Source organism: Mangifera indica, chromosome 5 (genome assembly GCF_011075055.1).
Source record: "Mangifera indica cultivar Alphonso chromosome 5, CATAS_Mindica_2.1, whole genome shotgun sequence".
Classification (NCBI taxonomy): Eukaryota; Viridiplantae; Streptophyta; class Magnoliopsida; order Sapindales; family Anacardiaceae; genus Mangifera; species Mangifera indica.
The window spans coordinates 9049180-9161488 of record NC_058141.1 but is presented as its reverse complement, the minus strand read 5'-3'; the positions used below and the strand labels follow the sequence as shown (position 1 = coordinate 9161488).

The following is a 112309-nucleotide window of genomic DNA, read 5'->3' as shown; positions in this document are numbered from 1 at the left end:
AGAAAAATAATGTATTTATAGTAACACTTCTCTCTAGAAGTATTACCCTCTAGAAGAAGAGATCATTAAATTGATAATTTTTCAAAACATTTAAAACTCATAAATGAATTTTCATAAAAGCTTTGAATAAACATTATTTATTAATTTCTATAAAATAACTAAAATATATTTAATCAAAAATATAATCAAAAGTGTACAAAAGATATCATAACTCAAACATAACTAAAAAGTAATAATATGTTGTCAAATACATGATTAAACTCATAATAATAATAAAATTCATGTAAGCTAGAATGACAAAAATACCCTTGTAACTCTATGTCCGTTAACCTCCACTTGTCCCACAGTAGTCACGAGCACCTGTACATGCACATATGAAAATATGAGAGTGGGTGATAAAAACACTCAGTAATAGAAGACTTTATTGGTAACTTTTACTTATTTTCCAAAATGTCTTTGGTCTTAACTCTTACTATTTATGTCATTCGGAGTTGACACTAAACTCTTATGTGGATAATAACGAGTCCTAGACATCATCTATATGTTCATACTGTACTATAGGGAACGTCCAGGCTATATGTCATAATTTTTAGATCAAACTATATCTCGTTGGGTCACTAAGGACCATTCCCTTAGATTCTTATTTGATGTGACCTTTTTTAACTTGATGGAAGCATTTGAATCTGAAAGTTGTACTGACACTGTACACTAAGGCGATCAAAGTTGTACTGACTCTATTATGAGCAGTACTTTACTACGAATTTGGTGTCCTACTATAGGCAATGTAGTAAATATGTACTCACGGTACCCCCTCATAACAATCTTATTATGTCTAACATGCATGCATCTCAAGCTTTAACTCATTTAGCGCGCTCTTACTTCCACCTAAAATATATCTTGTGTCTTATTAGGGTTTAACTTTTAGGCACGTAAGGTACTACTATGTATTCAAAATCTTTTTCACTCAGGATGACTCATATATTCTTAGTCTAATTCCATTTTTTTCTTTAATTTACTCTTCATACACAGGTGTGTGTCTATGGACACACAGGGGTGTGTTCCTATGTTTCCTCACACACAACCAACCTTCTGGTAGTCTCTTCTCGCGTATTATTTTTCCTACGCACACAGGCATGCACTCCTTCATATATTTATTCCACTTCCTTTTTAAATTTATATCAACTATGCCACTTCACAAGGATATTTCAGTCATTTCACCCCTACACACGGTTGTGCTAATATTACACAGAGATAGTTCAAGTGTCATAGTTAACCCCTCGTCAGTTAACAGTGTCAAACGATCATCAAGGTGTTGACAAATGTAAGCTGAATTATGGGTTTTATGCACACAGTCGTATGTCCTATACCACACAAACTTGTGTCGAGTCCAAAATGCAAAAAAGTCAATAATTGAACCCTAATTTAATCCCTACTTCGTTTTTTACGCATTTACCCCACTGTTTAAGCAATCTTGGCACAAAATAATGATCAACATATTATTCTAATCTGGTTTTACTTTATTCCAAAACACAGGTAAACATATGCTCATTCATCCATCACAAAATATACAACTATAATTCAATAGATCTCAAAACTTAATCAACACAATATAATACTCTCCTATGTTCAACCCATCTCAAAGCAAGTATCATTACCGAATAGGTTTAAAAACGAATTAAACCATATAACTCATATGAATAAGCGATTAAACATCTATTCTCATTGCACACTGGCACAAAAGCATACCATATGTTTCAAGATTCATTCAATACCATATACTTCATCATGTACATAATCATCCCTTTATATATACACATACACACACACACACACAAAAATATAAATACTCATAACAAGATCAACATATGAACAAAGATCTGCATCTCAAATTGACAAGGAATCATTCCTTAGAAAGTAAAATTCAGTGTAGAGAAGGTCTCACTCATGTCTTGTCAAAATTGTCACAACAAGGTTAATCATAGGGTCCCTTTTTTTCCTCTTTTCTCCTCACCACGACGCTAGAATTTGCTTGTCAGAATTGTCACCACGAAGTCAAATGATCAAACCCTAATTCTCTCTTTTCTCACGAAGTTTTGTGCATTTAGAAAAAAGAATAAAATCCTCTAAAACAAAACAATATGTTTTTTATAAAATTGGAATCGCGTAACACCACACATAGGCGTGTACTTCTAGTACACTGTTGTGTATCGTGCAATTTAAATTTTATGCAAAATCCATTTTATCTAGCTGATGTCACATCGACACACAAGCATGGTCTCGTCATACATGGTCGTGTGTCACTGAAAACTCACACTTTGACTTTCAATTTATACTAACTCATGTATAAAGACTATTTTGCCCTCAAGACATACTTGTGAGTGTTGCATTTACATATTAGGCCAAAAAAATTAAACATAATAATTTAACCCTTAAAAAATTTGAAAATTCATAAATTAATCCTAAAATCTTTTGGAAATCTTAGTTGCAACGTCACTCTTTCGCAATAACAATATTCACTCTCATATATTTTAAAAATATTATTATGCCCCTAATAATTTGTAATATGATATTTATACTTTTAATTTGTTGTGTTTATTCAATTCTTTGGGGTGTAATTGGCATTTGTTAAACTACTTAGGGGCATATTAGAATTTTAAAATTAAAAAAATACCCCAAACTTGTTTTGCATTTAGGAAACCCCCAAAAAAATTTATTTACACCCCTAATATTAAAAAAATTATAGTACATCCCAAACATATGATTATATATGCAGTGTTTTGAAAAATCAAACCATACTAACCAATTCAACTAGTTAAACCAGGAACCAACTCTAAGTTTGGTTCAATTAATATTAAAAAATGGTTTCCTTATTGACTCAGTCAAACCTGGTCAAAATCGGTAAACCGGATGAATTGATTAAAATCGTAGAGCCAAGTTTGATCAAAATTTAGGGTATTTTTAACAAATTTAATTATTTTTAAGTAATTTGATTATTTTATATTAGACTGGATGAATTTCTAAAGGTTTGTAAGGAAAACATAAGTTTAAAAATAAAATGAAAAAAAGAAAAAAAATGTATCTTATATCCATTGAAATGTCTTCTATAAACAATAATTTGTAGAATTTTTTTTGTATCATGAAATCAAGATATTTTTTCATCTAATTGTTTCATTGAAATCAGATGAACAATTCTCACTCTTTAAAAAAGATATATTCTAATCCTCATAGGTCTAAGTATCCTAATTGATTTTGTTTTTACAAATTTTTAAGTAAAATCTGTTGGTTAATATGATATTATTTTAAAAAATTCATTATAATTTAATAATAAGTTGAATTGACCAATTTATAGTCTAACCATGAACCAGTGAGACAATCAATTTAGTTTTAAAAACATTGATTATATATCATTAACACTCTTATATATATTTCTATTAGTACAATTACCACTATCAATTATCATTATTCCCCACCTAAAGTCGAAAACAAAAGGAAGAAATATGTAAGGAGAAAAAAAATAAGTGGATTCTTTTATAATTTGGATATTTAAAAAGGTTGATTTTTAGTTTATGTTAATTTGGGGTTATATGATAATTTTAAAAAATTAAATAATAGAGATAAAATAGTAATCCTACTTCCTAAGTCATGTTTTTCTCATTAATAAATTTTAATTTTAGGTGAGAAAGTATTATTTATGTCATCTTAAAATGGAAAACCTTTGATAGGAAAATGGAATTTACTCTCTCAAAAATATTTTTGTATTATACTATAACTCAAAATAGACACGTCAATTGGGTCCGATCGAATGGAGGTCCGGCCCGAAGCATGAAAAAAAACTCGGGCACGACAAAACCCGACATGGTATTGTAGAGTACTAGGCCGGGCCCATGGGCCTATTGGACCGGGCCTTGGACTCTAATATTAGACCCATGGGCTGGCCCGGCCCGGCATGACACTGTTCAAAATATAAAAAAAAAAAATTTCCTGGCGCAAGGCAGCAGAAGCAAATTTTTGCTTCTGCCAGCTTCTGCAATGTTGAGTGGAATTAGAAGAAATAAAAAATATATATATATATTGATCAAAAAATTGAATGAAAATAAATTGCATTAAAAAGCGAGATCATGATAGCAGTTATCTTTTGTTAATATAATTTTAGGCCTGTATTTATTTTTTATATATAATTTATATTTTTTATTAAATAATTAAATATTATTTTATTTTTAACTTAAAATTATTCTTTTATCATATATTTAAATTATATTTTTTTATTGATATATTTTATAATAAATTTATATATATATATATTATTGACATAAAATTGATATATTTTTATATAATTAAATAATTTTAAATAAATAATAATAATTAATTATATAATTATATTTCTTTTTTATATGAACGGAAATTATGTTAACCCTCACTTTCTAATTCAATATTATTACAAAGGAATGGGAAATCTTATGAAAATTTGATAACTGAAAAATTGTTTTTCTTTTCTTTTCTTTTCAATGTAAAATATTTTATATAAAAATCACTGATTTTTTACAGGTTATTAAGTTACATAAGTTATCCATTAACCCATAGAATTTTTTTTCCAAGCCATTAAATATATTAAATTTCAAGTATAAGTCAAGAGGAGAATTAGATTAAGGCCCGGCCCGAATAAAGCCCGACCCGGCCCATTTAAAGCCCGTTAGTATATGGGCCAGGTTTTGGGCCTTTATATTTTAATGGGTCGGCCCGGCCCGAGGCCCGTTACTGTTTGGGTCTCGGGCCCCGACCCATTAGCCCAATGGGCTGAGCCGGAGTCGGCCCGGCTCAACCCATTGACATCTTTGGCTCAAAAGAACTTTTATATGTTTTTAACTTTATAATTGTTTAATCAATATAAATTTTAAATGGAATTCGATGTTGAGTTTTTAAAGCTAAAATTACTCACATCAATTTGTTACTAGTGTTATTTCTCCTATAGTTGTGTGATGTGAATTACAATTTAGGAGGTACTTAGTTTGAATAATATTTCATTATTAAAATAAGAAGATTACCTTGAAGATAGATTATTTAGAAGATTATTAGGTTTAAATAATTACTATGTTTGATAAAATTTTATAGGTATAAATAATTATTGTGTTTAGTTAAAGGTAATAAAAGATTACTAGTAAATTATTTTATTTAAATACCCTCGAATATAATTATTTTTAAATATTTTTATATTATTTATCATATTAATTAAAAATAAATTTATTTTTATTTCAAAAAATTAATAAATATAATAAAATTATAATAAAATCAATATTACATTGGTAAACTTTTAATACATAAAGTGAATGTGGTAATCAGATTATCACTTATATTACCTGTCACATCAGTATTGGTAATAAATGATTACCGCAATCTTTTATTACTAATAAACCAAACGAGGTAATATAAGTAATAAAAGATAGTTTACTAAGACAATCTTTAAATCCCTAAAACCAAACATCCCTTTAATGGAAAAAATAAAAATAAACCTTTTATGTTTTTTCTTTCAATTCTAATTCTGTTTAAAATTAGTTTCCATTGCTAAAATTTAAATGTTAATGTTAATAGTTAAAAGGATTTTTTTGCTAATTTGAAGAATTATATATTTGTTATATACTCAAAACTCCTCGATAGTCTAGGAAGCGACTAGCTATTAATGAACAATGAGTTTTTCAAACAACCAAACTAGTCAATTGATTCAAGATGTGGATAGAAATAATATAGTCTAGGAAGCGACTAGCTATTAATGAACAATGAGTTTTTCAAACAACCAAACTAGTCAATTGATTCAAGATGTGGATAGAAATAATAATATTTAATGATGTGACAAATTATAAGATTAGTGACCAGTAACCTAATATGCGCGTAGAACACACTTGACAAGGGCGACAACATTCCATATCACTTTTTATCCTTTATCCATGTCTAAGTGAGAAAAAGTAAACTCAAACCTAATCAAGATCAATCACGTACCTTATCTCTAAGAAAACTAAATATGCATTATATTTGAATTGTTACAGATAACACTGTAATATTCCCTCATCATCTTATAAATATAAAGAATGATACATAATGAAAGGCATGGAAAGACATCTAAGAGATATCTTAAGATAGTTGAGGAATCCATTAGAAAAAAACACAAAAACCTTATTAAAGATCTCTAGTTATATGCATATTTCTGAGGACTATGTCATCATTTTAAAAAATATTACAAATATTTTTTAAAATTTTAAAATTTCTCAATTGCACCCCTACCATGTCATCACTTTTCTAAAAAAAAGTATCGATTTGTATTAGTGATTTGTATTATATCATACAATACGTTTATCATATCGTATAATTTTTATTATATTTTAGGATACATATTATTTTCTACTTGTATCATATCATAAAAAATGTATTGTGTATTCTAGAAGACTAGTAACTATGACTAAACAATATTAAAAATCTCTCATCATTCTCATTTAATGGAAACAATATTGTTTGGTTAATTTTAACTAATATTATTATAGTCTATCTTGTGCAAAGCTCTAAATGATATATTTCTTATTAATGATAAAAAATATCATCAACAATTTGGTGTTATGAGGGTCTATACCAACAATGTTTGTGTATCGTTATCCAATTCTTTTGTTACCTTATGAAAGGCAAAAAAGAATTCAGAAACAATCAATTTTAGGTAAAACATCATTTCTTGGACTTTCCACAAAAAAATGCCAAGGAAGGTCTCAAACAATCATGTTCTTAAAAACATATTGATCCAACATAAACAATTGCATTGTAAAGGTACCTAAAGTAAGTATACATTTAACTCTTGAGATGTAGAGTTTAACTAACCAAGAGTAGACAACTTACGCTACAGTGGCATCAATTATGGCGCATGTGTTTTTTGGAGCCTTGATCAGTTTGCTCACACTCTTAACACACCATTTCTTAAAATGTAGATAATTGTTAATGTGTAGTATTTAAAATCGCAATAGACGGATAACTCATGTTGCAATGGCATTACCAAACAATATGCAAAGCCAAACCCACATCATGTTGATTGGTTCAAAACATGTAGATCATAACTCACACCTTATTAGCATTAGTTACTGATGTGTAAATGGTTACCCAAATGTCAATTGAGAATGTGCAACTAACTTTCACTATATGGCTAATGCTTTAACACAATCAAATAACTCACATCATAACAACAACTACTTTCAACATGTAACCATTCATGCATACTCGAAAAATAAGAAATTATATTACTTTTATAATATTCTTAGGGACACTAATTCTTTGAAATGATTAGTCGTAACAAGAACACTTCTCATGTGATCATCACTTTGGTCCACTAAGATGAGCAACAACAAGGCGACCCTAGGTTAGGGATCTTGAATCCTTTCCTATACAAATAATGCCTTAGACTTGCTACCTCCCACCAAGGGCTCCCCCAATAAGAGACAACAGTAAGATGCTCCCAAGTGTAAGATCGAGATTCTTATCTAATGAGCGACACACTATAGACTTACAATTATTCCTAAAGGAAAAATAGGTGTTGTGTGTTGACACCCAAACCGACGAGCTAGGTAGCCTTGGTTGCCAAACTTATGGACTATAGTTACGACTTACAAATACCATCTTTGGTGTAAAGAGGTTATCTCTTATTGGGAAGATATTGTCTACTCAATGCTTAAAATTGTTGAACGTAAAATTGGCCTTGACAAGTTAGGAAACCTTGATTGTTGGACCTGAAGAATGGACTCATGTCACGTTACTGTGGCTTCTTATTCAACTACAATAAGCAAGATGACTTACGTCGTTAAGCCCAAGTCTCATAATGGTAATTATTGGGTATTTTCTTTCAACATATGGAGTAGACTTCCAATTAAGAAAATGTCATCCACTCAATGCCCTTACGCAATGGTGCTATAATTGACTTCATCAAGTGAGACAACTTGAGTTACTAGACCTAAAAGTTAGATTTATAAACAACTTGAATGATCATCGAGTCTGTTTAGAGAAGGTTATTGAATGTATCCCAACAAAATCTATCTCATCATGCATAAGATAACTTGTGTCAATAAAGGTGTCGTCACTTAAGCTTGCAATACATAACTCATAATTTGGGCAATAATAACTCCTAACATGCAAAATATGACTTACGTTAAATTAATTAATACATCAATCTTTGATGTTTAAGAGGATAATTGACGTCATGTTAATATTATTTTGACGTGTAGAGTTAGTTTATGTCAAGTAGGTTAAAACGTGATATTCGATATACCAACATAACTCACCTCTTGGAAGCATAAACATTTACTTTTTGGTGCCTTGTTAGGCCGCCACCACCATTATCATGCCACCATCCTTTACCCCCAAAAAACTACCCCACACTTCCACCCCTGGGTCACCCTTCCGAAAAAATCTATTCATCCTCAAAATCTCTGTCTTGATTCTCAACTTATGTTCGCCAAAATAATTGAAAGTTATGTCACACCCTTGCTGACAAGAAGCAATAACTTCCCTTATTATGAAAGCAACAACTTTTTCATTGATGAGATGTGACGTAAAAAATGTATAAATGGTAAAGACAATTGAATTGTTATAAATGATAAAGACAATTAATTTGTTGTAAATGGTGAAGATAGTTAAGTTGATTTTGAAGGTAACATCCCAGTAAAAGAGTGACGGCCAAGACTAGGATTTCTAAAATTTTGTAAAGTAGTAAAAAATATGATTCATGCTATCGAGATTTTTTTGAGCCAACCGATAGGATGGGAAAATGGTAATTCACTCTTTAATAAACGGTTCCAATTTTAAAGACTCGACGAAATTAAACAAATGATTACTATTATATCCATCTGGTCAAACTGTTAAGTCGGCTTCGTTTTGGGTCCAATTTAACCATTGTACTTGTGCACTGCTGTTTGTTCGGCCATCGTGGGCCGTTTTATTTTGGTATTACTGTAATTTCTCCTAACTCATATCAGCAACGGCAAACCGATCCGTCTCGGCTATAATATTTTTCGCTCTTCTAATTAATTTCAACTTGTTCCAGGAAAATTTCAAAAAATGGCGGGATTTCTCGGAATGACGGCAGCGAGCGAGCATTTGGAAAGCCATCCCGTTAACATCAGTCGAGACCAGTGGCATCATATCCACTTCTCTCGCTTCTTCACCAATCGCAACCCTTCTCTCTCATCCACTTGCCCCTCTCTGGTTCCACTCCAACGCCGTTATCGGTCAACACATGGCACTTGGATCTCCACTTCGTCTCCCGCCGCTTCTTTGCTCATCAACAACCGCTCCACCTGCAATCCCATCCTCTACGTCTATTTACAGGATAAAATCCTTGTGAGTCCTTGATCCTTCACGGTCTAGATGCTTTCCGCGATCTTTTTACCTTGTAAATGTCTTCTTCATTTTCAAGTGATTTCATGTATTAGCTAAAATTAGCTTCAATAATTGAATTTATTTATCCACGATAAACATTTTAGGAGTTGAGTTCTCATTATGTAAGTGTGTCGTTGTTTACTTGAACTTCTCTTGAACCACTGTAACTACAATTTTAATCATTATATTAAGTTTCTAGTTTTTTTTTTTAAATTTATTTTTTGATATGTTACATATATCAATGAGTCGAAGGCACCAATCCTGAAAAGTTTAGTTGCATTTTCTGTTTTTTTTTTTCCTGGATAACAAACAATTTCCTGTAAGTCCTGCAATGCATACGTTAAAATTTCCAAAATTATCATTGTTAAGTTAGGCAGCTCTGTTGATAAAATATTGCAATTGGGGTTGTATTTCGTAAAATTAAATTTTATTCAATTTTGATTGTTAATAAAACATGAAGGAAAGTTTCTTTAGTTGGAATATTAAGTTATATGATCGAATATTGTGCAGGAAGAGCACTACGTTTCCAAGTTGCGGTTCTCCTGGCCTCAGGTCTCATGCATCTCGGGATTTCCTGCCAGGGGTAGCAGAGCTTTATTTGTGAGCTACCGAGATTCTGAAGGCGAGGCAAGCTGCTAATACTTGCTATGAATTTTTATTCTCGGATGATAAATGATTAGTCATAATTTTCAAATTGAAAATAGTATATGTTTTCAAAATTAGCTAGTAAAGATTTCACTAAAACTATGCGTATTCACTTTGAATATATAAATGAATACATATTTGATATGTGTCATCATGTGATCGGATGATTTTGAATTAAAGAGAAAATAACTAATCACGTGTTGACATATATAAGTGTTTGTATATTTGTACATTTAAAATGGATATGTATGGTACTTTAAGTAGTCTCTCTTAATGTTTTACCTTTGTCATGTTTATCTTAAAAATCACTTGGAAATTTATGAGAATATTAAGCATTCTCTTTTATTTTGGAGTTTAGATGGCTCGCTTCTAGGTGAAAGCTAATTTTCCGCTTTGACAATTCAGATTTTGCTATGTGTGAAACATTTGCTATGATGGCAGAGAAGAAATGTCCTGTGTTTTACTTGTTGCAGTAGTTGTAATACACTGTTCTTCTGGTTTTATGATAAATTTGAGTTGTGCACTGTTTTCTCACAAACATTTTAGTAAATTGGCTGTAGTGAAAATATGAGCGCTTCAACCTAGAAATTTCAGGTTTGTGCTTTTATGCAAGATGAAGTTTATATCCTGTCTATATAATGTTCATGCAAATTTATGATGTAAGTTTCAGTAACTACTAATTACGGGCAGTGAGTCAGTAATACTTTCTGCTCTTTTGTAACTCTTAGAATTCTACAATGAAATTAACTAGGTTTTATCCTTATATCATCAAATTATACAGATAATGAAAATATATAATAGGCTAAAGATAATAAGAGTAAGAGACATGGTTTATGCATGTGAGCATGTGACACCTACCATATTATAGCAGTGATGTTACTGCCCAAGAAACTTTTGTTACTTTTTGACTGTGACTGGAAAATTGGAAGCTTTTCAAGATAAGCTACTTCATAGTATCACTGAGCTGTGTTGTTCATAAGATAATGCATTTATCATAACAGTCAGTATGTGAAGTTCTCTTATGGCATAGCTATCTATAATGAAGTGTTAATATCAACATTCTCCTGCAAAGAAGCAATAACTAGTTGACAAAGCATACACTATTATAGTCAATCAGTAAAGTTATCCTTTGGCCTTGCTATCTACATTTGAGTGGTTGAATATTCGATGAAGTTGGTGTCAGAATGTTGTCATATTTTGGTATTTTTCTTCATTATTGTAACCCCAGTGTATGGTTTTCTGCCCTCTTCAGATCCAGAAGTTTGCCTTGCGATTTCCAACAAATTATGAAGCTGAGACATTCATCAATGCTTTGAAGGTACTTTCACAATTCCATGAGAATAATGAATTTTATTAATAAAAGAGAGAACAGGTTATCATTCTGAAGGAGAACATACTCCTCTTCTCACAACAATGATGTTATGCTGTGTTTCTTTTCCAGGAAATATTCAATAGCGAGGAAGAAACAGAACCTCTAAGCAGTGACTTCCGATCTGAAATTTCATCTCGTTCTGACTTCGTGTCTTCTAATAGACCTCAGTAGGTGGACAGGGAGATCTAGCACTACCTAATTTATGTTGCATTATTTGCTCAGATGATTTACATTGGAAATAAACTTCATGGATTATGGAACGTGTGTAGAATTAAATATCAAATGGATAATGACTTGAGGTTTTGTTTGCAGAGTTTGTGAGGAATTGAGTATTATAGATCCTGTTGACACTTATACTCCTGAAATGCCACCAAACTTGAGTAACGAAGTTGAGCAACCCCATTACACCCAGGAAATCAAGGTTAATCACAACTTCGAAGTCATTTCTCCAGCAATGCCTCCTAGCTTCCAGTCTTTACTGGCTAACTGCTGCCCTGAGGTCAAGAAAGGTAGATTTCCTATCCCTCCTATAGACAGTAATATCTCCTATGATCTCATCTGATAACACATCTCACTTAATTGAAATGATTCAGCTGAAGCTCATCCAACTGTAAATGAGGAAGCTGATCTCAAAGCTCAAATTGCGGTATCCTCTTTTGCTCTTGGCTCAAAATTTTTTATTGTTGGTCTCAGAAGGATAACCTACTGTTCAATTTGTAATTGCATATTTCCTTCTAGCATAGCTTCGATTTGTAGCAACACTGTTTGACTAAAATCAGTTCTTTTTTTACAGAGATATATGGAAGATTCATCCTTCCAAGGTGAAGTTTTTTTTTAATAATGAACTTCATCTGTTTTTTAATAAATTTTTTGACCTTTTTTATTACTCCTTGCATGCCAAATCTAGTTGGATCAAATCATAGAAATGTGTTCCAACTGAAGTTTGTCAGCCACTTGAGTTAATTATCGTTGTCAAACATGCACGCTGTTTTTCCTCGCTAAAGTGAGAGCTCTGCTGTTATGTTAACTTGGTCTAGGATGTTTTTTACAACTGAAAAGTAAAAGAACTTTGAGGAAAACCCATGAAGTGCTTTTCGTTCTTAGCCTTTTTTCTAATCTTAAACAGTTGAGCCAAACACTGCAGAACCATCACCAAAATACTTTCAAAGGTGGCAAAAGCCATTGTCAAACACTATAAACTCACAAGATTGTAATGTCTAGATTCTGGTCAGTCTCCAGCGCTAGAAATGCTAATTCATCAATTTCTTCTTTTTCTTTTTCTTGGTCATTAACAGATATGTTGTTTAAAGTGGATAAAATCATCAGCGAGATGAGAGGTGATTTGACGCTGTAGTTCTGTGGTTTGCATTTTACTTTCAATGCACTTCACTGCTTTGGTTCTCTCTCTTTTGTCTAAAGCTTGTCTTCCGTACATACAGCTCAAGCCATGTTCATGTTAGCATCTTTTAGGAATGAATTGTCAAGTAGTCGGACTCCATTAAATAAATGACCTTGCCTTTACAGCATATCGTTTAGTCTTCATACAATTTATAATCGCTTTTATATCATTCTTCCCGTTTGTCTTAATTTATCTTTATAAGCTTTTACTTACGTTAGATCTCATACGTTGACTTCGATTCAGAAATGTTTAGGTTTCCTAGAGTCAATTTGAATACAACTTGTCTGCATAAGGAAGGATGAAATAATTCATCCACTTAAAGCTTGGAGTCTTTACAGTCTTTACATACATGTACTACGACTATGCAGCTGATTTGTAAAGCATAAACTAAAAATTAAGATAATAATCCCTAAAACAATGCCTAGATTTGTTCCAGTCTGGAGACACAAGTACCCAAGAATAAGGTTCAAGGTGTGCAGCAGACGAGGAAAACAAGGACCATCCAATTCAGTTTCTCCACCTAAGATTGCATTAAAACTTAACCCTTTAGGCCCAATGGACACATGACATTAGAGTTCCGTCTTTATGGCTAAAGGTTAACCCATCTTACGCTATTGATTACAGTTAAATTATGCGTAGAAGTTTATTAAAAAATTAGATAAATAAATAATATTAAATTAAAATAATATAATATTTAATATATAGTAATATATTATTGTTTATGTATAAAATTATGTATATAATATTATTTACGATTATTTTAACTTAACAATAAAATTATATGTATAAATAATAAATATAACTTTGTATATAAATAATGATATGTTATTATGTGATTGAATAATTTTAAATTAAAAATAAAATAATATTTAATTATATAATAATATATTATTATTATTTATATATAAAATTATATATATAATGTTACTCTTAACTTAATACATTTTTTATTGAATGGTTTAGATTGAGGTAGAACAACAGGTGAATTGAGTTTTGTTGCATCTAGATAAATTTTTATTAACGGTAGAGAATTTTTATCCAAATTAGGCCTCCTCGAAACCCGTTTAAACAATTCCGTTTAAACAATTTTACTCATTAAAATTTATCACACAATGATAGAATTTGGAGATGAAGACTAGGATGAATCAGCTTCCGTCAAAAAGTTTATACTTGATTGAAAGCTTCTGGATTATAACTTATTTAAGTTTTTTTTTTTAAATCTCAAATTAAATATCAATATTTTTGTTTAATAATCATTGCATGATCAAGTGATTTAATATACCTGATTGATGGTTACAGATTATGCATGATTAATTATGGAATGCTATCATGCATCTTTTTTGCAGTACAGTCAGTATAATTTATACGGCCAAAAATTATTTTTTAACCAAATTTTAATGCATTCTTAAACACATAATTATAAAATTTGAAAAATTTATTTCATTCATAAATCAACTATCGTTAAAATTTTATATTAGAATTAAGAATAAAATAATTATTTTATCAATAATATTAAAAAAATATAATTTTATCTTTTTTTTATCCGAATTTTAAAAACTTGTATTTCATCTCTTAGCCTTAATTTTGAAAAATATTTTTTTCCCTCTAAACCCTATGATTTGTTGCAAAATCCAAAGATGACAACGGTGGTCATCATCGTCTTCACCCTTAGTCTAGCAAAGGAGGGAGACAACCGACGACATCAACGTTTGACAGAGATGAAGAACTTTGTCTTTCTGTCAAGGCTATCTTCGTCTCTTTGTCAACAGAGACAGAAGAGGATGAATCTTTGTTATCTTCTATCTTCATTGACGAACAGATGGAAATGAACAATTTCTGTCTCTTCCTTGACAAAGAGACTAGTCAAGTTCTTTTTTGTCTCTTTTTCATTAACGAAGACGAAGTTTTTCGTCTTTATCGACATCGACATCGTTGGTTGTCTCCTTCATTTGTCGAAAACGACAATCGTTGTTATTGCTGGAGTTTGTAGCAGATTTTGATAGGAAAATTTATTTTTCAAAGTTGAGGTTGGAGGTGAATTACGAGTTCTCAAATATCAAGAAAAAAATGAGAAAAAATTATATATTTTTTAATATTATTATAAAATGATGATTTTATCTCTAGTTCTAACAGAAAATTTTAATAACAATTGATTCATGGATAAGATTTTAAATTTTTTAAATATTGTGAATATACCTTTAGAAATACATTAAACTTGGTAAAAAATAGTCTTTTGGCCAATTTATAGTTTATATTTTACTTGTAAATTCGACTGCGTTTGGTTAGGATATGACTTTTGGCATATATGATCCGGCGCTGCATCCCATAACAAAAGTTAAATTATAAGAATCGACAAGAGGCCAGTAAAGGTCAAATGTGGCCCTGGTAATTCAAGTGACAAGTATGGCTAGGAAGCCTTGTTAACATCAAGAACTCATGTCGTTGTAACCAAAGCTAAAACAGAGAGGCTACACATTAAAAATGTCAAAAGTAAACTGATCCCTGCTGAGTCTCAAAAATCTAACAAACATGTATTGACAAACAGTTCACAACAATTAATTTTCTAATTCCTCCTTTGCATCTCTTTTCTTTCTTCCCTTCTTATGGAAATTCTCCCTGACATAAACCATGGCTTTTGATCAGCATCTTCACCGTCTTTTCATCCTTCCTTTAGTGGCAACTCTTCTTGCTAGAGTTTCAGGCTCCCATATCACTACAGGAACTTCTGATTCTGATATGCACTCTTTTCCTTGCTCTGATAAAATCCACACATGTAGTGCCTCATTGTATCACATCAATAACAGTATCCCACAAGAAAAAGTTGCCTTGTATTACTCTGCAAATTCATCACAAATGAAACCTATCTCCCATGGCAACGCACAAGATTACCTTATAACAGTGCCTTGTACTTGCAAAACCGTTAATGGCACTACAGGATACTTCTATAATACATCCTACACAGTGGAGCCCAATGACATTTTTGTGGAAGTTTCTGCTGAGGTTTATAGTGGTCAAGCTTGGAGAACTAAAGAGGAAGAGCAGTATTTCATCGCAGGAGATGTGGTTCCCATTTATCTTTTATGTGGGTGTGTGGGCAGTGAGTCTCAAATTGTGGTAACATACACAGTTCAGCCACAAGATACATTAACAAGTATCGCAACTCTTCTTTCTGCCAGAATCAGTGGCATAAAGAGCATGAACACAATGGTGGCTCATAACCCTGATTACATAGAAGTTGGTTGGATTTTGTTTGTGCCCATGGAGCTCAATGGAATTCCACCTCCTAAGAAAGGTGATTGATTATTGCTCAAAACCCAATTTCATCTTTGAATTCATAACACTTAACTTTGTTTGCTTTTCTTATTTTCTGGATCAGGATGGGGACACAAGCGCATAATAGTTGCTGCAATATTATCAACCGTGACATTGCTTGCAGGAATCGCTTGTATATTAATTCTTTTCAGGAGATATAGACGGAGATCCCAACAAAACACAGAGGATGATCCTAAACCTGTATCCAAAACCTCTAGTGGTTTTTCTCATAGAGCATTTTCCTTTCCCAGCCAATATTTAAGAGAAACTTTGGAAGGTCAGTTTCCATAAAACTAACTATCTCAAATTCTATTACATTGTTCTGCCATTAGTTTAGAAATATAAACTCCAATCATAATCCTGATATATGGTAATTGTTATAAGTGGAATTATGAAAAAGGAGAAGGAAATCACTCATTTATAGTGGATTTACTATGCAGATGTGACAGCTTTTGAAACAGAAAGAACAATGATTTTAAGTCTTGAGGAGATTGAAGAGGGAACAAATCACTTTGATGAAACTAAGATAATTGGACAGGGTGGATATGGAAGTGTGTACTATGGGATGTTAGGAGAGAAAGTATGGCCTATCTTTGCTAAATTTCTTTATTTCTAGTAAAACGCATTAATATTATTTCCTAACATCAAGTGCTTTCAACATTCAGGAGGTTGCTATAAAGAAGATGAGATCTAACAAATCCAAAGAGTTCTTTGCAGAGCTCAAGGTCTTAGGCAAAATCCACCATATAAATGTGGTGAGTTATCTTCTCAAAGTCTAAGTTACGGGAGACAAATGATTTAACTTTATAAATAGAAATTTTATTACTGATGACTAATTTACAAATTGAAATGTATGCTCAAGGTGGAGCTTTTAGGGTATGCTAGTGGAGATGATCACCTCTACCTAGTTTATGAGTATGTTCAGAATGGTTCACTCAGTGATCATCTTCATGATCCATTGCTTAAAGGTCATCAACCTCTGTCATGGACAGCAAGAACCCAGATTGCACTTGATGCTGCCAAGGGTATTGAATACATTCATGACCACACAAAAGCTCGGTATGTGCACCATGACATAAAAACCAGCAACATTCTACTTGATGAGAAGCTGAGAGCAAAGGTACAAAAACATAGCAAATATTAAAGATTTTATAATCAAATACTTGTAAACACTTTGTCTCTTTTGATCGAATCCTAACGTAATTAGGATAACACCAGGTTGCGGATTTTGGATTGGTGAAGCTTTTGGAACGAAGCAACAAAGATGATGACCTTATAGCCACAAGATTGGTAGGAACACCAGGCTATCTTCCTCCAGAGTGAGTTTAACATTTCTTGAGTTGTTCTGTTTATACAATCATAACTGCAAGAAGCTACATTAAGCTCATTACTCATATATCTCTGAACTTGTTAATTGTTTTTTTTTCAAAAGATCTGTGAAGGAGCTACAAGTGACCACTAAAACTGATGTCTTTGCATTTGGGGTGGTCCTCGCGGAGCTCATAACAGGTCAACGTGCTCTTATTCGAGATAACCAAGAACCCACCAAGACGAAATCACTAATTACTATTGTAAGTTAACTTTTTACATATTATAAAGGAAAAAAGTACCAAGAAATTTGAAATTTCTGTTTTCTCAGATGAATGAAGTGTTCCAAAGTGGAGAACCGGAGACCTCTTTAGAAAAAGTGGTAGATGGAAATCTTCGAAGCAACTGCCCCATGGATGATGTGTATAAGGCTAGTTCCATTTGTATTTTACCATTCAAAGGTTTATGTTAAGAAACTGTCAGGAGAAGACATGAAATTAATGTTACATTTGCAGATGGCAGAAGTAGCAGAGTGGTGTTTAAGTGAAGATGCAGTTGGTAGACCAGAGATTAGAGACATTATTGTAACACTATCCCAAATTGTCATTTCCTCAACAGGGTGGGAAACATCTTTAGGAGGGAATAGCCAAGTTTTCAGCGGCATATTCAACGGAAGATAATCTTTTCTTGTTTGAATTTTTTTATGACTGATATCAACGAGGTACATTTGCGATATAAATTTTATTTTTAAGCAATATTATATATATGCATTTTGAATATACAAATGATTATATAATTATATATATATCATCATGTAATTAGATGTCAGTTTATTTTTAATTCAAAATCATTCAATTATATGATAACGTATATCAAATATGTATTTATTTATATACTCAAAATGAACACATATAATTTTATTGTTTATGAATTACCCAAGTAATTGTTGATACAATTTTTTATCATCAACTAAAAGAACACAATTATGAACGGGATATTGATTAAAATAAACTTTTTTTTTCTTGTATACATATATAACCTTTTTTTTCTCTATTATACATATATAACTTAACACATAAAATATTTAAAATACCCTTAGATTTTGTACTCCCCCAAGTCAAAACTCACCCAATCAAGTATAAATTCATTTAATCAAAATATCAAATTTACTCATTCACTCAACTACGACTAAAATATGAGATGAAATAAGATAAAAATGTGAACATTATTGATGACTTTGATAGTGGGAAGGTTGGCTGGTGGTTCGCCGATTGGTTAAGTATCTAATCAACCAATTTATTTTTAAAAAATTGATTGGTCGGTCTATCCAACCAATTATTCGATCAACTCTAAATCTTATAATTTTCTTCATTTAAAGGTAAAATCAATTTAAAAAATAATTATATTTATATAATAAAAAAATAATTTTATATATATATAAAAAGATAAAAGAAGGGAGAAGGATTATTTCCCACCCAACTTTTGATGCTTTTTTAAAATGTCACGTATGGTAGATGGAAAACCTTTATTCCCACCCATGAGCCATTAACGTTACAAGAATCCATTTGAGTGAAGGGGCATTTTAGTAATCTCAAGTGTTATGTCGGTTTTATAAAAGCGAGAGAATAAAAAATTGTTTATTAAACAATTTTTCGTAAAAATTAAATGCGGCCGACTTTTCTGTCACACGCTATCCACCAATGCTTGACGCGTGGCGAAGCTTACGGTGGAAGGAAGTTTTATTGGCGAGTTGAAGCGAAATAATCGGCGATATGTTTTTGATGGATGGTATGGCGAAAGGAAATGAGGACAAGTAGAAGGAAAAAGAAAATGGCGCCGATTTTAAAACAATGAGGTGGCACATTTTGGCACACTCATATGCAGCGCCTGTAGAGAAATAAATGCGTAATGATTTTTCAAAATTAACGGCTATGGGGAATTTCAAAATCGATAAGCCAATCAAATATGGACATATGTTGAGGCGTTTTTGTCATTTAACGGGGTTTTGAATAAATATCGACGGAAAAAAGAATTTTTTATTATATTGAAAGCGAATGAAAAAACTTTGCGTGACTTGGTAATTTGAAATGCCATTTTGAACGAGCGAAAGAGAACGAAGGGTTTCATTTCGTTCTCAAACAATTGCATTGTCGTCTGTTAATTCTCTAAAGTTTGAGGGTCCTGTGAGTTCCAAAAACCGATAACGGCCAATAGCGACTGCAAAATGGTGACAACGACAGTAACAACAACGTCTTCAAGAGTGAACGAAGTACTGTTTCAACCAACGACAACGTGAAGGGTTTTCTACTACTGCCTTTGAACTTACGACAACGATAATGGTTTTTTGTGTTGTTTGAAGCAGCAACGACGACTAAGAGTACACCAACCAAGGGCTGTAGAAGTTCTTTGGCCTTGAGGTTTGATTTGTCTATGTCTCGTTGTTTCGTGCACAATGTTTCAACATTATATCGTTTATGATGGTCTGCTATATTGGTAAAAAGATTAAATGTGTTGGTATTTGTTTATGTTAACGGTTGGTTTTATGATTTTTCTACTATGTTGGTTTAGGGTTAATGTTATGGTGATGTATTTTACGTATATAGTAGGTCTAACAAATTTACGTGTGGGTTTTGCATGCTTCCCTAACAAATTTATGTGTGAGTTTTGCATGCTTCATCAAAGACTTGAAAAAATGTATAACCAATAAAGATGAAATAGTAGAGTTGTATGTGGAGGAGAAAATAAAAATTCAAATAAAAAAGCCTAATGGAGTGGGAAGATATATTATAGACTATGATAAAGATATGTGTCATATGTTTGAAGAGTATATTAGGGCTGGGCTAAAAGATATTGACATGTTTGTAGAATTCCTTCCAATTGTGACAGTTGGAAATATGCCCCCTTTGCCACTTGAACAGTAGCCTGCGAAAGCCTCACAGTAGCTACTTTAATCTTTACAGCAGGTACCCCATCCCTTACAACAACCTGTAATACCCTCATAATAGCCTGTAAAATCCTTACAACAGCCACCCAACCCTCACAGCAACCTGCAGAAGCCTCACACAGCCACCCCAACCCTCACAACAACTTTCACAACAGCCTACAAAACCCTCACAGTAGCCACCCTAACCTTCACAGCAGCCTACCCAACTACCAAAACCCTCATACCAACTTGCACATTCCTCACAATACCCTTCCCAACCCTCACAACAGCCTCCCCATCCCTCACTACACCTTGGACAGCCGTCAGAACAGTCTCCCTAACAACCATCTAATTGGAGTAATGAATTTGATGAGTATGAAGGAGAAATCTCTAATATTGAATGTAGTGATGATGACTATCATTGGAGCGATGCCTCTTATGAAGATACACAGTTTAATGATGTTAATGATGATGTGAAAAATATAAATGAAGATACACCTGTAGTAGTTGTAGATAATACTAATGAAGAGACAACTAAAGGTGTGAACAATGAGACAATTGAGGGTCTATCTAATGGTGAAAAAGACAGTGGAGATGAAAATTCTAATTCATCGAGTTCTACATGTAATCACGTTACAAGGTTGTCTAGGTTTATGAAGGGAAAAACATTCACATATGGTGTAAATAGGAAAGTTAATTTTGAGGTGGGACAAATTTTTGAAAGTGTTGATTATTTAGGGAGATATTAAGTGATTACACAGTTTAGAGGGGCTTCGAATTGAGAAAGATATATAATGAAAGGAAGAGAATCAAATTAGTTTGTGCAACAGAGGGTTGTCCATACCATCTTTATGCAGCCATGATGGTCGATTAGCAGTCTTTCCAAATAAGAATATACGAGCACACACACACTTGTTTGAGGGTTCAGAACAACTAAACAACTATTGCTTCTTGGGTAGCAAAAAAAATAGGATGTTTTATTCGGTCACAAAGAAATTCAACCATTAAGCCTTTAGTTGACTAACTGGAAAATGATCATTTTTTGAAGATTAGTAGTAAAAAACTTTATAGGGCTAAGAAAATTGTAACTGGGATGATAGTAAAGGAGCACTCTGACTCATTCAATTAGTTGTTTGGGTATTGTAACATTTTGTTGGTTAGTAATCCCAGCTCAAGGGTTGTTTTGAAAGTCATTAGAGAAGAAATCCCATCAACTCCAAGATTTCATAGGTTTTTTGTGAGCTTTTCAACACAAAAAAAGAGATTTATCTAGGGATGTCGTCATTTTGTAGGAGTAGATAGTTGCCATCTGAAGGGTCATTTTGAGGGAGTTCTTCTGTCTGTAGTTGCACTGGATGCCAATAGTGGGATATTCTCATTGGCTATTTGTGTGCGTGAGGTTGAGAATAGTGACACATGAGTGTATTTCATCAATTTACTACATGATTTTTTGGGGGATGTTGAGCCTATCACTTTCATGAGTGATAGGCAGAAAGGGTTAATAAATGCTTTAGAAACGCAGTGGTCGAGCGCCAAAAGCAAATTCTGTTCAAGGCATGTTTATGCAAACTTTAGGAAATTTTTTCTCGGGATGCACATGAGAAACCTTTTTTGGACTGTTTGTAAAACATCCAATAAGGTTGATTTCTAGGATGCATTAACAAAAGTACGGGAGGTTGATTAGACAACACATAAATGGATCATTAAAAATGAACCTGAGCAGTGGTCTAGGTTTGGATTTGATATAAATGCCAAATCCGATCATATCACTAACAATATGAGTGAATCTTTCAACAGCTGGCTTGGAGAAGATAGGGAGATGCCAATTTTGAGTTTGTTGGAACTTTATCGAAGGAGAATAATGACAAGAATTCAAGGTAGGTTCAAGGCAGCCAAAGAGTGGGTTACCCCACTACCACCGTTGTTGTTAGCCAAGTTGAATAAGAATATTGAATCTACTAAAAATGTGAGGATTCCCCATGTTGGTCTGATGGAGTTCAAAGTCATTGATATGTCTATTTTGCCAAGTAGAACATACACATTGGATCTTCAAAAGAGAAGCTGTGATTGTGGCATATGACAGATTTTTGGTGTCTCATGTCAGCATACAATGTGCTCATTTGAATTATTTGTTGATGAGAAACTCAGAATTTCAGCATATATGATAACATATTGTGAAACAATTCATCCAGTTCCAGATAAAAGGAATTAGCCTGCCACCTCTAAAAGCAAGTTACTCTCACCCCATAGACATCCAACATGTGGCAGGCCAAAAAGAGCAAGAAGGAGAGACCCTGATGAAGGACCAAAGAGAAAACAAATATTCACTATCAAATATAGTCTATGCAAGGAAATTGGTCACAACAAGAGGTCATGTAAAAATAATCCTGCTGGTGCAAATAGAAGAAATCAAAAGTAATTATTATACATTATTTTTCATTATTCTATCATACCCTCTGGTTTATTCTTCCTTAACTAATTCTTCAATTTTTTGTTTTGTTAACAAAGAAAGACAATACCAAGTATGACAACTCACTCAGCACGAGCACAATTTGCACAAACTTCTTCCAACCAACCTTCATAATATGATATTAATGATCCATGTATTTATGCAGTGAAATACATTTTCGTAGTCAATTTATTTTTTTTATTTTTCTTTCTGTTAGCTAGGTTGATAAATGTTGAACCAAGAAGATTTAACTAATGTAAATTTTGTTTCCAGGGGTCTAATTCAAGTAACTGCATCAAACTTATTCTTTGCAGCCTTCATGAAGAGTTCACTGCATTGGTTTTTTTGGCAGAACTCTAAAAAATGCTAAGAGAATTTTTTTTTTTATATGCAACGCTCATTAAGTAGTTTGTAATATGTAGCGCTCATAAGTAGTTTGTAATATGCAGCACTCATAAGTAATTTTGAAGTAAAATGTTTTTTATTTTTTGATATACTACTGTTGATATTTCATCTGATCGTAATTGCAGTAATGATGTTTTTTTGGTAATGTTGTGTTGATTTAGTGCATTGGTGCTTGCTTTTGTGGTTTATGCAGTAATATGTTAAAAAAATTTTTCTAGAATTCAATTGATAATTGGTTTCTGTTGATAATTGGTAATGTTAACATATGGTTTCTGCACTTAAAGGTTCTAATTTGGTTTTCTGCTTGGTTATTTTGGTTTCTGAAAGTTTATTGTTTTCCAGCTTATAGTTTACAATTTAGTTTTCTGCATTTTCTTTTTGTTTCTGAAGAATTATTGTTTTCCAGCTTATGGTTTCCTTGATTTTCTGCATTTTCTGCATTTTCTTTTAGTTTTTGAAAGTTTATTTGGTTTCTTCTGCATTTTCTTGTTGAAAGTTGATTATTTTTCAGGGTTCTGTTTATCATTTGGTTTCTTCTGCATTTTCCTGTTTTTGGAATTTTTCTGCATTTTCTTTAAGTTTCTGAGAGATTAATATTTTTTCCAGGTTTTTGTTTACAATTTGGTTTATTCATTTTCTTGTTTCTGGATTTTGGTTTCTGCATTTTTAGTTTAGAATTTTAGATTTTAGTTTTTGTATTTTCAGTCTGGAATTTGAAATGCAGAAAAACATCAGTCTCTAACGTAATTGAAATGCAAAATGCACAATTTGGTTTGTTCATTTTCTTGTTTTTGGATTTTGGTTTCTGCATTTTCAGTCTAGAATTTTGGATTTTGGTTTTTACATTTTCAGTCTGGAATTTAAAATGCAAAAAAACATCAATATGAAATTCCATTAAAATGAGCTTATGAATTGAATAAAAAGTAATTGAAGTCTTGAAGGCATAAAAACATCAGTCTCTAACATCAATTGGTAATTTCCATTCTACGGGGTAAATTGGTAATTTCAATCAAACCCCAACATCAATTTTTGGGACGAATTTTGTAGATTAAATTGAAGGGTATTCTTGTTATTTCATCTAATAAGGGTAAAATGGATATTTTAACTCTATCCAAACAAATATTATCCATATTAACGACTCATGGATAGGAATAAGGGTTTTTCATCTGTCGTAGGTAGTATTTTAAGAAAGCATCAAAAATTGGGTGGGAAATAGTCCTTCTCCTGATAAAATAAATGGCTATTTCCATCACTATCATACTATGAAGGCTATAATAATGTACATCAAACCATAGGTGGAAATAAGCCCTTGTGGCCATCTTTTAAAAATTGAGAGTTGCCCTTGTAGCTCATAGTTAACCAAGTTAAGTTTTGACCCATATAAAACGGCTGCGTTTAAGGAAGACTTCAGCAGTTCGCGAGGAGCGGTGCCATTGAAACATGGATGGATCCACTTCCAGTATAGTACGCTTTAAGGGGTCACTCAAAATTACAGACATCAACAACAATGATTTAACAAGAAAAATCTGCAATTAATTAGTTAATATTTGATAAATTTTCATTTTTCATTTAGATTTCATGACTCCTCCAGGACATTATACAACACTTGTGTATCTGATTAACGTGTAGGAACCTTTGAAAAAAACGTATATGGCAGGTGCACTCTCGGCACTGTTTCTTCTAGACATTAAGGGACAGGTTCTGGTGTGGCGCGACTACCGTGGAGATGTCTCTGCTATTCAAGCCGAGCGCTTCTTCACCAAGCTCATCGAGAAAGAGGTTATCTCATTTATTATTTATTTTATAAATTTTGTTTGCTCATTGGTGGGACTCGCTTCGCTATATGTTTAAAATTTGGTTCGTTTACTTGGTTTAGCTATTTAAGCTTAGAAGCTGTAAAGTGTATTGATTGTTGTCTGTTTCTGGTGATTTGTTGTGATTTAGGGAGATGCGCAATCGCAAGATCCGGTTGTGTATGATAATGGAGTTTCATACTTGTTTATACAGCATTCCAATGTTTATCTTTTGACTGCGTCGCGGCAGAACTGCAATGCCGCCAGCCTTCTTTTCTTTTTACACCGTGTCGTACATGTAAGCATTGCTGCTATTTGCTTTTAATTATCACATATGTTTTGGTTTTAATGAATTGAAGTGTGTGATTCTGGTATTCTTTCTACACTCAGGTTTTTAAGCACTATTTTGAAGAGTTAGAGGAGGAATCAATTAGAGATAACTTTGTGGTGGTGGTGCGTTAATGTTTTTATTTTATAATGTTAATTTACTCCTGCATTGAACAGATTGATACGGTAAAGTTGTTCTTTCTGCTTTTGGCAGTATGAGTTGCTTGATGAAATGATGGACTATGGTTATCCTCAATATACTGAAGCAGCCATCTTAAGTGAATATATCAAGACCGATGCATATAGAATGGAAGTTACACAGAGGCCTCCTATGGCTGTCACAAATGCAGTATCTTGGCGGAGTGAAGGGATACAGTACAAGAAGAATGAAGTTAGTGGCTTTTGCTTTTCTTCTTCTTATGTGTTGCTTATAGATACCTGCCATGGAATGATGGAGATCTCTTATTGTTTCTTCAGGTTTTCTTAGATGTTGTGGAGAGTGTTAATATACTTGTCAACAACAATGGACAAATAATTAGATCTGATGTTGTTGGGGCATTGAAGATGAGAACTTATTTGAGGTGTGTAATCCACTGAAATTTGGAACTATTTAGTTATGTGGTTTTGGTTTCTAGTTAGTTCTTACTATTTTTTACTCTTTAATGTTTTTTTTTTGGCTGAATTTTTACTCTTTAATGTTACTCATAGCTAAAACAATATTGTTACACATACAAATTGATATATTAGTGTTGCTTGATTGTCACATTATGAATCTATTTAATTTATCAAGTTTTCATTCTTCCAACATATCATTACCACAAAATTCCGTATGACAATAATGTTTTTCTTATGCATTACTGCTCCAATTCCTAGTTTTCTCACCAATTTTTCTCCTGAGGATCTACATGCTAGCCAAGTGAACATAAGAAATGTGTTATTTGTATTGAAGTTTAGAATATTTGAGTTAGTTGAAGTTTGTGTATCCCTTGTGTTGTCCAACTCTGAGTTTTCAATGCTGTGATTCATCAGTAAAAGTGGCTGTTTGACACTGATATAAATTTGACTATGGTGTAAATATTTCTTGAAACACTCTAATTTCTGTTATCATGTAAAGAAATTATGCAAATTGAAAGGGTTTATGTTATGATGAGAATTGTAGCTATTTACACCTACCATATTTTACTCGAACTTGGCCTAGTTGGTAATCCAGTTGAATTTTATTTTTATTGGTTCAAATATAAAGATGAACCCTGGAAGGTAAACGAAAAAGGAATCTCAATTCAACTTCACAGATTCCTATCTTTACTTGTGTGTTGACTGTGATTGCGCTTTGTATCCATGTCCACACTATCCTATAGAATGGTTGGAAAGTTCAACCAATACAGACTTATCTTAGAAAATGTACTTCCATGTCCAAATTTTCTTTGTTTGAGCTTGTTACTCAGTTTTATCTGTTAGCTGCAGCTGGAGACTAAACCCACTGAATTTTCTTTTCCAGTGGTATGCCTGAGTGTAAGCTTGGCCTAAATGACAGAATATTATTGGAGGCACAAGGTCGAAAAACAAAGGGAAAGGCTATTGATTTAGATGACATCAAATTTCATCAGTATGTAACTTGACACTAGCCTCCTTTTAATTTGGTGTTGGTAATACAACCGTTTGTAAAGTTTATTGTGAATCCTGATTTTTAATGATCTAATAAATGTGCCAACTCCTACTTTTTGTCTAGGTGTGTGCGCTTGGCTCGATTTGAAAGTGATAGGATCATCTCCTTCATACCACCTGATGGATCATTTGATCTCATGACATATCGACTGAATACTAAGGTTCAATCTGTGATTTATAATTTTTTTTTTTTTTTTTTGCCCCTTCCGGAATTGCATATTAAATGGAATTTTATAATTTTCTTATTTGATCAGGTGAAGCCTCTGATTTGGGTGGAAGCTCGTGTTGAGAAGCATTCTAGAAGTCACGTTGAGGTCCTGGTAAAAGCTAGGAGTCAGTTCAAGGAGCGAAGGTACTTAGGTTATGCCATTGTTTCTGTTGTCAGCTTTGTTGCTTCAAGTTCTGAAGAGGCTGTTGTTCTAATTTCTTAAATACTGATGAAAAAAATCATTGAATGACACAGTACAGCAACAAATGTTAAGATTGAGTTGCCTGTGTCAGCTGATGCTTCCAATCCAAGTGTTTGGACTTCAATGGATCTGCATCATATGCACCTGAAACTGATGCACTGGTCTGGAAAATTATATCTTTTCCTGGTGGCAAGGTATGAGCTAACTTTGAATTTTTATTGTTTTGCCCTAAAATATGAAGAAACTTTTATGTAGTTCTTTATATAATTGCACCTCAGTCATGGTTTTGATACTGTTCACAACCAAAATTACTTAGGAATACACGTTGAGGGCTGAGTTCACCCTTCCCAGCATAACTGATGAAGAATCAACTCCTAAAAGAAAAGCTCCTATACGTGTGAATTTTGAAATACCATATTTTACTGTTTCAGGAATTCAGGTACGCCTTCATAAAAATTATAGCTTGCTGTTCTTATTCTTTTGGCCAATTTATGCTTATTCCTTTGGGTGAACGCCATAATTTTCATCTACCATCTATTTACTTATCTCACCTCAAGCATATACTAGTCCTTAGATCAATGTGAGAAAACTAAATTGGATTTGATTACTTGCAATATGGATACTATTTAAGTTCTAAAAGAGAGAACAATGTTTTCTGACATAAATGCAAGAAGACATTTGACACATCCATGCCTTCTAACTATAGCACATAGCCCTTCTTTTTTTTTCTTTGTCATATTTTATGCAAAAAAATGCTCTGTCCTTTCTCTCCAAAAGTAATCTGTTAAATGAAATTTCCTTTTCCCAAAATTGGTCCTCAAGTTAAATGACCTCTGCTCCACTGGAGACTGAATGGTCTCATACTAAATTGTGTTATACATGGTATTATCACACCAGTTAGAGCTTTCTAGTAAATCAGATTGTTACTGTAAAATGATATTATATGGTTGGTCAAATCATTCTTGACAGAACCAACAATAACAGAGTTGAGACTGTAGTGATCTTTCTACGTACATGTTGGAATTTTGTAGGTTCGATACCTGAAGATATTTGAGAAAAGTGGTTACCATGCTCTCCCATGGGTAAGATACATAACAATGGCTGGTGAGTATGAACTGAGACTTATCTGAAGGATGCATATGTAAGTTGACACTTCCCCTTCTCCCAAGTTTTTTCATGGGTCTGATTCATTAATTACATGTTAAAAACTGATGAATGCACAAGGAGCATCATGAGAACACTTTTGCCTTCAAGACTGACCAATAATTCAACAAGAAATTTTATTTCCTCGTTTCCATTATAGAATCCAGGAAACCTGTTAGAAATTCTTTCATCATATAGGTTAGTAAGAATTGCTTTGTACATCGAGCTTTTTCGTTATTATTAATCAATAATTGATTTGTGCCTTTGATTTCGCGATGCCTGCCTTTGTTTCAATAAGCCAACCGTCTGCCCCTCCATCCTATTCTGTCCCTGCATTTTCGTTGAAGGGCACTCTCTTTGGATATGATTTTCATTTCTGCAAGGAAAATATCTAATTATGTGAAGAGAAAGAGATTATCCTGGGATTTTTTTATAAAAAACAAATGAGCAATACTATGTGTACCCACTTTAGGTACACAATTGTATATATACTTATATGTGTCATTACATGATTGATTGTTACTTTATTTTTAATTCAAAATTATCCAATCATGTGATAACACATATAAGTATCTATATATTTGTGTACCCAAAGTGGATATACATAGTTTTATTGAAAACAAATACAGTTTTGAGACATGTTGAAAAGTTGTTGATGAGGCACAAGAAACGTGCAATAAGTAAAGGGAAAATTGACGATAGATGCACATAAATTACTCAAAAGTTGCAATTTTAAACCTCTTTCTCCATACCAAGTGTTTCTTTTTTTTTTTTTTTTCTTCTCTCTATTTTCTACATTGATATTTTATATTCATTTCTTTTATGGTTCTCTTGTTTCGTTTTTGACATGTGGTTTGTGAGGTGTTTTTCGACCTTTTCTCCCCCCTTAGGATAGAATTTAAGTTGGATACGTAAGTTCTTTTGAAAAAAATTAGATGATACAAGAATTCCGAACTCCATCTAATCAGATATGATGAGGCTTTGGTCCACTTGACGGTACAACTAAGACACAAATGCCCAGTATTTGGCAATTGGAAGCAATCGGTCATTTATCTTTTAAGTCGGAAAACTGATAATGTATTTTCCTATGAACAAAGAGTTATTGATCAATCGAAGTAAGCATTTAACTCGTGGATTCTTTATATGGAGCATCCAAGTGATGGGGAATCAATCTATTTTGGGGCCTAATTGTCTTTGAACTCAAATGCGTTCTAAATACACTCTAGAGATCCCATGGCACAATTCTAGAATTTCCATTCAAAATCTAGGCCTCCAATGGACCCAAAAATTTAAAATTTCCGTTTGTGTAATACGAATATGATTGGATTCAAAATGAGTTTGTTTAAGTTCGAAACAAACTTAGTTCAAACGAATATGAACATGAATCCAAGTATGAGTTAAAAAGTAAAACTGGAAACAAATTCAAGCCCAAACTTGAACTAGAGTTATGTTCGGTTTACGAGTTAAGCATGACTCGCTTGAACTTTAAAAAAACAATATTGCTTCTAGCCTTACTTAAATATGGAATTGAATTTAAATCGAGTTTATTTAAATTCAAAACGAGTTTAACTTGAATAAATTCGAACATAAGTTTGAGATAATGAATATAAACCTATTTATGAATATATGATTGAATGAGTTTAGTAAACCCAACCTAAATCTGAATTGAACCTAATCTAAAACAAGTTTAAAATAAATCTGATCAGATTTGGACTGAGTTAGGTCATTTCCAGCCCTAGGTACGAATATGAAGAGAATTGCCCACCCTGTTACACACGTAAGAAAGAGACAGAGGTAAAGAGAATATTCTTCAAGGTGACTTTGGTGCCCAATAGGTCCACAAGCGCCAAAAGTGTATGTCCATTACCTGTATTTATCTTACGTGGCGTTACATTGGTGGCCCTCCTCGTGGCAAAACGTGGTTTGCAATGAATCCATTTGATGAGAATCAATTCCTTCCCATTTTATCGGCGCCGTCGCTGTGTAGGATCATGACGTTAGTAGGACCCACATCCACCGAAAGAGTAGGGGGCATTTGAAAGTTGCCTTTGCCATGTATTCGTTTTCTTTTTCTGTTAAAGAGTTTAGGTAATCTTTAATAAAAAAAATTGTTAAAAAATATATTATTTAAAGAAATTATAAAATATTATAATATTAAATAAAAATAGATAAATATAAATAATTATTATATTTGATTAAATATAATATAAATATTATTTTATATAAATATTATAAAAAAAATTATTCTAAAATATTTTTTATATTATTTGTTATAATAATTAAAAATATTAACTAAAAAATTAATAGTTATAAATTATGACTATACTTGATAAAATTTAGTAATAATTGATAGTTATAAATAATTATTTTATTTACTTAGAGTTAATAAAATAATATTATAATATTATTTTATTTAAATTTTTTAATATATAATTATTTTAAGATATTGTTCATATTATTTATTATAATAATTAAAATAATATTACTTTTGTTCTGGAAATTAATAAATAATTATATAATTAAAACAAAAATCAAAATTACATAAGTAATATTTTAAAATCCAAAATGAAAGTAGTACTAGATAAACCAAACAAAATAACAGTAGTAATAAAAGATAAATTATCAAAATAATCTTCTAATATATGAACCAAACACGTGTTTATTTGAGGAAAGTGAAACTCTGGATATATAAGTTAATCTTATAATTATTGTATCAAATAAATCAAATGTTTAATTTTAATATACTAGCAATAAGTTTTTAACTCATACTGTCTTTCTTGTTTGTTTAAGTGTTCTTATTTTTATCACTCAAACTATTGTTTCGACTTTCAAATTTATTATCATTGCATGGTGACTATTTTCAACAACTTAACTTTTACGAAAAAATAATTTTTTATCTACTTATCATCTATTTTTATTAATAAAAAAATTATATAAAAATGACATAAATTATTTTTCTTATTTTTCCTTTCTTATTGTTTTCACAAACCTTGTCTTAAACCGGATCTTTTTTTTTTTTTAAATCTCTTTAAACCTCTGCATAGCATTCTTCAGAAATTATAAATTCAAAGGATTATAAAATAATAAAATAAAATAATTCATTTTATCATTTGGTGGAGAGAGAAGAGGAAGAAAGAGATAAGAAATGAAAGAGATGTCTAATCTAAGTTTTGGTAAATTAACTTTTTAAACTTAAAAAGTGAGACATCGTCATTTTATCAAAATTAAGGTGAAAAATAATTATTTAACGAATTTTTTATTTTTTGTGGCTTAGATTTCTTTTGTGTATGAGAAAAACATATCAATCGTATGATTGGATAATTTTAATCTGACGATGAGATGACAACATAGGCTAACATATAAGAACATTTTAGAAAATCTACCATTTTAAAAATTAACGAAAATAAAAGATTTATTATGTTAATGCATCTTAATTTTAAAATTTGCTTCGATACATAATTAATATTAACTTATTGTTAATGGGAATGCTGAGTCGAGATGGACGAAAAAGCACCAAATGTTTAGGTATATTTAATACACACAACACCACCCATGCCGTTGCTTGAATTGAACCACAAAATGATACATCAGGTATGGTCACCATTCTCCCACTTTGGTGCATCTGATTTCAAATCAGATGGGTGATTGACACGTGTGACCTCACACGGAATTTTGAAAATTCCACAAAACAACAGCCGACTGCCAACCTCATCCTCACTGCTTAGCACAAGTGGGCAGCTGGACCATGCCACCTTCAAACAAAATTCCATAGCCTTCGTGAAAGTATAAATTATTATTTACAGAGAAAGTGAGTCGAGATGAATAATTTATAATTGCTTTTTTAGGGCGGTTTTGAACATAAACAAGTGAGAAAATGTGAGAAAGCGAAGTGCATGATAAGAAGATAAACAAAGGTGAGCACTAGTTTAAAACTTTGGTTTGTAGCATAGAATAGATTTTTTTTTTTAAATATTAACAAGAAATCCTATTTAAATTGAATCCTCTATTTAAAGTTGAATAAATCATATTAAATAAATCAAATTTTAAATTCAGTTATTGACCTTACAATTATAACTAGAGTTAATAATTTTTAATATGATTCGTTAACTTGATATAACATGACAAGAAAAATATCAGATTAGGATTGAGTTTTTTGATACGAAATTTATTTCAAGTCAATCCGATATGACACAAAATTAAATCGGATAATATTAGGACTTGTACGAAAGTAATCTAATGAGATCCAAATCGATTCGAATATTTTGGATAAATATTACTTTAATAGATTTTGTTATAATTAAATTGTAAAAATATTAAAAGACAATATCAATAATAGTTAAAATTTTTATAGATTATATATAGTTTTTTCTTTATATAATTATAATTATTCTTATTATTATTTATTTTTATTTTATTATTAAGTAGTAAAAATTTGATTTAGTTAGTCAGATTGTAAACGTCTTTTAAAGTTCTTACTTTTATAATTATAAGTTGTATCTTTATCGTAAGAATTTCAAATATTTACCAATTGCATATAATTATATCTTTGTATAATTACAATTACTTATATTATTTTTATTTTTATTTAAATATTTTATTTTATTACTAAATATTAAGAATTTAATTTGGTTACCCATAGTATTGATGTGTTTTAAAAGTTTTAGTATATAAATTTTTAACTCACTTGTCAATAACACAAAATGTTATATTATGTGTTTTATTAATAGTATATTAAGGTAATTTAATGAAGAAATTAAAACGATAAAAATACTTTGAAAAGTGAAAATAATATATAATTTCGAGTCAATTTAAGTCCGATCGAGCTAATTCGAATATTAAAAAATTTTAATACAATTATAATTCAAATTAAATTAAAATTAAAATTTTTTAATATAAAATTTAAATTAACATGATTCGAATATAATATTAAAGTGGTCACGAGCTAAGACTTCTTCCCTTGAGGTGGGCCTCGAGCCTAGATCTCTCCCATAAGGATTTCACACCTAGTTAGTTAAACTATTATTTGAGAGCGAACCGAAAAAGATGTTTCAGACCATAATATTTTGTTTGATATTAAATAAAATGTAAAATTATTTCCATTTATGGAGACAGTCAATCCTTGTAATCGAGACTTGAAGAGAAGAGGGGAGGGGAGATGTATTTTTTGAACTTGTTAAAATATGTTAAAATAGAAACCAATACTGAAAAAATTGGAAACACGAGCCCTTTTGAAAACTTGGATATTATTCTTCCTCAATGAAACAACACCCGCAGCACCACGCAATTGCCCCAGCATCTGAATATTCGTGAGGAGTGGATCCCATCCCATCTCTTTTTGGTTACGCTTTTCAACTCATTTTGTCAGATTTCTGGTTTTCCTTACATGCTGCCCAGAGTTTTGATTGGCTATTTTTTACCGACCACAATTGAAAATCGGTTATACCTAGTTTAATTTAGATAATATTTTATTATTAAAATAAAAAATTTATTATAAAAATAAATTATTTTAAAAAATTATTAAATATAAATAATTATTATGTTTAATAAAATTTTATAGGTATAAATAATTATTATGTTAGATTAAAGATAATAAAAGAATATTAATAAATTATTTTACTTAAATATATTTAAATATAATTATTTTTAAATATTTTTAAATTATTTATTATATTAATTACTAATAAATTTATTTTTATTTAAAAAAATTAATAATATAATAATATAATTATAATAAAATTGATAATATTTTAATAATTTTTTAATATTTAAAATAAAAATAATAATTAGATTACTATTTATATTATCTATCATATCAATATTAATAATAAAAAAATATCATAATTTTTTATTATTAATAAATTAAATAAAGTATTATTAATAATAAAAAATAAATTATTAAAATATTCATAAAATTTTTAGAACTATACGACCCTTTCCTTATAATAAATTCCTTGTAAATTAAATTTACGTGGACTTGAAACTCATTTTCTTTTATTTTTTTATTCTGCAGAATTATTTGATAAATTTTTAAAATACTGGACGGAGATATCATCATAATATCTTATTGAAGATCTACTGTCAAACACAGTGAATGACGACGGCCTGTATTCCAACTGTCCCAACTTGTGTAGCTTCTGAAGAGAGAAGACTGGAATTTTGAAAGAAAAAAGGTAATTATACATTGCCTTTGACCCAGCACTTTTTCTCTTTTCAACCTACCAGCCTGTCCGGTCCATCCTTTAGCTGGCCTAACCCTTTTTTTTTTTTTAAAAAAAAGATAATTTTTTATTCAAACTTTAGTTAAATCTTAAAAATATATTATAATAAATAAAAAATTTAAATACTCATTTATAATTTAATAATTTTTAAAAATTTTAATTAGAGACAATGATAAAATTTTTATTTTATCTTTTAAATTTTAAAATTTAATATTATTTTTTCTTTAGTTTAAAAAATTAATAATTTTTTTTACAATTAAACTCTAACAAATTCATTATTTTCTCATTTTAGGTTTTAACACGGGTGATTTAGGGAATTCAATCGATGATTGAGATTATGCTAAAATGTAGATGGAAAATAGTTTCCCTTTTTCTTTCTGATAGAATAAAAATAAATTAAAGGCAATGAATAATTAGGTAAATTACCAAGGGACTGGGGCAGTGTGTAACGTAAGCTTTAAAAAAACTCTCTATAAATAACGCACCAAGAGTTCCAAACGTAGGCTTGAAGAAGCCACTTCCCAACAATCTTCTAAGCTTTTCCTTTTCCAATTCCCTCTCTTTCCTTCTTCAAATACAACACTAAGCTATGGTCGGATCTTCACTCGACACCGTCAAACCTTCCACCACCATCAAGTTCCTCTGCAGTTACGGGGGCAAGATTCTCCCCCGTTATCCCGATGGTAAACTCCGTTATCTAGGTGGCGAAACCCGTGTACTTGCTGTTGACCGCTCTATCTCTTTCGCCGGTTAGTTTTTATTTCTTTTAAGGCTAATTCTTGATATTTTACGTTGATTCTACGTATTGCGTAAGTTTAAGAGAGTGGTGTGCATATATACCTAGTTTGATATAGGGTGAAATTATGGCATGTGATTTACAGAGTTGATGTTGAAGCTTGGAGAGATGTGTCGAACATCAGTGAGTCTTCGCTGTCAATTGCCGACGGAAGATTTAGACGCTCTGGTTTCCATCACCTCTGATGAGGATCTGGCCAATCTTGTAGAGGAGTTCGATCGGGTTGCGTCACCTCCAGATTCTTTAAAGATCAGAGCCTTTCTTTCGCTGCCAAAATCATCCAAAAAAATCTCATCAACTTCACCTCCATCATCATCTTCCTCATCGCCAAAATCATCTTCTATTTACACAGCTTCAACTTCTACCACCACCAGGTTTACCGCTAAACACAATTGCCACCGTCATATACCGGCTCCGGTAGCTTTTCCTCTCTGCATGGAAAAATCTGCCGCAAAGAGCACTACTCCTCGTCATGCTTATAATTGTGCTCACGGAAACCCTAGCCAGATCTACCTCATTCATAACGGGAACTACTGGCAATAATACTTTGGAACTGAACAGGAAATATGAACCGTGAAGGACATTAATATTTTAAAAGGAAAAATATGCAAGGAAGTTGAAAGATATATATATTATATCATATATGTAATGGCATGGGACTGTAAATCGTTAAGGATTGGTTTCTTTTGATGCGTGGCCATTAATGAATTTTCAGTCCAATTTCATTTTGGATCCAGAATTATGTGATGGTGAGTTGTTTTTTTTGTTTTGGATGTATGTTCATTAATTAACTCCATTATTGAGCAGCTTTCATCATCATTCTGTTCACCGTTAGGATTCGTCAATGGCGGTCGTTCTTGTTCAGTGTGGTCCTGTAGTGTCAGATTGTGCTTTAGCTTATGTGCCAAGTTGTGTTCCTTATCTCTCTGGTTCCACAGTGGCGTAACACATATGCTTAATCTTGTCCATCATGGTTTTGATGCATTTGCGTGGTCTGTTCAGCCATTATCATTTTCTGCCTCTGTCACGCTTTGTCCATGTCCCATATCCCTTTTATCATTTCCACTTATTGTTTAATATTGTGATTTGCAGGGTAAGGAAATGAAACTGATTGCAGAGGAGCAAGCTTGCGACTGATGGCCAAAGAATTTTAAGGACAGATGAGTTCTTTCTTCTTTACTCTGTTACCTTTTCTTAAATCTAATTGATTTTGAAAATTTTGATGAGGAATTAATATTGGGGAGATTATATTCGGTGTTTCCTTGTTTCTCTGTTTCTTCGAAGTATGGGGCCATGACTGATGAGTGGTTTTCATTTTGACCAGATTGTAAGTAGGTAATGAAAATGGGCAAAGCAGTGGTAGCTAATTTGGGTTCAAATCAAAGCAAATAATTACAAAAACAGAACAGTGGGAGCCTGGGAGATAATAAGGAACCATGACCATTCCATGCATGTATGTATTTGGGACGTTTCATTGATCTCAATCTGATTCCCATCCACGTGGACTTGAAGCTCAACTTAACCATAGAAAGGGTCTACCCATGGCCCATGACAGCTGGAGTGTAAAGGTCCTGCACCCCATAATAATAAAATCAAACATTATAAATAAATAAATAAAAGTAAGAAGGAAGAAGAACTAAAGTATGAATTTTAAAATTAAAAGTAAAAGGAACTCCACTCGGGTAGCATTCAAGATTTCCTTGGACGTCTGAGATGGTTTAAGGTTGTCCTACTACCCCACCATGTGCCATATTTTTGTCCCCATTAGAGCTTTTTTATTTTGACAGGCCGCTCCAGAAGAGCATCAGAATCTAGTGCAATGTCATATATTTATTATTTTATATAATTAGATATATAAATAATTTATTATTATATAATTATGTATTATTTATTTTTAATTTAAAATTATTTAATTATATAATGATATATTTAATTATAAATTCAAAAATATATAAACATAAATTTATTTAAAATTAAAATAGTGGATGGATTGTACACGGGCTGCGGAAGACACTTTGAAGAGGACTCCTGAAACTGCCACCAACTGGTTTAGAGCGTTCATTAAACCAAGAATCATGACGCAGAGGTCCAAAGGAATTAACGAGAAAATTAAAGTAAATCATCAAATAGTTCAAGAGCTGTGGAGTTGGGGGGGTGAGTGGGTACTTGGAATTTTGCTTTCATAAAAGGGAGATATTGTAAATTTCTTAACCACTCAAATCTGGCGGTGAGTTGATTGATTACATAAGACTAAATAATGTGATGATTTTAGATTATTTTTCTATTATCATTATTATTATTATACTGATAAGATTAGGTTGCGAGAATACGCACAAAATGAATGAGATTTTTCTATTATTATTATTATTTATGTGGGTGTGAGTGGCTCGATATGGATAATCTCCAAAAAAGAAACGTTTCCCTAGATTATAGGATAAAATTTTCCTAGTTTACTAATATATACTATTATATCCATATCTTTTTATTCCATAAATATTGATCTTTTTTATAAATATTATATTATATTTTCAAGTAAAATTATGAAAGCAAATATATTTTTACATCTAATCATATCGTAAAAAATAAAGTAGTGCTTCACCTATTTGACTTGCTTCTGTACCGGGATTTAATTCCTTGCACTCAACAAACCCATGGAAAAGAGAGAGAGAGAGAGAGAGACAGGGGATGGGGGGAGGGAGGGAGGGGTTGATGATGTTAGGCAGAGGGCTTGTCCAGCATCCACCTAACAACATAAATAAGGGCAATGGTTTATTTTTCACCCAAATTTTTACTTAATCTTAAAAATACATATGTGATAGATAAAAATTAAAATATTCATCTATATTTAAATTACTATTAAATTTATCATTAAATATAAGCATAACACTATTATTAAATATATAATTTTATCTTTTTTTTTTTAAGTTTTAAAAATTAATATTCTACCTTATGTTTGAACTTTAAAAAGTGATTTTCCCCTCAAATTCTCAAGTTTTTTTTTCACCTCTCTTGGACCGGTGTATTTATCTTTCACTGGATAACAAATGCTGTCTAGATCTAGACAATGGTCGTTGTTTAAAAGTCATCTTTTGGACAACTCTGTCTTATTTTTTTACCGTTGGTCTATTGTTAGTCAGAGAAAATGATCGATTCAAGTTTGGTATTGTAAAGGGAAAAAAGTGAATTTTTTAAAACTTAATCTTAGAGAAGATATTAGTTTTTCAAACCAAAGAGGCAAAAAAATGAAATATAATTTTAATTATTTTAATATTACTGGTAAAATAATAATTTTAGCTCTTAATCCTAACAAAAAATTTGAAACTGTGTTCTAATAGACTAAAATTTGGATAAGTATTTAAGTTTTTTATCTGTCACAAGTATATATTTGTTATTTTATCAAAACTTGAGTGAGAAATAGTCCTTTGGCCTATAAATAATTGATATTAGGCAGAGGGCATGTCTAGCAACTACCGAGATCAACTACTCTTACTTAAGTTTTGATGACCAGCGTAAAGGCATGTGGTGTGCTTCAATGAAAGACATACTTGAAAAGAAGCCATTCACATCTCCTTTAAACATTAATTCAGAAATGCGGACTAGTCTTCAGAGCTCAAATTCATCTTGTTACTGTATCATTCAAATGGCTGTAAATTAACCACATGAATTACACATTATATGGTTTATATTTATTTATGAAAGATGATTTCCCCCCAGCCTTCTACTGGACGGCAAGATAGAGACTTAGAAAAATGATTAAAAAATATATAATAATTTATTCATATTTTTTAATTTCTATTTTAATTTTTAATCGTATACCCTAGTTATAAATCTTCTAAATCATTGAAACATTTTTTTTTTTAATTTGATGAAATATAGTATTAAAACTTTTGAGAATAAGCATACAGCGGGATGAATCTGAATCTTAAAAAAGAAAATAAATTAAAAATTTGTAAATGTAAAATTGCGGATAATAATGGAAACTTAATTATAAAATTGGGTTTGAAATTGGGGAGAAATAGGTAAAGAGGTAGAAACAAAAATTTTCATTGAATAGGGTTGTTTCTGGTATTAAATGGAGTTGTAACAGACCATTTTTTCAAAATATATTAGAGAGAGCTTTAGCAAATTACGATACTATCCATTTGACGGGACTAAAAAATCAATTCTCGTTTAGTATTTCTAAAAATTATCGAAATTTTATGATAGGCAAAAGACTTATTCTGACCTAAGGTATGGTAAAAACTCAAAATAATTTTTGTTAATTTTTAAAAAACTTAAATAATTATTTATCTATTAATTTTAACCATTACAGTTAAGGGTAAAATCATTATTTAGAGATTTTTATTTAAATAAAAAATTGATTTTTAACTCTTTAATTTAAAAAACTAATTATTTTCTCTCTCATTTATTTAAACAAATAAAAATTAATTTTTTTCCATTTAGTTTTAAAAACTAACTATTTTCCCCTTAACTTAATTTTAAAAAATTAATCTTTCATCCTCACTATATATACTTTTAAGGTTTTAAATTTTAGAATGAACAATCACCCTCCTCAAACTTTAAAACATTGTATTTACACCCAAAAAACTTCATTTTATCTTTTTGGTGACCATTCTTTTGTATGTTCTTCTCTGACAACATCTCTCCTCCTTTCTTGATAGTTTTCCAACATGGACACCACAGAAGATCTGGTGGATTTTTCTGCATAGATCTATGTAAAAATCGTCTCATAGATCTATGTGACGATTTGTGTGTTGGTAACACACAAATATCGTCTCATAGATCTATGTGACGATTTGTGTGTTGGTAACACACAAATCTATCAAATAGTGTCGCACATATGTGGTGTCGTCCATGCGATGCCATCCAATTGATTTGTGCGTCGTCGATGCATAAATCGTCTCATGGATCTGTGTGATTTTTATATAGATCTAAGTAAGAAATCCCAACCATTTTGGTAGTTTTTGCACTAAAAAACTACCATGGAGGGAGGAGAGATATCGTCAGAGAGGAACGTTAGGAAGAACAACTGCCAGAAAAATGAAATGAAGTTTTTAGGAGTGTAAATACAATGTTTCAAAGTTTGAGTTAAGAGAAAATGATTAGTTTTTAAAACTAAAGAGAAAAAAAAGAATAACTTTTCTTTGTTTAAATACAAATTTTTAATAACAATTTTATCCTCAATTGTAACAGCTAAAACTAATGAATAAGTAAATATTTATGTTTTTGAAAGTTAATAAGGTCACTTTGAATTTTTACTATACCTGAGATGGGAATGAGTCATTCGGCCTTTTTTAATATTCAAAGTCACAAATGACGTAGCTAGGAAATGCCTTGAGGAGGGGCCTATCTTGAACCAAATTAAACAAGATTAATTTACTAATAAATTAAAGAAACTTATGAGTCTTCTCCTTAAAATAATTTATAATCATATTTGCCTTGTTCTAATATGGTAAAAGAGTTGTACAATAATTTAATATCTATATATTTTTTAGCATGCGTTTTTATATTGAGCAATGCTATGTGTACCTATTTTTGATACATAATTCATGTACACAATGATGTGTCATCATGTAATTAGGTGATTTTAAAAAATGTGTCATCATATGATAAAGAAACATCTAATTACATAATAATACCTCATATATGTATATAAATTGTGTACCAAAAATGGATACACATAGTTTTATTGTTTTATATTAGTTATGACTTTTAAGTTATTTTATATATATATATATATATAAAACACAAATTTAAGTAAAAAAGATTGTTAAATCCATGCAAGAAGATCTATACTTGATTTCTATTATTCCAGTTGGATGAATGATTGTATTGTTAGGAATATATAAAAGAATTCATAATTATGACGGAGGGAATTCATAAAAGAATTCAAAATTTCTAACATCAACTCCCAATTTTAACCCTAAACATCACTATGAAATTTTTGACCCCTTAACTTTTAATAATAATGAAAAATTTCTAACATCAACTCCCAATTTTAACCCTAAACATCACTATAAATTTTTTGACCCCTTAACTTTTAATTCTTCACATGTACTCCCAATTCTTACCTTATAGCATCTCATAGAAAATATTTATATAATTATCCAACTTTTTTTTTTAAGAAAAACCTCCTTGTTTCAAGTTTGATATTCGCATTAAACTTATTTGAAGTTTAATATCAACCCTAAACTTCGTTTTTCTACTAAATTATTGATTTAATCAACTCTAAACTTGTTTAATTTACTCAAATCACACTTCAAACTCTATTTATCATAAACAAATTATAATTTTAATCAACTAAACAACCCCAAGATTAGTAAATTTTAATTGAAAACCATAAAACACAACTCTCAAACATAAACCCACAATAATCAAGATCAACACAAGCATATACATGATTAAAATGTAATATTATTGCGCAAAATGAAACCTTATCTTTCCCCCCATTTCTTTGCTTATATCTAATTGAAAACTACAGGAAGAAGCTTGATGTTGATGATAAAAGATAATGGTTGCGACAAACTTTAAAATGACAAAAAAGTCTCAAAAATCACGTTTTGAGGCTTGGATAGTGAATACGAGTGAGATTTTGGATGAAAAAATGGTTAGAAATTTAAAAATGGGTGTCAAATGACTAAGAACTCTGTTTATGGAGAGAGGCAGTCTCGTTAGTTTGCAATGTGTTAATCATACCGGTTAGTCCTTCAAGAAATGATCATTTGATATGGCACTCAAAAATTTGATAATTTTAATTAATAACCCATGAAATAGAAAGTAAAAGATGTGAGCTTATAATATGCCAAATATTTGGACTCAAATAAGTTTTTGAAAATCGATAATAATTTTAATTAATACCAAAAATTGATGTAAATGTATCATTTGAATCGATAATAATTTTATCGACAGATCAAAGATATAAATGTTATTTCAGTATTTTGTATGGATAAAGGTAAGTTTTAACGGTGTATTTAGTATTAATACTAAACAAATGAAACGGAGCTTGATGTGTATGGGTATTGAGTAGGGATGGCAATGGGGAGGGGTGGGGAGGGGATATCAGTCTCCGTCCTCGTCCCCGTAGGGGATATCAATCCCCATCCTCACCCCGTCCCCGTTGCGGGGATAAAAAATAATCCCCGTCCCTTCCCTGCGAAGGAAAATTCTCTCCCCGTCCCCGCGGGGAAAAATCCCCTCTCTATCCCCGCCCCGCCCCGCCCCGTCCCCGTGGGGAAAAATCCCCTCCCCATCCCCGCCCCGTCCCCGCGGGGAAAAATCCCCTCCCCATACCCATAAATATAAATTTTAATTCTCTTATATATTTTAATAAATAAAATAAATCATATTTTCCCAAAATATCACTTGCTACAAGAGCTACAAAATATTCTTTGTTATTTTAGTTCAAATATAAAGTTTTCATAAAATCTAACAATATGCAATAATCAATCTCTTCATTAGTAGCTCTTCATGTATGTGATTTAGGGTAATTTTATAATAACATTAAATTTAACACTTTTTATTCACTTCAATTGATTTTATCAAGTTTATAATTTATTATTTTTTGTGTGTAAAACCTGGTGGATTGACTAACTAAGTTTTGAAGTTGAAATAAAATTAATTTGGTACATATACATTTTATGATAATGAGATTCTGGGGTTTTTTTAATATATTAGATTAATAGTTTAGAAATTAGTAAAAACTAATAATTGATAATTCAAAAATTAGTAAAATTAAAGTTATAGTTTTAATAAATCATAATGTAAAAATTTCTAAAACTTAATAGTTTAGAAATTATTATATTAACATATTAGATTTAGGGGGTGGGGTGGGGAGGGGATGGGGAGGGGCGGGGAAGGGCGGGGCGGGGACACATGTATCCCCGTCCCTGACCCGTCTCCAATTACGGGGATTTTTTTCGTCTCCATCCCCACCCCTTTTTCCGTTTTTATCGAGAAATCTCCTCTTCGTTAGGGTCGAGAAGGTCAGGACCCCTAAAGTCGGATCCAAATTACCATCTCTAGTATTGAGTAATAAGCAATATCTATTTAAAATAAATTAAATCATATATATAATTAATAAATATAATTTTATGAATAAATAATAACGTATTCTTATTATAATTTAAAAATTATTCTCATTTACTGTAGAGGTAGCATTACTTTAGCCAAAATTAAGAGTTCCCGAGTCCCGACAAATGAATGGGCCGTTTCATTGTATTAAAACGACGCTGTATCAATCACCTTCAAAAGCCACCGTCCGCTACCCTAGATATATACCAGAACGGCAAACCTCCAACCAACCCTGAAAACCTGACAAAATAAACTAGAAAGTGGCCACTGAGGCGGCAAAATACAGTTAAAACCGGCTTCTAAGTTGTAGAAGTGCCTCTCTTTTCTGATTTGTAACCCTTCGTGTTCTTGTGTATCGTAAATTTTTGTAAATCTTGAACCTAAAACTCTCTATTATTTGTACATCCCACCTAAATAAAGAAAAAGTAAAGATGCAGCATGATGAGGTTATATGGCAGGTTATCAGGCACAATCATTGCAGTTTCATGGCCAAGTGAGTCTTCTGCTTGACCTTCTCTTTCTTCACATTCATTCAAATTTTGTTAATTTAAGTTTTTATTGGGTTTTTATTTGAATTTTGATTGGTTTGTAGAATCGAGACGGGGAAGTTCTGTAGAAACCCGTATAACGTAACCGGTATTTGTAACCGAAGCTCATGCCCGCTCGCTAACAGTCGATACGCCACAATTCGTGACCACGATGGTACCTTCTTTGGGTTGTGAAAATTTTATTTGTGTATTTTCAGTTTAAATCTCCACATTTATCACTTCTCTGTGGTTTCTTTTGGATAACTATGCTAGTATAGTATGTAACTTTATAGTGACCTTGATTTATCTTGCGCTTCCTGCCACTACTCTTTATCTTTTGAGTCAAATAATGTGCTGTCTTGTGCATTGATGAAACTATTCGTATCTTTATTTGGTGTGCTGCAGGTGTTTTCTATTTATATATGAAAACTATAGAAAGGGCTCACCAACCAAATCAATTGTGGGAAAGAGTTAAGTTGCCAAGGAATTATGAGAAGGCACTTGAAATAATTGACAAACATCTGGTATGACATGTTTTTGGTTTGTCTTCAATAATTCTACTTGTAGGATGTTATAAGTGAATAGTCTGAGTTTCAATTTGCTTTCTCAAATTGACAGATGTATTGGCCCAAGTTTTTGGTACACAAAACAAAGCAAAGGTTGACTAAAATGACTCAGATGCGGATTCGCATGAGAAAGCTTGCTTTGAAGACAAGGTTCACAACTTTTGCGTGCTTTCAACTTCTGCCAGTTTTAGTTTTTTACTTATATGGGGAAATAGTATCTACTATATAGCTGTTTAAATCACCTATAATGTTGTAGTCAAGTTTGAGCTGAATAATATATGTTGCAACTTTTATTGGTATTTTATACTCCTTAGTTTACGCTTTTAGGGAGAAGATTATGACAACACCAAGGAAGGAGAAGAAAAGAGAGGCTAGAAGAGAGGAAAAAGCCGAAAAGGCAGCTGTTTTGGATAAGGTTATTTTCTTAGTCATGCTACTGAAATTCATGAACTACATTTTCTCCATAGCTCTTAGCATCACCTTTTTATTGATTTTCTTCTGCAGAGTATTGAAAAAGAATTGCTGGAGCGCCTGAAAAAAGGGGTTTATGGTGACATATATAATTATCCTGCTGACAAATATAATGAGATCCTTGATAAGGAACAGCTAGCTGCTAGGGATTTGGAAGATGATGAGGTAGTTCTACAAGAATGTCATCTGACTTACTGGCGATTTTTCATTTTTTTATTTTTTGGATAAAATGTATCTTTATCAAGGTTAATTTTTTTTTAAAGAAGTACCATTCTTTATCACTGAAGTTCCTTTGTTTGTAACTGAAACTAGGAGGAAGCTGAAATAGAATATGTTGAAGGGTATGATGATCTTGAAGAGGAGGAGGATATGGAAGATTTTGGTGGTGTTGCCATTAATAAATTTCATACAGATGATGATGATGGTAAAATTGGATTTCAACGCTTTCCTTTTATTTCCTTATTTAATATGATGGTATGCATCCATCAACTTTACACAATATATACATACATTAGTTATTCACATGCATCTTGGTTGCTGATTAAAATCTTCATATAATTGGTTAATTTTAGTAATTCTCGTCTGCTAGGAATAGCTTTTATGTTATAAAATAGCAAGTTACACGTTACTATTAAATGTTTTTTGGCTGTCTTAAACATTTGATTGTTCACTCATCTACACTGCAGTGTATTTCCAATTCCCTTTTTGTTACTTATGACATTGTGTCTCTGTTTCCAGAATTTTTCTCTTTTCAGAGCATCTGAAACTCCAAGCTGAAGTGATATTTTATTCATCGATATAATTCAGGGAGGGATCCACTAAGGGGTTAGTGGGGTTTCATGCCCCCACTGACATTGGAAAATGTGTTAATCTCCTTACATTATGTATTTGTAACAAAAGTCTCCTTTCTTCCATAAAAGTAGTCTAAGGTCTTTGTGCCACCACTTTTTCCGTGTTTTGATTTTTTTCTTCAACCTCCAATGTATATTAAGTTTTGATTTCTATTTTCTTTCTTATTATTGAGAATACATTGCATTAATAAAACCACCACGGTTATCTTAGCTTTTGAAATTTTTTTCTATTTTGACTAAATTCTTCTTCTATAATATTAATTGGTACCCTGAGTTTCTATATGGTCATTTTTTTATCTATGTTTATCTATGATGTTTTGATATTTCATAAAATTTTTCCCCCCTCAGAACCAAAATCTTGTCTCCGTTACTGATATGATTGTGAACTTAATATTGGTGTAATGATATACAGTTGGAGTGGATGATGATGATGAGGGAAGGGTAGCAGTTGATCGCAAAAGATCAAGAAGAGAATCTAACTTGGCTTCGAGAAAGCTTGAGAAAGCTGAACCTGGTGCCAAACTGAAGAAGAAAGCAAGGGTACTTGTTGAGGTGAGGGTTTATCTCCACTTAGCTATGTTCTTTCCTCTTGCAGTCTTGCATCTTGAGGTTTAATGATTGATTTAGATACACCATCCTTTTTTCCAAGTGCTATAACCTAGTTCTTTTGAGATGTGATGAAGATCATAAACTGGTTTTAGTAATTATGCTTTCACTGAGGATGATAGTTTCATCTCTTAAAAGCACAGCAATTATCCTTGCATTTCAGAAGTATGATTTGATATATGTTACTGAAATCCGCTCAGCAAAGCATTATCCTAATTCCATAGAATTCTCCTAAAAGTTATCTTTCTTCCCGGGACCATGTTTAGGATCTTATGTTTTGTTAAATCATAGGTGATGTGATTTCATCTCTGTAGAACTTTTGTTCCTAATTCTTCTGCGTGTCAATGAGAAATAGTACTTGCTGCCACTTGGTACACATTGCTTGTTATGTGTCAAGATATATTTTCCACTTGATCGGGAATTATGTGGAAGTATTGCTAAAGAGTGCTGAATAGCACCATAGATTTGAAATTGATTAAAAGTAAATTGTTCCTGGTGAAATTGTGAACTTGTCTTGGTGGCATATATTCATGTTAGTATATGTTTTCAGACATCAATGCAAATGTCTCATAATTGTTATATTCAAACTGAAACAAAATTTTGAAGTGATTGTTATTGGCCATGGCACATTCTGTTTCTGCACGGTGAGTCAATATCAATACAGGTTGAGTGAATCTTGATAACTCATTAAATTTTCTCAGGTTGAGCAAGAAGATGCAGACGAGAGACAAAAAGCAGTCTACTGAGAGTTTCACTGTGTTCCTTTAATTTGATTTCCGAACGACTAGCAGTGGCAATTTTATAGTCATAAGATATAACTGCATAGATTGATAGTGAGAGGAAGCGCAATTGTGTTGAGTTGCGTTAGCCTGCCAAATTTTGACCCAGTTGCCTTATGTGTTTTCTTTTTCCAGTATCTGTATTGGATCTGAGTTGATGAAGTAAAATTTGTGATGGCACACACTGCATCATATGAATGTATTATAATTAGTTATATTTGTGGGTGAGAGGAAACTATCATGGACAATTATTTCCTTCCTGGTAGTTGATTTTAGATTTACCTTTGCCTAGCTGCTTTAGGTTGATGAATGAATGAAATATTTAATAGACCAAAAGTTTTAGTAGGCCAAAAGATTTGTTCCCGCCCAAGGTTTGGTTCATTTTCAAATTCTCACCCACAAAGTTTTAGAAACCCAAAAATTGATCCGTTATTTAATTTCTATTAAAATTCTCGATTAAAATTAAGGGTAAAATTGTTATTTAGTCAATATTATTAAAAAATATAAAAATTTATATTATTTTCCTCTTTTGGTTTTAAAAACTAATTATTAAGTTTTGAAAAATTACTATTTTTCCTTATAAGGTTTAAAATTTCTTTGGTAATTTTTTGACGAATGGTGATCGCTCTCTCTCTCTCCAATGTTTTCTCCCCTTTTGGTGCTCTCTCTCAATAGACAAATCTAGAGGAAACTTTTGTTTGGACGTTTAGACGAAGGTTTCGTCTGAATTTGTCCATCAGGAGAGAGCGTTGGAGGGAGAGAAAACATTAGAGAGGGAGAGACATCGTCGAAAGGGAGAGAGTGGTGGTCATTCGTCAAAAAATTGCCAGAGAAATTTGAAACCTTAGGTGGGAAATGGTAACTTTTTAAAACTTAATATTAGGGAAAAATTGTTAGTTTTTTAAACCAATGAAAAAAAAAATAATATAAACTTTTATATTTTTTAATATTACTGATTAAATGATAAATTTATTCTTAACTCTAATAGAGGATTTCAATAGAAGTTAGATGACTAGTGAATATTTGAGTTTTTAAAACTTTACAGGTATAAGTTTAAAAATTGACTAAAACTTGTGTGGGAATAAGTCTTCCGGCGTATTTAATACCAGAGATAAATGACTTTCATAAAATTTCCAATGTTGGGTGGGTTGTATTTATTTAGTTATTATGAATAGGCTAAAGGACTATTTCCCATCTAAGTTTAGGTGTGATTTCAAAGTCATATCCATGAGGTTTGAAAAACTCGAAATCTCACCTATTGCTCAATTGGAGTTAAAAATTTCAATTAAATACAAGGGTAAAATCGTCATTTTATTAATAATATTAAAAAAATATAAAATTTATTACATTTTTCTCTCCTAAGTTTTAAAAACTAACATTTCACGCTTCCAAAAGTTTTTAAACTTTGAAAAATCACATTCCTCCCCCCCCCCAAAACCTTTGAATTTTTTTCTTCCCCTTCGACCTCTTTCTTCGGTGATCTAGAAAGGACGACGATGAAGCTTATTCATCGATGAAGAGATCTGGATCTCTTCGTCGGCAAATAACTAAAAGATCTAGGCTAAGAGATTCCAGATCTCTTTGTTTCATTGATGAAGAGATCTAGATCTCTTCGTCGTCGAGGAGATCTGGAAGTTTCGTCATCTCTTTATCAACAAAGAGTCCAGATCTCTTCGCTCAAATCTCATCGATCTCTTCGTCTCCAATGAAGAGATCCGTTCCAAATTTGTCTACGTGAGTTGACCAAGGTTTAGGGTGGAGAGTGGAGGTCGTTAGCGCCGGAGATGGTGGCTGGAAAGGTGAAGAAAAAATTTGAGGGAAAAATGTGACTTTTCAAAGTTAGAAAACTTTAGTTAGATGTGAAGTTGTTAGTTTTTAAAACTTAGGGGGGAAACTTTAATAAATTTTATATTTTTTTAATATTATTAATAAAATAACGATTTTACCTTATGTTTTTAACTGAGAATTTTAATGACAATAATGTTATGGGTGGGACTTCGAGTTTTTCAAACCCCATAGGTATGACTTTGAGAATACACTTAAACTTGGTTGGGAAATAGTCCTTTGGCCCTTTGAATATGGTTGAATAGTTGGTTAAAGTTTGGTCCTCGAATTATTAAAGTTTAACTTTTTGAGAATAACTAAGATAAGAGCCATAAGCGTGCTGTCTGTTTTCCTGATTTTAAATAGACCAAAGGACTATTTCCCACCCAAAGTATGCTGTTTTCCTAAATTTTCTTCCTTTAACTTTAAAAATCCCAAATACCCACCCATGAGCAGTTAAAATTAACAGAACCTTAACCCCTTAAAATTTTATCTCTTTTTGTCCTCCTAAACTTTAAAAACTAAAAGTTTTCCCCCAATCTAAATTTTAAAAAAATGACAGTTTTCTCATAGGGTTTAGTTTCTAGATATCCGACATCCACACCTCCTTCGACATCGATTGGTCATCCAAATGGGTGGAGAGAGACCGTCGGAGGGAAAAGATACTTTGGAAGGAAGAGGCCGCCAACAACGATGTTGGAGATGACATCAAATATTTGGAAACTAAACCCTAGGGGGAAACTGTTATTTTTTAAAATAACGATTTTAGTTTGGGGGGGGGGGGGGGGGCGGGAAGAGATTATATTTTAGTTTATTTTTAATATTATAGATAAAATAACGATTTTACTTCTATTACCGTTAATTTTAACCAGTCATAAGTAGATATTTGAGATTTTTAAAGTTAAATGAGAGAAACTTGAGAAAATAACATACTTTGGGTGGGAAATAGTCCTTTGGCCTTTTTAATAGGCCAAAAAGTCTTATTCTCAATTTGCAACAGTTGAGGAAGTATTTAAAAAAATAAAAAACAAACCAGAAGGAAAAGATTAACTCAAGATAATTAAATTATACTTTGCAAATAATGGTCTAATCTTAGTGTCAAATTATAAAATACTAGTTTTTTTTTTTTTTTTAATATGAAGGCAAAATATGAGAAAATATCTAGGATTGAATAAAACTAACCATGTCACACAACCAATAAAGGATCAATAACTTTTGTAGTGATATGTTTTTAATAAAATTGTAAGTTCTCTAAATAACATTCATTTTTTACATGTTTTTGCTTCATTAGTTTAATACAAACATAAATATATATAAAATTTGATTAGTTATATAAATCTAGTTATTTAAAATTTGAAATTATATTGTGACCAATTTCAATGCACATGAAATACGGAGGAGGAAAAACTAAACGAGGATGAATGTGATTGGGTTAGCTTTTGTAAATTCACTCTTTTCAAGGAAGGAAAGATTATATCTAAGTGAAACTAACGAATATTCAATTGATTGTTGATAACAATGTTGAGTTTCATTAGTGTGTTTGACACTGTTTAACATATTTTGATGTTCATATTGAATATCTTAAAATGCAGAATAAAATGATAGAGATGAAAGAATAAAGTCTATTAAATAACAAACTATTAACTATAACTGAAATTTGTGATAAGTACTTGAAAATTATTAGGATTATATTAATTTAAGTGACTTTTACATAGTCTCTTTAAATTTAGACACTTGTAGATATTCACAAAAAATCTAAAGATAAATTTAAACAATAAGAGTAAAAATATAAAAAGAAATTATAGGAGAGAAATCTCAAATATAAACAAAAAGTAGATAAATTAACATTTCACTTGGAACGACAAAAAAGGATGTTTGAGTTGTGGTTTACCATTGAAAATCATTCACTTGCTCTTTTAAGATATAATTCATGAGCAATCTAGGTCTTTCTAACATTTTATTATGACTTTATTGTCTTACAAACTTTAAACAAATATATTTTACCTTTCTTTTTTATACATATAGCTAGCATGAGAGTTCTCCAGTATTGGTTAGATAGGTAAATCTGGGACATAATGACTAGACCCACAACTAGGGACAGATTCAAACCGAATTGAGCTCAGCTCAAGAAATGGTCAAGTGAGCTTGAGATAATAGTGGCTTAAACTCGAGCTCACGAGCTTGGCTTGAATAGGCTTAACGAGCCCGAGCTGAACCAAGATTGGCAAGCTTTAGGTTTACTGTTCAAAGCTCATGTGACTTGTTCCCTTCTTTTCAATAATCTGGAACAAAACTGAGCAATGATAACTCATCTAATAAACTACAAATGCATAAATATCGTTATTTCAATCAAAATTCATTAAACAACTGAAAAAACAACAAAAAAATAATAGAATTAAGATGAGCTATATGGGAAATTTATTGTTTGGTCTTCATTCTTTCTATCTGCAAATTAATTCAAAGCTTTTGGGCCCTGTAAGCCTTTTTGATCATTGAAGAGAAGAAGAAAAGTTCCAACAAGCACTAATGATTCAATGTTACAACTTTCTTTCAATTTCCAAAGTCATGTTTGTGTAAAGAATTAATTGTGAGTTTGGAGGCTCAGGGGTATATGACTAGGATATTCAAATTGATCAAGGAAAGTTACTTTTATTCAAATTGAATTTCATCTGACTATCCATTTGTAAATCCAGAATCAAGAAAAAGTTATGCTAGACTGTATTACCTTCCAAGTATATATTTAAAAGGAAATGTCGAAGCATCCCCAAAACTAACAGTTCTAGAAATGTTATGCTTTCAAAAGAAATGTGTAATACCCTCAGATATATTTCAGGGGCAATTATGTCTTTTGACCCTATTTTGAGATTTTTTCTATTTTAAATATATATATGTATGGGTGTGTTTATATATATATACATGTATAAATAACTATATATATATAAATACAAAAAAAAAAAAGAGATAAAGAGAAAAAGGGAGATAAAACTTAGATAAAGGGAGAGAAAAGTCAAAAAAGACATCTCATACCATTTTTCCATCATTTCTTCCGCCCTTCTAGAAAAATCAGCCTCTTCATGCTTGTTTTCTTCATTTTTTAGAAGGAACTTGGATGCTTGGAAGAGAAGAAAGAAAAGAAAAGAAAAGAAAAGAAAAGGAAGCACTTGGAAGCTTTGGTAACCAAAGATCTCCTTCCTTCTCCTTTTATCTATGTTTATATGCATGTTATGTGAATATGTTAGTGTGTTTTGGTATTGATTTAAAGTTATCTTGGTGATAAAGGAAGCAAAACAAAGAGAAGGAAGCCAACTTGTAAATATTTGACTTGAAACAAGGTAAGGGGTATCCTCCTTGATATGTTGTATGTTTTAGGCTTTTGGTTCCTTGGATCTATGTTATAAATGATGAATTTGAAGTTAAGGAATGTTGTTTTGCCATTTGAGATGTCTATGTGTGTTATTTTGTTCATGACAGAAAGTTGCATGATATTTACAGTTTTTGCCACTGAGTTCGTCCCATGTTTTGGCTGCCTTATCTGATGAATTATGAGTGCTATTATATCTTGTTGGAAAGCTCTTTGAATCCTATTTCCAATGATATATAGCTTGTATGAATTAGAGATCATTTGGACTGTTAAAGATTTGTATGAACCGAAAGGACTGGTTTACTAAATAAACAGAGGAGGCAGTTTTGTCACTGAGTTTATCTCACGTTTTGACTGCCTTATCTATGGAATTATGAGTGCTATTATATCTCGTTGGAAAGATCTTGGAATTATATTTTCAGTGATATATATCTTGCATGAATTGGGAATCATTTGAATTGTTAAATATTGCATGAACCATAAGGACTGCTTTACCAAATAAACAGAGGAGGCAGTTTTTGTCACTGAGTTTATCTCACGTTTTGACTGCCTTATCTATTGAATTATGAGTGCTATTATAGCTTGTTGGAAAGATCTTTGAATCCTCTTTTTAATGATATATAACTTGTATGAATTAGAAACCGTATGGGCTGTTACATTGTATGAAAAAGAAGGCTGCCCTGCTAAATGACTGTTCTGTGAACAATATTTCGTAGTTTTGGGCAGGAAAGAAAGAAAGAAAGAAAGAAAGAAAGAAAGAAGAAAGGAAAGGAAATAAAAGAAAGGAAAGGAAGGAAAGGAAAGAAAGGAGAGAAAAAAAAAGAAAAAAAGAAAAGAAGAAAAGAAAAAGAAAGAAAAACAAGAAAAAAAATTTGGGGCTCAAGATTTATGGGTCGTCCTAAGAGTAATGTCTGGTGAGTTATGAATAAATTTAAATTGAAGTAAAATTAGTAAGATATAAGACCCGCATGCATGTTATAAACTATGAAGGGACACTTTACACTACACCGCCCGTAGTAGGGCACGTCCGCAGTAGGACACGTTCGTAGTAGGACATAGACCTCTAGTAGGGTCCGCTCGTAGTAGAACATGCTTGTAGTAGAACTCAATTCAGATTCAAAAATAATGTAGTGAAAGAAAGAGAGCTTGAGCTTAGAAAAGTGCCAAATCCCTATAGTTAGCTTCCAAAAAGTATCAAATAGACACCAAGTAGGACAAAGTATGACCCAAATAGTAAAGAATGAACTAGATTACCCCCTCAATCTCTTATAGAGGTTAGGATGTGAGGTTGAGTCCCAAAAGTGAGTTAGAACAGGAAAATATATAGTTTACTTGATTCTTTCCCCTTACTGAGTGTTCTTATCACTCACTCCCTTTTCTTTCCTGATTGCAGGGACAAGTGATCGAGGTAGCTGCGAGGCAGGGTTAGGTCAGCGTAGGTAGATTCGGTTGGAGCAGGTTATCTCTGGTTTATATTACATGCATACAGTGGCATGTTCTTGTTGACTTTTGACTTTTTGAGATTATGGTACAGTTGCATATGATTACTCCCTGTTTTTAGATGCTTTTAGATGAGTTTTTTATATGAGTATATACATCTTTTGTTCGCTTCTAGATTTTCAGTTTTCTTGGAATATTTCCTTAACACTTTTAATGATGTATTTATTTTGAAGTATTTTTAAAAAGAAAAAAAAATATAGATGCTCCGAATATTAATTCGTAACATTTCTCCTTCGGTGGATAGTACTTCTAGAGAGGGATGTTACAAAATGTTGTAGCCAATAACAGTCCTAGAAAAAATTAAGAATCAAACACTATTAAATATTATAAAAACAAGAACATTTTCTTAAATATTAAAGATGTAGCTATTCATCAACAAATATATTTTACCTTTTATTCTATTTTCATTTGTCTAGCAAGATAAACTCAACAGTCTTAACTTCATCTTCCATCTTTATGAAATTAAGAAGAAATGAGAAATATTTTATCATACCGCTAACAATTTAATAAAAAATCAATATAAAAAGTATGTAGTTGTAGTAAATAATTGTCTACCTGATCTTGTTTGGGAATATTATAAAATGCTCTCATCCAATCAACTTCATATATAAGCATATTGACTGTTTTCGGTGATAGAAATGACCTGTACATGTCAATCACTCTACTACCAGCACTAATTACACTCTCGGAGGCTACTGTTGAAATAGGAATCGCCTAGATATCAGCCGCCAATCGTGAAAGTACTCTATATTTATATTGATTATCTCTTCACCAATAAAGTGCATTAAAGTCGCCTAAGTTGATATTATTAGGTATCTCAATACCACATTCTTCAAAATACGTTTTTAACTTAGATTTCACAATTTCTTCCGAATATGTTCTTTCTTTATGATCTTTCAAACACAGCCAACTAAATCCAGACTCATATTGTTTATTTTGAGAATATTGAGAATTGCAAGATTTGCCTACGAATTTCATAATATAAGCTAGGATATGGTATAAAGTTTCAATTAAGAACAATGATTTAATGTATCTGATGTATTTGATGGTGTTTGTTGAGTTATTGGTTGAGATTGTGGAGGTGCAAATGTAGTTGATGGATTGTCCGATGACATTATGTCAATGTATTCGCTGTACAACTTTTTTAAAGTTTGTTTGACATTTTTCATCTCTTCAGGGACATTTTTTTTCCCATATAGAATGGAAAATGCCAAAGTAATCATAAAAAACTTTATCATAAAATAATCACAAACCAAAATAATAAGTTAGAGACATTTTCGTTGTGTGTGTGTGTGTATGTGTATATATATATATATATATATATATATATATATATATATATATATATAATAAACACAATCAATTCCAAGTTTATTACCGAAGATTCATAATGCTAGCAATCGTCATAAAAAAATTCATCTCGCCCAAGTTCTTGTTAAAATTTTCAGATATTTTAGTCACCATCGTTGATATAACATAATCTTTATTGAATTCCTGCTCTTGAAGGATCTTTTTTATTCTAAACACTTTTATAAAATACCTATTTGTAGTTGTATATTGTGATCCAAAAATTAATTTGGTTATAATATCAAAAATTGCTAAAAACTCACAAACAACCTCTAATCTCTCTCACTCTTCCCTGGTTGGATAGTAAGTATAACTTGATTCAAGAAACATATAGTGAGGAAAAACCTCTCTAAACTGTAATGTTGTAGTTTGCATTTTATATGTACTATTCCAATAGGTAGGACAATGCAAAGCTAACTTCCTCTCTTTGATTCCACACTACATAACAATTTTCATAAATTTTTTTTATCTAGCCTCACTAGCTCTTATGAACTTTACACTCTCCCAAATATTGTCTATGATGGGTTTTATCACGGCCACCCTATCCTGGACTAACAAATTTACTATACGGGCAATGCACCTAACATGAAAAAGCTTTCCATCACTCAACAATGGTTTTTGCATTTGAAAATTTTCTTTCAATCTATTAACACAACAATACTTGCATACTACATATGTAGAATCTCCAATAGTAATAAACATCTCTTCTGAAAAACACTCCTAAATAGTTGATGTTTTCCTTCTCTTATTATATGGAATAATAGAAAGTGACACTTTTGTTGGTCATTCTGAATGTACAATTGCTTCATCTTCCTCAGCTAAAGATGAAGTATCAAAATCTTCTATTGTAGTCATATCAACATCCATATAATCTATTCCAACCCCTTGAGTAGGTATAGGTGTTTCAATTTGCACCGGCTTTCCTTTTGTAAATGTACGCATAAAAGGAACTATCATGCTAGCTGTAGATGCTAGTAATGAAGATCGACTTGCTCCAGATGGTTCTACTCTTTTTGATGTCATATTCTATATCACAATCAAAATTAGTCAGTTAGTTGTTATTGTAATTAAAAGCATGAAACAATAACAAAAATACAAGAGCTTCATATGACAAAATGCAATTAATAGACAATGTTTAACATTATTTTGACATACAATGACTAGTATTATTTGTTAATTTTGACATACATTTTGATAAAATATAATTAATAGACAATTAGTATTATTTTTTAAATTTATAATCGTAATTTTTACAGTATTATTTCTAAGTAAATATTAATATCTTTTATTGAGGTTATTCTTATGATGCTGAACATTATTCAATGATATTGGATTTTGGATCAATACCACAATGTGTTTAGTATTCACTGATAAAAATGATCTCCAAACTTGAACATGAATGCCTTATAATAAAAATTCATTAATCAAACACCAAAAATGCTGAAAATTTCACAATATCATTTCCTACTTATTTTCAAGATTCAGATATAAATTTCTATTTCCTACATCTAGATCTCTAGTCACACACAAACTGATATCATCTAGATTCCGACATTAGAATATTCATCAAGTTCAGTTAAGCCCTATGATACTTTTAGAATAATGATATCTGCACATACTCCATAAATAAGGGATGAAGGAAACCACATCTACCTGAGCTGCTGAGGTACTAATGGCCAATGATATCATCACAACGCTAATAATTATACATTTAAATACTTGAAGAGAAATGCCTATTGTTGAATATTCAAGAGAAATGTTTGTTGTTGATGAATATTCATCAGAATTAGGGATATACTAGATATAACAAACTTGGATATGTAACATAAATTCAACAAGCTGAAATTAAACACCAAAATTACAAGCTAAAATCAAATCAATAAAAGCTAACACAGGTTTTTGAGATTGGTTAATTCCAAAATTACAAACCCTAATTTCAAAATTAAGGTTTAATAAATTCTACTAACAAATAAACAAAAGGCAAGTAAACAAAATAACAAACAACAAACCTGTTAATTGTTTTGTCCTTGTGTTGTTGTCACCGAATGGTTGAATTCATCGCTATCAAATGCGAAAGCCAAAAGTAGAGATGATTCATGATTGGAGAACTAACGAAGTGCTTGACCTTGCACACTAGATGAAGTCGATTGGATTTTGACGTCGTCTATGGTCTAATAGAGATGCAGATTGATGAGGTTTTGTGAAAGCTTAAAGAAGAAAAGAATTGTAAAAGCTTTGGAAGAAGAAGACATGTGCGAAAGCTAAAGGGGACTAATAAGTTTGAAAGTTTTTTTACTATTGCTCATTGACTTTGACTAAAACTTATTAATAAAAAATTATTAATATAAGAAGAAGAAGTTCTTACGTCTCTGCAAAGATTTTAACAAATATTATTAATAAAAGCTAAGAAATGTCACTGTTTTTGGGTGAGCTGATATAGCTTGTGAGTTGAGCCTAGCAACTTAGTTTCAGGCTCGAGCTTGAGCTCGTTTATTTTTATACATAAAGCTCGACCTTATTCGTGGTGGCTCATTTCAGATTCATTCGAGTCGAGCTTGAGCTTGAGCTTGAACAAACTTGATTCGAATCTAGCCTTACCCACAACCACTACACTAAGTAAGTTTTCACAAGTATGACAAAAACTTAAACCTAGACATTCACCCTAAAAGTTCTAATACTTCACCAGTTTTGCTAACTTTTGGGGTCAATGAAATTAATATATGGAGACAACTAATATTTAGAGAATAAGTTACAAACCTTATTGAAGAATGATTAAAAAAAATTAAATGTTTTTAATTTATAGACTCAACATAACAAACTTTCTTAAAAGACATCCACTATTTACATAAATTTTTGCCATAACAGACACCTACTACTTGCATAAAATTTTACTAGAACAGAGTAAAATGCTCTCTTATTTGACACCTACTCTTGACTTGGCCAAATCCAAAATAATAGAAACAAAAGATTAACAGCAAGTAAGTTGCATAAATTTTTAAGGCTCCTCTTTAATGAATACTTATGATCAATAACTTTAAGAGCAGTTCTAAAATTTCCAAATTTAGGTTTTTTTAAAGCTTTTGTATATATATTTGCAATTTGATCACTAATAGAAATTGCTTTTAACTCAATTTCTTGGTTGAACACTTTCTTGATCTCAAACAAAGTGGTGATGAACTTCAATATGTTTTGTTTGCCCAGGAAAGATTGGATTTGAAACAAGTTTGATTGCACTTTCATTGTCATAATAAATTTGCACCACATAATCAACTTCATAGAAAATATCATTCATCAAACACTTTAACCAAATGCATTCTTGCGTAGCCATTATTGCTGACATGTATTCGACTTTAGTGTTAGACAAAACAACAATAGATTACTTCTTGTTGCACCATGAAATAACAATTGAACCAATACTGAATCAATAACTTGAAGTTGAACGACAACAAATTGCATCACTTGCCCAATTTGCATAAGTAAATCCTTTTAACAAGAAATTGTTTCCTTTCTTATACATAAGACCATGTGCAAAAGGACCTTTTAAAAAATGTAAGATTCTTCTTGCAACATCTAAATGAAGACTTCTTGGACTTTGTATAAACTGAAAGATATCACCAACTAAATATCCAATAACATCTACTGGAGTAGTTATATTGTGGCATAACCTTGAGTAGAAATCACTGCTTGATAAGATCTTGAAGATATCTTGGAGGGGAAAATTTTGTAAAGATAAGCTAAAGGCATAACGATTGGGTAGTTTATAAAATATTTCTAGAGTATTTGAAAACATATCAATAGAGTAATATGAAACACTTCATAATATATTGACCATACCGAAGACGCTAATTTCTAAAGAAAAGAATTTGAAATCATCATAACCGGAATAAAATTATTTATGACTGATAATTAAATTTACCGGGAAAGATAATAATTATACTAAATATTGAGAATTTCTCATTGAACAAATAAGTTTAATAATCTCCAATTAAATTCAAATGCTAAAATTTCAACTGAACCCAGTTTATAACCACTTCTAGGTATCTTTTGATAACACACTCACAACAATGAAAATTTTAAACGATTTCTATGTGTACTAAAATATTTTGAATTAAATCACATGATTATAGAGTATACTTTAGGAAATATCCTATATAAACCGAAGATATGATTGTTACCAACTTATATATTTATTTATTTATCTATTTTGAAACTTCTCACCAAACAATAACTTGAACTATTCGTCACTACTAGTATTCTTAAGAAAAATCTGTCATACCGGATGGACATCCCTACGCAGGTAGAGCATATGCTATAATCTTGTTTGAGCAAAACATTCAAATCTGTCACACTTAACATGAAATACTACTCAAGCAAAACAGTCAAATCTATCATATCTTATATCAAATATTGCTCAGATAGAACATTTGAATCTATCATATCTAATATAAGATATTGCCCAGACAAGCTATTGATTACATGATATATATGTTGAACATATATGAACTATACTATACTTCTAACACCATATTTTTAATACAATAACTCAACAATAGAACTCTAAATTAATTTTCATTAAGTAACCACCACTACCATATCACACTATACTAAATTAACTACACTCAACTTTGTAGTCATCTCTACAACAATAGACAACATTCAATAATATAGTCTTATTTATCACTGAATTAAGATTTCATTCAGCTTTACTACCACACAAAATGTCAAATAAATAAATATTTAGCAATTTCTATTTTACTCAAGCTTGGATCAGACAATTTTTTAGCTCTATAGCCACACATTACATTAAATAATTTAACTTTTTGCCATTTCAATCATATATAAAATTGAATTAAAGAACTTTCAACTTTACAACAACAAAAACATGAAATAAATTAATTTAAAGCAAATTTTAATTGGTCATAGGACTGAATTAAACAATTATAGCTTCATCGCCACACACAATATTAATTTAATTTAACATTCAAAATTTACAATAATACAGACTACTAGATTAAGTAACTTTCAACTCTACAGCTACTCACAACCAACATCAATAACATGCACTGAAATTTTATTGATTTTGTAAGAGATTTTCCATAAAATCTATCATATCACTTGCCAAAGAGTAAAATTAAAGACTATTAAATCGAGTACAATGGAACTATAAGTTAAAGGTTTGTTTACCACTCACATATTTGAGTAGACCCCAAATTGGTACTAAAATCCCATACGAATCTTCCTCCTTTCTCACATATTTGAACCAATTCAAAGTAACCTAGTTAGAATTTTGGAAATCCCTAATTTGAATAGTGAAATTTAAATCCTAAAAGTTAAATGTGATTAAAAATTGAGATACTCTAACCTATTTTCCTATCAATTCCATCCTCTCTTTCTTTTCCTTTGCCTTTCTTCTCTTTCTCTCTTCTTCGTCTAGTTTCTCCAATTTTTGCAAGAAAAACACAAAAATGGCTTCACCCTTTTACGTTTAAGTATGTTTTATTGGCAATTTATTTCTTAGATCCCATACTTATGAACATTTTCACTTAACCCCATAAGTTTTACAGCTATATTACAAAATGATTTTGACTTTTTATTTTACATATTTCAACTCTTTAACAAGAATTTGGGATATTCCAATATCTATCATGTCCCTAATTTGAAGAAAAATTTAGTTTAAGTGTCTCAAATTACTAATTTTGGAAAATATGTTTTGTTTGGTCTAAATTATGTGAAGGTGGTTTCTCTCAAAGCAATTCCTTCTAGTGATCAAATTGCACATATATTTACAAAAGCTTTATCAAAAGCTAAATTTAAAAATTTTAGAGCTACTCTTGTAGTTACTGATTGTAAGTATGCATTAAGAGGGTGTATTAAAAATTAATGCAACTTACCTGTTGTTAGTCTTTTGTTTCTATTGTTTTGGGTTTGACCAAGTTGAGAGTAAAGTGTCAAATAAGAGAGTACTTTATTCTGTTGTGGTAGAATTTTATGTAAGTAATGGGTGTTTATTATAGTAGAATTTTATGTAAGTTGTAGATGTCTTTTAGAAGAGTCTCTTATGTTGAGTTTATGAATTGAAAACATTTGATGTATTTTTATCATTCTTCAATAAGATCTATCAATGTAGACTTAATCTTGGATATCGTATCTTTATGTTTATGCATACTTACTTGCCCCTTGACAGTGCTGCTCAATAAAGAATCTCATTTCCCCTTTTGACTCCTCTTTTTTTCTTTTTTGTGTTGGTCTCTGTAAGAAAAAATATTGTATCTCAAGTAAAAAACATACAAAAATAAAAAAAAATCAATTTAGCCCCCAATTTTTGAGTAAAGTACCATACACCCCCTTACATTGTCAAATATTAAATAACCTCATATTCTACAATATCACTTCAACCCATGCAAGTTCTAATATCTAATAACACCCTCACATTATGAAATATCATTTCACCCCATACATAGTCTAATATCTAATAACATTTCGCATTGTAAAATATAATTTCACCCTCTAGGATTATAATCTTCAAATAACCACAAGATTTTTCTACAATTGTAATTTTTAGACACAATTCTAAGCTAGTTTTTAACACACCACAAATTATTGCATAATCAACAAATAAATAAAGTTTTGAATTAATGATTGTATAAATATCTCCATATCACAAACTTATTTTCTTCGTATTGAAATCACAACCACGAATTTATTTCTTTCAGAACGAAATCACAGTATCGAATGTTGAGTGAGATTGTAAATGTGAATGCCTTTTTTCTTATGTAGGGTTAGCGTTTATATAGAATATATGAAGGGTATTTTGGGTATTATATTAGATATTTTGGGTATTTTTGTTTAACTGTTAGAAATTTGGATAATTGAGTTTAACTTAAATAGATGAGGGTAATTTTGTTTTAATACTTGAGATATGGGTATTTGAATTAATATCAAGGAGTGAATTGAATTGAATTTGGATTTGTTAATAAAAACTAACATTCTTATGGTTACCAAATTTCTACTATAATTAATAATCGTAATACGTAGTTAAAGATAAATTATTAATAATATTATTCTATTATTGTTTGTCCATCAATAGAATTTTTAAAATCAAGGAATAATTATAGACATATTTTTGTTCAATAGACTATACATACACACTTTGATATATAATTTAGATATACAGATGATGTGTTATCATACAAATGGATGATTGTAACAAACATCCTTGATCAAATAGTCTAGCCCATTGTCAATATATTGTCCATTTTGGATCCACAGTCCATCATAGTTTTGTTTATGAGTTTTACAACCAAAAATATATCTTAACAGTTTAAGGAACTCATCGGCTATTTAATTAGTCAAATCCTCCCATCATTAACCGATGCGGGATACACAGATAGAGTACAGATAGACTCAACATCTCTCATCTCTCATGTGCTTTGCTGATATAGGATTTGCCTAAAAGTATCACATACACCCCTTTACAAGACTTAGTGTTTTCGTTGAGGTTTATCTTACCATCATTTAAGAGGATATGTGAAACCACTCTAATACCATATGTAACATCCCTAATATAATACCCTGACTTGCTATCAAAATATTGTCTACTTTGGATACACAGTCCATCATAGTTTTGCTTTTGAGTTTTGTAACCCAAAAAACATTTTGACAACTTAAGAAGCTCACAAACTATTTAACCAATCAAATTTTCCCATCCTTAACCAATGTGGGATACACAAACATAGTATTGACAAACCTAATATCTCTCTCATACTTTGTTGATGTGGGATTTGTCCAAGGGTATCATACTGATTTTCAATTAAAGATAAAATAACACTAAATTATATAATAACTTATCATCTGTGTACCAAAAGTGTGTACAACAATGTTGCTCATTTTTGCTTTGATATGACTAATTTACAAAAAGAAAATCATTTGGCTTATTTTGCTAAAAACCAAATGAAAATTTAGCACTCAAACTTCGATGAAATGACAATTGTCATTCCTTTAAGTTTGAAAACCATTTGTCCACCTATCATTTACTTTTGTTAATAAAAACTATTATATGGAACGGTAGAAAGGTAATTTTACATGGATCTGGATATGTCCCATGGGTTAGGTCATGGTACAACATGGCTCGTGGGCATTGTAAGTCACATTGAATATGGCCAAACATAACCCATGATCGTGTCTACATGGATCTAAAAAAACAACGATTCAACTATTTGTATGACCACAAACCAGAAAACCTGAGTTTTTGTTTAATTCACTACCAAATCCAATTCAAATCGATATTTAGGCAACCCCTAGGCATATTCAAGTAAGCTCTTGTGAACTTCTATTGGAGTAGAATCCCAACAAGTAAAAAAACTACATTTAAGACCAATATTATTACCTAACCTATCCACAAAAAAAAAAAAAAGAAAAAGAAAAAAGAAAACCTTGTATTGTAAATCTATTAATAACAAAATAATAAGCCCTACAAAATGGAGATAAAATTAGGCTATTTCATTTGACTATACCTAAGTGGTTGGAACTTCATACTATGAAGACATAAAATAATAGACAAAGAATTAGATTCAATTCATAACAAATGCCAACCTTTCGAATGAGCAATCTCAATAGCTAAGATAATGTCATAAAGTTCAACATGGAAAGATGAATGGTGGCTTGAAGAAACTACCAAACATCCTTGATATGCTTCACTTAAAACTCTAAAACAACACCATGAGTAGAAGGGCTTGGATTTCCTTTAGATAAACCATTTACATTTTTGAGATTGAGATACTAGATATAGTCTCACTAGTGTTGTGGCCAGATCTGGTCTATTGGTAATGATCAAGGCCAACTCTGACCTTGTCAATTGTCGAGAGGCCTTTTGTGGCCTAGATCAATGCTACCAAAAGGCTTTCAAATCATTTCTGAAGATGAATGTGGTGGTGGAGGAATTTTTGGTGGATTAGCCATTGGTGATGGACGAAGAGAATTTGTTGGTCTAATGGAGTAAGCGTTGGTGTTGGTGGAGGATAACTCCTTGGTGGATTAGAAATTGCGGGTGATGGAAGGAATGAACTTTATGGTGGATTAGATGCTTCTAGCGATGGTGGAGATGAACCTGTTGGTGGATCGAATACAGATAAAGATGGTGGTGGTGTTGTAGGTGAAATGGATTATTGAAAAAGGAAGGGAGAAGGTGTAGCACTTGTTGAGGGTATTTTTGTAATTTTAATAAAATATGACAAATTAGTAATTAACATTAGTATTAAGTACTCATGGTAGTTTTGTAATTTTACTAAAGGGATAAATTAGTAATTTACAGTAAAATATGTTATGAATATCAGCATAGGTTACTGTAGTTACACCTATGTTTTGTTTTAAAAAAAATGTATAGTAATGGAGTTAAAACAGAATAAGTTGGGGTTAACGGTTTTCGTTAGCAATAAAACGCAACACCTTGGAAGCAAAAATGTCGTATTGGCTTGTTGATGATGGTTTTATAAAAATACCTCTAACAGTCGATTTAACTTACTCTAGATGATTTGAGACTTTTTTTCCTTAATTCTCTGCATATCCTTGTTTGCAGATGAATTCAGTAATAGTGTGTTTTTTTTTTTTTTGGGTTCAAATTTTCGCACTAATTGTGTGTTTGGTTTAATAGTTGTGATGATTGCTAACTTACCATTCTATCATGTATTACGAACTATATAAAAAGCATGTTGCTTGTTCTCCTCTTGAGTACTATTTTTCAAAGATTTAAGGTCTCTGTCACCAAATCAAACAGTTTTTATTGGCAGAAGTAATAGAATTTCTAAAGTTAAAGTGGAAAATAGTGATTCAACCTTTTTTTTTAAAATAAAGTAGGTACATGATTGTAAAATGGTCAACAATGAATGTGATTTTAGCCTTTAAAATATTGGATTCGATCTTTTTTAATTAACGCAATCGCTTAGGTCATCATCAGCTACTTAAGAAAACGAAAACCATTGACCTTTTAACAACCATACTGACCCCTCACCTTATTCGCCTGGGAAATAGCCAATATGTGCGGCTATGCTACAATATATATTTGGATAAGGTTGAGTAGGAGCTCAGTTTCAAAATACAAGATGGCAAACTCTACAGCGGTAGCAGCTATCAATATCCCAGAAGCAAAACTGAGTTCATCTGCCAGCAACCGGAAGATGCCAGTGATCGGACTGGGGACGGCAGCTGACAACTTAGACGAACAAGCCATGAAACTTGCTGTCCTGGAAGCCATAAAGCTGGGTTACAGGCACTTCGACACTGCTTCACTGTACGGGTCCGAGAAGGCTCTAGGTGAAGCAATTTCTGATGCACTAAAACTCGGCCTTGTTAATTCTCGTGAAGAACTATTCATCACTACCAAGCTTTGGCCCTCTGAGGCTCATCCTGATCTTGTTGTCCCATCTTTACAGAAGTCTCTCAGGTATGATTTTTACTTAATCAGACTGCATATATGATCACAAACTAAATAGTTCATATGCATCCAATTTTAAATATTCAGTTGAATAACTATTATATATAGCTTTTTATGTCACAAGGATTCCGAAAGGCAACCTAAAAACGAAGTAACGGTGAATAAAAACCTGTAGATCATTTGTTTGCTCTTGAATTTCAAATAATCGCAAAGAGGAAGAAGCAGAGCAAAACAAGATTATTTAACAGACTGTTTCTAATCAATCTATGTTTGTTGACTGTAAGCAGGAATCTTCAGATGGCATACGTTGACCTCTATCTCATTCACATGCCCATCAGTGCAAAACCAAGTGACAAGCTACAGTACCCGATACCCGAACAGGATCTTCTACCGATGGACTACAAGGGTGTTTGGGAATCCATGGAAGAGTGCCAGAGGCTTGGCCTCACTAAGTCCATTGGTGTCAGCAACTTTTCTATCAAGAAGCTTGAGACCATACTTTCCTTCGCTACCATTCCTCCTTCAGTCAATCAAGTGAGTTTCCTCAAATTTTCTTCTCTTTTAACACGTTTTCTGTAGAGATAGTGATAGTCGTTTGAAAATGATAATTTATTTATATAGGTGGAGATGAACCCTGTATGGCAACAGAAGAAGCTTAGAGACTATTGCAAGGCCAAGGATATTATAATAACTGCCTACTCCCCTTTGGGAGCTAAAGGGGCCAGTTGGGGTACTAATCTAGTTCTGGAGAATGAAGCATTGAAGCAGATTGCAAATGTCCATGGAAAGACTGTTGCTCAGGTTCCATTTTATAAGTTTCATTGCTATTTCCGTTATAATTTTTTTTTTGTAGTTGTTTTATGTCTCAAACAAAAACAGGAGCGAAGGTTTTTTTGTTTTTGTTTTCATTTAATAATAGTTAGTTCAATTGGTTAAATATATAGGCTTCTATAAGTGCTCATGGAATTGTTCTCGCTTATACTAGAATGAGAAGAGTTTTCTTTTATCAATTGTCAGTTATGTGACATAATGTAAATCTTTATTATCAAACTTCTGTCGCTTTGCTTATGTTTCTTACGTTGGTACTTTGACAGGTTTGTCTTAGATGGATATTTGAGCAGGGCGTAACTGTTGTTGTTAAGAGCTTCAATAAGGAGAGGATGATGAAGAATGTGGAGATTTTTGACTGGGCACTATCTGCTGAGGACTATGGCAAGATCAATCAAATACAACAACAGAGGGTGATGTCACAAGAGTGTTTTGTTTCTCCCCGTGGACCATTCAAGACTCTTCAAGAATTCTGGGATGAGGAATGTTGACCTTTAATGTTTTAGATTTTGTCCAAATGTCATGAAACTTAGCATGTTATAAAAATTACGAATAAATCATGCGTAACATTCCAATAAAATTAATCATGCTTGCATGATTAATAGCAAGATCATGTAATGATTATTAGAACACGATAATTAGTAAATAATTTAGAGTTATTGAAGAACTTATTGAAGTAATAAACCATAAGCTTTTAATCTTTAAATGCAAACTTAAATTTATAAGCAAAAAATTGAATATGTTGATTGGTTTTTCTCTCCAAAAACTTTTCTGTACTACGACTTTCTATAAGTAAAAGTATTCATATATGTTTTAGAGAGAGTACTTAGATTTAATAGTGATTCCTTAATGGTAATAGGAATTTCCTATGATTACTAGTTCTACCCATTAAGGATAAGTAAAATCTAATTGATCCACACTTTTATTTTTTGGATTAAACCACTAAATAAAAGGTTTATTGGATTCCTGTCACTAATCACATTAACCTTAACAATATGTCATTAGACTATAATATTACTTGTTTATGTTAATTAAAATGTAATTAATGCTAGTTCACAATTAGGAAATTTTTCAATGTTCTCCTATTTGGTTAACATTAATAATTTTGTGTTACCTTCAAAAAACAATAAATAAAAGAACTCTTGGTGGCTTACAAAAAACCTTTAACATGCCAACTATTTTTACAACAAAGTGGTTCAAAGACAACACCTTAACAACAATCCAATTAACATGATTGCTAATAATGAACTATGACAATTATTATAATCATTCATTAATATACTATCAATATATGATTACAATTACTAATTGTTGGAAATAATTAAACATGCCAGGATCAAAATCTGTGAAAAACTGTAAATACAAATTTCGCGTACCCGTTTCAATATCCGATGAAGCGTCTTCGAATTCTACACGAGGTATTGACGTTAGTCTGTTTCCACGACGCCATTTGCTCACGTATTGGGAGACAAGATTTACTGTGTATTGCATTGGCAGGAGAATTGAAAAGAGATGTTTTTCTTCTGAAAAATAACGTTATAATTATGAGGAGGCAGTTGGACAATTTATATATGTCCAACTGCCTTCCAACTCCTTCTCATAACTGCCCATGATAGTTACATTAAACCGGATCGGATCGACCTGTCATGGGTAGACCCAGATCCAATATCTCCCACTCACATATGATGGAAGACCTGAACCAAATGCTTAGCCACAAAAAACTCATGTAGCAGTACGTTTCATACTTGCAAATGTGTCGTGCGACCTCGCGAACAACTTGCACTTGGGAGCTAAATACTATGCATCTGTTAGGAATAGCATAATCGCTTCAATCGGAATAAAACAAAAATGAAACATTAGGCTCGCAGCACCCCAGACTTACTCGATAACACTAGCTCCCTTTAATCCCTCATTTTTCATTGTGCTATTTTCCTATGTATCCATAATCAAGTCCAATCTCCATATGAGTGACATGATCGGCCGGCCAATGGACACAGGTAACATATAAGTCTTCCTCTTATACTCGAAATTCTCAATTTAAACTTAGCTGTTTTTCTAGTCATGTTCCATAGACCGAATCATGCGTGGCCATAGGTTCCAAGCTAAGATAACAACACTAAGAGTAAATATCGAACAACAGTAAAGAGTCAAAGGGTACCAACATGAGGTAATCCTTACAAAGTCTTACACAGTGAAGGAGTAGGGATTCATCCTTCCATTACTTTAACTAGTCGCCTTACTTATGCACACATGGTATGAATCATGTGTTACAGTGTGTATTTTCTCAAATGTAATTCACAACACTATATAGATCTTAGTTTAGTCGCTACATTTAACGCCTAACCTGAGTTCTTAATCATCTTCACACTTGTAGGTATTTATCTATATTAAGAACTCACATCTGACATTCACAAGTTATTTAGACGTGGGGAATCCAAATCGGTCATTTTTCAAATGTATCTATTTATGACCTCATCTTGATCAATCATCAATGCGACATTTTTATTTCAATAAATATTTTCTTGAGAAATTTGTCTCCCATTGGTATGCTCTCTTAGCATCACATTTCTCAAGAATAATGTCTCATATTTGCTCGCTTTTTTAGCGCCAAAGACGATTGCTCGTGTGAGTGAGCCAATCTCTAACTTGTGTGACATTACAATCTTGTTGAGCTAAAAACGATGTGTATGCAGTGAAAACCCAAGAATTTCGGGACGTAAGTTCAAAACATAAAATGAACTTAAATTCATGGTTTTCGACGTTGTGTCATCAGTACAATATATAAGCTCAACACTCATCAATCATAGGCTACGCAATCCAAGAATTTTAACATGTGCAAGATATACTTTTCTTGGAAGAATCTTGGTTAAAAGATCAATGACTATACAATGCGTAAAATTATATTGTACGTTCATTTCTCTCTTGGAAATCGAGTCTCTTATTACGTTGTGTCTAGTGTCGATACGTTTGGTTATCTTATGATAAATTCAGGATCTTTTATTTCAACAGACAACCATTGCTCCGACAATATCGTCCTGTTTACTCAGATTCACAAAGAATCTTCTTAACCAAATAGTTTCTTGCACATTTACTGAATAGGTTATATACTAGGCTTTCGATGTGGATACGGCTACGCATCTCTGTTTCTTATAGCTCCAAGATATGGGTTTTTTTGGAGTAAGAAAACTTAGCCGTAAGTTAATTTGTGTTGGTTTAAAAACACTTCCCTAACTGACATCTCAATAGCCAATCAAACGCAAGTTCGATCCTTAATCACATAATCAATCATCCACAGAGCCTTAAAAAATATATCAAAATTCTACATACAGCCTTTCAGTGCTCTTTTCAACATTTACTTATATCGACTAACTAGCCCAATCAAAAATAAATATCTGGGCATGTATGCGCCATAGTATACATAATACATCTGATGACATTTGAATAGATAACTTTTGACATTTCTCTGCTTCTATCTTAAGTTTTGGGACATATCTCTTTTGGCTCAATAATTCGTCATTTAGCACAAGAATATCAACGGGTTCACAGTATACCATATTGGATTGTTCTAAAATCTTTTGAATATTATACTCTTATGACAGAGTCAAAAGTTTCTTTAAACAATTTCTCTAAATATAAATTCACAATATGTATTCTGTTTTCCCACATCCTGCAAGTAAAAAATATGAACAACTATCCTTTGATGATTATCACTTACTTCAAATCATTTCTAGCTATCTGTACATCATCATACACATTGATAGAATTACAAATTTGTCATCAGACTTTGTCACATAGACATGATGGTCTTGATTAATCATCTCAAAATTCAAGTACCAGTATCTAGATGACAGTTTTAGGTCATTCAATATCTTTGAAACTTGCATTCTCTGCGCTTCAGACCTAAAACAATGAGATCTATATCTCATTTCATGCAAATTTTTTTGTCATGTTTTCCACTAAGGAAAATTGTCTTGACATTCATCTGGTGTAATTCTAAATTTAAATGTGTTATTATAGCTAGAACTAAATACATTGAAGTAAATATTATAAATTACGAAAAATATCTTTCTACTCAATCTATACTTTCTCATTGGGTATAGTTTTTCGCTATTAAGCGAATTATATCTATTTATTGAGCCATCCGCCTTACGACTAATTCAAGAAACTCATTCATTCCCAATGAATTTTTGATCTAGCAATAAGTCAACCAAAACCTAAAATTTGTTTGTTTTCTTTGTATTCCATCTCTTCTTCCAATGCATTTCAAAATTTTCTTATCAAAGGATAGGACATTTATTTCAGGTTCTTCATCATTTTGGGGAGTGGTCATAAAAACCTTGTTTTCACTTTAAAAACGTCATTTTAATACTTTCGGACATCCACTCCAATGCAATTGAGAATTAATGCTCTCATTATCCGAAGTAGATTAAAGCTTAATCCCAATGCTTCCACTAGGGTGAGATGAACAAAATAAACAATTGAAGATCATTACTTCTACTATCCGAAATAGGTTAGAGTTTAATTGCATTTGCTCCCACTAACTAGAACAAGTGTAGGTCTCATTTCTTAGGACTCAACTAATGGTCGCTAAGATATACCCATCTTCATTCTTTTCTCATCTCATTCAGTTGAAACCTTTTATCAACTTCATCCCTATTATGAAAAATATCCTCTATGAATATAGTATCTCTAATACAAGTTCAGTTAATCTTTCAACGAAATCCTCCCTAATGAACACATACCCTTTGGAGTGCTCAGCGTATCTGATAAAGATACATTCATTTCTTCTCAGTCTCAATTACTCTAACTTATGAGAAAAGTTATGGATTGATATTGCTAACCACTAAGGTTGCAGTCAATTAACTCAGATTTTCTATCTGATCATAACTCATAGGGAGTGGAAGCAATTAGATTAATAGGCAATCGGTTAAGTTCTCAAGCAACAATTAATATCATATCATCCCAAAGTGACTTGACGTTTTGCTTACGCTTTCATTGACTTAACCATTTTCAATAGAGTTCAATTACTCTTATTCACTACATTGGTTGTTGCCAAGTTTTGGAATTTCTATTTACCATACTATTTCTTTCATTACTCAGTTCCTTAAACTTTCGGAACAAATGCTCAAGACCTCGGTGAGTTTATAAAATTCTTATCTATTTTGTCTAATTGATTCTCAACCATAATTATATATAGTGTCTAAAGCAGTCTACTGCTTCTGACTTATAGGAGATCAAGTAGACAAGACTGAATCAAGCATTGTTATCATCACTAGTAATGAAATATGAGATACATTCTCAAACTTTACATTCATAGGAAAATATATACCCAAGTATATAGATTGCGAAGGAAGTCAAACTTATATAGGTTTGTCAAATGGTTTTCTAAAAGTTTTTCCAACTAGGCAATGCTTACATATGGACAATTCTATTTATGTGAAAGTTCCTAATAAACTTTCATAGGCCAATTTATTCAACCCATCTTGGCCAACATGCCCTAATATAACATGTCATATATTTGCATTCATATCCATACACATAGAAAAAGCAAATAATGAAAAACTTAACATTATCAAAAATGTAAGGTGACAAACACCATATAACCATTAAACCAACAAACCAAATCTATAGAAATCAATTCTATCACATTTCAATAAAACACCCAGAGAAATTCAAATTATATCCTAGTTTAAGAAGAACACATACTTTGACCAAGATTTGTTGAATATTTTAGAGTATATTGGATTTTGTGTAGGCATAGGATTCGATCATCTGTAAAACTTATTTGCTTGTGTCTATTCCTCTTACTACAACTTTTGTGTTGTTGCCTACATATATCCAATTCACTTTATTCAGAATTCGATAGAAATCTACTAAAAATCTTCTATCATAAGCTACTTGGTCAGTGGCTTCTAAGTTCATAATCCACATAAGATAATACTCAGTTAATATCACAGTACTAGAAAATCAAAGTCTCATCACTTTATTTTAAACAAGACTATTATTTTCAGCTCTGTTAATTCACAGGCGATATAATTCTTGTTGCTTCTATTGCAACTACTCATTTTGTTTCCGTCTCTACTTCTAGTACTTTTGCCACTCTATCATTTCGATTCTTTGTTCTTATTCTTTGAGCATTAAATGATCTTCTTCCTATATATGGACTTGAGCCACTCATTTTTAAAAGTTGATTCTACAATGTATGCATGAGTACAAAATTCAGCTGCCTCAAGGGCGCTTGTCCTCCAATTTTATGTGGCTAGAATAATTAACAAAAGTCCTTCTTTCTTCACTGTGGGTCATATGTACCTTTATATGCTCCAACTATCAGGAAGAGCTCATTTTTCTAAATGAACATACTGTTCATGTATCAGGTTACACGTAGCTGACTTTAGTTTCATAATCAAATTTGACATTCAATCAAATTCAACAATCAACTGTCTTTATTTAGAGACTAAAGTTCCTTCAAACTTTTCAACTAAAACCATACTTATGACATATGCAGTTGAACATTAATGGTACTCATATACCAGATCGATAATCATGAAACTAATTAAGATATCACACGAAGTGAATCTTGCTTCTTACATGCGTGATGTGTGTCCACAACACATTTGTGTAAGACACTGATTAGGTTTCTATCCCTTAGTCAGCCACAACTATATCTTCACCTGATTCACAACCTCCAAAGCCTTTTGCTCATCTAGGATATTGTGCATTTCATATGCCACATGATTTAATTCTTTCTATTCAGTATCATTCTCATTCAAATCAGTCATCATTTTTTAAGATGTTATGGTTAACTAGATTACAGAGACATATCTATCAGACACAATACTATCAATGCAATCAAATACACATCAATTGTCATAATTACGCATTAAAATTTTAAAATATCTCATATAAGACAAAATCGAAAGTTCTCTATGTTCCCAATCATTTCTCATAACACAAATGCTTGCCATTTTAAACTTTAATCTAATTGCGTCAATATTAATTTTGAATGAGAATTTCATTAAATTCTACTAATCTCAGAATTTCCACACTTAACTAATATATATGATACAACAAATGTATCATCTATTTTAACTAAGACCATTTCATCAACCCGTATTGATCTTTGAGTCACTTTATCCGTGATAAAGTCTCTATTACATTTGCATTAGGTCAAATACCTCGTATTACGTTAGTTTTAGGAATAACTATAAAATAATGGATATTCTATCGTACATTACTAAGCATCGCTCTATAACAAGTTGTAATGAATCCACTCAGTCCCAAAAAGTTTCAAATTCTTACGTCCCAAATAAGATCATTGATTACGGGGCTCATATTCATGCATGAACATTTTCTCTTTTCCAATTAAGAGAATTCAATAGAGTATTAATTGTTTCAACATGCAATGCGATAGTCCCTAGTCAACAAACTTGCATGAAGTAGAAACATGTATTTTAAAACACCAATATGTGTTTTCGGGAGTCGGAATAAGATATTACATGTCATTATACGCCATAAGACCCATGAAACACATCTCATATTTAGATCCGAGTACTACACAACATCCAAGGATCAGAAAATAGATTTCACGTGCCAAGACGCACTGGAAATGGATGTTCACGTGCTATCACGCACCATAATAAGCTCATATGCCCTTTCACGTGTCGAGTTGACACCACACGCACTGTAAAAGGTCTACAACAAACTTCAACGTGCTAGAATTGAGTTAAACGCGCTGTCACGCACTTAAATAAGGCTATCACGTTCGCACACGCATCGCCATGTGTTAGCCAACTCAACTCATGCGCCTTCACGTGCCTCCACAAGCTAGAACTAGTCATCATGCACGGTCAAATGTTGACCGTTGATTGGTCAACTATTTAACCATTGATCGATCAACAGTTGATCGAGTTACCCATAGGTTAGGATCTGGGCTAGGTTGACCCGATTGACTAAACGGATTGACCTGTTGACCATCAGGTTTGACCAACCAGTTGACCAATCGGGTTTTCCCAACCCGAATACGACTCAGAATCATGCGATGAACCCTAAAAGTCCTGTCCTTTTAATTGGCTATTTTTCAGCGATTTTTCGACGACAATACCATGAGGCTTTTGTATCACTGTCGATGTTGAGCCTATTCGTTCCAATTTTTGACACCGATGGCGCTGGAATCCATCGAAACAACGATGAAGAAGAACATTCATTGGGTCTCGATTTTGGGTCAATTTTCATCGATTCTGGCGTTAATTCGAATCGTTTTTCAATTCAAAACATGCAATATCATTCCTAGCATACATCCAACATGTTTCCCAACACCAATTTCATGTAATTTTAGTCGAATTAAATTTGTGTCCAAAAACGAATTTTGCAAACGAAATTCAACATACAGATTTTAATTTCACAATATACGCAATACGATTCACAGAAAAACATAACAAATACATATCCTAGGCTTTGATACCAATGTTGGAAATAATTAAACATGCAAGGATCAAAATCTGTGAAAAACTGTAAATACAAATTTCGCGTACCCGTTTCAATATCCGATGAAGCGTCTTCGAATTCTACACGAGGTGTTGATGTTAGTCTGCTTCCACGACGCCATTTGCTCACGTATTGGGAGACAAGATTTACTGTGTATTGCACTGACAGGAGAATTAAAGAGAGATGCTTTTCTTCTGAAAAATAACGTTATAATTATGAGAAGGCAGTTGGCCAATTTCTATATGTCCAACTGCCCTTCAACTCTTTCTCATAACTGCCCATGGTAGTTACATTAAACCAGGTCGGGTCAACCCATCATGGGTGGACCCAAATCCAATACTAATAATCACCTTGACCTAGATCACTCTTCTCATAATGTGATAGGATTAACATCTAACAAGTGATCATAAATACATGCTATTTCCAACAAGTCTTTATTAAAAAATCTCTATAACATTTATGCTTTAATGAAGCAAAGAAATATGACAACTTCCAATGAAGTTTGTATATTTCAATCAATAATCTCGAGATATTATAACATGAAACCTACACATACAATTATTATTCTCAAGACAATCCTTATTCCTGGGACATAATATTGTAGTATACCAAAACTAAGTGCGCATATAGATAGTTATAAAATAATCATACGTGAACAATGGTTATGATCAAATGTTAATTAAGTTAAACAAAAGTCATAAGGCAACAAAATATGTATTAAACTTTCACTAACTCAAAATATCAAGAGACCTTAAAACCCCCATGTTATCAACATGTCCTTTAAAGACTATACATCTTAATCCTTCTGTTAAGGGATTAACAAACATCAACTTTTCATTAATGTACTCTATCAAAATGTATCCCTTCTTTACTAGGTCTTTAACCATAAGATTTTTTATTTCTATGTGCTTTGATCTATTAGCTGTCTAGTTCTTAGTGAAGAATATAGTTGAACTATTATTATAATAGATCATAACAAGTCTATAAATAAAGTCAACAACAAGTAGTCTAGTAGTGAAATTCTTCAACCAACAGTTTGAGAAACTGCCCCATAACAAAGAACAAATTCAATATATATGTTTGAGGACGCTTTTTCAACATTTGACCACTCTAATAAACATAAAATGTCTTACTAAGTAGAATTTAGATCATCCACCTTTTAGTCCTTTTGCTTAGCCTAGTTTCAAATCTAGATTAAATATGGTTAGAATTAGAATTTGGAATGTGAATTTGGCCTAATGTATGACTTTGCATGGAAGGTCATGCCTGTACATAAAACTATCATGTGGATAGATCACATAGATTGCCACGACAACAAATTAAGTGGACATACGCTTGTGCATCCTTAGGATGTAGATTGTACGTCAAGCTTTTGTATGAGTCATGATTAAGGATGAATTCTAGAAAGTAGAAGGAGAAATAAAGATTATATATAAAGATCTTTTTCCCAAAAAACCCTAATCACCTCATATCCTTTGAATAGAGAGTGCGTGCGTTCTTGAAAGAGGGTAAACGTCTAACAACTATGGAGAGGAGCTCTGTTTAGACTGAGATTTCCAATGATCAAGAGAAGGAAAGAATTGACTCTAACTCTACTTGCTTGGAAACCAAGTAAGTGGAATGATCTTTCCAATTACTTTCGGTCTAGTTTGATAATCTTGCTGTTCTTAATACTTGAATTGATGTGGTGATGAAACATTGACTGAAGAACATGTTATTAAATACTAAATTTACTTTGTGAACTTGGTTAGTTGTAAGAATCCATAGGACCCAACGTAATTATACATGTTATAGAGTCGAAACCTTGATTGTTTGGCTGATTGCATGTGACTAGGTTAATTAGCATACATAAGAACATAGAAAAATATGGTCAAGAATGGCTTGAACTAAATTTTGATGACATCATACGCGACTGTGCCATGTTCAATCATGGTCATGCATGGGCACATAAAATCTTAATTTTAACAGGTGTACACCCATATGCCTTGTTATGTACACCCGAACATCTATTCTTGAAAATTAGACATCATTAACAAACTCATGCACAAACAAGATGTATGATTGCTCATGACCTAAAATTACTTGTTGACATCATGTATGCCCATGCACTTGAAAGGGTCATGCTCGTACATGGATGTAGAAAATTATGATAATACCCTTATGTAACACCTATAGGCATGCATAAGAACATTTTAGTATTTTTTTTCTCTAAATTGAGTTATGTTTATATATATAAATGTTTGGAGCAGAGACGGTTGTGCACCATAAGGGTGTACGCCTATCATACCTTAAAGACGACAGAGTGGTCATTTCACACAAAACACGTGAAAATGGCTAAGTGTGGAGGACGAATGGTCGTGCATGCTTGGAGTGCATGCCTATGCGTCCATTCATTGAATTTCAATTGGGTAAGGATTTGTTCCTTGATATTTTTAGGACATTCTTTTAGTTGGATGACTGAAGGAATGATTGTGCATAAGAGACACATGACCATTTATGGTAGTTGTCTGACAAAAATAAAAATAGGTGCAAGGCCTAACTTATTTCACTTTTTGCAATTTCATAACCAAATAGTAGAGGACTAGAAACTTATGAGTGATTAGAGAGTGCCAAAGAAAGGAAGGAACACCGAAAATCTCATAGCCATGTGAAGACTTTGCTAACACCGGAAGAGAGGTAGGTAGATGGCCTCTCCCTTTTTGGACTTGTGAATGTATTGTTCAATTTGTGATGTTAATGGTGTTATGGTTTGTTGAAAGCATGCCAACTAATATGAAATTGATTATGATGAATGGATCAAAAGAACTACTGAGTTGCAAGTTAATACATGTATGTAATTATGCTTAATATGTTGGAAGAATTGATGAATAGCTTATGATCTATAGAATTGAGTATGTGTTCATTCTGCATTTTAAGACAGTAGATGTGTACGACAAAATATGTTAAATATTGTCAAACAAAATAATCAAACTCATCATGCTTTTAACAATCAGTAGAATACTTATTAATTTTACTTATCTTTATCTCTATTTTCGGGGTCATACAACCCTTTCTTCCTTAAAAAAAGTGAATTTAAAAAATTCAGCTATTTTGATCACATTCATCCCCGTTTAATTTTTTTTCCTACGTATTTTATTTGTATCCAAATTGGCCACAATATAATTTCAAATTCCAAATAACTGAATCTATATGACTAATCAAATTTGATTTATATTTATGTTTACATTAAATTAATGAAGCAAAAACATGTAAAAGTGAAGGCTATTTAGAGAACTTACGATTTAATTACGAATTACTATAAAAGTCAAAGATCTTTCGTTGGTTGTGTGATATTGTTAGTTTTCTTCGCTTATAAATATTTTTTCACATTTTGTCTATATCAGACAAAACTAGTAAGATAGTGAATCTCATAAATTCAATGTATTGATAGTTGATCTAGTCAAATTATAAGATTTTATAGCAAATTGAACTGTTTTATTTTTGGTAGACCACTTGTGCCTCCAAGATATACTTTCCTTTCTGTAAATTTTATTTTGTTCCTGAGCAAGAGATGGCTACAATTCAAAATATTCTTGGTCAATCAGTTTTTTGCAACTTTCTACCAAATTGTGTGAAACAACACTGGGATGCGAAAAAGTTCTCCCTGACCAGCCAGCCCTAGTGCATCAGTAAGCAAAAATATTTTCAACCAAACCCATGCAAAAATTTGAATTATTTTCATTGTTTAATGTTTAATGGTTTTTTATTTTAAGTTTTCACTAATTAATTGATAAATAATTACAGAGTTATAAAGACTTTCCCTCACCAAAAATTTTGGGTCTGTCACTGCTCCTTGGCTTCGTCAGAAGCATTGCTGTTGTCCTACTGATAAGAAGACCACCTGCAAAACCAAATAGCATATCCTTTAACTCAGTGGAAACCTCCACTCTTAATATATATGAAGGTGCATCTTTAAAGCATTTCCTTTGATTCGATCTTTAAAATATTGCCTTGGATTCGTTCTTTCTTTAAATAAAATATGTAGTAGTAGAAACTCCGCTAATGCCGAAATATTAAACTTGAAGAGGAGAATAGGCAGGCAAAGGCAAAGTGGTCAATAATTAATGTGATTTCAGCCCTTACAGTATTGCCTTGGGATTCGATCTTTTTAAATTAACGCACTCACTTCAGTTGGACCATCATGAGCCACTCGAGAAAACAAAAATCATTTGCCTTTTAACACCAAGATTGACACGTCACTTTAATATTTTATTATTTATCAATTAAATAAAATAATATAAATAATAAAAAATAAAATTTTAAAGTAATCTTTTCACTTTTCAAACCAAACCGCCCCTGTAAACAAAGATTCAGGGTTTCTAGATAAATCCACTAATAGTGAGTTTTTTTTTTTTTCTTTCAAATTTTTACATTAATTGTGTGTTTGGTTTAATGGTTGTGATGATTCCTAACTTGCATCACCATTCTATCATGCATTACGAGTTCTATGAAGAGGACGTTCGTTGTTCTTCTCTTGAGTTTTAATTTTTAAAGATTTAAAGTCTCTCTCACAAAATAATGACTCAACCATTTTTAAATAAAATAGATACATAAATGTAAGACGGTCAATAATGAATGTGATTTTAGCCTTTAAAATATTGGATTCGATCTTTCTCAATAAACGCAATCACTTAGATCATCATCACGAGCCACTTGAGAAAACAAAAACCATGTGCCTTTTAACAGCAATACTGACCCGTCAACTTATTCGCCTGGGCAATAGCCAATAAGTGCGGCTATGCTACTATTATATATATTTGGAGAAGGTTGAGTGGGAGAATCAAGATACACGATGGCAAACTCTACGGCGGTAGCAGCTATCAACATCCCAGAAGTAAAACTGAGTTCGTCCGCCAGCGACCGGAAGATGCCATTGATTGGACTGGGGACGGCAGCTGACAACTTAGACGAACAAGCCATGAAACTTGCTGTCCTGGAAGCCATAAAGCTAGGTTACAGACACTTCGACACTGCTTCACTGTACGGGTCCGAGAAGGCTCTAGGTGAAGCGATTTCTGAATCAGTAAAACTCGGCCTTGTTAATTCTCGTGAAGAACTATTCATCACTACCAAGCTTTGGCCCTCTGAGGCTCATCCTGATCTTGTTGTCCCATCTTTACAGAAGTCTCTCAGGTATGATTTTTACTTAATCAGACTGCATATATGATCACAAACTAAATAGTTCATATGCATCCAATTTTAAATATTCAATTGAATGTCTATTATATATAGCTTTTTATGTCACAAGGATTCCGAAAGGCAACCTAAAAACGAAGTAACGGTGAATAAAAACCTGTAGATCAGTTGTTTGCTCGTGAATTTCAAATAATCGCAAAGAGGAAGAAGCAGAGCAAAACAAGATTATTTAACAGACTATTTCTAATCAATCTATATTTGTTGACTGTAAGCAGGAATCTTCAGATGGCATACGTTGACCTCTATCTCATTCACATGCCCATCAGTGCAAAACCAAGTGACAAGCAACAGTACCCGATACCCGAACAGGAGCTTCTACCGATGGACTACAAGGGTGTTTGGGAATCCATGGAAGAGTGCCAGAGGCTTGGCCTCACTAAGTCCATTGGTGTCAGCAACTTTTCTATCAAGAAGATTGAGACCATACTTTCCTTCGCTACCATTCCTCCTTCAGTCAATCAAGTGAGTGTCCTCAAATTTTCTTTTCTTTTAATACATTTTCTGTGATAGTCGTTTTAAGATGATAATTTGTTTGTATAGGTGGAGATGAACCCTTCATGGCAACAGAAGAAGCTCAGAGAGTATTGCAAGTCCAAGGATATTATAATAACCGCCTACTCCCCTTTGGGAGCTAAAGGGGCCAGTTGGGGTTCTAATCGAGTTCTGGAGGATGGAGCATTGAAGCAGATTGCAAATGCCCATGGAAAGACTGTTGCTCAGGTTCTATTTTATGGTTTTCATCGCTATTTCCATTAGAATTTGTTGTAGGTATTTTATGCCTCAAACAAGAACAGGAGCGAAGTTTTTTTTTTTTTTTTCTCCCATTCAATACTAGTTAGTTCAATTGGTTAAATATATAGGCTAGTATAAGTGATCATGGAATTGTTCTCGCTTATACTAGACTGAGAAGAGATTTCTTCTATCAATTGTCAGTTATGTGACATACTTAAATCTTTATTATCAAACTTCTGTCACTTTGCTTATGTATTCTTACGTGGGTACTTTGACAGGTTTGTCTTAGATGGATATTTGAGCAGGGCGTAACTTTCGTAGTTAAGAGCTTCAATAAGAAGAGGATGATGGAGAATCTGGAGATTTTTGACTGGGTACTAACTGGTGAGGACTATGACAAGATCAATCAAATACAGCAACATAGGGTGTTATCACAAGAGTATTTTGTTTCCCCTCGTGGACCATTCAAGACTCTTCAAGATTTCTGGGATGAGGAATGTTAACCTCCTATGTTTCGGATTTTTGTCCAAATGTCATGTAACTTAGCATGTAATAAAAATTATGAATAAATTATGCTTAATATTCCAATAAAATTAATCATTAATCATGCTTGCATGATTAATAGCAAGATCATATGTAATTATTATTAGAAGACAATAATCAATAGGCCAAAAAACTTATTCCCACCCAATGATTGTTGCAAACCTAAACTGATATCCGTTAAGTATTGAAAACTTAAACTTTCACTCATGAACTATTAAAATTAACAGAAAAAATTAATTTTAAGGATAAAATCGTTATTTAACTAGTAATATATTAAAAAAAATAAAACATGATCAATTTTTCTCATAGGTTTAGAAAATTAATAATTTTTCTTAATATTAAATTTCGAAAAATTACATCTCGCCAAAAAATGAAACCCTAATAAGGGGGTGGGTTTCAACAAATTCACCTCACTTTGATACCACTTCTAACAGGTCAAATAGTCCGTTGTTGACCCATGTGGCATTTAGCTACTCTCCAACGACTAAGTTGGCCTAAAACTCGATATGCTAAGTTAGCTAGATATCATTTGTAATCTTGAATTTGGCTGGTTGCTAGAAATTCCAAGTATTAGGTTAACCATTCTTTCTATCTCACGCATCACTAATGATTATCAAGTTATCATGTCATTAGTTTATATTTAATGTGGGTTAAAGGAAAAGGTTAACCTACAACATATAAATTCTTCGGCCAAAGACTTATTCCCACTCAAGGTTTAGTGTATCCCCAAATTCTCACTTATTAATTTTTAAAAACTTAAATATTCATCCATATGTTAAATTTATCTATTATTGTCAGAGGTAAAATCATCATTTAAAAATCTTATTTAAACTCATAGTTTATGATTACCATTAAGTTTTAAAATTTTGTTTCTACACCTTAGTCTCATATTTTTTTTAAGTTTAAAAACTGACTTTTCCCCTTAATTTTAAGTTTTCAATCTCTTATATTTTTCCCATATACAATCGTCACCCTAGTCTTTTGAAAGATCTGAGTTTCAACCCTCTTTAGCTCTAGTTTATGATTACCACTAACATCATTCTCCCTCCTATAGTGATTCTTGTCAACACAAAATCAGGTCGAAATTGGGCAGGAGATCTTGCTCAATTTTGATTGGATTCAAGTTGATGCAAGTCACTAGAGAGGAAGACTAGCATGGGTGACCAGAACAAAACAAAGAGATCTTTTCGCCAACGCTAGCCTTCCTTCCTAATGACTCGCATCGATGTGAATCAAGCCAAAATTGAGCGAGAGATCTCCCTTGATTTTGACCCATGTTTGCGCCAACGAGAGTCACCATAAGGGGGTTAGAAGGACGTTAGCGGCTCAATCTTGGTAGAGGAGGATATTGGAGACAAAGGAGAAAGATGCCGACGGCAATCAAAAACTGAGATTGAAGAGGGGGTGAAACTAAGATTTTCCAGAAGACAAGGGGGTGGTTATATATGGGAAAAATATGAGAGATTGAAACCCTAGACTTTGGGGGGAATTCATTTTTTAAACTTGAAAAATAATGAGGTAAAGGGGCATAAATAAAATTTTAAAATTTAAGAGTAACCTTAAAATATGAGTTTAAATAAAATTTTTAGATAATAATTTTACTCTTAATAATAACAATAAAATTTAATAGACTTGAGTTTTTAAAAATTAACAGGTGAAAATTTGGGCATTTACGAAACCTTGGGTGGAAATAAGTCTTTAGGCCTTCTTCTATATTATATTTTGCATTATCTGATTAAATTATTAATAAAAAGAGTTAATAAGATTAATCTTTCAGAATATTTAAGGTAACCAAAAAAAAAATTAATTGTTTTAATAATAATAAATATTACTTTACTGTTAAGTTTAAATGATAGGAGAGTAATTTGATAATATTTATTAATAAAAATTAAATGATCCGCCAGCCAAACGCATTTGAGAGTTTTTTTTGTTTTGTTTTGCCATTTAGTTAAAAAACTTGGTCTTAGCATTATGCCGTGTGGTTAATTCGGATAATTTTTTTATTATAAAAAATTACCATAAAAATAAATTATTTAGAAGATTATTAAGTATAAATTATTAATATATTTGATAATAACTGATAGTTAAATAATATTATTTTATTTAAATATTTTTAAATAAATTATTTTAAAATTATTCTAAAATATTCTTTATGCTACTTGTTATATTAACTGATAATGAAGGTTTTTTATCTTAAAAATTAATAAGTAAGAATAAAATTATAATAAAATTAAGATTATTTTATTAATTTTTTAATACTTAAGGTGAATGTAGTAATCAAATGTCCTTATATATTATCTACTGCATCACTATTAATAATATAAAATTATTAAAATATTTTATTTATTTAACAAATCAAATAAAGTAATATTAGTAATAAAAGATAATCAAACACTCCCTGTATGTAGGTTTTGAGTAATGGAAGGTATCATAGTGTGCATGATAGAGCTGTGACTAGCAAAACGCAACAAAAAATGAAAGTGGTAATATATTATGAACATGACAAGGATGTCGTGATTGATCCAATTGAGGAGTTGGTTGACGATGATAATGAATTTTATATACAATAGATTCTATATACGCTATTTGGTTACAACATGTGAGGTGACAATTGACACACACACACACACACACACACACACATATAGTTAGAGCAAACATTTTCTCTATGGGATAAAATTTGCTTAGTGTTCAATGACATTGGTGCTTTAACCAACATTAATATACATGTTGGAGCAAGCCATCAAACCTATAAACCAAACATATGCAATCACTTAACTGTCTTACGAGCCTCTTAAGAGAAGGTGGTTAAAAATATACCGATTCGAATTATGTTGAGAGTTTCATTGTGTCTTTTAATACCTTGATACTAAAGACTAGTGAGCTTAGCATAAGAGGAGAAGGCATCCTTCCAACCAATTAAACAACATCTTCCATTGCTTCCTAGTTGATTGTTCTGAACTCCCTAGTGACTGATAAAGTTAACTCAAAGAGAAAGGCTAATAAAGAACAATAACACAATCCCAAAAGATCTAAAACCAAGAAACTCAAGAAGGATCCCAATTTGTATAAATAATATTCTTTGACCACCCCTATCGGTCAAATTTATGCAACCAATAGATATAAGGAGATATTCCCAAAACTGCAAGTGATAAAAGGAGATCGTGCTTGATGAGATCACATAAAAGTCTTCATTATCATCACAATATTGGTCATGAAACCAACCAAATTTCTTGATCTCTTGAAGGTCATAGATGACCTTATTGGCAAAGGATTCCTTGGCAAATTTATAAGTAAAGTTGTTGTACTCATCCCATGAGAGTAAGAAAGCGAGAATGATTAGTTGTACTCTAAGTTTGGGTGAAGATTAAGGGGCAGACCTCCCTTAGTCTTAATATTTATTTTCTTTACTTTCTATGATTCCCATCAAGAAGAAGTAAAGATGGCAAATATTTATTCATGAAGGAATGATGACACGCCCACATACGGAAAACCATCATGGCAAACAATACCCTCATCTTGCCATGGAAGGTGCAAAATAACATCAGCTATAATGGCAAATAAACGTACACTACCTCCTGAAAAACATGTAAATTCACTAGAAAGATCAATTTCTATATCATTCTCTTCCATGAAAGAATCAGACTCCAAAATTTATCAAACTTAGAAGAAGGCCTCAACTCTTTTACATATAAATAAAACCTGAAAAAGAACATGTAAAACATATATAAAAGAAGTCAAAAAGGAAGACTTTATGTGAGGTATGTAGTTTAAGTCATCCTCCTTTTCCATCTATAATTGAAAATTAAAAGAGTAAAGGAGAATTCATCCTATCCATTTGATGGTTATCTATGGACTCGTATTGGTCATCCCCAGATACAAATTGTATACAATCAATTGTATTCTAGAATAAAGTGAAATGATAAAATGGATTTATCACTTAAAGCATACGATATCATAATAACTTCATCTTGTATAATCTAAAAGTTATGATGATCATGTGGTAGAATATTCTCGAAGTTCTTAAAGTCCTCTTCACACTCCAAGAATATATTCGTTTTAACAAACAACCACCAAGAATCTATAGAAATCCTATTTGAGGTATGCATGTCTTGACAAACAACCCTTACTTGACACATCACGAAATAATGAGGTCTCTTCAAATTGAGGTCACAGTTACATTTCTACCATAAAAAAGAATCTATTAGTTTTTTAGCAAGATATCCTCATAGCTAAAGATATTAAGGTCCCTCCAAAACAAGATACCACTTATGGATACAAGATTCCCTCTAATTTAATTTTGAGTAACAGATATAATTTATGGTAATCTTAAGCCGGTCAATATATATATATATTTGTATGTGTATATGTGTGTGTGTGAAGAGAGAAAGGTACAAGTAAAAAGGAGAGTAAGTCATGAAGAGGGGAAAAACATAAAAGCTACAGAACAAAATTTCATTATATTGTTACTCTTTTATAAGACACTTATATTAGTAATAGTACCATAAACGTAGACATTTTAATCATTTAAGTTGTATCACGTTAAAAATCTTGAGTTTTGTTTATTCTTTTTCTTCTTTTTATTTATTCTCTTATACATTGTAATAAACTAACTAGAGTTTTAGTAGATATTAAATTGCGTATATATAAATTAGTAATGAGAAATTTCATCTATAAGGATTTTTGCAAAAGCTAATCATGACTATAGTAAGCTCACTATAATTTGAGTTGGTGGTCTTCTTTAGTATGTTCAATATGATTGGTAGATCTTCTACATTATTGGATTTCTTGATTTATTATATCATTTAATTTGTGTACTAGTTATGCTTCTTGTATTTTATTTATTATTTTCAATAAATTATTGTTATCACAATATTATGGTTTGAATGGATGGTTGCGTGGCGACAAGATTCTGTATAACAATAATTAAGTGATGGTATGTTAACACCATAGATGGCTTTAATGGGGAATGCCATATCGTCAAAACATAAATATTTTATTGCCAAAAGAGAAAAAAAATAATAGATGTTGTAAATATAATGAACAATATATGCAAAATAATTTATAAGAACAAAAATATGAGAAAGAGAAAGAGTACACAGAAGAAGAATAAAGAGGCAAATTGGAAATGTATATAAAGCTTTTTAAGTGAATACTTTCTTTCCGGATGAACTAAATACAAAGAGAATGAGGGGTATTTATAGGCTAAGCCACTGCCATAGGAGCCCAAATTTTTGACTTTCCCTTTTATTGCATTCATTGTTTTCATACACAAAGTCATAGAGACTTATCCATGCCAAGTGTTTTTGTGGTGAGAAGCCACCTAGTGTATAACACTTTCCCTTAGATTTTCATCACTTACAAATAATTACATTAACTTTATTAAGAAAAAACTCAGTGGGATAAAAACCAAAACAAATGAATATAATTATTTAATGTCTTGTAAAGTGGAGTTGGACGTGCTTTGTTTGCTTTATTAAAAACTTTACTAGGAAAACCCAGTGGGACAAAACCTAGTAAAGGGAAAAAGAGTGCAATGCACATTTTGTCTAATATGTGATAATCTTCAAGAATTTGCCCTCTGGTAAATGCTCCCCCTCTTTGTAATAGGATTAATTTGGTTGTTTGTTGAGTCATCGCATACCGAGATTATATACTAATTTTTCAAATGTTGATGTCGGTAATATCTTGATAAACAAATCTACAATATTCTCACTGGATCATATTTGTTTGACATCAATCTTTCTACTTTGTTAGAACTCATAAGTGTAAAAAACTTCGGTGAGATATGTTTGGTTCTATTTTATTTAATGTATCTACCTCTAATTTGGGCAATACATGTTGTATTATCTTCATATAATATGGAAAAAGTGTTTGCTGTTAAAGGAAGACTACATGTATTTTGGATATGATAGATGATAGACCATAACCATATATATTTTTAACTGGCTTCATGGAGAGCTAGTATCTCTAAATAATTTAGAGAAGTTGTAACCAAAGTTTGTTTGATAGAGCGCTAGGATACTATTGTGTCATTATAAGTAAAAACATATCTCGTCTAGGAACGGGCCTTATGAAGGTCAGAAAGATAACCAGCATCTGCATATCCAACCAAACTAGAATTTTTAAGGGATTTAACATAATAGAATAATCCTAAATCTCTAGTCACACATAGATAACAAAGTATATGTTTGATTTAGTTTCAATGGCAACGGGTTGATGTAGAGCTAAATCGGGCCAATAAATTGAATGCGAAGGATATATCTAGTTTAGTGCATTGGGACAAATATAAAAAGGCTCTAATGACATTAAGATATGGTACTTCAGGATCAAATATCTTTTCATCTTATTTTTTAGGACGAAATAGATCATTTTTTGGATTGAAAGACTGAACAACCATTGGAGTGCTCAAAGGATACGCCTTATCCATATTAAAACGTTTTAATAATTTTTCAATATATGTTGATTAATTGATAAGTATTTCATTTGAATTGCGTTTGATCTATAGACCGAGACAATATTTTGTTTTTCTCAAATCTTTAATCTCAAATTCTTTTTTCAGATTTTTAGTAGTTTTGAGAGCTTTTCAAGAGTCCCAATTAAATTCATGTCATCAACATAAACTACTATAATAATAAATCTCGATTTTGACCTTTTTGTAAAGACATATGGGCATATAGAGTCATTCTTATAGTCTTGTTTTTTCAAATATTCACTAAGGTGATTGTACCATATTTGTTTGGATTGTTTTAATCCGTACAATAATCTTTGTAATTTAATTGAGTATATACCTTTTAAATTGACCCTTTTTGCTTTAGACAATTTATATCCTTCAAAGAGTTTCATATAAATTTTAGTATCTATTTTCATACAAATAAGCAGTACTACGTCTATTAGATAGATATCCAGTCCTTCAGAGATTGTTAAACTGATTAAATATTTGAACGTGATTATATCCATCACAAGTGCATATGTTTTATCAAAGTCTATACCTGGCCTTTGGGAAAAGTCTTAGGCTACAAGTCTAGTTTTATATCTAACAATTTTATTTTTCTCATTTCTTTTTCTCACAAATATCCATTTATATCCAACAGATTATACGTCCTTAGGAGTTGGAACTACAGGGTCAAACACTTGATGTTTTGCTAGAGAAACTAATTATGTTCGAATGGTTTCTTCCTATTTAAGCCAATCATGTCTTTGTCTGTACGCAACTATAATACATAGTTCAAAATTATCATCATTCATAATTTTAATAGCTATTACAAATGAGAATATATCATTAATGTTAATCATTTCACAGTTCTACATATCTCGTATATAAGCATAATTTAAAAATATTTCAATATTGTCATTTTTCTATTTTTCAGAATTTTGTACCACTTCTGAGATTTGTGCCGCTTTAGGGGCTTAAGTCTCTTCAAGGACCATAACTTTTTCTAGAGAAACATTAGAGAGTATGATTTTTTATTCATTTTAGGATCATTATGATTGATATTTGTTTGATTATTTACTTTTCTTTTTCAAGGGATAATGTCTTTCGATCTAATAGGTCTACCACGCTTCTAGCGTATAGTAGAAAGTGATCAATCAAGGCTTGAATGGACTGTTCAATAGTCACATTAATTTTTATTAGTGTGTTGGTAGCTGGTACAAGTGATCTTGTCACCTTTGTCATATTTACGAATGCATCAGACATTTGGTTGGTAGTACTTTGTAAAAGCACTATCCTCTGTACTTCAATTTCACTTTGAGATATGCGAGAATCTAGATGAGACATGATAGGTACATATCAAGTAAGTTCGTGCCTAACTTCAAGAGATGTTTTCTTTTTCCTTAAAGGTGGAAATGTTGTCTCATCAAAATGATAATCTGTAAATCACGCAGTAAAAAAATCACCTATTAATGATTTCAGATACCTAATAATAGATGGTGAATTATATCCAACATATATTCCTAAATGACACTGGGGTCTTATTTTTATGCATTGAGGAGATGTAACAGGGAGATATATGGTACAACTAAATATTCTCAAATGCGATATATCAAGTTAGTGACCAAGAACCAATTGTAAGAGAGAATATTAATGATAAAAAGAAGGTTGCAAGCAAATGGGCATTGCAACATGTAATATAGCATGTCTCCACATAGAAGTTAGTAATTGAGTTCTTAATAATAAAGTACGTGTAATTACCTGGAGTCGTTTGATAAGATACTCAGCTAATCCATTCTGGGTGTGGATATTTAAGACTGGATGTTTAATAGTAATCCCCATAAACATGCAATAATCATCAAATGTCTTGGATGTAAATTCACCAGTATTATTTAATCGTATTGACTTGATTGAATAATCTAAAAAATGTACCTTTAAGTTGATAATTTATGTTAACAGTTTAGCAAATGCAACATTTCAAGTTGACAATAAACAAATATGAGACCATCGTATAGATGCATCAATTAAACCCATAAAATAATGAAATGACCCACTTGCTGGATGAATGGGTCTACACATGTCCCATTGAATCCTTTATAGGAATGATAAGGATTCAACTCTAATTTTGGAGAGAGATGAACTTATTACTAATTTGCCTTAAGAATAGACGGTGTAAAATTTTTCACTGGACAATAAAATCTTATGATCATTTAATATATGTCCATGTGAATTTTTAACAATTCTATACATCATTGTAGATTCTGGGTGGTCTAAACGGTCATGCTAAAGCATAAATAGTTTTGGATTAGAGAACTTTTGGTTTGATACTGCGTAGGTTTCAATTGCCTTTATAATTGTATAATACAATCTAAATGATAAAATGAGTAACTTTTCTAGTATAAACCTTCTTCCAGAGGCATTATTAGTTATATAGATGAATTCTGTATCATTTTCACTTATGGTTTTAATGTGATAACCATTTTTTCTTATATCTTTAAAACTAAGTAGATTTCTTTTGGATCTACTTGAATATAATGTATCTTGATGCTTAATTTGATCTTATTTTTCAACAAAATTGTGGCTCTTTCAAAGCCTGTAATTAGATTTATTGATTCTAATATGGTTTTTACTTTAGCTTTAATCAATGCTAAAGTTAAAAAAATTTTCTTTTCCTTAAGAATTGTGTGTGTTGTTGCACTATCCACTAAACACATATCTCTATCATCGGCTTTTGAAGTTAATACTTTAATTTTGGAGTCCACATCCTTTCATTTAAAAATTATGTTAGTCATAACATACATAAAATATTGACAGGAAGGAGAACATGGTAATAAAATAAAATAATATTTATGACTCCAAAATAATTATAGATGATGGATTTTGATTATAAAAATCTTGGGCATTTATGTCACTATTCGACTCATATTTTTATTCTTGAAAGAAGTTTTAAAATATCAAGATTTATTAGATCTACATGATCTAAATTATCAAAAAACTTAGCTCTTATGGATGTTTAATATAAATTCACCCAATGTTTGTGTATACTACATGTATACAATCAATGACATTTACAACCACACCTATAGTTTTGTGGTTTACTCTGTATTATTATTTATTTCGTTTCAATCTTAGTCCACTCTTGGTGATATGACTGAGATTTTCTATTATAACCATCTTCGGATAAAAAATTATTTCATCTATGATCTTACTCATACTCATGATAACTACTTCTGGTAGTTGTGTTCACTTTAGGGAATGATACAATACTTGTAGGATGAGTTTGATGGTTTTTTATTAACGAAAAAATATTAATTCATAATTTTTTTTCTCGATATTGCTACTACAAGAGCATATTATTATAAAAGAAGGAAAAGGTGGAGAATATTTTCTCTTCCATATTATCTCAATCAGAGAAAAATTTTAAACATTACAGAGTTATACTAAATTACAAAACAATTGAAATTATTATTGAATCTGATATTCAAATTTCTCTTTTAAATTTCTCCCTTAATCTAGTTGATTTATCATGATATCCACATATTCAGCTTGCAATCCTTCAAGGATTTTTGAGACATTTTATTTAATCAATTTTTCAAGATGGAGAATCGTGTAAAATGCCTAATTAATATTATCTATCCAATTTTAGGAACTTTAAGCTTAAATATATATTGTCTACAAAACTTTTGGTTTTGTAGACAATATATATGAGTTAATCTTTGAAACTTAATGTTTAAATATTGTCTCATATTTACAAAATAACTGATTTTGGAAAAGAAATATTGAGATTAATTTTTGGAAGCTTCAAGTTCATATATTTACAAAATTACTGGTTTTGTAATTAGTATTCAGAATATTATAATATGTATTCTAATTATATTTTGGACTTCAAGTCTATATTTTTCACAATTAATACAAACTTCAGATTGTAAATGTGATATAGTTAATATAAAATATAGATTTTGATGAAACTTGAGACTTCAAGCCCATTTATATATATTCTCATGATTTTACAAACTTCAGATTACAAATCGGATACAATTATTATAATAAAAATAAATATTCAAATAATATTTAGTACTTCTGACCCAGATTCATGTTTTTGTAAACTTTAGGTTACAAATGAAATTCATGAGTTTGTAAACTTCCAGTTATAAATTATATTTAAGATTTTAGATCCAGATTCATGATATTTAGAACTTCAAGTCTAGATTCATAAATTTTTAAACTTCAAGTTACAAATAATATAAGGATTTTGGGTCCAGATTTACGATATTCTAGATTTTAGATTCAGATTCATAATTTTGTAAACTTCAGATTGCAATTATAATATAAAGATACATGAAAACGTAAATAGAATATAACAATAATTAACATATAAATAGTTTGTATTTTGCAAATGAAAAAAATCATATCTGGGATATCTGTATTTACAATATACAAACAAAACAATAATATAATCGAAAGATAATTAAAAGTACAATATACTTGTGCTGAAAATGCGAATAACATGTTGTAAATATAATAAATAATATATGTAGAATAATTTATAAGAACAAAAATATGAGAAAGAGAGAGTAAACAGAAGAAGAATATAGAGGCAAATTGGAAATGTATATAAAACTTTTTACGTGAATACTTTCTTTCCAAATGAACTAAATACAGAGAGAAGGGGGTATTTATAGGGTAAGCCACTGCCACAGGAGCCAAAATTCTTGACTTTCCCCTTTATTGCATTCATTGTTATCATACGCAAACTCATAGAAACTTATCTATGCCAAGTGTTTTTGTGGTGGGAATAGGAGTGGATTCGAACTGAGCTCATTTGACCTAGAGTTTGAGCTCGACTCAAATGAGCCTGATACGAGTGAGCCTTAAACAAGCTTGAGTGAGCTCGAGCTTATGAGTTAAAAATTTTGATACAATACAATATTATTTTGATTAATATATATTAAAATGATATCGTTTTAATAACAAGCTAATTAAAAGCTTGAGCTCAAAATGAGTCTAGTCGAACTTGAATCGAGTTTGAGCTTAGTTACAATGAGCTCAATGAGCCTAAACTCGAACTTAGTTCGGTTCGAATCCAACCCTGAGTGGAAAGCCACCTATTGTATAACAATAGAGACAATATTAATTTCTTGTACTGTAAAGAAGCTTTATATGGTAAAATATGAATGTCACGTTTGCATTCGTTTCTATATTTTATAAACAATATTATATGTATCCATTTTAAATACATAATTATATATATATATTTATATATATCATTATATAATTTGATATTATTTTATTTTTAATTTAAAATCACTAACTTATATGATAATATATATATATATATATATATATTTAAAATGAGTATACTTAAATTTATCAATTTTTTAACAAATGCACACCACATTTTGCTTTGTGGTGGAAGTCAAGATCATGGGCCACTTGGGAAAGCAAATATCATCTGTCTTTAACACCGGCGCCAACACGACGCCGTATTTATTCATTGCCAATTATTGCTTGCTTCATATATGTAGATAAGAGGATCAAACACGCACACTATGGCAAACTCTGCGGCGGTGACAACTATCAACATCCCAGAAGTGAAACTGAGTTCACCCACCGGTGACCGGAAGATGCCAGTGATCGGTCTGGGGACTGCAGTTGACAACTTAGATGAAGCCATGAAACTTGCTGTGCTTGAAGCCATAAAGCTGGGGTATAGACACTTCGACACTGCTTCCAAATACGGGTCCGAGAAGCCTCTAGGAGAAGCGATTTCTGAAGCAGTTAAACTTGGCCTTGTTACTCGTGAAGAACTATTCATCACTACCAAGCTCTGGTGCACTGAGGCTCATAAAGATCTTGTTGTCCCATCTTTACAGAAGTCTCTCAGGTATTATTTTTACTTATCAAAGAGCATATATATTCGCAGACTAAGTTCTTACCCATCACTTCTTTTACGCTTAGGAAATCTCAATAGAGGAGAAAGGAGGCATAAAGCTTAGGAATCCCATCTTACTGACTAGTCGGTGTTATAATTCAACATTGCCAGCTTATAGCAATATAATTTTTTATGTAGACATTTTGGAATGCTTTTATTGGAAATATTTTTGGCTGTTTGAAACACATCCTATAATCGAAATAAGGTGGAGAAAAAAAGAGAACTATTAGATTTTTTGTTTGTTCAAATTCTGATCATTGAACTGAGGAAGTCACAGAATAAAACAATTGGTTTTGAGCACGCTAATTCTAATTGATATAAATTTGTTGGTAATATACGTGAGCAGGAATCTTCAGATGGAATACGTTGACCTCTATCTTATTCACTGCCCCATCAGTGCTAAACCAGGTGAAAAACATCAATGGCCAATACCTAAAGAGGATCTTCTGCCAATGGACTACAAGGTTGTTTGGGAATCCATGGAAGAATGCCAGAGGCTTGGCCTCACTAAGTGCATTGGCGTCAGCAATTTTTCTAGAAAGAAACTCGAGACCATACTCTCCGTCGCTACAATACCTCCTTCTGTCAATCAAGTGAGTTGTCTCAATTTTTTTTCTTTACTACATTTATAATCGTTTGAATTTTATAATTTGTTTAGGTGGAGATGAATCCTGTTTGGCAACAGAGGAAGCTCAGAGAATATTGCAAAGCCAAGGATATTATAATAACTGCCTTCTCTCCTTTGGGAGCCAAAGGGGCCAGTTGGGGCACTAATCGAGTTTTGGATGATGAAACACTGAAGCAGATTGCAAATGCCCATGGAAAGACTATTGCTCAGGTTTCTTACATAGTTACCAAAGTTTTTGTTATGTGACATTTATAGATCTTTGTCATCAACTTTTTGTTGCTTTGTTGATGTATTGATGGTTGGATACTTTGGCAGGTTTGTCTTAGATGGATATTTGAGCAAGGTGCGACTATTGTTGTTAAGAGCTTCAATAAGGAGAGGATTAAGGAGAACCTGGAAATTTTTGACTGGGGGTTATCTGGTGAGGACTACGACAAGATCAATCAAATAGAACAGCATAGGTTGATGCCTATAGAGGGGTTTGTTTCTCCTCATGGACCATTCAAGACCTTAGAAGATCTATGGGATGAAGACTCTTAAGCTTTTATATGTCAAATTTTCTTGGAAATGTCATGTATCTTTAAACCTCGTTTGTGTGTGTGTCTTGAATTGATGGCTTAATTTTAATGGTTTTGATGCTTGTTTTTAAATTTAATAAAGACTTATATTGTGTGTTGAATAAAGTAATATTTGTTGTAAATTTTAATAATAATTTGAAATAGAAAGATGAAATGAAGAAAATTTTGTTTAATCTTGAGAACCAGATTACAAAAAGTAAAGATGTGTGTATTTACATAAAATATAAAAGAGGTGAGTGTATCTATATAAAACGAATAATGAGTATTTATGGTTGAATTTTCCACTGTACAAGAGAGATGATTCACACAAAGCAGTTAATGTTTTGTCTCTAATATTTCAATAAACATAAAAAGACTCAATTATCTTTCAATCCCATACGTTTTCCAATCTTTAAATGCATTTTAATGGTCATTACACGTGTTTTCATGGTGGAAAGCTACCTGTTACATAACACTCTCCTTCAGATTTTGATCACTTACAATTAATTACATTAATTTTACTAAGAAAAATTTAGTGGAATAAAAATCAAAGTAAATGAGTACAATTTTTTAATATCCTGTAAAATAGGGTTAAATGTGTCTAAACTCTCTAATTAAAAATCTTACTAGAAAAACCAAATAGGATAAAACCTAGTCAAGAAAAAAAGAGTACAACACACATTTTGTCCAATCTTTATCGCTCTCCCTGATAAATGCTCTCTCTCTTAGTAGTGTAATTAATTTGGTTGTTTGTTAAACCTGCATACCAATGTTATACACTAACTTTTCAAATATTGATGTTGGTAATGTTTTGGTGAATAAGTCTGTAAGATTGTCATTTGATCTTATTTTCTTGACATCAATCTTTCAGCTTTGTTAGAGCTCATAAATGTAAAAGAACTTCGGTGAGATTGGTTCTATCTCTTTTAATGTATCTTCCTCTAATTTGGGTAATACATGTTGCATTGTCTTCATATAATATAGAAGGAGTGTCTATTGTAGAGGGAAGATTGCATGTATTCTAGATATGATAGATGACAGACCATAACCATATGCATTCTTGACTGGTTTTATAGAGAGCTAGAATCTTGGAATGATTCGAAGATGTTGCAACCAAGGTTTATTTGGTGGAATGCCATGATATTGTTGTGTCATTATAGGTGCAAACATATCTCGTCTGCGACCAAGCCATATAAAGTTAGAAAGATAACTGACATATGCATATCTAACTAAACTAGGATTTTTAGGGGATTTGATAGAGTAGAATAATTTCAAATCTCTAGTTCCATATAGGTAACGAAACATTTGTTTAATTCTATTCCAGTGGCGACAAGTTGGTGTAGAGCTAAATCGAGCCGATATAATTAGATACCAATGATATTAAGATATGGTACTTTAGAATTAAGTATCTTTTTATTCTTTTCTTTATGACGAAATAGATTTTTTTCGGATCAAGAGAACGAAAGACCATTTGGCTGCTTAAAGGGTAAACCTTACCATCTTAAAGTGTTTTAGCAATTTTTCAATATATGTTGATTAATAAATAAATATTTCATTTGAATTATGCTCAATCTATAGGTTGAGATAATATTTTTTCTTCCTAAAATTGTTTATCTCAAATTCCTTTTTCAAATATTTAACAGTTTTTTAGAGTAATTCATGAGTCCTAATTAAATTCATGTTGTCAACATAAACTACTATAATAGCAAATTTCGATTTTGACCTTTTTATAAAGATACATAGACATATAGGTCACTCACATAGCCCTCATTTTTCAGATATTTACTAAAGCGATTGCACCATATTCTTTTGAATTATTTCAACCCATATAATGATCTTTATAACTTAATTGAGTACATGCCTCTTTGATTGTCCCTTTCTGTCTTAGGCAATTTATATCTTTTAAGAAGTTTTATATAAATTTCAATATCTAAGTTTTTATACAAGTAAGTAGTAACTACATCTATTATATGCATATCTAGTTCTTTAGAGACTATTACACTGATCAAACATCTAAATGTGATTATATCCTCATAGGTGCATATGTTTCATCGAAGTTTATGCACAACCTTTAGGAAAAGACTTGAGCTACAAGTCTTGCTTTAGATCTAACAATCTCATTTTTCTCCTTTTTTTCTCACAAATACCCACTTATATCTAATGGGTTGAATGTCTTTAGGTGTTTGAACTATAGGTTCAAATACTTGACATTTTGCTAGAAAGGCTAATTTTTCTTGAATTGTTTATTCCCATTTAGGTCAATCATGTCTTTGTTTGCATTCTTCTATAATACGTGGTTCAAAATCATCACCATTCATAATTTTAGTAACTACTGTAAATGAAAATACATCATCAATGTTAACTATTTCACAATCCCATATCTCTGGTGTATAAGCATAATTTATAGATATTTTTATATTCTCATTTTCTTCTTTTTTAGAAATTTCTTCTACTTCAGGGGTTTAAGTCTCTTCAGGAACCATAATATTTTTTGGAGAAATATCAATGAGTGTAAACTTTTCAATTGTTTTAAGATCATCATAATTGATATTTATTTGATTATTTGTTTTTTGTTTTTGAGGAATAGTATCCTTCAATTTAACAGGTTTACCATGCATCTAGTGTGTAGTAGATTGATCAGTTATAATTCGAATGGACTATTCAATGGTCACATTAATTCTAACTGGTGTTTTGGCCTCTAGTATGTATGATTTTGTCATTTATTTGCAATATCCACAAATGTATCAAACATTTAGTTAGCAGTAGTTTGTAAACTCATTATCTTTTGCACTTCAGTTTCACTTTGAGATGTGTGAGGATCTAGATGAGACATGATAGATAAGTGTCGAGTGAGTTCATGCGTAACTTCAAGAGGCATTTTCTTTTCCCCTAAGGGTGAGAATGTTGTCTCATCAAAGTAACAATCTACAAAGCATGCAGTAAAAAAATAATCTATTAATGGTTTCAGATACTTGAAAATCGATGGTGCATTGTATCTAATATAAATTCTCAAACAACGTTATGGTCTCATTTTTGTGCATTGAAAAGATGCCGTAATGACATATACAACATAATTAAATATCCTTAAATGAGATATATTAGGTTGGTGATCAAAAACCAATTATAAAGGAGAATATTAATGATAAAAAGGTTACAAGCGAATTACTATTATAATATGTAATATAACATGTTCCCACATAGAATTTCGTATTTGAGTTTGTAATAATAAAAGTATGTACAATTACCTAGAGTCACTTGATAAGAGACTTAACTAATCTATTTTGAGTGTAGACATACAGGACTAGATACTCAACATCAATCCTTATAGACATGTAATAATCATCAAATATTTTGGATATAAATTTATTAACATTATCAAGTCGTATTGACTTAATCGGATAATCTGAAAAATATGTCCTCAATTTGATAATTTATGCTAGCAGTTTAATAAATACAAAATTCCAAGTTAACAATAAACAAACAAGAGATCATCGTGTAGATGCATCAATTAAAACCATAAGTTAATGAAATGACCCATTTAATGGATGGAAGGGTCTAAATATGTCCTCTTGAATCATTTGTAGGAATGATATGGATTTAACTCCAACTTTTGAGGGAGATGGTTAGACTACAAGTTTATCTTGTGAATAAGCGATACAAAATTTTTCACTGGACAAGAAAATCATGTGATTATTTAGTACATGTCTCTGTGAATTTTCAACAATCTTATTATCATTGTAGATCTTGTGTGACCTAGACGATCATGCGAAAACATAAAAATTTTTAGATTGGAAAACTTCTAGTTTGACACTATATAGGTTTCAATTGCCTTTATAATTGTATAATACAATTTAGATGATAAAGTGAACAATTTTTTTAGTACATGTTTTTTTCCAAAGATATTGCTAGTTATACAGGAAAATTCTGCACCATTTTCATTTATAAACTATTATTTCTTATATCTTTAAAACTAAGTAGATTTCTTCTTAATCTACTTGAATATAATGCATATTAATGCTTAATTTGGTCTCATTTTTTAATAGAATTGTGGCTCTTTCAAAGCCTTCAATTAGGTTTGTTAACTTAAAATAGTGTTTACTTTAACTTCAATTGACAATAAAGTTAAGAAGAATTTCTTTTCTTTAAGAATTATTTGTATTATTGCACTATTTACCAAACACACAACTGCATCATCATCTTTTGTTGTCAACACTTCAATTTTAGAGTCTATTTCCTTTCATTTTCAAAATTATTTTAGTCATTACAAAATATTGAAAGAAAGTATACATAGTACTTATAACACAAAGTCATATACATGATTTCTTAATCTAAAAGTAAGTATAAAATTTAAAAGTTCGTTAGATCGACAGGATCAAAAATTTGATTTGATCTTCTTTTTATTATTTTTAGTGAATGTTTATATAAATCTATCAAATGTTTAGGCGTACGACAGATACATGACCAATGACCTTTAGAACCACATCTGTAACATTTACTTTTATAATTTTGTGGTTTGCTCTATATCATTTTTCCTTTGTCCTATTTTATTTCATCTTTAGTCCATTTATGATAGTGATATTTTCTATTATGACCACTTTTGGATTGAAACTTATTTCCTTTAAGACCTCGTCTACACCCATGGCAACTACTATTGATAGTTGCATTCACTTCAAAGAATGATGTAAAGCCAGTAGAGTGTGTTTGATTGTTTCTCAATCAAGTTTCTTTCCTGATATTGCTACTACAAGAGCTTATTTGAGAGATGAAATGTGGTAAAAGTTTTGTTTAATATATTTTATTCAATTATTTTTCCTATATAATCTCATTCGGGAAACTGCTTTAAACATAGTAGACTTATATTCATTTATAGATTTAAAATCTTGTACGCATACGTGAGTCCATTCATATTGGGCCGTTGGTAGTTTTTTTACCTTTGTTGATTAAATCTTTTTCGTTTAGGTTTCTTCATAATTCTAGTGGATCTATTATATCTATGTATTTAACTAGCAATCCTTCGTGGATGTGGTGTTGAAAGAAAATAATAACCTTAGATTTATCTTGTTGGGATGTTTTACTTTCTTCTTCAATTACTTCTTCAAGTTTCATGGATTCTAAATGAAGAACTTTGTTAAGAGCCCATTTGGTATAGTTTTCTCTATCCAATCATAGGGCAATGTATTGAAGTTTTATAAGGTTTAACATTTTCACAAACTGCAAGTTGATGAAAGTAAAAAAAATTACTGATATGATTAAGAAAAAATATGTTAAAATTTCAGGTTTATATTTTTTTTATATTCATTAAACTTTTGGCTCTGTAATTAATATTCAAAATTATATAGTATATAAAGCTTTAATTTTGATGATATTTCAAATTTTAAGTCCATATTTTCTTAAAAGTTTATGCAAATTTTAAGTTGTAAATAAGACAAAATTATTATAAAATAAATATTTTAATGAAACTTAGAACTTCGAACCCATATATAAATTCTCACGATTTTCCAAACTTTATGTTGCAAATCAAATACAATTACTATAATATAAACAAATATTTCAATGATATTTAAGACTTTGAGTCTATATATTTCAAGATTTATCAAACTTTAGATTAATTATAATTTGAATTAACATAAATTATAAATACAAGAATAACAATAATTAAAACATCTATAGTTTGTATTTTGTAAACAAGACAATATCATAATTGAGATATTCATATTTATAATAAACAAATAAGATAACAACATAATTGAAAAATCACTAGTATTATAATATACTTGAGCAATTGATGATGATAACGTTTAGTAAATTTTAATAATAATTTGAAACAGACAGATGAAATGAAGAAAATTTTGTTAATCTTGAGAACCGGATTACAAAAAGGCAAAGGGATGTGTATATTTGCATAAAATATAGAAGAGATGAATGTATTTTATAAAAAACGAATGATGCATATTTGTAGTGGAATTTTCCACTATACAAGAGAGATGATTCACAGAAAGCATTAATGTTTTGTCTCTAATCTTTTAATAAGCATTAAATACTCAATTGTCTTTCACTTTCATACATTTCCTAATCTTTAAATGCATTTTAATAGTCATTAAATGTGTTCTTATGGTGGGAAGCCACTTATTACATAACAATATGTTATAAATTTAATTGGAATAATTTATTATTACAATTGAAAGACGTAAGATTAATGTGACTGGGATTTTATGATAATATAAAAGAAGAAACCGAAGTTGCAAAGTAAATTGAGAGGGTAAGTATGCTTTTTATTAATGAGGGAAGGTTGAGAGCAAAATGTTCAAATGGAGTAAAGGAGTACAGCAAAATGAAAGGGGGAAAGGGTTTTTACATAGGAAAATTCTCTACTCCCCACCACCTAAGGCAAGGCATAATCTTGGCTCTTGCCTAGTTTTTCCTCCTACAATAAATGGTTTGTAATTTTATTCTTCAATCACATTCAAGTAGCCACCCATAATTTATTGCTTTTACATTTGGTCGAAAGCCATCACATACGTGACACTCTCCCTTAAATGTTCACCATTTATAGAAAATTATATTAACTTTGTTAGAAAAAACTAAGTGAGATAAAAATCAAAGCAGAAGAATATAATTATTAAATATCTGTAAAATGGGGTTGAACGTGGTTAAATTATCTTACTAAAAATCTTACTAAAAAAATTAATAAGACAAAATCTAGTAAAGAAAAAAATAGTATAGTGTATATTTTGTCCAATATATGATAAATTTAAAAAATTTGCTCTCCTAATGAATGCTCACCCTTTTGTAGTGAAATTAATTTGGGTACATGTTAAGTCATCGTATATTGATAATATATACTAATTTTTCAAATGTTGATGTCGATAATGTCTTTGTAAACAAATTTGCAAGGTTGTGACTAACTCATATTTGTTTGACATCAATCTTTTAATTCTGTTGAAACTCATAAGTGTAAAAGAATTTCAGTGATATATGTTTGATTTTGTTCATTTAATGTATCCATCTCTAATTTGAGCAATACATGTTACATTGTCTTCGTATAATATGAAAGGAATGTCTATTGTAGAAGAAAAATTGCATGTATTTCAAATATGATGGATGATAAACCATAACCATATGCATTCTTGGTTGGCTTTATAGAAAACTAAAATCTTTAAACTATTCGCAAATGTTGCAACCAAAGGCTATTTGGTGGAACCCCATAATATAGGTCTTATGAGGGTAAAAAAGATAAGCAACATTTGTGTATCCAACAAAACTAGGATTTCAAGAGGATTTGGTATAATAGAATAATCTTAAATCTCTAGTTCCATATAGATAACGAAGTATATGTATATTTTGTTCTAATGACGACGAGTTAGTGCAGAGTTAAATCAAGCCAATAAATTTACTGCGAATGATATATTCGGTCTAGTGCATTAGACAAAATATAATAAAGCTTTATTGATATTAAGATACGGTAATTCATGACCGAGTATCTTTTCATTTTTTTCTTTAGAATGAAATTGGTCATTTTTTGAATCAAGAGACTAAACAACCATTGAAGTGCTCATAGGATAAGTCTTATCTATATTAAAGTGTTTTAGCCATTTTTCAATATACATTGATTGATAGATAAGTATTTCATTTAAATTGTGCTAATTTCAAATTCTTTTTTCTAATATTTAGTAGTTTTTTAGAGCTCTTAAAGAGTTCCAATCAAATTCATGTCATCAACATAAACTGTTACAATGGCAAATCACAATTCCAACCTTTTGATAAGGACAAATGGGCACATCTAGTCATTCACATAGCTCTCTTTGTTCAAATATTCACTAAGGTGATTGTACCAGATTCTTTTAGATTATTTTAATTCGTACAATTATCTTTGTAATTTATTTGAGTACATGTCTTTTGAATTGACTCTTTTTACTTCAAGCAATTTAAATCCGTTAGAGAGTTTCATATAAATTTTAGTATTCAAGTTTTCATATAAATAAATAGTAATTGCATCCATTAGATGCATATACAGTCCTTTTAAGACTGTTAAACCAATTAAATATTTGAATGTGATTACATCTATCACATGTGCATATGTTTCTTCAAAGCCTATACTTGGACTTTGGGAAAACCCTTGGGTTACAACTCTTACTTTATATCTAGCAATTTTTTTTCTTATTTCTTCTTCTCACAAATACCAATTTATATCTAATAGGTTGTACATCCTTAAGTGTTAAAACTATAGACTCAAACACTTGACATTTTACAAGTGAAGTTAATTTTACTCGAATGATTTATTCTTATTTAGGCCAATCATGTCTTTGTCTATACTCATCCATAACACATGATTCAAAATCATCATCATTCATAATTTTGATAACTGCTGCAAATAAGAAAACACCATCAATGTTAATTGTTTCATAGCTTCACATCTCTCGTGTATAAGTCTAATTTATAAATATTTCACTGAAGAGGTTTGTGCCACTTCAGAGGCTTTAGTCTCTTCAACAACTATAACCTCTTTTATAGGAATATTAGAGAGTATATATTTTTCAATAATTTTAGGATCATCATGATTGTTATTTGTTTGATTCTTTGCTTTTCTTTTTCGAGAGACAATATCCTTTGATCTAACAGATCTACCACATTTCTAACATGAAGTAAATTGATTAGTCACAGCTCAAATGAACTATCCTTTGTACTTTCCTCTACATTATCCTCTGCACTTTGATTTCACTTTAGAATGTGCAAGGATCTAGATGAGATATGTTAGGTATGTTCCAAGTAAGTTCATGTCTAACTTCAAGAGACATTTTCTTTTTCCCTAAAGGTGAGAATGTTGTCTCATCAAAGTGACAATATGCAAATCATGTAATAAAAAGATTACCTATTAATGGTTCTAAATACCTAAAAATGAATGATGAATTATATCAAACTTAAATTCCCAAACAACGTTGGGGTCCCATTTTTGTGCATTGAGAAGATGCAATAAGGACATCTACAACATAACCAAAAGTCTTCAAATGGAATATATAAGGTTGGTAACCAAAAATCAATTGTAGAAGAAAATATTGATGATAAGAAGAAGGTCTTAAGTGAATTAATATTGCAATATGTAATATAGCATGTCTCCACATAAAAATTAGTAATTGAGTTCTTAGTAATTAAGCACGTGCAATTACCTAGAATCGTTTGATAAAAGACTTAGCTAATCTATTTTGAGAATAAACATATAAGACTAGAGGTTCAACATTAATCCTCACAGACGTGCAATAATCATCAAATGTCTTGGATATAAATTCACTAACATTATCTAGTTGTATTGACTTGATCAAATAATCTGAGAAATATGTCTTCAACTTGATAATTTGAGTTAATAATTTAGCAAAAACAATATTTCGAGTTGATAATAAACAAACATAAAACCATTATGTAAATGCATCAATTAAAACCATAAAATAATAACTTGGTGGATGAATGGGTCCACATATATCGCCTTGAATCTTTTATAAGAATAATGAGGATTTAACTCTAACTTTGTAGGGAGATGGTTTGACTACAAGTTTATCTTGTGAATAGGCGATACAAAATTTTTCACTGGACAAGAAAATTATGTGATTATTTAGTACATGTCTCTGTGAATTTTTAATAATTTTATTATCATTGTAGATCTTGTGTGACCTAGACGATCATGCGAAAACATAAAAATTTTTAGATCGAAAAACTTCTGGTTTGACACTGTATAGGTTTCAATTGCCTTTATAATTGTATAATACAATCTAGATGATAAAGTAGGCAATTTTTCCAGTACAAACCTTCTTTCAAAGACTTTATCAATTATACAGAGGAATTATGCACCATTTCACTCGTGGTTCCAATGTGATGACCATTATTTCTTATATTTTTAAAACTAAGTAGATTTCTTCTGGATCTACTTGAATATAGTACATCATTGATGCTAAATTTGGTCTCATTTTTCAACTAAATTATGGCTTTTCAGGAGCCTTCAATAAGATTTATTGATCTTGAAATCATATTTACTTTAGCTTCAATCAATGCTAAAGTTAAGAAAAAAAAATTTCTTAAGAATTGTGTGTTATTACACTATCCAACAAACACATATCTCTATTATCAACTTTTGAAGTTAATGTTTCAATTTTGGAGTCTATTTCCTTTCATTTAAAAATTACATTAGTTTTAACGTACACAAAATAGTGAAAGTGAGGAGAACATGATAATAAAACACAAAATAATATTCATGACTCCAAAATAAGGATTTATGATAGATTTTAATTATGAAAATTTTGGGCATTCACATCATTAGTCAAGTGATCTATATTTTTATTTTTGAAAGAAGTCTTGAAATATCAATATTTGTTAGATCAATAGGATCAAAATCATCAATGAATTTGATCTTATTTTTATAGATGTTTAATCTGGATCCACCCAATGTTTGTGTGTACTATAAGTATGCAACCAACGACATTTACAACTACATTTATTGTTTTATGTTTTACTTTGCATTATTTTTTATTTCGTTTTAATCTTAGTCCATTTCTAGTAATATGATTGAGTTTTCTATTGTAACTGTCTTCAGATCAAAAATTATTTCATCCATGACCTTACTCACCAATGATAATTATTATTGATAGTTATGTTCACTTCAATAAATGATGTAGTGTTTATGAGACAAGTTTAATGGTTTTTCAGTAACGAGAAAATATAAAATTAATTTAAAATTTTTTTTTTGGATATTACTACTATAAAAGCATATTATTAAAAAAATGAAAGCTGGAAAGCATTTTCTCTTCCACATTATCTCAATCAAAGAAAAATTATGAATATCGCAGAGTTATACTAAATTACAGAGTCACTGGAAGTATTATTGAATCTGATATTCAAATTTATTTTCAAATTTCTTTATGAATTTAGTGGATCTATCATTATATCCACATATTCAATTTGCAATCCTTCGGGGATGTGATGCCGATAAAATAGTGGCCTTAGAGTTGTCTTTATGAAACATTTTATTTAATTACTTTTTCAATGCTCATAAATTATAGGTGGAGAATCATGTAAAAAACCTATTTAATTATATCTATCCAATTTTAAAAACTTCATGTTCAAATATTATTCATATTCACAAAACTTCTGGTTTTGTAAAGAATATATTATGATTAATCTTTAAAACTTTAGGTTCAGATATAATCTCATATTTACAAAACTTTTGGTTTTGTAATTAGTATTCAAAATATTATAGTATTTTAAACTTTAATTCTGATTATATTTATGACTTTAAGTCTATATTTTTCACAATTTATACAAGCTTCACCAAGCAAATAAGATATAATTATTGTAAAACAAATAAATATTTTGATAAAACATGGGACTTCAAGGCCACATATTTATAAATATATATTTTTACGATTTTACAAACTTCAAGTTATAAATCAAATATAATTATTTTAATATAAATAAATATTCAAATGATATTTAAGAGTTAGGTCAAGATTCATGATTTTATAAACTTTATGTTACAAATAAAATATAATTATAATTTATATTTACAAATATGAAACAATTATAAAAATTGGCATAATTACAGTTTGCTTTTCACAAACAGAAAAACAAATATAATAAAAAAGTTAAATAAAATAATAATAATAATTGAAATAGTCATAGTTTGTATTTTGTAAATAGAATAATATAATAATTGAAATATCCATATTTGCATCATACAAATAAAATAACAACATAATTAAAAGATAACTAATACTAAAATGTATTTGAGTGGATCATGTTGATAAGATGATATAAATTTAATTGAAATAATTTAAGATTACAATTGAAAGATGTAAAATTTATGTAATTGAGATTTTATGATAATATAAAAAAAGAAACCGAAGCTGCCACTTCACTTAAATCTGCTTCATACTCTCATCATAATGTTGGATAGTATGATGCCCACCACAACTAGCAAAGTTATTAGTGGTTTCCCATTATGCATAATGGGTGCCAACATTAAGGTGGTCTTAATGTTCAGTCTTGGGCATGGTTTCAAAAAGGACACATGGAAGATAAAAGGAACTTTCAAATCAACTGGTAAATCCAACTTGTATGCCATTGTTTCCACCTTTCAAAAAATTTTAAATGAATCATAAAACTTCTGTACAGACTTAGGATATGATGTCCTACAAACCAAACCCTAGAGATATGACTGTAGCTCTAAATATAATAAATCACATTAAACTCCAATAGTTATTGAAACAATTGGCACTTGGAACCATTTGTTGTTATGGCTTTAATAAGGGCACACGTAACTCTTTTAGTAAGTTATCCTTGGTTGCTAGTTTGTTGTCCACTGATTTGAGTTTGGAGGCTCCAGAAACATAATGTTGTATGATCAGAGGGTCACATCCATACACTAGCTAAAAAGGAGTGTTGTCAACAACTATGTGAAACGATGTATTATAAAAAAATTCTTCCCATGGCAAGTAATTTGCCTACTTTTGTGAATGGTCTGCGGTAATTTACTGGTCAGTTTACAGATGATATGCGAAAGCTTGATGTCGCTAAGGTAAAAACAAATTCTTCTAGAAAGCACTAAGAAAAATTGGGTATCACTTAGGATGGATTTCAGCAACCCATGCAACTTGTAAACCATATGAACAAATAAAGTAGCATCGTTCGTTTCAATAAACCCTTTCCACAAAGGTCCAAAATAAGCAAATTTAGTCAACCTGTCTACGAGAACCAAATCATTAAATATTTGATGGATAACAACAATCCAATGATAATGTCCTTTGTAACTTCCTCTTAGATTTGAATTAGAAATGGTAAAGGTTGTGAAAGACATATGGGGCTACGTGCTTGATGCTTTGCTTGATGACAGATATGACATCTTTGAACAAACTCCTATAATCTCTTACTAGGCCTAACCAGTAAAAATTTAAGACAACATGGGTAAATGTCTTATTTATGTGCTTTTTACTTTAAAGTAATGAAATTTACTCAAAAGCTTTTGCTGCAACTCCTTACATATTGGAACTACAAGCTTGCTGTTACAAAAAAGATTGTGAATGCCATAACCTAAATGCAATAAAAAATTCTCCAAATTTTAAGACATATGAGGGGTCTGCTTTGAAATCTTATTGCATCTTTTAGAGTATGTTGAGAACTAGAACAAAAAGTGAAAGTGCAATTGTAATATAATCGGTAAACTCAGGCTCACTTAGTTTAGACAAAGCTTTAACCACAGTGTTGTTCTTCCTAAGCTCGTAGCGCATTGTAAAATCAAACCCCTAAATTTTGATGAGGTAAGTGTGTTGCTTTCGTGTTTGGATAACTTGTGAAATGAGGTTCCACAAGCTTTGATGGTTTGTTTGGATGATGAATTTATGGCCCAAAAGGATTTGTCGCCAGCGCATTACAACTTTTGTTACTGAATGAAGTTCACAAGCATAAGTCAAAGCTCCCTGTAGCCACGATGGTTATTTTTTGCTGAAGAAGGTGATAGGGTGGGAATGTTGCAATAGGATTGTGCCTCACTAGTCATTAAGGCATCGATTTCTATCACAAGTATTTCTTCAAAATTTGTAAAGCCAAAACCAAATTTCGGATTAATGCAATTTTTAAGTTGTAGAAGGTTGTTTCTTAGTTCTAATTGGGTGAAATTTGTGTGTAATTATGCAACAATTGTGATGTCACCTATTAGATGTCAGGGCATTGGTGAGTCCAAATGACATGACCACAAATTCAAAATGGCTCTCATGTGTGCAAAGGTTTTCTTCGTTATATCACACTCATCCATATGAATTTAATGGTAGCCCGATCAAAGATCAATCTTCGAGAAAACTATGGCGCTAAATAACTCATGTAACAACTCATCAATTGATGCAATCAAAAATTTTTGACACCATAATATTTTTTATAGCATAGTAATCAACATAAAATCTCCAAAACCTATCACTCGTTTTACTCAATAAGACTAGAGACAAGAATAGCCTACTGTCCACTATTTCACACGCCATTCACTCCAAATTTCCATTTTAGAAATGCGGGTAGCGGTAATGTCTCACTTGCATGGGTTAAGAATTCAATTGTAAATAGATGCAATGATTGCTAGTGTGTTACGATAAAAGGTTGGTAGGTATCTCAAACACATCCATATATTTTTTGAGCATTGCATGTCTAACTATTGTGACATCTAATTCCTTGGACAACAACATACTACACCTTAACAAACCTCTCTAATTGATACAAGTGGATGTTGGGAAATGCCTATGGGCTTAAAATTACATACATGCAATAGATGTATAAAATTTTAAAATTCTAACATTGAGTTCATCTATAAACAACTTAAAATCAGATTCCTAAGCATACTATGTATAGCCAACCATAGGGTGTTTATAAAATACTAACTTGTGTTCACTTCATTTGCGAACTATCAGTTATTTCGCTTTTTGATCCAAACTAAGATGACATAAGGTGATTCACATGAGGTACACAAAATAAGAGAAGCGATAGGAGACCTAAAAATTCTTCTAGAACTCCTTAAAAACTGAGTAATATTTTATGTGAGTGTTTCCATTGTCAAAGGTACTCTAAAGGTTGCACAATTGTGTGTTTATATACACACAACGAAGCAACCATTCTAGGGAATGGAATGGTCGTTCTAGCAAAAATCTAATTGAACTATATACAACTTATTTAAATGGTCATTTAGAGGTATAAAACTGTCGTTCCAACAACACTTCAATTGCCCACAATAAATGCATGATTAATGCACATGGATATGGTTTACTATGGATAAGGAACAACTGTTCCAATAATTGCACCCATTCCCAATGATTGAGAACTAATCTAATATTTAAATCATCATTTTCTACTTTGGATAAGGTTAACACTCATTATTATCACTCTAACCCCCTTGTTTCTAGTTATAACAACTTAGTCTTCTAAGTTAAATAACATGTAAATAAGTTCCAATAATCTTATAGAGCTTGAAACTGTCATGTCAAAATGTAAATATGATTTACCTATTCAACGGAAAGCTTCTAAATCATGCAATCAACTTTCTTATGTGTGACCAAAAAATCTATGGTCATAGTGGCAGTGAGTACATTTGAGAAAAATTTATAATTTGTTAGCTATATAAACACAAACTAATATTAGTCTCTAGTAAGATATCATGATTATTTAAGTGATAAAGTGTCAATAGTGAGAACCTAACAATGATAAAAAGTACTGTGCAATTCGATTATTTCATCAATCAACATCTCGTCAAGGCTAAGGTACAAAAGTAGGGTTTATCTCAAATTACCCTTGACTTGTACTATTGGGTATTTGTAGCAATGACCACATAGCATTGGATTAAGCAACAATTCAATTCTAATATGGTCATAGATTTAAGTAGTCATTGACATCCATTAATAGACCTAATAGAGATATCTACTCAAAAGTTCTTAATCCTTTATTGATTTATCATAACTTTCGTACATCTCTTAATCTGATTAATCATCACTACTTTAATAATCTTATCCCAAGGGCTACGTTAGACTAGTGTTGAACTATATTGAGTCATCCACAAGACAATCTAGTGATTTCAAATCAAATGATCATATGTATCACTATTTTCTTAAAAGAAGCATTTCATTTATATTAAAGTTACTATCTATATAAAATTCTTTTAACAAGTTAGTCCAATGAACATAGCAATTAAACATGTACCTATCTGGTGTCCTAGGTTGTCCTTAAACAATTGATGATTTTATAAATATAAACATAATACAATTATTAGTACACTGACTTGATGATCGACTTTACAGTATCCACTCTAACAACTTTATTAATGTATTTTTGTGGGATTGAAATACAAGAGATGCAAACGAGTTTTGAAAAAAGTAATAAAAATAATTAAAGATTTGACAAAAATTTTGGAATAAGAAGATATTTTATAAATTAAAATTTTGAAAAATATAACTTGAAATGGGCTCAAACACCAACATATTTCGTCTTTTAAATCTGGATTTGTAAGTAGGAATTTTTGTTCACTTGGAAACCCCATGTATTGCTAGCCCAAAGGATAACTATCTGTACATTCTAGGCCAATTCAGTAGAGCTGACATATGCAACTTTGAGCCTCTTTTGAGTTTTGATAATGCAGTTAAGTTTATTAGTTAGAATGACATGAAACTGATTTCTATTAACCAAATGACATTGTTTTTTTTTTTTAAAAAGATTGAAATATAAATGTCTATTTTAAAATGAAAATACCAAAAAAGATATTAGTAAATAAAAATATTTTGCAAAAATTATAGCTTTGTATTTTCAGCCTATGTTTCATTTCTTTGCTCACTTCTTCAATCCTTAGTATTAAGTGAATGGAATTGGACAAGTTTTAGCCACTCTAAATAATCTTTTGAGCCATATTTACAATAATATAAAGACTCTAGGATTCAACTTTTCCTTTATAACTAAGTATATCTATAGACAATGAACCAAGAATAATATCAGTCCTGTATAGATGTGTAAACAAATCTTTGTCGCCTATTCTAATACTGACAGAAACATTAAACTACGTTATGCATATTTCATATTCATATTATATTATCGTACGTTATTTTATATATGTTAATCCATATAATTTTACATCTTACGCATGCATGGGCATTATCCCTATAATTTTACACAACACAACTCACCAAAAGCTCTTCCGGAAAATAGAAAAGATCTCTGCATGATTGTATCTCAGGGATTTCATTTTTGAAACTGTAAATGGCAATGGCACTGATATATCTTTCCTAGTAGAACAATTTTCTCCTCACAAACAAGCTCCCGCTGTCTCTCTCTATATGTATATCATAAATAGTGTTATATACATAACTTTTGTACACAACTTTATATACAAACAAAAATGTATCATCATGTGATTATATAGTTAAAAATTATAAATAAAATAACACTCAATTACATGATGATATATTATTTTTATGTATAAAATTATATATAAAAATTATACACATAATAATATTAATGTGTCATACCTTATTAATAAAAAA

The 112309-nt window shown here is 31.2% G+C and overlaps 7 protein-coding genes, 1 long non-coding RNA gene and 1 pseudogene across 8 annotated transcripts; all 9 read left to right on the top strand.

Annotated features, from left to right (window-relative positions):
• Positions 1–9028: 9028 nt before the first annotated feature.
• On the top strand, positions 9029–12942 carry LOC123217625 (protein POOR HOMOLOGOUS SYNAPSIS 1). The gene is made up of 8 exons (XM_044638715.1): positions 9029–9360; positions 9910–10026; positions 11297–11362; positions 11486–11583; positions 11729–11925; positions 12010–12062; positions 12210–12237; positions 12712–12942. Exons 1-8 carry the CDS (start codon positions 9079–9081, stop codon positions 12768–12770), a joined length of 900 nt encoding a protein of 299 aa, XP_044494650.1. The 5' UTR covers positions 9029–9078; the 3' UTR covers positions 12771–12942.
• A 2252-nt stretch (positions 12943–15194) lies between these two features.
• Positions 15195–18214, top strand: LOC123217443 (lysM domain receptor-like kinase 3). The gene is made up of 9 exons (XM_044638479.1): positions 15195–16107; positions 16192–16404; positions 16568–16707; positions 16793–16882; positions 16990–17247; positions 17346–17446; positions 17560–17698; positions 17767–17865; positions 17951–18214. The coding sequence occupies exons 1-9, from the start codon at positions 15444–15446 to the stop codon at positions 18113–18115; spliced, it is 1869 nt and encodes a 622-aa protein (XP_044494414.1). The 5' UTR covers positions 15195–15443; the 3' UTR covers positions 18116–18214.
• Positions 18215–24673: 6459 nt separating this feature from the next.
• Positions 24674–28821, top strand: LOC123217537 (annotated as a pseudogene).
• Positions 28822–35254: 6433 nt separating this feature from the next.
• On the top strand, positions 35255–36289 carry LOC123217535. Its single transcript, XM_044638611.1, has 2 exons — positions 35255–35517; positions 35650–36289. The coding sequence occupies exons 1-2, from the start codon at positions 35358–35360 to the stop codon at positions 36105–36107; spliced, it is 618 nt and encodes a 205-aa protein (XP_044494546.1). The 5' UTR covers positions 35255–35357; the 3' UTR covers positions 36108–36289.
• Positions 36290–36319: 30 nt separating this feature from the next.
• On the top strand, positions 36320–37933 carry LOC123217536. The gene is made up of 2 exons (XR_006502496.1): positions 36320–36556; positions 36657–37933. It is a non-coding gene; the product is annotated as an uncharacterized LOC123217536 (long non-coding RNA).
• Positions 37934–43802: 5869 nt separating this feature from the next.
• Positions 43803–47636, top strand: LOC123215691 (protein MAK16 homolog A-like). The gene is made up of 9 exons (XM_044635895.1): positions 43803–44127; positions 44227–44336; positions 44567–44685; positions 44780–44877; positions 45055–45142; positions 45232–45363; positions 45511–45622; positions 46462–46601; positions 47357–47636. The coding sequence occupies exons 1-9, from the start codon at positions 44066–44068 to the stop codon at positions 47399–47401; spliced, it is 906 nt and encodes a 301-aa protein (XP_044491830.1). The 5' UTR covers positions 43803–44065; the 3' UTR covers positions 47402–47636.
• A 17825-nt stretch (positions 47637–65461) lies between these two features.
• LOC123215357 (non-functional NADPH-dependent codeinone reductase 2-like) lies at positions 65462–67390 on the top strand. Its single transcript, XM_044635411.1, has 4 exons — positions 65462–65904; positions 66183–66429; positions 66517–66696; positions 66990–67390. Exons 1-4 carry the CDS (start codon positions 65498–65500, stop codon positions 67212–67214), a joined length of 1059 nt encoding a protein of 352 aa, XP_044491346.1. The 5' UTR covers positions 65462–65497; the 3' UTR covers positions 67215–67390.
• Positions 67391–80021: 12631 nt separating this feature from the next.
• Positions 80022–81865, top strand: LOC123215356 (NAD(P)H-dependent 6'-deoxychalcone synthase-like). The gene is made up of 4 exons (XM_044635409.1): positions 80022–80379; positions 80658–80904; positions 80983–81162; positions 81453–81865. The coding sequence occupies exons 1-4, from the start codon at positions 80039–80041 to the stop codon at positions 81675–81677; spliced, it is 993 nt and encodes a 330-aa protein (XP_044491344.1). The 5' UTR covers positions 80022–80038; the 3' UTR covers positions 81678–81865.
• Positions 81866–93676: 11811 nt separating this feature from the next.
• LOC123215903 (non-functional NADPH-dependent codeinone reductase 2-like) lies at positions 93677–95410 on the top strand. The gene is made up of 4 exons (XM_044636188.1): positions 93677–94034; positions 94429–94675; positions 94741–94920; positions 95026–95410. Exons 1-4 carry the CDS (start codon positions 93700–93702, stop codon positions 95248–95250), a joined length of 987 nt encoding a protein of 328 aa, XP_044492123.1. The 5' UTR covers positions 93677–93699; the 3' UTR covers positions 95251–95410.
• Positions 95411–112309: the final 16899 nt, after the last annotated feature.

Excerpts from the sequence above, each read along its gene's own strand:
- LOC123217625 (XM_044638715.1), top strand. The coding sequence starts at position 9,079 with ATGGCGGGATTTCTCGGAATGACGGCAGCGAGCGAGCATTTGGAAAGC. Across the intron at positions 11,363-11,485 it reads CATTCATCAATGCTTTGAAG|GAAATATTCAATAGCGAGGA; the intron begins GTACTTTCACAA and ends TTTCTTTTCCAG. Across the intron at positions 11,584-11,728 it reads GTGTCTTCTAATAGACCTCA|AGTTTGTGAGGAATTGAGTA; the intron begins GTAGGTGGACAG and ends TTTTGTTTGCAG.
- LOC123217443 (XM_044638479.1), top strand. The coding sequence starts at position 15,444 with ATGGCTTTTGATCAGCATCTTCACCGTCTTTTCATCCTTCCTTTAGTG. Across the intron at positions 16,405-16,567 it reads TTTAAGAGAAACTTTGGAAG|ATGTGACAGCTTTTGAAACA; the intron begins GTCAGTTTCCAT and ends TTTACTATGCAG. Across the intron at positions 16,708-16,792 it reads ATGGGATGTTAGGAGAGAAA|GAGGTTGCTATAAAGAAGAT; the intron begins GTATGGCCTATC and ends TTCAACATTCAG.
- LOC123217535 (XM_044638611.1), top strand. The coding sequence starts at position 35,358 with ATGGTCGGATCTTCACTCGACACCGTCAAACCTTCCACCACCATCAAG. Across the intron at positions 35,518-35,649 it reads CCGCTCTATCTCTTTCGCCG|AGTTGATGTTGAAGCTTGGA; the intron begins GTTAGTTTTTAT and ends TGTGATTTACAG.
- LOC123215691 (XM_044635895.1), top strand. The coding sequence starts at position 44,066 with ATGCAGCATGATGAGGTTATATGGCAGGTTATCAGGCACAATCATTGC. Across the intron at positions 44,128-44,226 it reads CATTGCAGTTTCATGGCCAA|AATCGAGACGGGGAAGTTCT; the intron begins GTGAGTCTTCTG and ends ATTGGTTTGTAG. Across the intron at positions 46,602-47,356 it reads AAGCAAGGGTACTTGTTGAG|GTTGAGCAAGAAGATGCAGA; the intron begins GTGAGGGTTTAT and ends AAATTTTCTCAG.
- LOC123215357 (XM_044635411.1), top strand. The coding sequence starts at position 65,498 with ATGTGCGGCTATGCTACAATATATATTTGGATAAGGTTGAGTAGGAGC. Across the intron at positions 66,430-66,516 it reads TTCCTCCTTCAGTCAATCAA|GTGGAGATGAACCCTGTATG; the intron begins GTGAGTTTCCTC and ends TTATTTATATAG. Across the intron at positions 66,697-66,989 it reads ATGGAAAGACTGTTGCTCAG|GTTTGTCTTAGATGGATATT; the intron begins GTTCCATTTTAT and ends GTACTTTGACAG.
- LOC123215356 (XM_044635409.1), top strand. The coding sequence starts at position 80,039 with ATGGCAAACTCTACGGCGGTAGCAGCTATCAACATCCCAGAAGTAAAA. Across the intron at positions 80,905-80,982 it reads TTCCTCCTTCAGTCAATCAA|GTGGAGATGAACCCTTCATG; the intron begins GTGAGTGTCCTC and ends TTGTTTGTATAG. Across the intron at positions 81,163-81,452 it reads ATGGAAAGACTGTTGCTCAG|GTTTGTCTTAGATGGATATT; the intron begins GTTCTATTTTAT and ends GTACTTTGACAG.
- LOC123215903 (XM_044636188.1), top strand. The coding sequence starts at position 93,700 with ATGGCAAACTCTGCGGCGGTGACAACTATCAACATCCCAGAAGTGAAA. Across the intron at positions 94,035-94,428 it reads TCTTTACAGAAGTCTCTCAG|GAATCTTCAGATGGAATACG; the intron begins GTATTATTTTTA and ends ATACGTGAGCAG. Across the intron at positions 94,921-95,025 it reads ATGGAAAGACTATTGCTCAG|GTTTGTCTTAGATGGATATT; the intron begins GTTTCTTACATA and ends ATACTTTGGCAG.